General features: G+C 42.6%; 1 long non-coding RNA gene across 1 annotated transcript; it reads left to right on the plus strand.

The window, feature by feature from the left end:
• Positions 1 to 10,944: 10,944 nt before the first annotated feature.
• LOC130360569 (uncharacterized) lies at positions 10,945 to 117,537 on the plus strand. The gene is made up of 5 exons (XR_008890713.1): positions 10,945 to 11,360; positions 24,340 to 24,449; positions 105,727 to 105,940; positions 106,152 to 106,251; positions 117,151 to 117,537. It is a non-coding gene; the product is annotated as an uncharacterized LOC130360569 (long non-coding RNA).
• The last annotated feature ends 26,642 nt before the right edge of the window (positions 117,538 to 144,179 follow it).

Raw genomic sequence — 144,179 nt, forward strand, 5'->3', positions numbered from 1 at the left:
ATTTGTTTTCAGTGCATTTACCCCCCTCCCATTGAAATTAATGGAGCAGGGTTTTAGGCAGTGACAAGGAAATGTTTTGGATGCAAAAACCTAATGAAGTAGAGTTAAAGGAGAACTCCAGAATATAAAAATTGTCCGCCATATTGCCGGCAGTAAAAAAATAAAAATGTACATACTGGCTCCGGTCTCCACCACGATCCTCTTCCTGGTTGCTGGTGGTCGGCGAGTCATACTGCACTCAGCCAATAACCGGCCGCAGTGATGTCCCGACTCGGCCGGCGATAGGCTGAGCGGCAGTGTGACGTTTTCGGCCCCGGCAGCAGGTGCCGGTGTAGTGAAGAATTTTGTGCCCTGAAGCGCTCTCACACTGCCTCTCAGCCTATCACCGGCCGAGTCGGGACTTCACTGCGGCCGGTGATTGGCTGAGCGCAGTATGACTCGCCGACCAACAGCAACCAGGAAGAGGATCGCAGTGGAGGCCGGAGCCGGTTACCGGAGGCCCCGGGGGAGCGAAGGAAGGTATGTACATCTTTTTTTTTTTTACTGCCGGCAGTATGGGGGCCAATTTTTATATTCTGGAGTTCTCCTTTAAATAGTAGCCAATCAGAAAAACATGAATACTATGGGCAGCTACTTATATAATTACATCTATGACCACCCCTGTACTTTTTTTTTTGCTGTCAAATTGTTGTCAGATATTCGGGAGTTGCTAAGAAATTTGTCTTTGCTTTCTGCATTTTACATGAGGTACAAATGCTCTATTTTTCATAGTGGGAGAAATGTAATGTTTTCCCCTAGCAAAGAGCAGATGGCAAACAGATTTAGTGCATCATTTGTAAATTATTTCAAAACCTATTTGTCTATTCCAAGGAGATTACTGGAATCTCCATCTGCATTTTAATGTAATTGTTTCCATGTAAGCAGAATGAGGCATCAAGGTTTATGTTCACCTTTAAAGCACATTCATTCGAAAAGAGGAATGAGCAGTTTATCAAATATAAGAGGGAAATTATCGATCCACACTCTTTGTGACTGCAAATTTTTTAAATTGAGATAAACAGATAGATAGATAGATAGATAGATAGATAGATAGAGAATATATTTAATTTAAAGGAACTGTCTCACATATTTCATGTCAGCTAAATTATAAAAACATTTATTTCAATAATAATTTTTTTTTTCAGGGGGTAGATTAAATAGGCACTATCATTTGCAAAAACGGATTCCATAATGTAGATAATACTAGTGTATGTATATTTGTAATATACATTGGTTAAAAAAAATGTGTATGGAATCTTGTCCCTGCAGCTATTGCATGGGTGTCTCTGTGCAAAAACAATACACAGGAAGTGTGGGGGGACAAACAGGGCTCTGTGTACTGAGGACATGCTAGGCTCCGTACACTGAGGACAAGCAAGGCTCCGTACACTAAGGACAAGCAGGCCCCTGTACACTGAGGACCAGCAGGGCTCTGTACACTGAGGACAAGCAGGGCTCTGTGCAGTGAGGACAAGAAGGGCTCTGTACACTGAGAACAAGTGGGGCTCTGTAGATTGAGGACAAAGGGCTCTGTACACTGAGGACAAGCAGGACTCTGTACATTGAGGACAAGCAGGGCTCTGTACACTGAGGACAAGCAGGGCTTTGTTCAGTGAGGACAAGCAGGGCTCTGTACACTGAGGACAAGCAGGGCTCTGTACACTGAGGACAAGCAGGGTTCTGTACACTGAGGACAAGCAGGGCTCTGTACACTGAGGACAAGCAGGGCTCTGTTCAATGAGGACAAGCAGGGCTCTGTACACTGAGGACAAGCAGGCCTCTGTACACTGAGGACCAGCAGGGCTCTGTACACTGAGGACAAGCAGGGCTCTGTGCAGTGAGGACAAGAAGGGCTCTGTACACTGAGGACAAGTGGGGCTCTGTAGATTGAGGACAAACAGGGCTCTGTACACTGAGGACAAGCAGGACTCTGTACATTGAGGACAAGCAGGGCTCTGTACACTGAGGACAAGCAGGGTTCTGTACACTGAGGACAAGCAGGGCTCTGTACACTGCGGACAAGCAGGGCTCTGTTCAGTGAGGACAGGCAGGGCTCTGTACACAGAGGACAAGCAGGGCTCTGTACACTGAGGACAAGCAGGGCTCTGTACATTGAGGACAAGCAGGGTTCTGTACACTGAGGACAAGCAGCACTCTGTACACTGAGGACAAGCAGGACTCTTCAGTGAGGACAAGAAGGGCTCTGTACACTGAGGACAAGCAGGGCTCTGTACACAGAGGGCAAGCAGGGCTCTGTACATTGAGGACAAGCAGGGCTCTGTACACTGAGGACAAGCAGGGCTCTGTACACTGAGGACAAGCAGGACTCTGTACACTGAGGACAAGCAGGGCTCTGTACACTGAGGACAAGCAGGGCTCTGTGCACTGAGGACAAGCAGGGCTCTGTGCATGGAGGACAAGTAGGGCTCTGTGCACTGAGGACAAGCAGGGCTCTGTGCACTGAGGACAAACAGGGCTCTGTACACTGAGGTCAAGCAGGACTCTGTACACTGAGAACAAGCAGGGCTCTGTGCACTGAGGACAAACAGGGCTCTACACTGAGGACAAGCAGAGCTCTGTGCACTGAGGACAAGCAGGGCTCTGTACATTGAGGACAAGCAGGGCTCTGTATACTGTGGACAAGCAGGGCTCTGTGTAGTGAGGACAAGCAGGGCTCTTCAGTGAGGACAAGAGGGGGCTCTGTACACTGAGGACAAGCAGGGCTCTGTACACAGAGGACAAGCAGGGCTCTGTACATTGAGGACAAGCAGGGCTCTGTACACTGAGGACAAGCAGGGCTCTGTACACTGAGGACAAGCAGGACTCTGTACACTGAGGACAAGCAGGGCACTGTACATTCATGACAAGCAGGGCTCTGTACACTGAGGACAAGCAGGGCTCTGTGCACTGAGGACAAACAGGGCTCTGTACACTGAGAACAAGCAGGGCTCTGAACATTGAGGACAAGCAGGGCTCTGTGCACTGAGGACAAACAGGGCTCTGTACAAATGAATGAAAAATGAATATTACAAATGTGCATATATTGTTAATATCTACATTATATATATATATATATATATATATATATATATACGGTGTATATATATATATATATATATATATATATATATAAATAAAATTACATGACAAATACATTTTAAAGTGCACTTTTAAACTACAGGGGTCGTACCCTTTATGTAACATACTTGCCTTTCCCAGGATACAGCCAATTAAAATTTTTGTATTTTAATTTCTTTCTCCTCCCTTTTCTAGAGCCAAGACTTCTTACATTTTTTTTAACTACTGTATGTAGCCATATGAGGTCTTGTTTTTATTTGTTATTTTTTTTGAACCAATTGTAATTTTGCCATAAAATGTTCAGAAAAAAAAAAAAAAAACAACACAATTTAGCAACGTTTGTAGATTTTGTTCTAAAACAAACAATGCACCTTACAGCTAAATTGTCATTTAAAAAAAAAAAAAATAGAAGTAAATGGTAGGGCACTACACCTGTGGCTACAACAAGAGAAAAAGGGTTACAGCCGAGTATCACCAGTAGGTACTTAATTTAAAAGAAAAACACTCCCCTGGAGCACTACCTATTGTAATGTTTCTTCTGTTTAGGTTATGTATAAAATGCTAAAATCAAATAGATTTTTTTCTTCCTGAGAATAAATGCCATAAGCACATGCTTCCACCACCACTGGTACACTTAGGGGGATATTTATCAATGTTTGCTTATGTATTCTTTTTTTAGTTCTTTTTTTCTTACAATTTTTTTTGCTAATGTGTGACTTATTCATCAACTCGATACTCTTAACACCTTGGCGCTGTGGAAAAAATTAGTAAAGATGTGCCCCACAGCAGCTTATATTGCCGATCTAATTGATCCCAGTATAACCATTAGAATAATAGATACAAAACAGAATTATTTGACCGGCAGTAGCGCTAGTAGAGACAAATTGTTACAAATTGTTCTGTCCGATATACGTATGTGCATGAGAGCGCACAATGGTCTGTGCGCACCCGGGCCTCTATGCTACAGACCGAGATGTTCATGTCACACCTTAACCATGTTTTTGAATATATATAGGGAAATGTTTTACCTTTATCGATGTGTATTTCTGGTCCGATCCTATTCCTCCAGTATACGCAAGGTTTATGCCGATGTTACTGGACTGTATAGTACAGTGACCCCCTGACCTACGATGGCCCCGACATACGATCATTTCAACATACGATGGCCTCTCAGAGGCCATCGCACGTTGAAGGCAGCATCAACCTACGATGCTTTTGTATGTCGGGGCCATCGCATAAACGGCTATCCGGAAGCGCAGACTGCCTCAGCTGCCACCGGATAGCCATTTACGGTGCCCCGTGTGCTCCGCTGACGATCACTTACCTGTCCTCTGGGCTCCGGCGCGTCCTCTTCAGGATCCCCTGCATCATCGGCGCTCTCCATCGTCGTCATCACGTCGCTGCGCACGCCGTCTCGTCATCCAATAGGAGCGGCGTGTGTACCGACCTGATGGCGGCAGCGTGAGAGCGAGGATGCCGGGGAAGCAGAGGCCTTGCCGGAGCGGCGGGGACACGTGAGTATAACCTCCAATACCAGTGGTCTTCAACCTGCGGACCTCCAGATGTTGGAAAACTACAACTCCCAGCATGCCCGGACAGCCGTTGGCTGTCCGGGCATGCTGGGGTTTGTAGTTTTGCAACATTTGGAGGTCCGCAGGTTGTAGACCACTGTCCTATACTTTACATTGCACGGATCCCTCAACATACGATGGTTTCAACAAACGATGGTTCATTTGGAACGGATTACCATCGTATGTTGAGGGACCACTGTAATTAGTGCAGTTTGCAGGGAGATCTCCCCGGCCGGTGGCGTCTCTACCTGCGTTCTGCAGAGTGAAGATGATAGTAGGTCCCGTAGCTGTGAGTGACGTCACTACAAAGAGCTAGTTGGGCCAAAAAAATCCAACGGCGTTTCAGAGAATATCGTTCTCCTTCCTCAGGGATGGCTTGGCCTCTCGGGACTGGACTATATATATCATTCACTCTGATTACCTGATTATCTGCAAATATTAGGGAGATGTTGTAGCTTGTACACAGTTCATATTCAGCTGTCTGACTCTGTATTCTGGACATAATTAGCAAAATCCATATATGTTGCACACAAAAGCATGTGACAAAAAACACACCTTGTGAATATAGTCATAAGGATTTTTTATTTTTATTTATCAACTGGTTGATAAATTTCTTTCGCGTAAGCAATTTTTATTAATTTTTTGCTTTGGTAGTGGCTTTTTCTGCTCCATGTCTGAGCTGGAGTAAATTTTGTAGTTTTTTTTCATGTGATGCGACTTTTTTCCGACTTTCGCACTTGATAAATCTCAGACCACTGCAAGTTAAAAATCACTTTTTGCCTTGGTAAGTAAGTTTCTTTTCTTTTTTTTTTTGCTTAGGGCACTGCACCATCAAAAAGTCGCACAAAAAATAGAGTAGTCACACATGCAACTTTTTTGCGACAATTTTAAGAAAAAAAAAAATGACTAAATGCTTTGATAAATGCCCCCCTTAGTGTTTATCTCCCTGCGATTAACACGGTATATTCTAGTAGCGTCAGAGAGAAGATTCCCACTTCTTAGCTTTTTCTCCTCAGCACCGCGCTCTCCTTCACCTCCCCGTCCTTAGTTGGTCATTTGGCCCCATTCAAATAGGAGGCTCTTCGGTAACAGCCTGCAGACGGAGAGAACAAGCAAAGATCTTTGTGGAAAACATAATAAAGTTCAAAACATGTATCTTATTGCTACTTACAAAATAAACAACCTTGAGCATAATCTATATCAACTAAACCATCATACAATCTGCTGATTCTGACGGGTTTCATTCCTTTGGGCTTCCTCAGAGAATCACATGACTACATGACCACCTCCTTTGTACATGCACTTTAAAGGGGTACTCCTGTGGAAAACATATATATATATATATATATATATATATATATATATACATTTTTTTTAATCAACTGGGGCCAGAAAGTTAAACAGATTTGTAAATTATATCTATATAAAATATCAATCCTTCCAGTGCTTATCAGCTGCTGTATGCTCCACAGGAAGTTATTTTCTTTTTGAATTTCTTTCCAGTCTGACCACAGTGCTCTCTGATGACACCTCAGTCCAGGTCAGGATCTGTGCAGAGCAGGATTGGTTTGCTTTGGGGATTTGCTTGTACTCTGGACAGTTCCTGACATGGACAGAGGTGTTAGAAGAGAGCATTGTGTTCAGACAAAAAATAAATTTAGAAAGAAAATAACTTCCTCAGTATACAGCAGCTCATACGTACCGGAAGGATTAAGATTTTTATATAGAAGAATTTTACAAATCTATTTAACTTTCTGACACCAGTTGATTTTTCCACCAGAGCACCCCTTTAACCAGCAATCTATACTGGTTTGTTTTTGATTTTTTGTTTTTTGGAACAAAAAACACAATAAAAACCATTCTTCTATAAACTATCCAAATGGATGTGCTGTCAGATAGGTCCAGTAACCGTAATTATTCATATTTACAAATATCAATGATCCTATAAAATAATAGAGGTCCAGTTCCACATCCAAACCTTCTGAAAAATGAGCATCAAGCCTACTACCACCCCCATTTTTCTAATTTAATAGCTCTTGCCCATCAAATCGTTTGGATTTTTATCATGATGGTCTGAAAAATGTACCAAGAGATTATGCATAAGAAGTTTTCTTACAGTGGGGATCAAAAGTTTGGGCACCCCAGGTAAAAATTTGTATCATGTGCATAAAGAAGCCAAGGAAAGATGGAAAAATCTCCAAAAGGCATCAAATTACAGATTAGACATTCTTATAATATGTCAACAAAAGTTAGATTTTATTTCCATCATTTACACTTTCAAAATAACAGAAAACAAAAAAATGGTGTTTGCAAAAGTGTGGGCACGTTGCAGAATTGATAGCATGCACTGCCCCCTTTGCAAAGCTGAGACCTGCCAGTGTCATGGATTGTTCTCAATCATCATCTGGGAAGACCAGGTGATGTCAATCTCAAAGGTTTTAAATGCCCAGACTCATCTGACCTTTCCCCAACAATCAGCACCATGGGTTCTTCTAAGCAGTTGTCTAGAAATCTGAAACTAAAAATAGTTGACACTCACAAAGCTGAAGAAGGCTATAAGAAGATAGCAAAATGTTGTCAGATGTCAATATCCTCTGTTAGGAATGTAATTAAGAAATGGCAGTCATCTGGAACAGTGGAAGTTAAAGCAAGATCTGGAAGACCAAGAAAAATATCAGACAGAACAGCTTGCAGGATTGTGATAAAAACAATTCAAAACCCATGTTTGACTGCACAATCCCTCCAGAAAGATCTGGCAGACACTGGAGTTGTGGTACACTGTTCCACTATAAAGAGATACTTGTACAAATATGGTCTTCATGGAAGAGTCATCAGAAGAAAACCTCTTCTACGTCCTCACCACAAAAATCAGCGTTTGAACTTTGCAAATGAACATATAGACAAGCCTGATGCATTTTGGAAACAAGTTCTGTGGACCAATGAGGTTAAAATTGAACTTTTTGGCCGGAATAAGCAAAGGTACGTTTGGAGAAGAAGGGGAACAGAATTTAATTAAAAGAACCTCTGTCCAACTGTTAAGCATGGGGGTGGATCAATCATGCTTTGGGATTGTATTGCAGCCAGTGGCACAGGGAACATCTCACGAGTAGAAGGAAAAATGGATTCAATAAAATTTCAGCAAATTTTGGATGCTAACTTGATGCCATCTGTGAAAAAGCTGAAGTTAAAGAGAGGATGGCTTCTACAAATGGATAATGATCCTAAACAAGCCTCGAAATCCACGGGGGATTACATCAAGAGGCGTAAACTAAAGGTTTTGCCATGGCCTTCACAATCTCCTGACCTCAACAAAATTGAAAATCTATGGATAGACCTTAAAGAGCAGTGCGTGACAGAGAGCCCAGAAATCTCAAATAACTGGAAGACTTTTGTAAGGAAGAATGGGCAAAGATACCTCAAACAAGAATTGAAAGACTCTTGGCTGGCTACAAAAAGCGTTTACAAGCTGTGATACGTGCCAAAGGGGGCAGTGCATGCTATAAATTCTGCAGGATGCCCAAACTTTTGCAGACGCCATTTTTTTGTTTTCTGTTATTTTGAAAGTGTAAATGATGGAAATAAAATCTAACTTTTGTTGACCTATTATAAGAATGTCTAATCTGTAATCTGATGCCTTTTGGAGATTTTTTCCTTGGCTTCTTTACGCACATTAATATAAATTTTTACCTGGGGTGCCCAAACTTTTGATCCCCACTGTACATTATTGATATCGTCTTCCAGTCTTATTTTGTCTTATTTTCCAGTAGACCACCTGAGTGGTCTGGCAGTCAATAAACTCATACATTTCTATTTGCCCTATCCTTCTGCTAAAATTATTATTATTATGTTTTATTTTTTGGACTTGAGCGTTTTACATATTTTACATTTTTTGCAAGGAAAAAGAAAGAATCCTTAAACGGTACCCTTCTAATAACTTGGTAACAGAAAGTTATACAGATTTTTAAATTACTTCTGTTTAAGAATCGTAATCCTTCCAGTACTTATCAGCTGCTGTATGCTCCAGAGGAAGTTGTGTAGTTCTTTCGGGTTTGACCACAGTGCTCTCTGCTGACACCTCTGTCCATGTCAGGAACTGTCCAAAGCAGTAGAGGTTTGCTATGGGGATTTGTTCCTGCTCTGGACAGTTCCTGACACAGACAGAGATGGCAGCAGAGAGCCCTGTGATCAGAAAGAAAAGAACAACTCAACTTCCTGTGGAGCATACAGCAGCTGATAAGTACTGGAAGGATTAAGATTTTTTAATAGAAATAATTTACAAATATGTTTAATTATTTGGCACCAGTTGATTTAAAAAAATTGTTTTCCACTGGAGTACCCCTTTAATAATACATTGTATTCTATTTTCTACCTTCTCATTATATAGCTTTGAACCATTCTTTAACCACTTCAGGACGCAGGGCGTATCCATACGTCCTGCATCTCGAGTCCTTAAGGACGCAGGGCGTATGGATACGCCCTTGGGAATTGCGGTCCCCGCCGCTAGCCGGTTGGGGACCGGATCGGGATGCCTGCTGATATCATTCAGCAGGCACCCCGGCACATCGCTCAGGGGGGTCCTGAGACCCCCCCATGTCGGCGATCGGCGAAAATCGCATGTCAATTCTCTCCAATTTTCTCCAATTTCGGGCTGATCTGGTCTCTGGTGAACCGATCACCCAGAAAATAGGGCTGATCGGAGTTGTGAGCGACAGCCCCGATCAGCCTAAGGGATAGGAGTGAGGTTGCAGAGCTGCGATCTCCTCCTATCCCCTGCCATTAGTCAGAACGGAGTTCTGACCAATGGCAGCGCAGGACAGGGGGTTGCCATGGCAACCCCCCGTTCTGCCTGCCCCTGGATATCGAGGGGATCGTGGGAAGAAGATGGAGGACTTTCCCCACAGGAGAAGATGCCTGGGGACTCGGGATCTTCGCTGGAGACTGCTGGATACTGGATCAGGTAGGGAGTCGACGGTGGGGGGGGGGGGGAATTGAAAGTGAAAGTAAAATGATCTTTACTGTGGCAACCACTAGGAAGGCCAAACTGCAACTTCCAGAATGCCCATACAGCCAAAGGCTGTCTGGGCATGATGGGAGTTGTAGTTTTGCAACATCTGGAGGGTCACAGTTTGGAGACCACTGTTACAGTGGTGCCCAAACGGTAGCCCTCCAGATGTTGCCAAACTACAACACTTAGCATGCCTGGACTGCCCAGGCATGCTGGGAGTTGTAGTTCTGTAACATCTGTCCCTTCAGATTTAGCAATTTTCATGACAATTTTGAAAATTGCTGCTCTACTTTGAAGCTCTCTAATTTTTTCAAAAAGCAAAAATATGTCCATTTTATGATGCCAACATAAAGTGGACATATTGTATTTGTGAAGAAAAAATAAATGTATTGTGAATATCCACTTTCCTTACAAGTAGAGAGCTTCAAAGTTAGAAAAATGCAACATTTTCAAAATTTTCATGACATTTTGGGATTTTTCACCAAAAAAGGATGCAAGTAACGCCGAAAATTTACCACCAAAATAAAGTAGAATATGTCACGAAAAAACACTCTCAGAATTAGAATATTCGGTAAAAGCGTTTTCGCGTTATTAATTCGTAAAGTGACGGTGGTCAGAATTGCGAAAAAGGGCTCAGTCCTTAAGGTGAAAAAGGGCTGCGTCCTTAAGGGGTTAATGATTTCAGATATCTTATACAGTATCATTGCCTTACCAATCACACTATGGGCCTAAGCATTGGCCAGTGTTTATATAACCCCTTAACCTCTTAAGGACCAAGGACGTATGAGTATGTCCTTGGTCCCGCACCCGTGATATAACGTGAGGTCCCACGGTGACCCCACATCATATCACGGCGGGCACTTGCTCTTTATTTTAGATAGTTATCCATCCAATTATGCACAGACCCATTTTCACTTTGTTATGCTCCTTCACTTGCTGTATTTTCATGTATAGCTCACATTCTCACGCAATTGCGTTAGGTTGCACATAGACACAACCACTTATGTCCCACATTTAATCTCACTTTTATTTGTCACTACATGTATAGATTAATCAGATGCATCATTGTTTTTCAGTGTCTATTTATTCATTCAAATCTTTTGAATTCCTCCCGGTGGTGGTAAGTGTTCACAGTTATGATTTGTGTTTTCTTCACCTTTTTCTTTTTTCACTCCACTTTCTCTTCACTCTGTGGTGCTTACCTGTCCATTCTTGTTTATGTCTATGCAGTCTATGTCTGTTTGTTATTAAGCACATGCGCAGGCATTTAGTCTCCATGACTACCACGCCGACATCGGCAGCCTCGGGCAGTTTACACTGACTTGCGGCGGCTAGGCACCGCATGTCAGTAATATACCATGGCTGCATCCGGATATGGTCGTCCCGTGACCTCCACTTCAGGTTTGGAGTCCGGATACGGAGCGGTGATATACACAGCTTGCCCGCGCGCCGGAAATTGATTACCGGTACGGGCAGCGGTACCATAGGATCCAATCACCCACGCTGACACATGTCCACACCCAGCTGCAGGTGATCTATTAACTATAGCAACCGTCATATTACCGCCCATGATAGGCTTACTTGTTCCATATATACTGCTCCCAAACCATTCAGAGACACGTCCCCTGACGAAGCCATTGTAGCGAAAACGCGTTCGGGGAAAGGAGGTGAGAGACGCTCCTCATGTGCATGGGTCATGTATATTTTCTGATTCAGTTATCATGCTTAGTGATGTTCCTGCACTCTTATGCTGGTGATACATATTGTTATGGGTCATATACATTTTCTTATGTAGTTGTAATATTCCGTGATGTTCCTACATTTTTATGCTAGTGATATATACTTTTTTTCCAGCTTTTTTTTTACACAGTACACATCATCGTTGTGATGTGTACTATGAAGAAAAAAAAAAGAATATTCATCATTACGAATATATGACGCTATATTCTAAATATTCGCGAAATCGCGAAGGGACGACATTCGCCAAAAAAATTAGCATTTTAAATATTCGTGCTCAACACTACTTATGAGTTAAATCTATAGACAATGTACAGATTGCTACCTGCATACTTCTGGTGTATTTCCCGTTCAGTAATCTTATAATAATGTAAATCCTCTTCAGGAAGACTTGAGAACCACAAAGCTCAGGCAGAGTCGGAACATTCCTCTTCTTTTTCTACAATCAATGGGTTTTTGCTTACATTTCCTCTTCCATTAAATGCTAAAACATTTTAAGATAAGTAAAAACCAGCACATTTGTAAGGAGAAAGCACATATAATCCCTTAATGTACATTTCCCTAAGTGCATTGTGTAGCAGTTTGTAGACTATTTACTCAATATATGGTCTCCAGAAACTTCTTTGACAAAATAGTTGAAAAAAATTGTGAAAAGTTACCGAGACTGAAAATACAAAGACATGGAAAGTTTTTGCTCATTCCTTCACATTCCAACTTGATGGGAACCTTTTAAAGCATATCCTTCATATTGACTGTAATCATCTAGATCTAACTAATATTTAAACACACATAAGTCTTAAATGAGGGGCATGTACCCGTGGGCACATTCATCTGATGTCAACTACTTTCCCTGGTTTTTATTGTTAAAACAACAGTTTCCAAGATAACTTGGCCTTAAAGGGGTACTCCCTTGGAAAACATTTTTTTTAAATCAACTTGTGCCAGAAAGTTAAATAGATTTGTAAATTACCGTACTTCTATTTAAAAATCATAAACCTTCCAGTACTGATCAGCTGCTAAATGCTCCCCAGGAAGTTCTTTTCTTTTTGAATTTCCTTTTTGTCTGACCACAGTGCTCTCGGCTGACACCTCTGTCCATTTTAGAAACTGTCCGGAGCAGGATAGATTTGCTATGGGGATTTTCTCCTGCTCTAGACAGTTCCTAAAATGGACGTATGTGTCAGCAGAGAGCACTGTGGTCATACAGAAAGGAAATTCAAAAAGAAAAGAACTTCCTCTGGAACATTAAGGGGCTAAAATTGTCCTCTACTGACTCTATAACTCTTTTATTTTCTGTATCTGAAGCTGTATGAGGCACATTTTTTGCACTGTGATCTGTAGTTTTTATTGGCACCATTTTTGTTTTGGTAGGGCTTTTTGATCACTTTTTTGTATTATTTTTTTCTTGTATATAAAGTGACTAAAAAATCAGCAATTTTGGACATTGGTATTTTTCTGTTTACGCTATTGACCTTGCAGTTTACTAGCTACAAACTTTGTATTGCATTCATTAACCTGTTCAGGACATGGGGCGTATGCATATGCCCTGCATCCCGAGTCCTTAAGGACGTAGGGCGTATGCATACGCCCCTGGGAATTCCGGTCCCCGCCGCTAGCCGGTTGGGGACCAGACCAGGATGCCTGCTGGAATCATTCAGCAGGCATCCAGGCACATCGCCGAGGGGGGTCCTGAGACCGCCCCATGTCGGCGATTGCAGAAAATCACATGTCAATTCAGACATGCGATTTTCTGCTATTCCGGGCTGATCGGGTCTCTGGTGACCCGATCACCCGGAAAATAGGGATGATCAGAGTTGTCAGTGACACCCCCGATCATTCTGCAGGATAGGAGCGAGGTTGCAGTGCTGTAATCTCCTCCTATCCCCTTCCATTAGTCAGAACTGAGTTCTGACCAATGGCAGCGCAGGACAGGGGGTTGCCATGGAAACCCCCCATTCTGCTCACCCCTGGATGTCGGGCAGAACGGGGGGGGGGAGAAGTTGGAGACTGGTACCTTACCTGAAGATGGCGTGGGGACCAAAGATCATCATGGAGACTGCAGAGATCCCGGCTCAGGTAGTGAAACGATGGTGGGGGTGGGGGGGGGGGGATGAAAGTGAAAGCAAAGCGATCTTCACTGTGGCAACCACTAGGAAGGGCGAACTGCAAGGCCGAACTGCAAGTTGTAGTTTTGCAACATCTGGAGGGTCACAGTTTGGAGACCACTGTTACAGTGGTGCCCAAACGGTAGCCCTCCAGATGTTGCCAAACTACAACTCTCAGCATGCCTAGACTGCCCAGGCATGCTGGTAGTTGTACTTCTGTAACATCTGTCCCTTCAGATTTTGCAATTTTCATGACATTTTTTAAAGTTGCTGCTCTACTTTGAAGCCCTCTAATTTTTTCAAAAAGTAAAAATATGTCCATTTTATGATGCCAATATAAAGTGGACATATTGTATTTATGAATAAAAATAAAATGTATTTTGAATATCCATTTTCGTTACAAGTAGAGAGCTTCAAAGTTAGAAAAATGCTAAATTTTCGGGATTTTTCACCAAAAAAGGATGCAAGTAACGCTGAAAATTTTCCTCCAAAATAAAGTAGAATATTTCACGAAAAAACTATCTCAGAATCAGAATAATCGGTAAAAGCGTTTTAGAGATATTAATGCATAAAGTGACGGTGGTCAGAATTGTGAATAGGGGCTCAGTCCTTAAGGTGAAAAAGGGCTGCGTCCTTAAGGGGTTAAACAATGCTGTCCCATGGAAAAGAATTGATCAATGTTATCAGTTGGTAATGTTGCCTGCACAATTGGAGCGCCGATCGGATAAGCCAGAGACATCCGCTCATCCTTTCAGCTGATCGGGACCAGGGCCGGACTGGCCTACCAGGATACCTGAAAAATTCCCAGTAGGCCGGCTGCCCTGTGGGCCGGCAGTGTCTGGAGCGCAGGCTGCCTGAGTCCCAACAAGTCACTGTGTCAGCCTGTCAGCAGTGTCAGGACCTGTGTGCACTGCAGCTGCAGTATGACACACAGGTCCTGACACTCCTGACAGGCTGATACAGTGAGCGGAGGTCTGGGGCTACAGAGTCTGTACAGAGAGCTGTAGAGACAGGACCCTCACCTCTACTGTCTGCCTCCTCACTGCTCCTCCTGACCCCTCCTATTATGTGGGGGTTGCAGAAAGGGGAGACCTGTTATGTGGGGGTTGCAGAGGGGGAGACCTGTGGTGTGGGGGCTGCAGAGGGGGGGACCTGTGATGTAAGGGGCTGCAGAGGGGAGACCTGTGATGTAAGGGGCTGCAGAGGGAAGACCTGTGATGTAAGGGGCTGCAGAGGGGAGACCTGTGATGTAAGGGCCCGCAGAGGGGGAACCTGTGATGTTATGGGCTGCAGAGGGGGACTTGTGATGTTATGAGCTTCAGAGGGGGGATCTGTGATGTGGGGGGCTGCAAAGGGGGGACCTGTTATGTGGGGGCTGCAGAGGGGGGACCTGTGATGTAAGGGGCGGAAAAGTGGAGACCTGTGATGTTAGGGGCTGCAGAGGGAGACCTGTGATGTGGGGGGCTGCAGATGGGGGACCTGTGATGTTGGGGGCTGCAGATGGGAGACCTGTGACTTTGGGGGGCTGCAGATGGGGGACCTGTGATGTTGGGGGTGCTGGTGGAGAAAGGAGACTAGTTATGTAGAGGCTGGAGGAGGGGGACCTGTGATATTGGGGTCTGGAAAGGGGATACCTGTGATATGTGGAGATGGAAAGGGGACACCTATGATGTGGGGGGCTGAAGAAGAGATACCTTTGGTGTAGGAGGCTGGAGACGGGGGACCTGTGATGTGGGGGGCTGGAGAGGAGATACCTTTGGTGTAGGAGGCTGGAGACGGGGGACCTGTGATGTGGGGGGCTGGAGACAGGGGACCTGTGATGAGGCAGGACCTGTGATGTGGGGTGGGGGGTAGGTTCTGGGGAGATGAGACCTGTTGTTACTACTTGTAAGGGTATGTTCACACTATGGATAATGAACAGAATCTCCACTAGCAGAATTCCGCGAGCGGAGATTCCATTCTGGCGGCCGCTGCCGCAATACTTCGGTGGTAAGACAGCGCGGCACAGCGCCATCACTATTGACGGCTATGCAGTGTTCGCGGACTTCCGTGCAAAGAATGAACATGTTCTTTCTTTGCGCGGAAGAATTTCAGCGGCGGAATTGTCCGCCGCTGAAATTCAGCAGTGTGAAAGGGTTTAGCAGAAGACCCATTCACACTGATGTTTATGTTCACAGCACGTAGTTCCGTTTGCGGCATTCTGCTCACAGAATTGTGCGGGAATTACGCAGTGTGAACATACCCTACGGGAGGGGCACTTTGGTTCTCTTTTATTTTATTTTATTTTTTTTTTTGCAATTTAAGTTGTTTATTCATTATTATTAAATAGCTATATTTTGTATATTTAACTACAGTTAAGGGGAACCTGTTATCAGTTTTATGCTGCCCCAACAGCGGGCAGCATAAAACTGATGCTGGCATCACAATACCATGACACTGTGAATCACACTGAGACACAACAAAGTAATTTTAGTTTGAAAATGCCACCGGAACCCTTGTAATTAGTCTTCGGGGTGGGTCTGAGCGGGGCAGGTGACACATATCTCCCTGTATCCGTAGTCTCCAAACTGTGGATCTCCAGCTGTTGCTAAACTAAAACTCCCAGCAAAACTACAACTCCCAGCAGGCACAGACCATTGTTCGAACACCTAGCAGTCCACTGTTTGGAGATCTAGGGGAGATTTCTCAAAACCTGTGCAAAGGAAAGTTGCCCAGTTGATTGGTGAGTGCTTCCAATAATTTTCTACTGTGAGACTGTTATGCTTACTGCTATAAACTATTGGGATTCAGCACCCTGTCTATATGCAGGAACCTGCAAAGGCGGGAAAAGGTGTTTCCTGTACGTGCATTGGTTAAAGGGGTACTCCGGCCCTAATACATCTTATCGCCCACTGGGGCGAGCCCTCTTTTGTGAGCTCTCCGAAGCACTGGAGGCTCCGAGTGTGAAGCGTGACGACCACGGGGCCAGAGTATTGTGATATCACGACTCCACCCCGTGTGACGTCACGCCCCGCCCCCTCAGTGCAAGTCTATGGGAGGGGGCGTGATGGCCGTCATGATACTCCGACCCTGTGGTCATCACACTTCCCACTCGGAGCCTCCGCAAAGGTGGGTGCGGAATGACAGATTGCGGGGGTCCCCAGCGGTGGGACCCCCGCGATCATATATCTTATCCCTTTCTTTGGATAGGGGATAAGATGTATTAGGGCTGGAGTACCCCTTTTAACAAGTCCCTAGCAGGTAGTGTTGGGCTTTGTAGTCATGACCACTGTGTTTTCCAGTGTCTCCCTATACACAGTTAGAGACAAGAGAGACATGTCAATCAAGCTGGCTTGGCATGGAGCAGCCGCCAGGACCCGCCAGAACCTGCCCCTGTGACTATTTACCTGTATTCTGGTAGCATTTTTAAACTATGTCTCAGTGTACTGTAATTCATAGTGTCCCGGAATCGTAATGCCTGCACCAGTGTTAGCCTGCCCATGGTATTTTAACCCTATATAGTATCTACTACAGGGCACAGTCACAATATAGTTCTCTTGTAGAGGCATGTCAAATTATATGCCAGGCTTCCCTGTACTTCCCTGTAGCCAGTGGCTGCCACAATGACGCAATGCTGTGGGGCTGGTATGATAATTTTTCCAGGGCTGGTTTTTAGTCCCAGTCCTGCCCTGATCGGGACCCTGCGATTTCGTTGCAGCTGTCCTGTTTAGTATTCTGCAACATTATTTCCATGTTTTAGATGCCGCAATCAACTTTGATCACGGAGTCTAAAGGGTTAATGCTGGATATCAACCCGAACACTATTATCCGACATTAACTGGAGGTCCTGGCTGCTGACAGCAGCTGAGACCCACCAGGAATAAAGTACCCTTAAAGAGTACCTCTCACCAAACTAAACTTTTAATATATTGTTCCTTATGTTATTATAAGACACTTTGCTTAAAAAAATAAATAAAAATAAAAAAACGCCACTAGGTAGCTCTGTTCTGGTCCCAAACTGTTAATTTGGTCTCCACCTAGACTTGCAGAAGTCCAAACTCAGGAAGTGCGTGGGGACATGGGGAGTCACAGCTCTTGTAGGCTTCAGTGACGTCACCCCTGCTGGGGAACCTCCACTTTCTCCTCACACAATGTGAGCAAGGGGAAAGGTATGATACACAGCTTTGTAAAGCTTGAAAACATTTTTTAGGGCAGGAGGGGTGTTAGGAGTAGTTAGTGAATATAATCTAATTTAGTTTAGAAAATATGGTTCGATGACTGGTACTCTTTAACTACTGAGCGCATTCCAGTATGCCCAATGTCCTGAAGGGGTTAAAGATTCATGTTTTTTGGATATGGATTAAAACAATAACAGCATAAATACCCTGGCAATAAAAAAAAAAAAAACAGACTAGTGGTGGGGAGAGGAAGGGGCAGAGGTCTTCTCCTAGATATTACAAATTAAAAGCAAGGGTGCAATGTATTTGTTGGAAACAAAGGAAAAATACACTTTGGATCATCTTATTTACACAACTACCATAGTTTTCAAATACCCTGTTAGGATTTTCTGACCCTCCACAGCCTGTGATTGGCTGCAGTGGTCACATGCTGCATGTCAAGAGGGAGCACCAAGTAAAACAAATATAAATATATAAATGGCCCATACAAAAAATATGGAGAAAAACTGTTCCAGGTTAAACCCCCCCAAAGGACGAGGGGGCACTCCCTCCGTCTGGAGAAGAAAAGGTTTAGTCTAAAGGGGCAACACGCCTTCTTTACCGTGAGGACTGTGAATTTATGGAACGGTCTACCTCAGGAACTGGTCACAGCAGGAACAATTAACAGCTTTAAAGCAGGATTAGATACATTCCTGGAACAAAATAACATTAATGCTTATGCAGAATTATAAAACTACATCCCTTTCCCTTATCCCCTTACATCCTTCCCTTCAATCCCCTGGTTGGACTTGATGGACGTATGTCTTTTTTCAACCATACTAACTATGTAACTATGTAAATGGTGAAGGACCCAAGAGCCAGTGTGACATTGTTGGTGGGGGTCACTAAAGTGAGTATGACTTCTTTAATTCTTGATGAGGCTTCCTTTTTTTTTTTATTACATAAATTTAGATGGCCGGACATCCACTGGCGGGCCTGACACGTCTGTTTAATAAACAAATAATGACTAATTTACCCTGTGGAGACATTACTGCAAGCCCCATGGACACAATGGACATCTCCTCACCCTATTCCTCACCCTATTATTTGTATGGTGTGGGTTAGTAAGCATGCTCTGTGACCTGTGCAGGTCATTCTATAGGGGAGGGAGACTGAGCTCCTATTGTGTTATCTATATATTGGTGTCAACTTTCACTGTAATGTTGTACTAATCACTTTCCAGTAGCCTGCTTCTTATCAGCAGAGGCAGCACAGGAAGTGTCAACTTAAAGGGGTTATCCAAGAAAAAACTTTTTTTTACATATCAACTGGCTCCAGAAAGTTAAACAGATTTGTAATTTACTTCTATTAAAAAATTGTAATCCTTTCAGTACTTATGAGCTTCTGAAGTTAAGGTTGTTCTTTTCTGTCTAAGTGCTCTCTGATGACACGTCTCTGGAACCGCCCAGTTTAGAAGATGTTTGCTATGGGGATTTGCTTCTAAACTGGGTAGTTCCCGAGACACGTGTCATCAGAGAGCACTTAGACAGAAAAGAACAACCTTAACTTCAGAAGCTCATAAGTACTGAAAGGATAAAAAAATTTTAACTTTTTTTAACTGTTTAACTTTCTGGAGCCAGTTGATATATATATAAAAAAAGTTTTTTTTCCTGGATAACCCCGTTAAAATTAGGTTAGTGGCCTGGCCAGAAAGAAAACTGCAAGATTTCAGGATAATTTGATAATAAATATTAAAATGGGGAAAAAAAAACACCAAAAATACTTAAAAGCATACCTGTCATATCACAGAAAAAAATAATGCTTATATATATCATTCACTAGGTCATTTGAATTGCTTTATATGCCTAATTTATGTATCTAGATTCTGTATTTGCCTCACAAATCCCTCTGTTCTGCTGCTCACTCATTCTGACACCCACTGCTCAGGAGGGGGGGTGTCCGAAGCAAGCACTGAGCCCGCACTCACTCACCATGCATTCACTTCCTCCCTGAGTTTGCTGTGCTGAGTCTCTTCATCCAATCACTGCAGGCTGTAGACTAATTAACATGACAGGAGTAGGCACAGAGGAGTGCTAGTCCTGCCCTCACTTCCTGGGCTTTGTCCCACCCTGTGTTTTAGCTGGGACAACGATGATGCTGCTGTCGGACAGGATTGTGTTTTGGATGGTATGGGGACCGCTATTGGTCTATTTTATAAGCCATAAGTTCTAGAAAAGAAGATACATTTTCTTATGAAGTATATTAAAAAGGTTAACGCTTTGTCAAGATTTACAACATATAAAAAGTTTTTGATTCTGACAGTGCCCATTTAAGGTGCCAACAGCATATGGCAATCACTGGGTTAAACTTTCTACATGTGTTGCAACAAATAACACCAGTGTACTTGGCAGGCAAATGATTATAGAGTCAGAAAATACTGTATTTTATTTCAAGTTAAACAAAATTGTTGTACCCTTTTGACCAGTGCTAATGAAGGCTCCGTGTTATTTCAGCTTCTTGCATCCATCATTAGGATTAAAAACATGTGCTTCAAACTGGGCCATTAAACATGAAGCGCACTGTACTAAACACGCTCACTGAATGGCCCTTGATGCTGCGTGCATGGAACTGTAATGGTTAATTACAGCATTAGGTTAAAACAGAGTAATAAGAAGATATTGGGGGAATTGATCACTGTATTTACACAGCTTTTTATTTTGTACGTTTATAGCAAATTTTTGCGCAAATGGCAATTTGTGCAAAAATGTTGCAATTTTTTCACTACCACACCTCTTAAGTTATTTTATAAAGATTATAAAATAATTTGACTTTTGCACGGGTAGCTGATTTATCAAATCCAACAATATTAATTTGTCAAAAAAATTTGCACAGACTCGCTCCAGCCTGGACCACATGTGAAAAAAATATAACTTGATTTACAATCATAAATTCCCCCTCCATTTAATTTTAGGGTACACAATTATAACATGGACATACATTTCATAAAAAAATGTATTTGCCATATTTAGATTATGAGTATCAGATTAAAAGATCGTCTTTTTCCAGAAACATCGCCATTCTCCTCCATAATCTATTGTGGTAATAGGCTTTGTTCACACAATGTATTTTTTATTTTATTTTTTAAATGTGTCTGAAAAATTGCCAAAAATGTTCACACACACCCTGTTTCCCTGAAAATAAGATTGAAGAAAAGTGGATTCTTTAGTCCCCCTCCCTCATCTCACCTGATATTCCCCACCCCCAATGAATACAATTTTTTTTCTTACAGCCTGCTGCTGCTACTTACTCTTACTTACTGTCACAGAGCGAGCAGCAGACAGTAGCTTTTACGTGTGTGGCGGCAGCAGCTGTGATGACGAGCGACATACCCCTGCGCAACATAAGGGGCGTCACTCATCATCCAGAGAGAGCCGGTCACAGCTGACTGTTGACTCTCGCTGCGGCGGCAGCTCACTGTTGAAGCTTGCTGCAGCCGCAGATCAGTGCCGCGACACTACAGAAAAATCTGACGCATACTGGTACTGAATTTTCGGGAAGGGGGGGGAAGCATTATTTTCAGGCGGGGGAGGCATTATTTTGGAGGGGAGGTCTTATTTTCGGGGGTGGTGGGGGGGTGGGGTTCGTCTTATTTTTGGTGGAGGCCTTATATTTAGCCTTGATTCAAAAGGCACAATAAGCCTTATTTTTGGGGGATGTCTAATTTACGGGGAAACACGGTATTTGCTAAATTAATGTATGGGAAGTGGTTGTCTGTGCTCACAGTGTGTAAAAAACGGATGCATTTACATTAAATATTTCTGCCCATGATATGATCACCCTAACTTTTAAAGTCCTCAAAACTATAGCATGTTGGTTCTTAAAGGGTTATTGTCATAAAAATAAAAAAATAAAACTTTTGACATGTTGCTCAAACATATCAAGTTTTTGATCGCACACAGTCTCACTTATGATGCTCTCTACAATTATGAGATATAAGCCGAGAAATTAGGCAGAATTGCACTCAGGGAGCAGAGCCCAATGCCGTCCGCATTCCCAGCTTATATCTCATAAGCGGGTATCGACAGTAACACCTGGTGCAATCAAAAACTTTTGACATGTTTGAGCAACAAGTCAAAAGTTGTTTTAAATGAAAGTAACTCTTGGTGTTCTTCCTTGCTGGTAGAATCCTTAGGCAATAAACTGGTCAGTAGTTATTTCCTTAAAATGACCACCGAGAGAAACGGTAGTTTGTAGGTCACACATATTAGGCTACAGATATGTTGATTCTAAGTTTCCCTAGAAATATAATGTACAACACATATCGGCAACACAACTGAAGGCTGAAGACCGTGCAAAGAGGGCCCCGAACAGTGATCGGACCGTAGGCAAGCAGACCCTTATCTACTATACTGCGCTGGAGTACCCCTTTAAAATAACAAAATATATAGATATTATAAGATCTAACCTATAGGGGGTCTTTTTTCATGCTTGAAGCTCACACACTATAGTTTGCCATTGCTTACAGCTGCTTTGTTCTGATTGACTGCCAACTGTTGATAACGTCACTGGGTATCATTATAAAAAGTGTGATCATACATGATTATAAGTGTGAAGTTTATATGTTGTATGGCCTTCTAGTGTCAGTAAAAACAAGGCCATTAGAACTGAACAGAGCTCAGTAGCATATATGACAGATTAGGTGCACAATTTAGGAAGGAATTAAAAGAACAATGGCGAAGAATGGGAATAACAAGTATAAAACAGCGATATCTACAGGAGTTGGATGATAAAATAATTTTTTTACATAGTCAAGTTAAACACTTACTGACACCCCTCCTCATCATTAATGCCTCCTTTTTTCGTAGTCATGTAGCTTATATCGCTGTTGATAAACTGTATTACTTTTACTGTTCTAAAAATCTGTTCTTTTGTTTTAGTGGTATGATATGTTAGACCTGATAGAGTTCCGGAGGGGAATGGTTCTCAGTGCTTGCCTGTTAGGAGCCTCTATGACCTGAGTTGCTTAGTTAATTACCTGTATTGAAAACAAAACGATGCCTCGTGTTATGAGTGCACCCCAAAATGTGTCATTGGTGTATAGATTTATTATTATTTTTTATCAACAAAGTCACATAAAAAATATTCGATTGAAATTTCCTTCCATGTGTCCGCAGTGCCTATCACAATTTGGTTGATGAGTTGATGGCTGTTTTAAGGTAAATTGATCGCAATAAGAACAAAAATTGCTTTTCAAAGATATCCATAGCCAAATAGGGCAACCTACCACTTGCCCCAAACCCCTATCCCTACCTACTTGGATGACCTGCCCTAAATGGTGGCCGCCAACCGGGCCATGGTCCCTAGTACACTGAACTATGTTTAGGGGTGTAAGAGTAGTCAGAACGGTTAAGCTCCAAACCAGGTCAGTAACACGCATGTAAGGTACAAAAGCATCAGGCAAGAGCAATGTCAGGAAACAGGCAAAGGTCAAGTCACAGGGGGTCAGCAAGGATAAACAGGCACATGAAATGAGTAAAATGAGTGATGGAAAGAACCTCTCTCACAAGCACAGGTATGTTTGTAACAAAACCTTTAATATAACAGCAGACCCTTTCACTAAGCAAGCATGGAGAGAGGGAACAAAAATACAAAAAAAAAAATATGTAATTTACACACATTTCTGTGAACCACTTCATTGAACACCCACCTTCTTCTACATTTGTTTTTCTTGTTTTTCTTTTTTTTTTTACAATAGGTATGCTTTAACAGTGAATGTTTTCTTTAAATCTTTTTATTGGAAAATCTCCCTAACATATAACAACACACATTCATAAAATACACACCTTCACCTTCAAATCATTGAACTTGAATCTATAAGGTCGTATCTGTAATAAATACATTTTCACAGTTCAATGAATATCGTCAACTACACAACTGGGATCTTTCATAGTGGAGACTAGTAGGTCTTTCATCGGCGGATCTTACCAGCCATAGTTTTTACAGCCAGGTGCTCCTCAAGGAGTTTGACATATGCACTAGGCCTGATACAAATACTGGAAAACCATAAAATAATATAGTTTATAGAACTAGAATGAGTGTGAATCATTATTTTTTTACGGGTACCACTTAATGTGCGGAGGGGATACTCTTTGCAAAATGTGGAAAAAAAAACTTTCCCTTTTATACTTATTCGGTCCAAATCTTAAGGTTTAAATTATTCTACTCTACAAACCGTCCTTCATATCTTGGCAGTAGTGATTTCCATTTTTTATTCCTTGGGTATCCATAATCTTATTAAAATCAAAAACACATGCCTTAAAGTTTATTCGACAGTTCAATTCTGAGAAGAGGCTGATACTTTATTACCAGATACAATAACAGTAACAATACAGAAGAATGTTGTTAAAACATTGAAGGTCGCACTTAAAAGAATTTGGAAAACGAGATTCTTTTTTAATTTGCAAATCATTATTTTTGAAGCTCAAATCTCTTGGTAGTTATTATGGGAAAAAAATAAAAAATGTTTTTCTTCTTTTTTTTCTCAGCCATCTTTTTTTTTTTCTTCTAACCTTCTTAGGTTGTGGAGTGGAGATAAAACCAAAAAACCTGGAGATTTAAAATAACTTTGGTTTGAGGGTTTTCACACTTATTTTTATCCCCTGTCTTAGGGTAAAAGGAATTTGTCTGTGGAAATATAAGAGCGATAGAATTACCCGAGATTTGTAAATGCTTCAAAATTCATGTAGAGGAACACGAAGTCTATAAACATCTGGTCAAGGTAATTCGCATTCCAAATACTATTTAGTAGCTTGCACGTTTGCTTATACAGCTATTAAAATATCTAAAGGAAATTAAACAAATATGTTAGAATTAGGGAAAAAATATTGTTTTACAGTTCTACGGTAAGTCAATAAGACAACATCTGGCCAATGACACTTGACTTTGATCCGTGAGTCCTATCTTTTATTTCGGTGCCACTAAATTAGGTCTTATATGAGTCACTGTTTTCCAAGATTTCTGGCCATAGAAATCTTAAGCCGAAAATGCTCCTGGCACGCCTGTCAAAGCAGAACTGCGGGGAGTAGTTTATTTTATTTTCTTTCACTGTTTTTTGGCCTATACATTGGTTTTTGGCTTCTGTATAGGTTTCTGTTTCGAGAAATTATCTCTTTCTGTAAATCTGAATTAATTGGTGAAATGAAGACTAAAAACTGCACGAATAAGTGTTTACTACGGCTTTAATCTGTTGAGATAAGAAAAGTATTGTGGAAATGTTTGGATTTTTACACACAAAAAAGAAATATGTGTTTAAAAAATTGAATCAATGAAAGTGAAAGTGAAGTTGAACATCACGAAGGTACAATGGGAGATAAAAATTGAAAATTAATTTCTTGCATATCTATATTTCATAATTTATAAGGATTTTTTTGTATAATAAATACAAATCATATTTGTTTAGAAATAAACAAAATGTTGTCTTCTAGAAAAAAAAGTGGTCAACAACTATGATCACATTCATATGGGACTTGCAAGGGTTAAAAAAGTGTAAAAAAATGTATACCCCTGTTCGCAGGATAGGAAATAAGTGTCAGATTGTTGGGTGTCCAACCGCCAGGGATACAGCATACATGTATCTCCAGCTTCCATATAGACATGTATGGAGGGGGCATGGTGACCACCACTTTGTGCTGTGGTCAAAACAGCATAATTCATGCGGAGAGGCAGGGCCCCAGGCAGGAGATTGCAGAGGGTCCCAGAAGACCCCCATGATCTGACACTTATCCTGCGAATAGGGGATACTTTTTTTTTGTACTGGACTACTCCTTTAACCTGTCCAGGGCAAAGAGCGTACAGGTACACCCTTGCGTCCTGGTACTTAAGGACCAAGGGCGTACCTGTACACCCTGGCCCCATTATAGGGGTTTAAACCATTCTCATGAGCGGAGAACGCTTCAAACCAGATGGGTCCCTGTTGCTATGGGCAGCCAGTACAGAAGGTTAATGCCAGGCACCGCTGATCAGGCTAATGACTGGCATTAACCCTTTACACACCGCAATCAGAGTTGATAGCGGTGTCTAAAGTGCAGAGTTAACGGTGTTGGTAGCTCAGTGGAGCTGATCGGGACATCTGCGGTGTAATCGCGGGTCCTGATCAGCTCAGTTGACGGCGGGAGGGCCCTCACCTGCCTCCTTGCTGTCCGATCGGTCCTCTGCTTCTCCCAGCCAGCCATGCAGGCTGGAGCAGCAGAGCACTGACAACACTGATCTAAGCTATGCTATGGCATAGCATTGATCAGTATATGCAATCAAAATATTGCATGGCATAGCCCCCTATGGGGACTAAAAAATGTTTTTTAATAAGTTAATACATTTTTTTTTAGAAGTTAATAAAAGGGAATTAACCTCTTCCCTTATAAAAGTTTGAATCACCCCCTTTTCCCATTTTTTAAATAAAATAATGTAATAACAAATAAACATAATCATATGTGTCCGAACTATTCAAATTTAAGGGTAGTTAAACCGCACGGTCAATGGCGTACATGTAAAAAAAACACCAAAGTCTAAAACTGCATTTTTGATCACTTTATCTACCATACAAAAAACTAATAAAAAGGGATCAAAAAGTCCAATCAAAATAAAAATGGTAACAATAAAAACTACAGATCACGGAGCAAAAAATGAGCCCTCATGTAGCCCCGTAAAAATAAAAAAAAGTTATAGGAGTCAGAAGATGACAATTTAAAAAATACTAATTTTGGTGCATGTAGTTATAATTTTTTAAAGTAGTAAATTAAAGTAAAACCTACATAAATTGGATATGCTTTTGACCATATAGACCTACAGAATACATTTTTACCAAAAATGACACTGTGTTGAAACAAAAGCCCCTAAAAAGTTACACATTTTTTTTTTTCTATTTCACCCCACAAATATATATTTTTATTTTAAAAAAGTAAAAAATTGGTGACGCAAAAAACAAGCCCTCTAAAGAGTTATGATTTTTAGAAGGGGAGGAGGAAAAAATGAAAGTTCATTAATGAAAATTGGCCTGGTCCTTAAGATCAAAATGGGCTTTGCCCTTAAGTGGTTAAAGGGGGACTCTGGTGGAAAACTATATATATATATATATATATATATATATATATATATATATATATATTTTTTTTTTTTTTATTAACTGGTTCCAGAAAAATAAATAGATCTGTAAATTACTTTTATTAAAAAAAATCTTAATGCTTCCAGTACTTATCAGCTGCTGTAGGCTCCACAGGAAGTTGTGTAGTTCTTTCCAGTCTGACCACAGTGCTCTCTGCTGACACCTCTGTCCGTGTCAAGAACAGTCCGGAGCAGGAGAGGTTTGCTATGGGGATTTGCTCCTACTCTGGACAATTCCTGACATGGACAGAGGTGTCAGCAGAAAATCATTTCTCAACTTCCACTTCCTCTGGAGCATGCAGCAGCTGATAAGTACGGGAAGAATTAAGATTTTTTAATAGAAATAATTTGCAGATCTGTTTAACTTTCTGACACCAGTTGATGAAAAATAAATAAATAAATGTTTTCCACTGAAGTACTCCTTTAAGGCAGTGTTTTCAAATGAGTTTGCCTCTAGCTGTTGCAAAATTACCAACTCCAAGCTGTATCAAGACTTGTATGAGGAAAAATTACAAGTTGTATTTTAGTACACCATTTAAGGGGTACTGATAATTTATTATATCACAATATTTATTTTTTGGAAGGTAAAAGAAAAAAACAGTAATTACGCAATTTAAAAAAAAAAATTTTACAGCACGAAATGACAGTCTGTTTTGTGCAGAGACTATTGGGAGAGATTGTTGTCTCTTGTGCTGTCTTCAGCCCGTGAACCACAATAAACTCAAGATTTTGTTTTCCTGATGTTGAATGCCGATGTTATTCCCTATGATGGATATCAACTATTTATAAGAAAAAACTTGCTTTTGTGTCACAGTATCCATAACATGTTTATACTTTATCGACTATATGAGGGCTTGTTTTCTGTCTGTCTAGTTGTAGTTTTATAGGTACCATTTTGGATAAAAAAAATTTTTTGATAGCTTGATTAATAAACAAAGAACAGAAATTTAAAGGGGTATTCCAGGAAAAAAACTTTTTTATATATATCAACTGGCTCTTATCAAAATTAAAATGGTACCAATAAAAACTGCAGATCACAATATAAGCACATTGCACAGAACATAAAATCCCCAAAAGTTGCCAAACTCCATTTTTTTATTCTATTGTGCCCATTGTATGGCATGAATAGCTCTGAGGGTCACGGCAGGTGGTGGATCCTTTGGGCCTGTGTGGATGATGACGTGATCCGTGCCAGGGAGCGGAGTCTAAGGTGCCGCTGGTCTTCACCAAAACCTGCCGCAAAGCAGGATTGTTTTTCTGCGGCATGCGGCACACAGGTTGCTGTCCCTGGCGCGACTCGTCCACACAGGTTGCCGGGATGTGGCCGGCAGCGGGGACATGACAAGAGAATGCTCAGGGCCAGCGTGTCTGGCTGGAGCGCAGTTGTTACCATAGCCTTCATTTTCCTGTGATGGGTCACAAGATTTTAGAGAGTGTTGGATGAGATTGAGGTCTATGCAGGCCACTCAAATGTCTCCACACCAAACTAGTCATATAATGCCTTTATGGATCTTTGTACACAGGAGTCATGGTAGAACACAAAAGGGCTTTCCTTATACTCTTACTATAAAATAGAAAGCATACAATTGCAGTGTCAATACTACTTTTCATTGGAAATAGGAGACATGAAACCAACCCTACGCCATATACCAGCCCTTTACTGGATTTTACAGAAAACACTATACATTCCAGTAGGTAGCTTACTCTGGGTATCTCCCAAATTGAGATGAGGCCACTAGAAAATGAAACACAATTCATTGCTCTAGGGAACACATTTTCATGGCTCTAAATCCAAAATCGTTCTTTACACCTCTTGCTTGGCATTGTGCGGGGTGATCTTAGGCAACTTACTGACCATGGAATAATTAGCATATCTCTAATAGGTAGCACTGAAAAAAACAGTTCTCATCCTTCTGAAGAGAGCTGGATTGTATACAAGGAAAGGCAGTAATAGTAATTTCCATAGTGTATTTGGATAAGGGTCTTTCTTGTATATTGTTCCTCTTATTTGCCAAAGGATTCAGCAACCCATTGATAGAGGTGCACAGGGGAATTCATCAAAAGTGGTGTAGGTGAATGTCTTTTTACCTCTGATTTAGTACATGGTGCAGGGCAAGTGATAAATATGGTGCTGATGATCACATTTCTTACTTCAGTACTCCCCTTTGTATGGTGATTCCTCTGAGACTTTTTGTGCGAGTCCCGCTGCAGCTGCCGGGGCTGCAATCACGCCGGAAGCATTAACCCCATAGATGCCATGATCAATCCTGATCACGGCATCTATGGTGTTGACAGGGGGAGCGTGCTTCCCCTGTTCATCAGCGGCGGCGCTGTGATGCGATCACAAGGTCGCCGTTGGTTGCTATGGCAGCAGGAGGTCAGATCATGACCTCCTGTCTGCCTGCTACGGAAGCCTGTGAGATCCACAGGCTGGATCGCACAGGCTGCAGTGTGTGCAGCTCATCAGGTCATACTGTGCTGCTGTACAAATGTATTGCAGCAGAGTATAACCTGTAAAAAAAAATTCTTCAATAAAAGTATGAAGTGTAAAAAAAGAAAAAAAGAAATGCCCCTTTCCCGATAAAAGTCATAAAAAAGATGAAAAACACAAATCATATACATAATAGGTATTGCCACATCCATAATGACGTGTACTGTAAAACTATAATGTAAATTATCCTGCACGGTGAACGCCGTAAAGACAAAAAAGCTCAGAAAAAGCGTTCTAAAGTTATTACCATTTAACCCCTTAAGGACCTGGCTATTTTTTGCACATTTGACCACTGTCACTTTAACCCCCTAAGGACTCAGCCCATTTGGGCCTTAAAGGGGTACTCCGGCGCTTAGACATCTTATCCCCTATCCAAAGGATAGGGGATAAGATGCCTGATCGCAGGGGTTCCGCCGCTGGGGACCCCCGTGATCTTGCATGCGGCACCCCGTTAAAATCTGACTACTGTCGATCACAGGGCCGGAGCATTGTGACGTAACGGCTCCGCCCCTGTGTGACATCATGCTCCGCCCCCTCAATGCAAGCCTATGGCCTATGCATGTCTAAGCGCTGGAGTACCCCTTTAAGGACTCTTTATTTATACATTTTTGTTTTTCCTCCTTGCTTTCTAAAAAGCATAACTCTTTTATATTTTCATCCACAGACTGGTATGAGGGCTTGTTTTTTGCGCAACCAGTTGTCCATTGTAATGACATCACTGATTTTAGCATGAAACATATGGCGCAACAAACAAAAACACCATCTGTTTTTGGAAATTGATAAGAAAACCGCAATTTTGCAAATTTTGGAAGGTTTGGTTTTCATGCTGTACACTTTACGGTAAAAAATGACATGTTTTATTTATTCTGTGGGTCAATATGATTAAAATGATACCCATGATTACATCATTTTCTATTATTATATCACTTTTTAACCAAATTAGTGCGTTTAAAACCCCTCTATTTTGCTGACGTATAACTTATTAATTTTTCTGTATAAGCGGCAGTATGAGGGCTCATTTTTTGCGCCGTGATCTGTAAATTTTTTTGATACCACATTTGCATGTATAATAAAACTTTAATACATTTTTTTATAAAAAAATGTTTTTATAAAATGTTTTAAAACCAACAATTTTAGATTTTTTTTTTTATGTTCATGCAGTTCACCGTATGGGATAATTAACATTATAATTTAATAGTTCAGATATTTAGGCACGCGTCAAGACCAAATATGAAAAAAAAAAATTTTTAAATGTTTTATTCAAATTTTCAAAAAACAAAGGAGTTACAAACTTTACAAAAATACAAAAAACCTAGATCCCTCGCAGGGGATAGAATCACATATGATAGAGTATTCAGGAAAGAGGAAAGTTAATCAAGACATGCCAATTGGAGTACCTCATCTGCGGCAACATATTAAACTGTGATGGAGTGCAGGTAAAGTTGGTTGAAAGTATGTCAATAGTACAAATAGCTGGAGGAAAGTCGTCATGGCTCCAGGAAGGCAGTATGAAAACAAAACGCGTGTGAAACTGCGCGGTTCAATTCAATACCAATGGTACTGTGATATTGGGTTGGCAGCAATAGTGAATAACAGAAATAAAATACAATAAAATAGAAATTCAAAAATCAAAAGTAGAAAATGGAGTAAGCCTAAGAAGTAGTACAGTAGACCAACATGAGATCAACCAATATCCATCTGCTAAATAAAATATCGTTGTGGCTGCGATAGCAGTACATAGCTAAAACTGGTACCACTAGGAACATAAGTAGGTGGGTGGCACACCCTTTCAATAGAAAAGGAAAAACATAAAGATAAGAACCAGTAGTGTCAGGAAGAATAGAGGATAGATTCAGCATGTTCCCAAAGGAACATAATGGGCACTGTGCAACCACACTTCCCACCTCTTTTGGAATTTAAAGTCATTGTGATTTGCTAAAGCAAAAGACCACTCATAGTCATATGAAAGGTTCATATAAGCCAAAATTTCTGAAAGAGTAGGTACAGTCGGAGATTTCCAATGTCTAGTTATAAACAGATTGGTGGACATTAGAAGGTGTGCTACCACCGTTCGGACTGGAAAGGGTTTCTCCTGTAAATCTATCAGTAGAAGACAATTTACATTTTTATTGGGGGAGGGGATTTTTAAATTTTTTTAACTTTAATTTTTAACTTTTTTTTTTTTAACTTTTATTATTATTACACTTCAAAAGTCCCCATAGGGGACTATTTATAGCAATCATTTGATTGCTAATACTGTTCAGTGCTATGCAGAGGACATAGCACTGATCAGTGTTATCGGCTATCTTCTGTTCTGGTCTGCTCGATTACAGACCAGAGCAGAAGATGCCGGGAGACAGACGGAGGCAGGTGAGGGGACCTTTGTCCGTCATTACAGAGGCCATGATCTGTATTGATCACGGCATTTGGGGGGTTAATGGCGGACATCCGCACGATCGCGGATGTCCGCCATTACCGGCGGGGCCCTGGCTGCTATCAGCAGCTGGGACCTACCGCCCATGACCCGAGCATCGCTCCGATGCTCGCGGTTATATTATAGGACGTAAATGGACGTCCTGGTGCGTTAAGTACCACCTCACCAGGACGTATATTTATGACCTGCGTCCTTAAGGGGTTAAGCATTAATGCTTTTAATTTTCATTCTGATTCCGAGATTGTTTTTTTATGACATATTCTACTCTATGTTAGGAGTAAAATTTAGTTGATACTTGCATCATTTCTTGATGAAAAAAATTTAAAATTTTGCATTTTTTTTTACCTTGAAGCTCTCTGCTTATAAGGAACATGGATATTACAAATAAATGATATATTGATTCACAAATACAATATGTCTACTTTATGTTGGCATCATAAAGTTGATATGTTTTTACTTTTGGAAGACATCAGAGGGCTTCAAACTTCAGCAGCAATTTTCCAATTTTCCACAAAATTTTCTAAATCGAAACTTTTCACGGATCAGTTTTGAAGTGGATTTGAAGAGCCTTCACATTAGAAATACCCCATAAATTACCCATTTATAAAAACTGCACCAATCAAAGTATCCAAAATGACATTTAAAAAGCTTGTTTACCATTTAGGTGTTTCACAGGAATAGCAGCAAATTGAAGGAGAAAATTCAAAATCTTCATTTTTTACACTCGTATGTTCTTGCAGACCCAGTTTTTGAATTTTTACAAGGGGTAAAAGGAGAGAAATCTTCCTAAAATTTGTAACCCAATTTCTCTTGAGTAAGGAAATATCTCATATGTGTATGTGAAGTGCTTTGTGGGTGCACTACAAGGCTCAGAAGGGGAGGAGCAACAGTGAGATTTTGTAGAGTGAGTTTTTGGGGGGCATATCCCATTTAGGAAGCCTCTATGGTGCCAGAAAAGCAAAAAACAAACAAACACATGGCATACTATTTTGGAAACTACACTCCTCAAGGAACATAACAAGGGGTACAGTGAGCCTTACCACACCACAGGTGTTTGATGACTTTTCGTTAAAGTCGGATGTGTAAATTATTTTTTTTCCACTAAAATGCTGGCTTTCCCCCAAATTTTACATTTTTACAAGGGGTAATAGGAGAAAATGCCCCCCAAAATTTGTAACCCCATCTCTTCTGAGTATAGAAATACCCTATATGGGGACGTCATGTGCACTGCGGGTGCACTACAATGCTCAGAAGAGGAGTCACATTTGGCTTTTGGAAAGCAAATTTTGCTGAAAGGGTTTTTGGGGGGCATGTCACATTTAAGAAGCCCCTATGGTGCCAGAACAGCAAAAAAAAAAAAAAAAAACAACATGGCATACTATTTTGGAAACTGCACCCCTCAAGGAATGTAACAAGGGGTACAGTAAGCCTTAACACCCCACAGGTGTTTGACAACTTTTGTTAAAGTCGGATGTGTAGGTATTTTAGTTTTTTTCACTGAAAAATGCTGGTTTTTCCACAAATGTTATATTTTTATAAGGGGTAATATGAGAAAATGCCCCCCCAAAATTTGTAACCCCATCTCTGCTGAGTATGGAAATACCCCATGTGTGGACGTCAAGTGCACTGCGGGTGAACAACAAGGATCAGAAGAGAAGGAGTCACATTTGCAAATTTTGCTGAAATGTTGGGGGGGGGGGATGTCGCATTTAGGAAGCCCCTGTGGTGCCAGAACAGCAAAAAAATACCCACATTGCATACTATTTTGGAAACTACACCCCTCAAGGAACAGAACAAGGGGTACAGTGAGCCTTAACACCCCACAGGTGTTTGATAAATGTTCATTAAAGTGGGATGTGAATTTTTACATTAAAATGCTGGGGTTAACCCAAATTTTTAATTTTCACAAGTGGTAACAGGAGAGACCGTAAATTTGGACATTTCTTTGGATTAAGGACATACCTCATATCTGGACATAAACAGCTCTGCGGGTGCACACCGGTCGCGGAGGAGCAGGAGCACAGTCAGGGGTCTTGAGCTTCTATATAGCTGCATATAGAGCCAGAACAGCCAGATCCCCCCTCAAGGAGGGTTAATTGGGGTACATTACTAAAAAAAAAAGGGGTACAGTGGGACATAAAATCGTAAAACAGGTTATGTTCCCAGAATGATGACACAGAGCATAGCCAAAACTAAAAAATGTGCTCACCCCAAACCCTATGCTCTGAATCATCATTCTGGGAATGTGATGTGTGTGGCCGTCCCTAACCTGTTGCCTCAAATGTGCACCCGCTCAGGTGGAGAGAGAGCGCTGCGCATTTTAGGCAACATAAAAAGTCCCCGATGATAGTGACTCAGTGACCCATGACCCATTTTTGGAAAAAAAAAAACCAGAGGTCTTTTTGGGCAATTTACCCCCAGAGTTTTTTGGGCAATTTAGTGGTTTTATGGGGTTAAAACTTGGAATGTACTCTGGACTTGGTACATTGGGGTCAAATTATTGAAAATTCAAATGAAAAGGGAAAATGTAGTACTGTATGCAAGTGTGATACTCCCTGAAGCAGTTTTTAATGCACAGACCCGGATGATCATAGCAAGTGTAACATTGAGTGGTGGTGTCCTTCCGTATTTTCCTCTTGTGACATACTCTGCATTTTTTCTTGGATCATTCCTTCTTTCCAGTGTTCGGGACCTCACCTGGAAAGTGTTGGTCTGGGACGATCCTGGCACCTATATTTCCAGTTTCTTGGGAAGTCCGGCCTGCTCTTTCCTGGTCGCCAAAGATCAGGGCCCTCAGGACTTCTTTTTGGAACTGGAGGAATGTCCCTGTGTTGCCAGCGTTCTGGGACAGTACAAAAGAGTTGTACATTGCAACCTGTACCAAGTAGACCGCAACTTTTTTGTACCATACCCGTGTTTTACACATGGTCATGTATCGCTTGAGGACTTGATCAGAGAGATCAACTCCCTCCATATACTGATTGTAGTCCAGAATACAATCAGGCTTGAGGACCATTGTTGCGGTACCTCGCACAGGGACAGGTGAGCTGCCGTTACCATGAATTGTTGTCAGCATAAGGACATCCCTCTTATCCTTATACCTGACCAGCAACAGGTTTTCATGGGTAAGGGCACGGGACTCACCCTTGGGCATAGGTGTCTGCAGAAAATTTTGAGGGAGGCCTCTCTGGTTCTTCCGCACGGTCCCACAAGTTGACGTGGATCTGGCGGCAAGGGATGTGAACAGAGGGATTCTGGTATAAAAGTTGTCCACATAAAGGTGGTAACCCTTATCCAACAATGGGTGCACAACTAACACCCAGAGTTGGGGGACAGTCTGTGGGTTCAATAGAAATCTCGCCCCCCATATGCTCTAAACTTGTAAGTGTACCTGGAGGTACTCTCACAAAGTTTGAAGAGTTGGGCGGGGAAGTATTTAGTGTGTGTGTGTGTATGTCATATATATTTTCATACACGGTTATATGGGAAAAAAAATGCTGGGGCCAAAAAAAACGTGGTGACTGAACGAGGTTGGCGAGCAGAGCTGCGAGAAGGTGACATTAACCCCTCCTCTGCCAGCTGCTATTGGTCGGACAATCAATAGCAGCGCTCCTGGGGGGGGGGGGGGTGATGAAATCGCCCCCCCATAGATACAGGAGGTGATTGAGGGTGTATTTTACACCCCCGATCTCCATGTATCTCCGGGTCATCAGGTCCCGTATAACCGGACTCGCTGCAGATGGCCGGTGTGAATTCACCGGCGATCTGTGGCGATTGCTGACATGGGGGGATCTCAGGACCCCCCTGGACATTTGCACAAGATGCCTGCTGAATGATTTCAGTAGGCATCCCGGTCCTCTCCCCGCCTGGCACACGGCGGGGACCGGAATTCCCAGGGGCGTATAGGTACGCCCTGGGTCCTTAAGTACCAGGGAGCCAGGGCATACCCATACGCCCTGGGTCCTTAAGGAGTTAAAGAGACCTTATCAAATTTGTAAAAAAAAGAAAAAGAAAAAAAGAGCGTGATCAAAAATGTATCCATCCTTTAGGGGTTAATAATGCTGTCAACTGTCAACTGTCAGGGCTGGTGTGGATTTGCACCTAATTAAGCGCAGCTGCGACCAAAGATGCGACAAACTGAAAAGTCGCATGTGATGAATTCCTTACCACTGCATGATATCAACTGAAATCATGACTTGATATGTTCTTTTAGAAAAACCTTCTAAAGCAAAAGTCGCAATGAAAAGTCTCGAAACAGCAACTGAGACAAACTTTGAGGACAAATGTACTCCACAAAACCAGTGTAAAACCAATGATAAATTTCCCCTGTCATTTTTAGGGGTGGGGGGATGGTCAACTGATGCCCCTTGGGAATGGAGAGGTAGTGCACTTGACTAGATCAGATTATCTCTAAAATGGTAGGTCTTTTGGTTTGTTCCCAGTATGCAGTGGCTGGTATCTACCAAAAGTGGTTTATTAAAAGGCAGTTGTTCCACCAGCGGCAGGGGTCACAGGTTCCCAAGTTACAAACATGCCCATTGAAAGTGAAGGCTAGTCTATCTGGCCATATTTAACAGAGATACTGTGAAAGAGAATGCTCAAAAAGTTAATGCCGGCTATGATTGGTGTCAGGTACACACAGTTCATTGCAGCTTGTAGACCAGTCAGGGTGCCCACATCAGAGAGAAATAGAGAGGGTTCCCTGCTCAGCTTCTATTTACTCGAATGGAGATGTAATATCACTTGTTTACCACAGAGGTCACAGATCACTGGATGTTTCAGATGCCAGACCCAAGTCATCAGGGAGCAGGACATTTTATCAGTGATTGGAGAAGATATATATATATATATATATATATATATATATATATATATATAATATGATCATCTAGTTGATTACACAGATCTCTATCCATGGTGCTGAAGGAGTAAAGGTCATCCCCCTCATAAATCTCACACAATATCTGCAGGCATGTATCTGCACAACTTCTTAATACAATGTCAGCAATATATTTTGATACCTATATTAAATATTTTATCTGAAATTATGTTGGAAATAAATGAATCGACCATGTTCCCCTATTCCGAATTTTCGATGTAGCTTTTAGAGCCAAAACCAGAAATGGATAAGAAATGGAGAATTTACAGTATGTTAGAGAAAGACTAAGACTTCTTCACTGTTTAAATCTATTTGTAACTTTAAGGGAGAGGAGGAGCTACACTTTGTTAATGGCTTCATTCTCTTTACTAGTGTGTGTGTGTGGGGTGTGTTTTTGTGTGTGTGAGTGTGTGTGTGTGTGTGTGTGTGTGGGGGGGGGGGGGGGGTGGTCCAAAAAGATAGTATGTAAAAGGATTGTCCCATTTGAATTTGGTCAACCTGTTTAAACTTGATATGGTTGTACATTGTATGCTCGAGTCATGGTCATGAGTTTAAAACTCATCTGAGTTATTTTTCTATTGTTATACATTTAGCATACTGATGTGCCTCTTTTTATGCATGGGATAATAAAGTTTGTCTTTTTTTAACTCCCTTTATTCCAATCCTAAAACCCCACTTAAAAGGGTACTCCACCCCTAGACTCTTTTTCTTTTATCCAAAAGATAGGAGATAAGGTGTCCGATCGCGTCAGGTCTGGTTGCTGGGAGCCCCCCGGGATCTCTAGGCCGGTACACATAATGTTCAGAATGCCGGCTTTGGGCAGCCGTAGTCGTGACATCACAGCCCCTCCATTCATGTCTATGGGAGGGGGCGCGACAGCCATCACCCCCTCCCATAGACATGAATGGGGGGGCGTGGTGTGACATCGCGATCACGGCCACCCGAAGCCGACGTTCTGAACATAATGTTCAGAACAGCGGGGTGCTGGCCCAGAGATCACAGGGGGTCTCAGTGGCCAGACTCACTGCGATCAGATATCTTATCCCCTTTCTTTTTGATAGGGGTTTAGATGTCTAGGGGCGGCGTAACCCTTTAAATGTAGGCAAAAGTACTTTGGAGCAAGTTATATATATATATATATATATATATATATATATATATATGACGTAGGTGGTCTTATTCCTCACATAAGGCTGGACCTCTCCTTAGTAGAATTGTATGACTGAGTTAAAAAGTACAAAAAGTACAAGAAAAATTATAGAGATATGTTTTTTTGGCTTTACAGTTTAATTTAGCTCAGCAGAATGATTTTCTCCTAACACGTTGTGTCCAAGATGCTTATCCTAGGAGAAACACAGAAGGGAATCCACCAGATGTGACAAAACTAAGTCCATTATTACTGCTTTTTGCATGATAGCCAATTTTTGTGTTAGCCTGAGGTCCATTGATAGGAAAAATAGGCATGCAAATGGACAGCCTGGGAAAACCTCAGATTTCCCATGCATTATACACAGATCACATGCGTTTAAGTAGAAGCACAGACATTTACTGAGCTTTGCAGCTGAAATCATAAACTTGAGGAAGAAGTTCATAACATCTCTATATCTTAAAAAAGTGCAATATGATTTTTAAGCTTTCTATACCTTTTGGGGATTGAAACCGAAGTTTAAAAAACTGCATTTGGACTTGCTTAAACATTTCTCAAGAATATTTCTCTGTAAAGGAAGGGGAAAAGTTCACCGTGCCTATAAAAAAAGAAAGTTTCCAATAAACCACAAAGCATTTCTGCTACCAGTGAAAATGACTATTGGAATCAGTTAAAGGAGAAGATTACGAGTGGTTAGAAATGTAGATCGTTCTGCCAGATTTTAGCCATTACATTGAAATTGTTGTAAAGAAAAAAAAAAATAATTGTAACTCTACCCGGGTCTGTATGGGAAATTGGGAGAGCTGAGATTTGTAAAGTGGAAGACAAAAAATATGTTGAAAGCAATTTGTCAGTTTCTAGGACTTTATTAAGGGACATTGTGGGTGACTTGAAGATGTCGACCTCAGAAGTGAAGAAAAACACACACACACACACATATATATATATATATATGTGAGCACTGACGTAGATATGGATTGGTTAGGTCTCCCAATAAATACAAAAAATGATAGACCAGTAGGGAACCTCTGAAACATAGCTTTTAATGTATAACAATAAAAAAAATGTTTTTTGTTATACATTAAAAGCTGTTTTAGAGGTTCTATCATTTTTCATATATATATATATATATATATATATATATATATATATATATATATATTTATTTATTTTTTATTTATTCTTTTGATGATGATTTCCTTAATTTTCCACATTACTCTGCAAGTAAAAATCTTGAGTCAAGATCTCAAGATCCCCACACAAAGGCCTAATAATATCCAAATCTGATGACTGGTCTGGCTCCTAGACATCTTATCCCCTATCCGAAGGATAGGGGATAAGATGTCTGATCAGGGGTACCCCTATCCACTTGGATCATCAAGGAATCGGTTATGGCTTTTCTCTGTTCATATAGTCAGTCCAACATATGGAAGGTGGAATGCTAACGTGTGGTCGCTAATCAGACTATGTTGGGGGATACCGTTCTCACGCTGCAGCTCAAGGAGGGTGTGCTTTGCGGTGTACGAGTGGTTGAAATGCACGCAAAGTTTCCTTCCCATTGTTAGGATGTCTTGCAAATGGGGGGAACACTTCAGGAACCGCTTGACAACCAAACTGAACACATGTGCACATGGCTCAGCCTTCCTTGTTGCAGCACAGATAAGATGTTTTTCCCATTGTCAGTCACCATGGTTCCCATTGACAGTGTTCATGGAGCTAGCCATGCTCCAATTTCTTTATAAATTACTTTTAGAAGTTCTTCCCCGGTGTAACTCCGTTCGTCAAGACAAACCATTTGAAGAACAGCGTGACACTGCCGAGCCCGACACACGTGGTATGCTGAAGGGCCACTGAGACTTGTCCAAGCAGTGGAGGCTGAGGACACGGTGGAGGATGAGGAGGAGGAGTTGCACACTGTCACAGGACTAACGGCCTGAGAGCATGGAAGAGGAAGCAGCGTGACCTGTCCAAGTTAGTGTTGTGGCTGTGCAGGAACCACATTCACCTAGTGGGCCGTAAAGGACATGTATTGTCCCTGACCATAGTTACAGCTCCTGACGTCTGTGCTGCCTAGCACTTTGGTACACACCGACAGACTCAAGGACTGACCCACCTTCTCTTCCACAAAATTGTGCAGGGATGGTACTGCCTTCTTTGCAAACAAATTACAGCTTGGGACTCTACACCTCGGCTCGGCACAGGCAATCAGTTCTCTGAAAGGTGCAGAGTTCACCACTTGAAAAGGGAGGGACTGTAGCACTAGCAACTTGCACATTAGTACATTCAGCTTCTGCGCCGGTGGACGCATACTGTTGTCTCTTGGACATGGCTTTGCCGATGGATTGCTGGCGGAATGACTGACTAAAAGTAGGAGGAGCAGGAGCATCTGGAGCGGCAAAAGGAGGGTATGACACACAGCTTCCTTCGGCTGAGGTGGTGGAGCCTTGGATGGCTGAAAGAGGGAGCGGCGTGCCACTGGGTGATGCAGCAGGCTGGACCACCACATCGGAGCCACAGTTCTCCCAGGCCACTTTATGGTGGTGCAACATATGTTGACGCAGGGCCGTGGTGCCAACATTGGGACTATGGCCATGCTTCACCTTCTGCCGACAAATCTTGCATGTGGCTATGTTAACCTCCTCCGGATGCTTGATGAAAAACTGCCACACCGCCGACTAGCTGATTTTCCCACCAACAATCCGCACTAATTGACTGCTATTTCAAGGAACACCTGTTCCTCCCACTATCTCTTGGGAGGGTAGGCTGACGTGAAGCAGGTGGTCTCCCCTGGGCACGTTTGGCTCCAGAATTTCCACTTCTGCCACCATGCTGACTGCCAACCATGCTTCCACCTTGCTGGCTCAGCTGCTGCCTCACAGGCAACCTGCAACCCTCTTCTCCTGATGATGATGAAGCCCCTTCTGCACCCAGCTCCCAAGTGCGATCGGCTTCATCATCATTATCAACAAGTGTCTGCACGTCACTGGTGTCCTCCTCAGCTTCCTCAACAGTGTCTTCTTCAGGACCCTGAACTCTCACAACACCACCTCCCACGTCACTCTCCTCATCACTGCTTGCCCGCCTAGCGGGAAAGAGGCAGATGTCTCCTCCACTTCTTGGCTGGGCAGTAGCTGCTGACTGTCCTCTATTAGATCATGCTCACTGAATAGTGGAGCTGAACCCACAGCATAAGATAATTCTGTAGGGGCGGGAACAGCATAGGACAGAGGCAATGGGAGGACAGGGACTGCTCCCAGGCCATGCCAACTAAGGGTTGTGTCTGAGGAATCCACCGACTGTTGACTGGGAGTGTCGGATGTCACTTGTGATGAAGTGGATGACAGTGTTAACCAATCAATGACAGCAGATGGGTTGCTGGTCGAGATACGACCCCTAGCTGATAACAGGAGATCAGGCCTCTCGCTGCCACTCACCCCTGGTCTGCTGCAACCTCTGCCTGCACCTGATGAATTTAGGCCTCTGCCACTCCTCTCTGCAGGTCCTGGCACTACTCTGTCTGACATACTTAGTGCGTATATGAGGGGAGTACACTACGCTTCTCTACGCTTTAAACAGTATTTGTCTAGGACAGCAGCAGGTGTGTACTTTTGGCTGGCCTTGTACAGTATCTAGGCCCTTAAGACTTTATCAGGAAAAAAATGGTACAACATTTAGATGTACATATGTGGTATGCACTTATGAGAGCAGAAAAATGTGCTACAGTACATTAAAAAATGTATGTGTACAACACCAGCTGGTGAGTACTTTTGGCTGTCCTTTCACAGTATCTAGGCCCTTGAGACTTTATCAGGAACAAAATGGTACAACAATGAGATGTACGTATCTGGAATGCACTTATGAGGGCAGAAAGATGCGCTACAGTATGCTTATAAAAGTATGTGTATAACACCATGCGGTGAATACTTTTGGCTGTCCTTCCACAGTATCTAGGCCATTAAGACTTCATCAGGGGGAAAAAATGGTACAATTAGAAGTATGTTTGTGGTATGCACTTATGAGGGCAGTAAAATGCACTACTTAAAAAAGTGTTTGTGCACAACACCAGCAGTAGACTCCAGTGCTGCAGCATTCAGTTTCTGTGTACTACACCCAAAATTACACTTTCTCAATCTCACTCCCTTCAGTATCAGTGCTTCTAGGCAGGATTTGTGCTTGAGCTTAATCTCTGCTGTTATTCTGTGCAACACACTGCTCTCTGATCCTCTCTATAATAGAACGCTGTAGACAGTGACTGGGAGGTGGATCAATGCAGTACGAATGCTTTTCTGTGACAAACATATTGCTGTCTGTCCAACAGAACGCTTACTTGACTAGGAGGTAAATCACTACTGTAAAAAGCTTTTCTGTGTAACACAAAGGACTGTCTGTCCCTATCTATTTCTCTGCAGTGTAAGGATGAAGTGACTGGCTGCAATATGATTGCCGATTATATTGGGCTGTAACATCATAGGGGTGACTGGCTACTGATAGGCTGCATCCTACATGAGTTTCAGGGTCATCCAGCTTGACTTTGTTCCCGCCGATCCAGGATTCCTTGCCCCATATCCTCACATGTCGATCTGCCATTTTAGATGCCCTGGAGCATGGACCGTACTAAATGGAGTTTAACTAAGCGATTTGTGCAATAGAATTGTGGCGATATTCACATTCGCTGCAAATTGAGTTTTTACTGAAATTCATAACAAATTCGGATTTTCTCAACTCTAGTGGTGACTACAGGCGGTCAAAACCTTATCATTTCTCTCAATGGTTGTACAGAATGAAGAAAAGCAAAGTTTTTGAAGATATGAAACCAAACAACTGAGCTCCAATCCATATTACTTACTTAACAGTCATATTCATGTACAAATTAATGTTGGAAATGTAACTTTTTTTGTTAGATTTTAAATATATTTTTCAAGTAAATCTAGTTGGTGCAAGGAAGAAATCAAGCACAGCACAGCAGATTCAGGGAGGAAATGAATGCATGGTGAGTGAGGGCGGGCTCAGGGCTTGCCTGGGACACTCCCCTTCCTGAGCAGTGGATGTCAGAATGAGTGAGCAGCAGAACAGAGGGCTTTGTGAGCCAAATACAAAAGCTAGACACATAAAGAAAGAACTTTAAACCATCTGCATAAACTAGTGAATAACATATATGAGCATTATATTTTTTTGTGATATGACAGGTACGCTTTTAGGGGTTAAACTCCTAGCAAGGATTTTCCATCCCGACTGTCTTTGTGATCAGCCCAATGACTTCCTAAGATAACTTTATCGGCCACAACCATTAGCCTGAGCAAAGTTCAAGCTGACTTGTAATGAGATTAAGACATATAAAAAAAAATTATTCAGCACTGAAATTTGGATCTTGACAAAATTGCAGGTACATTTGTATCCATCAGTCAAAATGTAAGTGTGAACACATGAGGAATATTACATTGAAATGGTTACAACAAGAACTCTTATAAAATACAACTGAAATCTCCTGTCGTAGCCCCACAGGAGTTCCAGATGTTTGGAATTCCCCATTAGATAAATTATTCAGATTTTTTTCTAGTGTTACCTTTTAGACAAAACACACAAATTATAATGGATTTGATAGTGTTGGTAAAAGATTAGGGTGGAATTTCCCTGCACTGCACACATTCTGCTTCTCTATCTGATCTCATTTCCATTAAATTTCTCCAAACTTTAGAGAAAGTAAATTTTTTTGGGTAATTAGCTTAATTATTTGTTTGTTTAATTTTTTTTAGTACATTTAAATGTTTTATTATTCAGTAAGTTTACTTATATTTTTGTTTAGATCACAAACTGTATAATAGATAGTAAAGATTCAAATCTCATCTCTTCTACCATATATGTAAACTATCAAAGAAGATAAATATTGTGCTGTGTGTATTAACCCATTAAAAAATCACACCATTAACTCCTTAAAGGGGTACTCTGGTGGAAAACAAATGGTTTCAAATCAACGGGTGCCAGAAAGTTAAACAGATTTGTAAATTACTTCTCTTTAAAAATATTAATCCTTCCAGCACTTATCAGCTGCTGTATGCGCCACAGGGAGTTCCTTTCTTTTTTAATTTATTTTCTGTCTGACCATAGTGCTCTCTGCTGAAACCCCTGTTCGTGTCAAGAACTGTCCAGAGCAGAGAGAAGTTTGCAATGCGGATTTTCTTCTACTCTGGAGAGTTCCTGGCACAGACAGAGGTGTCAGCAGAGAGAACTGTAGTCAGACTGGAAAGAGCTACACAACTTCCTCTGGAGCATACAGCAGCCGATAAGTACAGGAAGGATTGAGATTTTTTAAATAGAAGTAATTTACAAATTTCTTTAACCAGTTGATTTGAAAACATTTGTTTTCCACTGGAGTGTGTATTATACTATGGAAGGAAACTCAATAAAATATGGGCAGAACAGGACAAACTACACCAAACAGAAAATCCCTGGGTTATTCACTTCTGCAACAGGTACTGCACCAAACAAAACATAGTGTATCCCTTGCGCCTGCAATATTCCTTGAGGCTCTGGCACAATATGGGCCTTCTAAAGGCCCAGCAGAAGACAACCCCATCTCAAGGTGACTTTGGAGCTAGTCATCTGGTGTCTGTTTCTTATGGAATGAACAAAAATAAATATTAAATGTTATTGTATAATGATAGCATAAAATATAGCAATATAAAGTAGATGTGTACGTCTTCTGTATGGGTGGAGGATGGACCTTAGGAGCCTCTCCTCTGGTTGATCCAAGGAACCCCTCATTGCTTGTATAAAATAAACTTTTGTGATACAGGCTGTAAACTAAATGCACGATACAACAGAATAAACCTTACGATATACACACAAATTGAATATTGAAAAAACAGTATCCTGGCCGCAAATCATCTTGTCGATGTTCATCTCTAGAATCCTCGCCTTTTACTGTATACACAGATTGAATCTGACCATGATAGTCCTAAATTACCGGGTTATATCTGTTTTATCTCTTGGTACAGAATATAAAATGTATTTGGCATAAGATTCAGTAAAGCAGTAAACGGATTCTATTGGCTGTTCAGAGTGATGAAACGCCTGAGGTTTGGAATTTTCCAATTTATTTTGGCTTTATGTTGTTTCTTTGTACTTAGTGTATGTGTTCTGACTCCACAGAACTGCAGTCTGTAAACTTTTATTGGAAGGTTACTGTTAATACTGTACAGAGTCGTTTTTTAACATTTTCCCATGGTTTAGTTCTTTGGATATTTGTAATTCTTATGCAAAACGTCATTGGTTAACATCCAATTTTTCATCCATGAATCCTGAACGAATAAATGAATGAAAGAAGGGACTCATGAAAAGGACCCCACAGGAAGCAATAGAGGTAACAATAAATGATTTGCATGTTATCTCCCATATTTTATATATCACTCTTTTATCAATGCTACTACATGCTGTGAGCCAAGATTACCATATTTTTCACACTTTTTCTTCCCCAAAACTGGGGGGGAAAAGTTGGTGCGTCTTATACGGCGAATACACACCTATCGGGTCGGTCCCTGCGGCCATCAACGGCCGGGACCCACGGCTAATACAGGACATCACCGATCGTGGTGATGCCCTGTATTAACCCTTCAGACGCGGCGATCAAAGCTGACCGCCGCATCTGAAGCGAAAGTGACACTAACCCGGCTGCTCAGTCGGGCTGTTCGGGACCGCTGCAGTGAAATCATGGCGTCCCGAACAGCTTACAGGACACCGGGATGGACCTTACCTGCCTCCTCGGTATCTGCTCCGTGCCGGGATCCCCTGCATGGCCAGCCCTTTCCTTCGATGTCGTAACGTCGTTGCGCATGCCGTCCCGTCATCCAATAGGAGCGGCGTGCGTATCGACGTGAAGACGGTGACGTGATGACGGTGATGGAGAGCGTGGATCCCAGAGAAGAAGACGTCCGTAGCATCGGGGACGCAGCAACAGCGATGGAGCGACATCCAGGGCAGCGGTGACGAGCGGTGACGGGTCCGGAGCGGCGGGGACACGTGAGTACTACCTCCTATACCAGTGGTCTTCAACCTGCGGACCTCCAGATGTTGCAAAACTACAACTCACAGCATGCCCGGACAGCCAACGGCTGTCCAGGCATGCTGGGAGTTGTAGTTTTGCAACATCTGGAGGTCCGCAGGTTGAAGATTACTGTTGGGTACAGAATCTTTTTTTCTAGATTTTGCACCTTTAAAATAGGGTCTAATATGCCGGTGCGTCCTATAGGGCGAAAAATATGGTAGATGTAAGGTGGTCTCCAGGACATAGCCTATCTACATTCTCCATATAATAGATCATTGGGGGCTCTAAATAAATAAATAAATAACTAAAGACATTATTATGGAGGTGTCCTGGAATCCTTACTGTTTTTTCTTTCTTTTTTTTTTTTTTTGCTTTATTAAAAGGAAGTAACAATCGGCAGTACAAGTATTTGCATAAAGAAGGTATCTTCACAAAATACAAGAATAGTAAAACATATACAAATATGTTAGTGCAGAATAGCATTATTTAACATGTATATACTAAAGAATAAAAGACAAAGAAAACCAGCACTAACTCACACTCCTATAATTTTGAGAGAAAAAATTAGTAGACTCTAATACTACCAGACTGGAGTGCTACTTAGGTACAATATCTAGACAGCGAAATTTAGGGTCAAGAAGAGTGTAAGCAAATTGAACAGAGAGAACATTGGTTCAGGGGTGAGGAACACCAGGGTCCCCATACGCGGTCGAATATAGCCAGACACTTCCTATTTTTGTATACTACTTGTGGGAATGGAATTTACTATTATTTTCCATTTTGCAAAGCTCCGGGGTTTCGAGTCCATCCGTCTGAGAGCAATCACCTTCTTCACAAGAAACAGCACCTCCCGCAGAAAGGAACGCACGTGGTAAAGCCAAACTTCTTCTGACATCACTTCAAATAAACAAATCAATTGGTCTAATGTTGGTGAAGGATCCACTAAAGTGGACACCAGCTAAAGGACTTCTCTCCATAAGGACTCAATAAAGGGGTATGCCCATATAAGGTGGCAGAAGTCCACTCTGGGTGTATAGCAGCAATGGCAGGCATTCAAGGCTGATGGCCCCGTTTTATGTAGTCTCATGGGTGTAATATAACTATAATATATGGTTATATACAATTGGATTAATTTATTATTCGGAGCTGAGAAAACTGCTGAAGTGTGTGGGGACATAACATTCTCCCAATTGTCTCCTGTCAGGGATGGGAGATTGCCAGTACTACTCAGCCGGTACGGATGACCAAGAAATCTTTGTTTTGATAAGGTGATATATGTGCTAAAGATGGACACAAAATCCCAAGAGCTATGTGATTTCAAAACCCCTATTAGTGGATAGGCAGATACTGAATGGGAGACCAAACAGTTGGAAATGGTCCTTTAAGTGCATTTCTCAATTGTAGGCCTCTCTAGGGATATCATAGTCGGTCTGAATTTGAATAAATGATCCTACAATATTATCAGTATAAATATTTAAGGACCCCCGACTTCTATTCAAAACTGCAAGTCAAGTGGTCCCATTAAATGTGAAAAATGTGGGTTGTGCCAGGAAGGTGGTCAAAGGGTATATCAGTCGCTCTTCAGACCTGTACTGCCAATTTGTGGAGAGGGAGAAGTTCCCCATGGCAAGTGGGCAAGACCTTCAGTAGAGGTCCCAGAGAGGGCATATTAACAAAACAGGCTAAAGTTTGTTCTGCATCTGGTATAGGGTACGGCAAAACCCGGCAAAAAAGACTTAGGAACAGGAACTGATGCATGTTCAAGAACACACAAGCACCTGGGTAAAATTATGAGTTTAATAAGATTGATGCAGGCTGCAAGCGCAAAGGGGTAAGGACTCACATATTCTAAATTTATCACTGATATATGGGATAAGTAAAAGATAAGTAAATATAAGTGTCCCAAATCCAATGTAGCTGTCCAAATTAGAAGAATGCTCAAGTACTTGAATCTACCTGAAGGGAGACCACTAGTGATGAGCGGCATTGCCCATATTCGAATTTGTGATATTTTGCGAATATATAGACGAATATTCGTTCCATATACGTGAATTTCACGTATTTTTTATATTCGCATATGCGAATATTCGCATTTTCGCATATTCACGTATTCGAGGTTGCTAGGGATGTTGTTGATAACCTCTGACAAGTGTATTTGCATCATTCTAATTGGCCCACAAGTGAAAAGAAGGAATATGCGAATATTCACATATGCAAATATGCGAAAAAAGGGAATATTCGTAATTTCGAATATATACCGAATATATTTGCAACATTCGCGAATTTGCGATATTCACAATAAAAATTTGAAATGCGAATATTCGCACCCAACACTAGAGACCACACATAATTGGATGCCATCCTTTTCTAAAAGGGGCTTAATCGATGATTTGGTCCACGAAAAGAATCCAAACCTATGCATCAGCTGTATAACATATGGTAGAGTGATATCTGCCTGAGAGATGAAGAGTACCATGTTGTCAGTGTAGAGTGCAATCCTCTCCTCTCTACCCTCTGTGCACATGCCAAGATATTTTGGGTCCTGGTGTATGAGAATGGATAGGGTCTCCACTGCCACTGCAAACTGGAGCGGGAACAGATGACACCCCACCTTACTGTTTTAAGGTTGTTTAAAGGACAAACAATTGATTTAAAGGGAAGCTACCTCCAGGTGACAGTGGAAAACAAGTTCTTCTTCTGGAGAAGAGCTACTTTGCAAACTTGATAAATTTTAGATATGTTCTACAACTCATGAACTATACACTTGTGACACAAATCTATATATATAAAACTCAATGTGTGTGTGTGTGTGTGTGTGTATGTGTGTGTATATATATGTTCCAGCATCACATCCAAACAACTAAAGATATTAACATGAAACTTGGCACACATGTTGCTTATATGTCAACAACAAACATAGGATAGGTGATTTAACGCTTACTCACCCCCATTTGCCAGGGTTGGGTTTTTTGTCCCATACAAGTCTATGGGAAATATATGTTACTGCATAACATCCAAACGGCTGGAGATATTTCGATAATACTTGGTCACATGTTACTTATATGTCCACTTAAAATATAGGATAGTTCATTTAACCCTTAACTACCCCCCATTTGTGAGGGTCAGGGTTTTTGTTTAAAGACCCATGCAAATCAATTGGAAATGTATGTTCCCACATAACTTCCGTACGGCTGGAGATATTTCAATAATACCTGTTACACATATTACTTATATGTCAAATACTACACTACACTATACTATACTACAATCTTACACCATTATATAAAAGATGGGTTTTTGTTTCAAGTCCCATGCAAGTATTTGGGACTTCCAGTACTTTACTCCAAACCTCCGCTCTGCATCTCCTGGTGAATGTGTCAATCCGGCTTGCAAGCCACACCCCATCTCACAAAGACATGCCAACATTTTAAGCCCCACCCCTTTTATTATCTACCCTTTTTGTGCATCGGTCTGGCTTGCAGATCACTCCCAGTCCAACAAAGCCACATCCCCTTCTATTTTCAGCTTACAACATCTTCATCACAAATCAGTCCCACCTGAGGACAGGATATGAGGATGGGACATAAGGATGGCATATGAGGTCGGGATATGAAGACGGGATGTGAGGACGGGATATGAGGATGGAATATGAGGACAGAATAGGAGGACGGGATAGGAGGATGGGATAGGAGGTTGAGATATGAGGACGGGATTGGAGGTCGGGATAGGAGGTCGGGATATGAGGACAGGATAGGTGGATGGCATATGAGGTTGAGATATGAGGACAGGATAGGAGGTCCGGATATGAGGTCAAGATTTGATGACGGGATATGAGAACGGGATATGAAGACGGGATATGGGGTTGGGATATGACAACAATATGTGAGGATGGGATAGGAAGTCAAAAGCTTCCTCCTTTGTTGATTTTCTTCCCCAACAAGGATTAGGAAGGAAAAATTAGGCAACTCCGGGTACTCAGCTAGTGTTCTATAAATCCCATTTCCCGGGTGATATTAGGACAAAATGTAAATTATAAGAAGTAGAGGGCAATGTTTATACTTGGTGCCATTGATTTGTGACCTGCAAGTACACGTCTTAAGCTTTGAAGATGGGATATCTATTTTCCAGATTTCAATAATCACAGTTGGGTTACATGTTGCAGAGAACATTTTGGAGATTAAGGGTGAACTTTCAAGAGATTAAGTGGATTTGTGGTCTTAAACCCAAGCTGCAGTACTTTACGTTTAAGTGTGTCATTAAATCTTGTTATTATTTCGTGGGCTGTTAAATATCAGAAGTTCTATCACTATTCATAAGGCCATTAAACTCCCCCTCATCTCTTCATATTGAAAATCTAACATAGATAAGGATAATGTTTCATCGTACAAACTGCCATTACAATATAGGCAATATAAAATGGCTTAAGGTTAAAGTCCCATGCAAATGATTCTACAAGGATAGAAGGAAGCATTGGTCTATTTCAATAAATGTTCTCATCCTTCTAGAAACATTTAAATTTTGTGAAAATTACTTATTTCTCTGGGTAATAGGTGAATTTTATCTAGTATTGTTTTAGTATAGGAAGATATCACAGTGTACAAAGTAAAAAAAAAATGGACAAGATAGATATAAAATGATAAGCCTCCTCCTTATGTGGTGCTATGAACACAACAATGCACCATGCCACAAGAGTTGTATAGTCACGGACTGGTTCCAAGGACATAATAGTGAAATGTTCTTGCTTCCCTGGTCTTCATGGTCCCCAGATATTAACCCTTCCACAAATTATATTATTTTTAGTTTTGCGGTACATTTTATGGTAAAATGAAAAGTGACATTACAAAGTACAATTGATCCTGCAAAAAACAAGCCCTTCTATTGGTCTGTGTATGGAAAAAAAAGTTATGCCTCTTTAATAACGAGGAGAAATACAACTAAAATTCAGAAAAGGAAACTTGCTGTCTGTTTCCTAAGGGCGATTGGACTGTATTCTAAAGGGGTTAAAGTGGTTACCCACCATAAGATCACTTTAGTACTTACCTGTCAGACAGTAATGGACATGCTTAGGAAGGATCCGTGCTTGTCTTGGCGCCAAATGGCTGTGTTGTGAGATTACCATAACATTGAGGCTATCTTTTTGTGAACTGTCTATTTCCTGTTGGAGTTCCATCCCTCAAGCTACAAGTCCCATTAATCACCCCACCCATTGAAACACACCTGTGATCCTTTCCATGCAATAGACCAGTGTTTTCTAACCAGGGTGCCTCTAGTTATTGCAAAACTACAATTCCTGCTGAATGATCTACCTCCCACCCATCATTCACTCTACACATTAAAGCACAGACAGGCTCCATCTGAACACGTGACTGGTGATGTAATGTCTCCGGCCACAGAACCTGTGCATGCTGTCAAAAATGAACATTGGGGAAATAAACATTAGGGGTGAGGAATCTTTATTCTACTGAGGGATTTGGAGATATATGCGATTATTTGTGGGCCATAAAAATGATCAACTTAATAATAAACCATTTTATTTGGTCAAACACTAAATTAACTCACCTTGAATGTGATGACTGATACTGCTAGTAAGGTGTATGATATTAGCTGGGATTGATGATGTTCCCACAAACAACTGGTTTTCAAGGTTTGCCTCAGTTAGTCTGGGGGTATCTTGCTCCTGTCAGTAGTTCTCCTCCTCTTAGTAGTTTGTCTCCTGTATGTAGTTTTCCCCATGTGTAGGACCTCCCTGTTGGTATATTTTCTTGGGATGTACGGGACCCGCTACTTACAGGTGACCGTGTCGTGGCTAGCGGGCTTGCCCTTCATGATCATAAAGTCCACTAACGACCTGTGAGTGTAATGAATGTTGCTGAGAATCCTTAGAATAAGGTGCAAGTTGTGGATGTGCGACCATGTTTTTTTTTTTTCTCCATATGAAATCACATTGTGTTTTCTATCCCCCTCTTTTTTTGTTTTCACTTGGTCTGCACTCTGCCCCTCCCCCTCAGCCCAGGCCTATATAAATTGTCAGGAAACTGCATAGGGCCCTATTCTTTCTGACAGCCTCCCAGTCTCTGACTGGGAGCACATGGTAAGTGAGCTTTTATACCTGTTCACACTGGTGCGGTGCGATGTCTGTTTTTTTCTTTATTTGAATCTTCCCTGTTGGTAGTTTGCCCCGTTAATGTAGGACATCCTGTAGCTAGTTTGTGCTCTGTATGTAGTGTCCCCAGTAGATAGTTTGCATCCTGTTGGTAGGAACTCTTGTAGGTAATTTGCCTCCTGTAAGGAGGATCCTCCTGCAGGTAGTTTGTCCCCTGAAAATAGGACCCACCAGTAGGTAGCCTGCCTCTGTATGTCACCAAAGGTACATATAACCCTACATATATAGTAGGTAAAGGTATGTGATTGTAATTATAACACCGAAAAGAGAACCATACCACAGAATAAACAGCAAGATAATAGAATATACAAAATCAATCTTTATTAATACAATTTAGTGATAAAAAATATGTTAAAATTTGAAAAAAAGGGAATAAATAGGCACTGGTGGACATACAAAGGTATAGGACAATGGTAGGACACAAATACATCAAAATATAGAAGTATAAGGAATAAATGCCACAATAGCTGGTAGGATACAAGGGTGATGCCTGCCAAAAATATGCAATAAAGGGTGCCAAACCATACCTACACCTGAACCCACCCCTGTAGGTAGTTTGCCCCTGTAGGTCTATCCCCTGTAGGTAATTTGATCTCTGTAGATAGCTTGCTCCCCTGTAGGTAGGACCACTGAAGATGTTAAAAAAACACATACCTCCGCTCCCTCAGAGTCACTGCCGTTTTCTCTTGCTTCTAGGGCAGTAACATATCTACCTTCAGGACATGCATGATGCGTGCCACAGAGGAAGATATGCATCAGTCTTCTAGAGGCCGTAGACAGCATCACTAGAGGCCGGTGTTCATCCTTGGACACCTTTGGCATTGTTATAATGTCCTAACATGTCCGGGTATTATCTTCCCCACCAGACTGCTCCAGCACCCCTAGTCGGTTCTTGTGACACTCTGGTTGGGAACCACTGGCGGGCCAGATATAATGATGAAGTAGGCCTTCTACGCTTTACCCCCCCCCCCCTGCTATAGAGCATCCCTGGGAAGAGGTAGAATGGGCTGTGCAGAGCATGTCAGGACCTTCATCTAGTTTGTGGCAACTGTAAGAAGCAGAACAAACAGCAGGGAAATTTTCAGCAATTTATGCAGAATTTGAAAACTATTTAATTAAATGAAAAATAAAATCGATGGTACACGTTAAGTTTGTATACCCGATTAAATGTGAAATAAAATATATAATTGACTTTTCTATGAGGGCGTATCTTTTCCATTATGCACATAATCTGTGATGTGTAAGTTGCATCTGTGCATTTTGAACATTGCACCCTGCACCTCGGTTTTGTTTATTCCCGCCTGTGATTTACGACACTTTGAACATTTTCGTTGTTTGCTCTGACTGTGAAATCATTGGCTGGGCTGATATTATGGAGGCATTACATAAGGGAAAGTTTGTTGCTAACTTAGAAATGTATGTTATGCCTAGCACTATAAAGTTGATTTTCAGTACCCTATTGGGAAATTAATATAGGTTTATGAGTTCACTGCAATTCTTGGATAAACATCATAACTTTTAATGATGGGAAACATCGGCGTAAGTGATACAAGAAAGAAAATCTAATTTTTAGTCCGGTGTGGAGAGATTGTGTTGAAAATGGATGTTGTTTTGGCAATTTCATAAAGATTTTTTTTTTGTTAACAAGCACAATTTTTACCGTATAATTGTTCAGGTCCTAATTTCTAAAGCACTTTGTATTTTATGGTTACCTATGCTATTAATTGCTCTATATTAAAGCTTTTTTTTAGTTATAATAGCCTCATACTATTTATATCGCCATCTATTGTTGGGAGTTTGTATTGCATCTTTTTACATAAATAAATAATTACAATCACAAATTTTGTCAATGACCAAATTGTCTATAAACTTTAACACCACAAGTGCTTTGGATTTCTTCAGCTATTGTGTTACAACCTATTTTTTGCATTGGTCTAGTTTATTTTTATTTTTTAAATGATGTGTTGGAAAAAACTAAAATACAATTTTACCAAATGTTTTCCAGAAATTTAGCACTGCGACTGTTTGTTTAATTGTGCTCACCTTTTGACATTGTTGTCAATTTTACATCACACAATAATTGTCTTACTTTATTCAGTTACAGCGGGTAAAATAAGTATTGAACACATCACAGTTTCCTCACTAAATATATTTTCAAAGGTGCTATAGCTATGAAATTTTCACCAGATGTTGGTAGCAACCAAAGTAATCAATAAATACAAAGAAACCAAAGCAAATAAGCTAAGAAATTAAGTTTTGTGTAATAATGTGAAATGACACAGGGAAAAAGTACTGAACACATGAATAAAGGGAGGTGTGAAAAGGCATGGAAAGCCAAGACAACAGCTGAAGTCTATCAGTAATTTAAAAGCAATCCAGCCACTTGTCAGTGCAAATTAATATCAGCTGCTTCAGTCCCAACTGATGGCTACAAAAAGGTCTCATTGCACAAGTGTCACACAAGACCTTCTCATCCTAAATGTTGCAGAAGATAACAAAGGCATTGGTGAAAGGTGCATTACTAAGCTTCTGAATGTTCAAGTGAGCACTATTGGGGCCATAATACGGAAGTGGAGAGACAATCATTTTACCATAATATTGCCTTGACCGGGTGCTCTTCACAAGATTTCTAACAGAGGGGAAGAATAATCAGAAGAGTTGTCCAAGAGCCAAGGACACTTGTGGAAAGCTTCAAAAAGACCTGGAATTAACAGGTAATGTGTCTCAAAGAAACAGTATTTAGTATGAAAAATGGTTAAATGCTTATTTCAGCCGCTGTATGCGGTTTGGAAGTGTCTAAAAATGATCTAAATGATCTAAATGATCTAAAGTGATCTAAATGATCTATTTATGATATGGATCAGGGGTTGGCAACAGTAAGGTGAAGATTTACTAAAGCAGTGGAACCATGCAGAATAGTGACTCTAACCGTAATTTCACTCCACAGTGCCATGAAAAATTATTTTTGTGTTTGTTAGATATTGCCCTCTAGAATGGTGCTCAACAGTAAGTTTCGACATAATGTCCCCTAAAATATTGTGCCCACCGGAGTGCCTCCACCAATAATAGTATCAATGATATCCCCCCCAAATAACTTTACCAAGCATAGAGTTCCCATAGGAACCCAACATTAAAGGGATATTCCGGTGTCATAATAATATATGTTAATAAATGCATAACAATAAGATATATCATTGTGCAAACTATGCAGATGATCAGTAACAATGATTTCTTGGTGCTTTCACAGCACTTTCTCTTGATTTAAAGGGTTAAAATACTGCTGTGTTTAGGGTGCTCATTGGACCACTTTTGATGAGTAGAGATAGTCTCCTAAGTGCTGCTGATTAGGGATGAGCAAATCGAATCTGCCGAATCCAAATTTGTTACGAATTTCATGAAAAATTCACTTTGCAACGTATCTGAATATCGGCGCGATTGCACAAATCGCTTAATTAAACTCCATTTAGTGTGGTCCAGGCACCAGGGCATCTAAAATGGCGTATCCACATGTGAGGACATGGGGCAAGGAACTCTGGGAAGGCGAGTAGGCAAGGCGGGAAGGCAGGATGACCGTGAATTACATGCAGCATGCAGACTATCAGCAGCCAGCCACCCCTGTGATGTTAGAACCCTATATATAATTGGCAGCCATCTTGCGGCCAGGCATTCCAGCGTTTTATTTCAGAGAGAGCGTTTCATTGCAGGGAGAGATAGAGCAGAGTGTGCATTGCACAGAAAAACAGCTCGACAGCAGCAATTCAGCACAAGTCAAAATCACTGCAGAAAAGCAATGACAGGGAAGGGAGAGAAAAAGTACACTTTTGGATGTAATACACAGCGACTCTAAAGCTTATAGGGGCCAGTTAGGCTGAGTTCTAAAAGACATTTTCACCTGCTGACAATAATACTGTACTGGGCTCTCCTACACAGCGATTCTGTACTGCTGCAGTTGGTTGTACAACAACTGTAAAGCTAACAGGGGCCGGTTAGGGTGAGCACGAAAAGCTTTAGTCACTTGATTACAACGGAGCTGCCTAACGGAGCTTATTGTCCTCTCATAAGTGTAACCTGTGTGTACATAGGTGGTGTACGTTTTTTTTTTCCCTGTAAAACTAATTTGGGCCTAGTTTCTGTGAAAGGCAAGCCAAAGCTACACCCTTGTTTTTGTAGCCTGATACAGTTTTAAGCAGAGCGTATTGTCCACCTCTCATAAGTGTAACCTGTGCGTACATAGGTGGGGTATATTTTTTTCCTGAAAAACTAATTTGAGCCTAGTTACTGTGAAAGGCCAGCCAAAGCTACACACTTGTTTTTGTAGCCTTATACAGTTTGTAGTGGAGCGTATTATCCACCTCTCATAAGTGTAACATATACGCACTCAGCTGGTGTATAGGTATGTCAGGCAGAGAAGTGCCAGGACGTGCACAGAGGAGTGGCAGAGGCCTAAATTCATCAGGCACAGTCAGAGGTGTGTGTAGGGGCGTTGTGCAGCAGGAGTCGCAGTGACAGGCCTGAGCTCCCGCTGTCAGCTAGCAGTCGTGTCCAACAACCCAGAAGCCATGATTGATTGGTTCACTCGGTCATCCACTTCATCCCAAGTGACATCCGACACCCCCAGTCAACAGTCGGTGGGTTCCTCAGACTTAACCCTCAGTTGGCATGGCCCTCATCCTGCTGCTGCCACATCCAGGCTCTGTCATTGTGCCGCCATATGGTCTCCTCATGCTGATGTTGCCATCTCCAGGCTCTGTCATTGTGCCTCCATATGGTCTCCTCATGCTGATGCTGCCACCTCCAGGCTCTCTCATTGTGCTGCCATATGGTCTCCTAATGCTGCTGGTGCATTAAATGAAACTTTATCTTAATCTATTTTCAATCTTCAATTAAAATTTTACAAAATATCTTTAATCTTTTCAATTGTGAGTCCCCATGGTCTTGTCAGGCTGTTGCCTTCTCCAGGCTGGGTCATTCTGCCACATTATGGTCTCATCACGCTGCTGGCACATTAACCTGTTGGGGTCGAAGGGCTTATGGATACGCCCTCGCATCCTGGTACTTAAGGATGAAGGGCGTATCCATATGCCCGTGGGAATTTCGGTCCCCGCCGCGCGCCGGGCGGGGACTGGACCGGGGTGTCTGCTGATATCTATCAGCAGACACCCCGTGCAAATGCCCAGGCGGGTCATTAGACCCCCCCATGTAGGTGATCGGCGCAAATCGCAAGTGAATTCACACTTGCAATTTGTGCCGATTCCGGGTCATTACGGGTCTATGGTGAACCGGAATAGAAGGGGGATCGTGGTTGTCTAAGACAACTACGATCCCCCTGAAGGGATAGGAGTGAGGTGGCATGGGTGCCACCCCTCCTATCCCTGCTATTGGTGGTCTAGACGCGACCACCAATAGCACATTGGGGGCGGAGGGGTTTACTTTCGTTTTCCCCGTCCTGCCCACCCACAATAGGCGGGGCAGAACGGGGAACCGAAGGGGACCGAACGCCGAAGGTCCATTTACCCCTCCGGAGGCTGCGGGCGACGGTGATCAGCGGGCAGCGACGGAGATCGGCGCAGGCGGCGGGCGCCAGAAAAAGACGGCTCCCTGGATCCTATGGAAGCTGGTAAGTTGCCTAGCAACATCTGGAGGGCTACAGTATGAGACTGTAGCCCTCCAGATGTTGCAAAACTACAACTCCCAGCATGCCCAGACAGCTGTTTGCTGTTTGGGCATGCTGGAATATGTAGTTTTGCAACAGCTGGAGGGCTGCAGTTTGAGACCACTATATAGTGGTCTCTAAACTGTATCCCTCCAGATCTTGCAAAACTACAACTCCTAGCATGCTCAAACAGCTTTTTGCTGTCTGGGCATGCTGGGATTTGTAGTTTTGCAACATCTGGAGGGTCACAGTTTGGAGATCACTGGGCAGTGGTCTATAAACTATAGCCCTCCAGATGTTGCAAAATTGCAAATCCCAGCATGCCCAAACATGCTGGGAGTTGTAGTTGCGTAACCTCCAGCTGTTGCATAACTACATCTCCCAGCATGTCCTTCGGCGATTAGTACATGCTGGGAGTTGTAGTTTTGCAACAGCTGGAGGCACACTGATTGGAAATTTCTGAGTTAGGTAACAGAACCTAACCGAAGGTTTTCCAACGAGTGTGCCTCTAGCTGTTGCAAAAGTACAACTCCCAGCATGCACGGTATGTCAGTACATGCTGGGAGTTGTAGTTTTGCAACAGCTGGAGGCACACTGGTTGGAAAATACTGTTATGTAACAGAACCTAACTGAAGGTTTTCCAACCAGTGTGCCTCCAGCTGTTGCAAAAGTACAACTCCCAGCATGCACGGTATGTCAGTACATGCTGGGAGTTGTAGTTTTGCAACAGCTGGAGGCACACTGGTTGGAAAATACTGTTATGTAACAGAACCTAACTGAAGGTTTTCCAACCAGTGTGCCTCCAGCTGTTGCAAAAGTACAACTCCCAGCATGCACGGTATGTCAGTACATGCTGGGAGTTGTAGTTTTGCAAGAGCTGGAGGCACACTGGTCGGAAAATACTGAGTTAGGTAACAGAACCTAACTGAAAGTTTTTCAACCAGTGTGCATCCAGCTGTTGCAAAAGTACAACTCCCAGCATGCACTGTCTGTCAGTGCATGCTGGGAGTTGTGGTTTTGAAACAGCTGGATGTTTGCCCCCCCCCCCCCCCATGTGAACGTACAGGTTACATTCACACAGGCAGGTTTACAGTAAATTTCCTGCTTCAAGTTTTGTCTGCGGCAAATTTTTCGCCACAGCTCAAACTCCTAGCGGGAAACTCACCGTAACACACCAGTGCGAATGTACCCTAAAAACACTACACTAACACATAATAAAGGGTAAAACACTACCTATACACCCCTTTACACTGCCCCCACCAATAAAAATGAAAAATGTATTGTACGGCAGTGTTTCCAAAACGGAGCCTCCAGCTGTTGCAAAACAACAACTTCCAGCATTTCTGGACAGCCACTGACTGTCCAGTCATGCTAGGAGTTAAGCAACAGCTGGAGGCACCCTGTTTGGGAATCACTGGTGTAGAATACCCCTATGTCCTCCCCTATGCAATTCCTAATTTAGTCCTCAAATGCGCATGGCGCTCTCTCATTTTGGAGCCCTGTCGTATTTCAAGGAAACAGTTTAGGGCCACATATGGGGTATTTCCGTAATCTGAAGAAATTGCACTACAAATTTTGGGGGTCTTTTTCTCCTTTTACCCCTTATGAAAAGGAAAAGTTGGGGGCTACACCAGTTTGTTAGTGTAAAAAAAAATGTTTACACTAACATGCAGGTGTTGCCCATTACTTTTTATTTTCACAAGCAGTAAAAGGAAAAAAAAGCCCCCCAAAATTTGTAACACAATTTCTTGTAACGGAAATACCCCATATGTGGGCGTAAAATGCTCTGCAGATGCGCAACAAGGCTCAGAAGTGAGAGCGCACCATGTACATTTGAGGCCTAAATTGGTGATTTGCACAGGGGTGGCTGATTTTACAGTGGTTCTAACATAAACGCATAAACATAAATATCCACATGTGACCCCATTTTGGAAACTACAACCCCCACGGAACGTAACAAGGGGTATAGTGAGCCTGAACACCCCACAGGGGTTTGACGAATTTTCATTAAATATGGACGGTAAAATGAAAAAAAAATGTTTTCACTAAAATGCTGGTGTTACCCTAAATTTTTCATTTTCACAAGGAAAAATAGGAAAGAAGCCCCCCAAAATTTGTAACCTTATTTACTCTGAGTAAGAACATACCCCATATGTGTATGTAAAGTGCTCGGCCGGTGCACTACAATGCTCAGAAGAGAAGGAGCACCATTGGGATTTTGAAGAGAAAATGTGTCCGGAATTGAAGGCCACATGAGTTTACAAAGACCCCATAGCGCCAGAACAATGGACCCCCCCCCCACATGTGACCTCATTTTGGAAACTACACCCCTCATGTAGTGTATTAAGGGGTACAGTGAGCATTTACGCCCCACATGTGTCTGACAGATTTTTGGAACAGTGGTCCGTGAAAATGAAAAAAAAGTTTTTTTATTTGCACAGTCCACTGTTCCAAAGATCTGTCAAACGTCAGTGGGGTGTAAATACTCACTGCACCCCTTATTAAATTCTGTGAGGGGTGTAGTTTCCAAAATGGGGTCACATGTGGGGTGGACCACTGTTCTGGCACCACGGGGGGCTTTTGTAAACGCACATGGCCCCTGACTACCATTTCAAACGAATTCTCTTTCCAAAAGCTCAATGGCGCTCCTCCTCTTCTGAGCATTGTAGTTCGCACGCAGAGCATTTTACGTCCTAACATGGGGTATTTTCATAATCAGACGAGATGGGGTTACAAATTTTGAGGGGCATTCTCTCCCATAACCCTTTGTAAAAATGGTAAATTTGGGGAAGAAACTGCACTTTAGTGAAAACATAATTTTTTTTTCATTTACACATCCGATTTTAACGAAAAGTCGTCAAACACCTGCGCGGTGTTCAAGCTCACTGGACCCCTTGTTACGTGCCTTGAGGGGTTTAGTTTCCAAAATGGTATGCCATGTGGGGTTTTCTGCTGTTCTGGCACCATAGGGGCTTCCTAAATGTGACATGCCCCCCAAAAACCATTTCAGCAAAATTCACTCTCCAAAATCTCATTGTTGCTCCTTCCCTTCTGAGCCCTCTACTGCGCCCGCCGAACATTTGATATACACATATGAGGTATTTCCTTACTAGAGAGAAATTGGGTAACACATTTTTAGGGGCTTTTTCTCCTATTACCACTTGTCAAATTTCAAAAACTGGGTCTACAAGAACATGCGAGTGTAAAAAATGAAGATTTTGAATTTTCTCCTTCACTTTGCTGATATTCCTGTGAAACACCTAAAGGGTTAACAAACTTACTGAATGTCAATTTGGATACTTTGAGGGGTGCAGTTTTTATAATTGGGTCATTTGTGGGGTATTTCTAATAAGAAGGCCCTTCAAATCCACTTGAAACCTGAACTGGTCCCTGAAAAATTCAGATTTAGAACATTTTGTGAAAAATTTGAAAATTGCTGCTGAACTTTGAAGCCCTCTGATGTCTTCCAAAAGTAAACACATGTAAACTTTATGATGCAAATTTGAAGTAGACATATTGTATTTGTGAATCAATATATAATTTATTTGGAATGTCTATTTTCCTTACAAGCAGAGAGCTTCAAATTTGGAAAAATGCTAAATTTTCGAATTTTTCATCATATCGACAAAAATTTACCACTAACATAAAGTAGAATATGTCACGAAAAAAACAATCTTGGAATCAAATTTAAAAATAAAAGCATCCCAGAGTTATTAATGCTTAAAGTGACAGTGGTCAGATTTGCCAAAAAAGCTCACGTTCTTAGGGTCATAATGGGCTCCGTCCCCAAGGGGTTAAATAAAACTTTATCTTAATCTATTTTAAATCTTCAATTTAAATTATTTAATCTTTTCAATTGTGAGGCCCTATGGTCTCGTCAGTCTGTTGCCACCTCCAGGCTGGGTCATTCTGCCACTATATGGTGTCCTCTTGCTGCCGCCAATTACAGGCTGTGTCATTCTGCCACATTATAGTCTCCTCATGCTGCTGCCACCTCCAGGCTGCATCATTGTGCCACAATATGGTCTCCTCATGCTGTTGACACATTAAATTAAACTTTTAAAATTGTAATCTATATAAAATCTTCAATTCAAATGTTACTAAATATCATAAATCTTTTCAATTGTGAGGCCCTATGGTCTCATCAGGCTGAGACCACCTCTAGGTTCTGTCATTGTGCCGCCATGTGACTCCTTGTTACATTGGATTTTGTGGTCATACAGTATTAGTTCAAAGTAAACGCTTTGGTGCACCCGGGACATTAAACTTTTGACTCTAATCACAATCTTCAATTTAAATTTAAAAAAATCTCTTCAATCTTTTCAATTGTGAGGCCCTATGGTTGTCGTCATATATTACCTGTAGAATTACCACAAGAATCCAATTAAACAGGTTGGAATGATAACAATGAACCATAACCGATTAAATGAAACATTCACAGTTCCACACAGAGTTAGACAGTCATGGGAGGGCAGGGGCGCTGAGAGGCAGGGGCTGGAACAGGTGGTAGCTCATCTCACGGTAGACCACCAGCTCGATGCTCACCAGAATGGGTCCTCAAAAAAGGATTTTAAAAAAGGATTTAAAAATGTTTAATTCATTCAAATGAAATTAAATAAAAACTCCATTAAAGGGGTATTCCAGGAAAAAACTTTTTTTTATATATCAACTGGCTCCAGAAAGTTAAACAGATTTGTAAATTACTTCTATAAATAAATCTTAATCCTTTCATTACTTATGAGCTTCTGAAGTTAAGGTAGTTCTTTTCTGTCTAGTGCTCTTGTTATGATTCGGCAAGCTGGAGGTGGATCCTCTGTGTCAGCGAGGGATTGGCGTGGACCGTGTCGGTGGACCAGTTCTAGGTTGCTACTGGTTTTCACCAGAGCCCGCCGCAAAGCGGGATGGTCTTGCTGCGGCAGTATCCACCGTATCCACCGGCAACGGCTCAACCTAGATGACTGCTGAGAAGGCGTGGGACAGAAGGACTAGGCAGAGGCAAGATCAGACGTAGCAGAAGGTCGGGGCAGGCGGCAACGTTCGTAGTCAATAGCAATAGCAGAAGGTGTGGAAACACAGGCTTTGGGCAACACTAAACGCTTTCTCTGGCACAAGGCAACAAGACCTGGCAAGGAAGTGCAGGGGAAGTGAGGTTAAATAGACAGGGAGAAGGTGGAGGCTAATTAGACTGATTGGGCCAGGCACCAATCATTGGTGCACTGTCCCTTTAAATCTTAGAGAGCTGGCGCGCGCCCTAGAGAGTGGAGCCGCGCGCGCCAGAACATGACAGCCGGGGACCGGGACGGGTAAGTGGCTTGGGATGCGATTCGCGAGCGGGCGCGTCCCGCTATGCGAATCGCATCCCCATCGTGAATGTCAATGCAGCGCTCCTGGTCAGCGGGTCTGACCGGGGCGCTGCAGAGAGGAGAACGCCGCGAGCGCTCCGGGGAGGAGCAGGGACCCGGAGCGCTCGGGGTAACAGCTCTCTGATGATACGTGTCTCGGGAAACGCCCAGTTTAGAAGAGGTTTGCTATGGGGATTTGCTTCTAAACTGGGCGTTTCCCAAAACACGTGTCATCAGAGAGCACTTAGTCAGAAAAGAACAACCTTAACTTTAGAAGCTCATAAGTACTGAAAGGATTAAGATTTTTTTATAGAAATAATTGAAAAATCTGTTTAACTTTCTGGAGCCAGTTGAAATATAAAAAAAAGATTTTTTTCCTGAATAACCCCTTTAAGAATTGTCTTCAATCTCTTCAATTGTGCTGCCACATCCAGACGCTCTGCGGCAGTGATTCTAATAGTGATTCCTGTAATCTGCATGTCATACTGAATAACAGCATAATTTTACTAACCCAGTACAAACCCTTTGCGTGTTATGACAAGGCAAAGTGTTCTACACCCCTATTGAGGCTCTATAGCCCAGAAATAGCCATTTTTAATAGCAATTCACCGCAAATAAATTCGGACTGAAACAAATTTTTTTTTTAAATTTGGCGAATGGGCCGAATCGAATTTTTCGAAAATTCGCTCATCTCTACTGTGTATCATCAGTAATAATTAAAATAAAAATGTTTACAATGTAGAAAAGTGTATTGCAATTTGCGCAATGCACGTTTATGGGACTTCCAGCTATTCTGTGTACTGCTCCCTTTGGCAGTGGTGACCAGAATTTTGTGATGCGGCCTCGAGGGTGAAATTATAGGTACCGCTTAGAAATATCTTCCTGATACACCCAAACACTGTAACATTGCTAAATATTCGCTGCTCATCCAGCTGTTGAGGACAAATTATAGGTAGCCTTTCAAGTGTCCTTATTTTAAAAGATTTTTACGTGTCACAGAGAAATGTAAAAAGGTTTTATCAGCTGTGGGGTCTCAGTGTTGATATCCCTGGCAATCAGGAGAACGAGCGGCGGTGTGCATTACTCGCAGAGATCTTTGTTGTGCTGCCTCATAAACTTAATGGTCACTCTCATTAAAACTATTTATTCCTATTGCACTCCTTATGGTAAATAAAAAATATTTCTAATATACTTTGTTTAAAAAAAATTAAGTTTTCTATGTTTTATTTATTTAAAAAAGCTCAAGAGCACATTTTCCCCCATCTCATACACATACTTTGGACCGAAGTCCAAACACAGGAAGTGCAGCCTGGAGTGCTGAGGGGGGGGGGGCGTGTCCGACCAACAGTATTTGGCAGTTAAGTGTGAGAGGAGCTGTGATTGGACTGCACTTTCTGTGTTTGGACTTCGGTCCAAAGTCTGTGTATGAGATGGGGGAAAATGTGCTCTTGAGCTTTTTTAAGCACAAATAAAACATAGAAAACTTAATTTTTTTAAAACAAAGTATATTAGAAATATTTTTTATTTACCATAAGGAGTGCAGTAGCAAACATTTGTTTTAATGAGAGTTACCCTTTAAGACAAAGATTGCTGAGAGATGAGGAGCAAAGTGCACTGCCACATGCTTATCCTCCTCATCGGTGGGTGTTTCTACACTGAGACCCAGACTGATTAACACTTTTGTAATGTCTCTGTGTGACATCCATTTTTTAAAGGGAAGTTGTAATCAGATTCTAACATAACACCATATATATATATATATATATATATATATATATATATATATATAAAAAATCTTCTTTCTTACAATGCCCAGGTGACGTTCCTGCTATGGTGAAGATATGAACTTTGAAAGGTGTCATCCGCCGGCCTGTAAGTAGTCCACTGGGCAGGAGTCATCATTTTCTAGCCCCGTCTGCTTCAGCTGTAATCACACCCCCTCCATCTGATTGACAGCCCGGGCACGGCTCATGTTATCGCTCTTCTCCCTCTGCTTAGGGTGCTGAGCAGTGATGCGAGCTGTCACTCATGGTGACAGGGCGCGATTATAGCCTGAGTAGATTGGACTAGAATAGGACAGCTTCTGCCCAGGGATCTACTTATGGGTCAGTAGGGGACACCTTTAAAACATCATATTCTCACCATGACTGCCGGCAGGAATGTCTCCCGGGCATGTTATATATGGTAAAATCTGATCATAGGTTCCATTTAAATGACAGGGACACTTTAAAGGGATTTTTCAGGTTTACAAATGTATATTACTTGTTAATGGAATCTGAGTTAATATTAGAACTTGCATTAAGAATCCATATACAATCCGTGTCCCTCTCATTAGAGGAAGCAAGTGTTGATAAAAGATTCCTCTGCAGATTACAGCTGATACTCTGTTATATTATTTTCAGGGAACCTAAAAGAAGACATTCCCTTTAAATAATGCAATATATACTTCTAATATGATATTCAACATCTATAAGAAGAAATAAAATAATACAATAGTCATGGTCTCCATCAGGCCTGCCACAGTATACCTGCATAAGTTCTACTATTTCTCTTTATTTTTTATGTCCATTTAAAAAGTCTAGTGTTAAAATGTAGTCTTTATGACTTATTTAGGAAGGCGGCAGCCTTTCTACAGAGAATGAAGAGTACGAAAAGGCAGTAAAGTTTTATGATGTGTGTAATGTTAAAATTTATGTCAAGCCTTTCAAATAATGCAACAGTGACATTGGGCAGTGCCCAAATTTCTTCAGGAACATAAGCAGCAGTCTTGTAGATTAGGTTACATTACAATGAAGTATGTGACCAAGATGGTTTTTATTGCTCAGGATCCATAACTGTAAACACAAATAATTATTACAGCAAGGTTCAGAACTTCCTTATGCCATATAAATAATTATACAAGAGCAAGCCGCACCGTGCACGCTGATATGCAATGACAGGTATGGATAGATACACATGTTATTCCAAGTACAGGAGGGAACCAGTCAAATCCATTTATTCCTAATCTGTTCTGTAGTTTATTGCAAAACAAGTGAATATTTTTATCAGGCTTCAAATCTTTTGTGAAACTAAAAATAAAACTTGAGGCAGTGGCGGACATACTGTCAAAGAATAGGGGCCATCAGCAAATATCAAAATGGGCCTCCTATTATTGCCACAAGACAGAAAGATCTGGGGGACACTTATCAAGGTATAATGAGCCTTTTTTTTTTTGCTTACTCTAGGTGCACAAAAAGTTGCACATGCGCCAAAGCGCTTTTTTTGTGCCACTTTTGTGAGTAAGCAAAAAGTAACAAACAGCCTTACCTAAGCAAATTTCATGTTTCTTTTGCAGTGGTCAAGTATTAATGATGTGCGAAAGTCACACGTAGGCAAAAAAAAAAGTCACAAACTCATTAAAACAAATTGCAAGTCTGGAGTACAGAATTCCCTTAGGTGAGCAAGTTTAAAGGGGTACTCTGTCGCTTAGACATCTTATCCCCTATCCAAAGGTCATCAGACCCCCCCATGCCGCAAATCGCCGGTGAATTCACACCAGCGATTTGCGGCGATCCCGGGTCATACGGATCTATGGTGACCCAGTTACCCGGAATATAAGGGGGGTCGCGGTTGTCCAAGACACCCATGATCCCCCTGAAGGGATAGGAGTGAGGTGGCAGGGGTGCCACCCCTCCTATCCCTGCTATTGGACGTCAAGAAGCAAAGACCAATAGTAGATTGGGGGCAAGGGGGGGGGGGGGGGGTTAACTTTCGGTTTCTCCATTCTGCCCACCCACAATAGGCCAGGCAGAACGGGGAAACCGACAGGGACCGTCGCCGAAGTCCACTTACCCATCAGCGGCGGCAGCAGGCAGCTATCGGCGGAGGAGATCTATGGAAGAAGCGGTGCGGCTCCCTGGATCCTTCAGAAGCTGGTGAGTTGCCTAGAAACATCTGGAGGGTTACAGTCTGAGACCACTATACAGTGGTCTCTAAACTGTAGCCCTCCAGATGTTGCAAAATTGCAACTCCCAGCATGCCCAGACAACTGTTTACTGTTTGGGCATGCTGGGATTTGTAGTTTTGCAACAGCTGGAGGGCTGCAGTTTGGAGATCACTTTGCAGTGATCTCTAAACTGTGGCCCTCTAGATCTTGCAAATCTACAACTCCCAGCATGCCCACACAGCAGTTTGCTGTCTGGGCATGCTGGGATTTGTAGTTTTGTAACATCTGGAGGGCCAAAGTTTGGAGATCACTGTGCAGTGGTCTTGAAACTGTAGCCCTCCAGATGTTGCGAAACTGCAAATTCCAGCATGCCCAAATAGCAAACAGCTGTCTCGGCATGCTGGGAGTTGTAGTTGCGTACCTCCAGCTGTTACATAACTGCATCTCCCAGCATGCCCTTTGGCGATCAGTACATGCTGGAAGTTGAAGTTTTGCAACAGCTGGAGGCAGACTGGTTGGAAAATACTGAGTTAGGTAACAGAACCTAACTGAAGGTTTTCCAACCAGTGTGCCTCCAGCTGTTGCAAAAGTACAACTCCCAGTGCACGGTCTGTCAGTGCATGCTGGGAGTTGTAGTTTTGAAACAGCTGGAGGTTTGCCCCCCAAGTGAATGTACAGGGTACATTCACACGGGTGAGTTTACAGTGAGTTTTCTGCTTCAAGTTTGGGCTGCGGCAAATTTTTTGCCGCAGCACAAACTCCAAGCAGGAAACTCACCGTAACCCGCCAGTGCGAATGTACCCTAAAAACACTACACTACACTAACACATAATAAAGGGTAAAACACTACATATACACCCCCTTACACTGTCCCCCCCTAATAAAAATGAAAAATGTATCGTACGGCAGGGTTTCCAAAATGGAGCCTCCAGCTGTTGCAAAACAACAACTCCCAGCATTTCCGGACAGCCACTGACTGTCCAGGCATGCTGGGAGTTTATTAACAGCTGGAGGCACCCTGTTTTGGAATCACTGGCGTAGAATACCCCTATGTCCACCCCTATACAATCCCTAATTTAGTCTTCAAGTGCGCATGGCACTCTTTCACTTCAGAGCCCTGTCGCATTTCAAGGAAACAGTTTAGGGCCACATGTGGGGTATTTCTGTACTCGGGAGAAATTGCATTACAAATTTTGGGGGTCCTTTTTCTCCTTTTACTGCTAATGAAAAGGAAAAGTTGGGGCTACACCACCTGTTAGTGTAAAAAATGTAAAAATTTACACTAACATGCTGGTGTTGCCCATTACTTTTTATTTTCACGAGGGATAAAAGCAAAAAAAGACCCCCAAAATTTGTAACGCAATTTCTCCTGAGTACCGAAATACCCCATATGTGGGCGTAAAATACTCTGCGGGCGCATAACAAGGCTCAGGAGTGAGAGCGCACCATGTACATTTGAGGCCTAAATTGGTGATTTGCATAGGGTTGGCTGATTTTACAGCAGTTCTGACATAAACGCAAACAAATAAATACCCACATGTGACCCCATTTTAGAAACTACACCCCTCACGGAACGTAACAAGGGGTATAGTGAGCCTTCACACCCCACAGGTGTTTGGAGAATTTTCATTAAATTTGGATGGGAAAATGAAAAAAAAAATTCACTTTCATTTTCACAAGGGAAATATGTGGATGTAAAGTGCTCTGCTAGCGCACTACAATGCTCAGAAAAGAAGGAGCGCCATTGAGATTTTGAAGAGAAAATTGTCCGGAATTGAAGGCCACGTGTGTTTACAAAGCCCCCATAGTGCCAGAACAATGGACCCCCCCCCACATGTGACCCCATTTACAAAACTACACCCCTCACGTAATGTAATAAGGGGTACAGTGAGCATTTACGCCCCACAGGTGTCTGACAGATTTTTGGAACAGTGGTCCGTGAAAATGAAAAATGTAATTTTTCATTTGCACAGCCCACTGTTCCAAAGATCTGTCAAACGCCAGTGGGGTGTAAATAATCACTGCACCCCTTATTAAATTCTGTGAGGGGTGTAGTTTCCAAAATGGAGTCACATGTGGGGGGTCCACTGTTCTGGCACCACGGGGGGCTTTGTAAACGCACATGGCTTCCATTCCAAACAAATTCTCTTTCCAAAAGCCCAATGGTTCTCCTCCTCTTCTGAGCATTGTAGTGCGCCAGCAGAGCACTTGACGTCCACACATGGGGTATTTCCATACTCAAAGAAATGGGGTTGCAAATTTTGGGGGTCATTTTCTCCTTTTACCGCTTGTAAAGATGAAAATTTGGGGATAAAACAGCATTTTAGTTAAAAAAAATTTTTTTTTTCATTTACACACCCAACTTTAACAAAAAGTCCTCAAACACCTGTGGGATGTTAAGGCTCACTGGACCCTTTGTTACATTCCTTGAGCTGTTTAGTTTCCAAAATAGTATGCCATGTGGGTTACTATTATTATTATTATTTTTTTTTTTTGCTGTGGCACCACAGGGGCTTCCTAAATGCGACATGCCCCCCAAAAACCATTTCAGCAAAATTTGCATTCCAAAAGCCAAATTTGACTCCTTCTCTTCTGAGCATTGTAGTTCGCCCGCAGAGCATTTTACATCCTAACATGGGGTATTTCAATACTCAGAAGAGATGGGGTTACAAATTTTTTTTTTTGGGGGGGGGGCATTTTCTCCCCTTGCCCTTTGTAAAAATGGTAAATTTGGGGGAAAAAACAACACTTTAGTGAAACATTTTTTTTTTCATTTACACATCAGAATTTAATGAAAAGTCATAAAACACCTGTGGGGTGTTAAGGCTCACTGGACACCTTGTTACGTGCCTTGAGGGGTGTAGTTTCCAAAATGGTATGCCATGTGGGGTTTTTCTGCTGTTCTGGCACCATAGGGGCTTCCTAAATGAGACATGCCCCTCAAAAACCATTTCAGCAAAATTCACTCTCCAAAATCCCATTGTCGCTTATTCCCTTCTGAGCCCTCTACTGCGCCCGCCGAACACTTGACATACACATATGAGGTATTTCCTTACTCAAGAGAAATTGGGTTACAAATATTGGGGGGCTTTTTCTCCTATTACCCCTTGTAAAAATTCTAAAACTGGGTCTAAAAGAACATGCGAGTGTAAAAAATGAAGATTTAGAATTTTCTCCTTCACATTGCTGCTATTCCTGTGAAACACCTAAAGTGCTAACACACTTACTGAATGTCATTTTGGATACTTTGAGGGGTGCAGTTTCTATAATGGGGTCATTTGTGGGGTATTTCTAATATGAAGGCCCTTCAAATCCAGTTCAAAACTGAACTGGTCCCTGAAAAATATCGAGTTTGAAAATTTTGTGAAAAATTGGGAAATTGCTGCTGAACTTTGAAGCCCTCTGGTGTCTTCCAAAAGTAAAACTTGTCAATTTTATGATGCAAACATAAAGTAGACATATTGCATATGTGCATTAAAAAAAATGTATTCGTAATATACATTTTCCTTACAAGCAGAGAGCGTCAAAGTTAGAAAAATGCAAAATTTTACCACTATGTTAAAATATAATGTCATGAAAAAACAATCTCTGAATCAGAATGATAACTAAAAGCATTCCAGAGTTATTAATGTTTAAAGTGACAGTGGTCAGATGTGCAAAAAAGCTCTGGTCCTTAAGGCCAAAATGGGCTTGGTCCTGAAGGGGTTAAAAGATTAATTTTAGGGTTGTGTCTGAGGAACCCACTGACTGTTGACTGGGGGTATCAGATGTCACTTGTGATGAAGTGGATGACCGTGTTAACCAATCGATGATGGCAGATGGGTTTTTGGTCGAGACGCGACCGCTAGCTGATACCGAGAGCTCAGGCCTCATACTTCGACTCCTGCTGCCACTCACCCCTAGTCTGCAGCAACCTCTGCCTCATGAATTTAGGCCTCTGCCACTCCTCCAACATATTGAAGAAAAACACCAGCCGGTGATTACTTTTGGCTGTCCTTTCACAGTATGTAGGCCCTTGACAGATTAACGGGTACAAAATTGTACACTATTTAGATGTAGGTATGTGGTATGCACGTATGAGGGTAGAAAAATGTGTTACAGTACTCTTTAAAAAAAATGTAGCTTTGCACAACACCAGCAGTACACAGTCACTGTGTACTAAACCCAAATTGCACTCTCTCAAAGACTATTAGGAATGGACTGCTGGGTATTATGCCATCTACTGACTAGTATAACCAGCAAACCATTTGTTTTGGAAAAAAAGACACAGAATTGCACTGAAAAATGATTCCTCCATCCTCTTAAGGTTCATCAAGGTGAGCCAGCTTGTTGAAATGTATGAGGCAACACACAGCTATTTGTCCCTCTTTGTAATACAAAGTTGTAGAAAGTGACTGGGAGGTTAATGACTGCAGTAAAAAAATATTTTCTGTGCAAAAACTCACTGCTCTCTGTCCACCAGAACGCTGATGTGACTAGGAGGTGAAACGCTGCTGGAAAAAGCTTTTCTGTGTGACACTCACAGACTGTCCCATCTCTCTGTAGTGAAAGGATGAAGTGACGATCCGGAATATGGCTGCCGATTATATAGGGCTGTGACATCACAGGGGATACTGGCTGCTGATAGGCTGCATCCTGCATGTTATTGAGGGTAATCCCGCCTACCCGCTTTCCCGCCTTGTCTTCCCGCCTACCCAGAGTTCCTTGCTCCATGTCCTCACATGTGGATCCGCCATCCTTGCCCCATATCCTGACATGTGGATCCTGGAGCCTGGACCGCCCTAATGGAATTTATTGAAGCAATTCGCATGATAGAATCGTGGCGATATTCGTATTTGTTGCAAACTGAATTTTTCATGAAATTCGTAACGAATTTGCATTCATCAGCTTCGATTTGCTCATCTCTTATCCTGAAGGCCAGGGCAAAATTGGTGCTCAAGGTGGCCTGATAACTCTAATAGGTTTCTCGTGGCTAGACTACTCTCTTTCAACCAGGCACGGACTGGGACCAAAAAAAAAGGCCAAGGTATTTTAGACTAAGCACCCAATTTTTTTGGTGGGGGTCCGACTGCTTGGATCCCCTCTGATTGCAAGTGGCTCTCCACCTGTTGCAACAGATAAAACTCCCTTAATGCCTGGAGAGCCTCAGGCATTATAGGAGTTGTAATTTTGCAACACCTGGAGAACCACAGATTGGGGTACAGTGTCACCCATTATCACTGCAGAACTTAGAACAGAACTGATGGGATAGTTTGGCAGAATTCATAAAGGTATCACATGTGACTTCTCTGTTGTCTTTCTTTTCCTTCTTTTCTTCTTTATCTGGTCCAGATGCCAGCACATCTTCCAGCTACATCATCTTTCTGTAGAGTTTGACATCCAGACATAATTGTTTCCTTATTTTGCCAGCACATCCTCATCCTCTATATAAAAATATGAACATATTAAAGAGTACCTGTCATCAAACCATATTTCCTACACTAACTCAGATTATATTCCCTAATTACTCCTAACACCCCTCCTGCCATAAAAAAAAAAATTCCGAGCAGTAAAAAGCTGTGTATCATACCTCATACCTTGTGTGAGCTCCTGGCAGGAGAAAGTGGGCGTTCTCCAGCAGGGGCGACATCACTGAAGCCAGCGAGAGCTGTGACTCGCCATGCCCGGAACGCACTTCCTGAGTTTGGACTTTTGCATGTCCGGGTGGAGACCAAATTAAATGTTTGAGAACAGAACAGAGCCACCTAGTGGCCGTTTTTTCAATTGTTAAAAACATATAAAGGTTGAGAATTTTAACAGCAAGTAAATAGCAAAGTGTCTTATAATAACATAAGGAACAATACAGTTTATTAAGAGTTTAGTATGGTGACAGGTACTCTTTAATCATTATAACCTTGCCAGACACTGAGCCCAGGGAATGTGACCTTGCCACAAATTGTACCCTCTCAATGTAATGCTGTCACACACTGTACCCTCTCAATGTAATACTGTTACACACTGTACCCTCTCAGTATAATACTGTCACACATTGTATCCCCTGAATTTAACCATGCTGCACACAGTGCTCTCAAAATATAACCCTACCAAACGCAATCCCCCTGAATATAATACTGTCACACACTGTTTTGCCTAAATACAACCCCTGAATCCAGACCGCTTTGTCCCCTCCTCCTCCAGACCCTTTTGTCTCCTCCTCCTCTAGACCTCTCTGTTCCCCCTGACCCCTTAGTCCCCCAAGACTTATATTTTATCTCCTTCTCCAGACTCCTCTCTCCTCCTCTTTTAGACATCTCTTTCCCATTAAAAATCCCACTCTTCTGGCACCTTGTAGAGGCATGGTTCTGCAACATGGGCACGGTGGGCAGATTGGCGCGGTGGTGACCAAGGGACAGGGACAATAAAGCAGGCATGCCTACATATGGTGCCCCTGCTCCCAGCAGTCACTTCTGCTTTTAAAGCGGCAGTTGCACTGCCATGGCTGAATTTACTTGGGGCCAGGGGAATGGGCAAGATGGAGGCTTCCTAAAGTGTGACCATGCAGGAGGTAAGCAGATAGAGCAGCAAATGTTGAAAAAAATAATAATCCGGCAACTGGGCTAGCAAACGTACCCAATGACCAGTTGGGGTCTGCTTAAAACTCCATCTGCTTTCCTTCTCTTTCTTTTCTCAATTAACTAACAAGCTCACAATGTTTTCATAGATTTTTGCTAGAGAACCACATCCCTTATCCCGGTTGTGTTGAACACTAGTTGGTTATATGGTTTGGGTTAGTTTTAGGAAGTAACCATACTATGTGTGTGTATAAAAAGTTTGAGTCATCTCTGAATCATCTGAATCATCCCTATAAATTGACATTATGAAGAAATATAATATCAAAGGGTTAACGGCTTGTCAAATTTAACAACTATTCACTTCAAATTTTACAGCCTTTTCTTTTCCGAGCAAACCATAAAAATTAGTGTATTGGGACACTGAACTTTCTTAGATTTATCATAGTTTAGATGCTTTGCCTAAATTCACTTTCAAGAACCATGAGGTGAGCATGTCTGGTGCAAAACTAGTTCCCAGTACATGAAGAGGTAACCCTTCTGCCTGTTGCACAAAGTCACACAATATATACATGTGTGGTGTGCCACTATAGTGGGTAGTGGCAGGGCCACAGGTGTTGCAGTGAGTGGTGGGATCAGATGTTATTAACCCCGGGGGTCGGATGGTATTAACCCCTATGTGTTCGTGACGCCAGTCCGGAACCCGAAAACCACACGCCCCGGATTCTCCACTGTCCCACGAGCTAGTGAATAAAAAATCCACAACCAGTTGCAGGTAAACGGAGGCTTTACTGAATAGAAGACAGGTGTAATTATCTTTGAAGCTATGGCCAGATTGTCCCAGAGATGTGACCAGTACCCAGAGGACCTTGCAGCTTCCTGGACCAATACTTGTAATAAACTTGCCTTGGACTTGTAATTTAGACTTGACTGTTGTTAGACTGGGCTTGACTATGTGCAGGACTTGACTAACTTCAGTGACTGCAGACATAGACTTGTAGCTTTGTGGTACTCCAGATGCTAAACATTTGTCCTGAGATTCTCTGGTAACTGCTTCAGCAAAGACTTTGACGTTGTAGCTAAGAGCACATAACTCAAAGAGAGTGAATTAAAGATGGCTGCCCCTTTATATAATGAGGGGGCTGGACTAAAGCACATTGGTCAAGCTGTGGGTCATAGGTTAAAGTTGGTGCTCTCTGGGAGTACATGTTACAACAAATCATATAACAGTATAACATAACATGTGATCAGGCTTACTCACAGGTCCTTGGAGTCCTCCAAAGGTCCTATATACTATCTATACATTAGAATCCCATCTATGGTCTTAAAGCAATATACACCACATTTAATAAATTAGCAAGATGACACAGGAAGTCCCTGCAGGGGAGCCCCCAGGTCACTGAGGGACTCAACCGGACAGGGCCTACAGGTAGTACAGGACTATATACCTGTAGTGGGACACCACAAGCCCTTCCACTTAACAAAAGTCGTCCTCAACGTAAAGTTCTGTTAGGCTTGAGGAATGAAGTGGCCGTGGGGCCATATGCAGTCCTGAGGCATTTTATACACAAACGTCCATTTCAGGCTTTTGATAAAACAACCAACAAGATTAGAACAGGATTGGAGGTTAGAACAGGATTGCAAACAGGATTTTATGAATGGAATTACAAACAGAATTTGTGAACAGGATATTTTGGATAAGATTGTTTTTTTCTTCATAACCTTTACATGCATTTTGAATTGTAAGGACCTTTTCTATGCACTTTATAACTGGACTATGCATATAATACACTATACACAACTGATACTCTTGACTATGTATTTTAAAGCTGACTATACACAATGAATACTCTTGACTATGCATTTTACTGACTTGCATAACTGTTTACTAGATATGACATGACATTTTTGACTATGCATATAACATACTATGCATGTGGTATACTGTACACGACTAGACATAATTTACTAGATATTAGATACACGACTTTGTATACATGACTAGACTTATGACTGTAGACTTATAGTTGTGGATTGGGTTGCCTGAGGCTTTCTGCCCGATGCTTTGGCTACTGGGGTCCCTAGGTATAAAACACTTCTCCCCAGAACACTTTTTTTTTTACTTTATGCTAGACATTTCTATGCTAGACATTTGATACAGATAACACTTTGACATTCATGTTACCTTAACTATTTACGTGTTTTAGGTTAATTTCAGGAATACTTACTGGCCAGGAAAGTTTCCTGTGCACAAACATGATGATATATGACATTAGTTACATTTGACATGTTGCCTGTTAGGAGACTGTGTAATGTGAGTGATACAGCTACTTTATGTGACTAAAGTATACTTGACTTGTGTATTCTAGACTATGTATATTGTGGTTTATTTACACATACTATTTACATTTGTTTTGTACTAGTCCTTATATCTAGCAGGCATCTGTCCCAATGTGGACCGTTGGGACCTACACAGCACCATTTCCGGAGACTCTGGAGCAGCAACCTCTTCGGGAGCTCTTAACTCTGCTGGGCTGAGAACAGTTTCTTCTCTCCCAACAGCTGAAACAGGTGATGACTCTTGACTCGCAGGATGGTCACTTGGAGTGGAAAATTCTGATATCGGTGAAGCAATTGGACTGAGGACTGGGGTGAACTCCTGTGCCGGCGGAGTGGCTACTGCTGGTTGCACAGGCCCACAGACTGGTATGAACTCGGAGATGGTAGTTTGGTCCAGAGGGAACATAGGGTCATCCATGGACATGGAAACCTCTCCTCTGGGCACATCCTCCCTCGCCAGCTGAACTGTAAGCGAAGGAGGTTGCAGTGACCCCGGCAAATCTTCTTTGTGTCACAACTTGATCCAGTTACGGTGAACAACTTGGGGCTCGTACCCTGACTTTTGAATTGCATAGACATCTGTATCAGGATAGGGTATGGCGGTCACCGTCTTGGGCTCCGTTTCCCATATGGAGTCCAATTTATGGGTTCTCGGGAACTTCTTCAACAAGACTTTATCACCTGTTTGAAGTGGCTTGGCGGAGGCATGACGATTATAGTCTTGCTGTTGCCTATGCTGTGCCTCACCCATTTTCCTATTAACGATTTCCTTTGCCTCCTGGATCCTCTTCTGGTATTCAGAGACCCATTCCATTGAGGCTTGTGGAGAATTATTGAAAGGAGCTTGGAGTCCAAAGGTTCTATCCTTGGGTAGCTGGCCATGTTGGCCCATCAGCAGATTGAATGGAGTGTATCCAGTGGAGCAATGGACAGTATTGTTGTAGATCTCCAACAGTTCTGGCAACAGCCGAGGCCATTCTTCATGTCTGGACACAGATACTGCTCGCAGCATGTGAATGAAGACATGGTTGATCCTTTCACAGAGTCCATTCCCTTGAGGGTGATAAGAAGTTGTCCTGAGCTTCTTACAGGCATGGAATTGGCATAATTCCCAGAAGAGTTGGGCCTCAAAGGCCGTTCCTCGGTCGGTCAGGACAGACTCTGGACATCCAAGGATTTGTACCCAATGGGAGTAGAACATCTGTGCTGTGGTCTTGGCTGTAAGATCTTTAACTGATACGACTACAACCCACTTGGAATATTGATCCACCATGGTGAGAGCATACGAATATCCGGACCGGTTAGGAGACAACTTGACATGGTCTAGGGTGACAAACTCGTTAGGCCTCTCACTCTGGATGGAATGGAGGGGTGCTCTGGCATCCTTGCGGCCATCCTTGGTGATATTGCAGACTGCACATTCACTGCACCACTTTTCAATGTCACTTCTCATTCCAACCCAGTAGAACCATCGTCTAATATTGGCTTCGGTCGTGTGAACCCCAAAGTGTCCCGACTGGTCGTGATAGGCATTAAAGACCATCGCGGCATCCCTCCTGGGAACCAGGATCTGATGAAGTCTTTCACCTGACACCGGATCCAAAGAGTTACTGTACAACAGTCCTTTGTGCACAAACTGTCTCTTCCTTTGTTGCCAGACGCTTCAGTTCATAGTCACTTTGGGCCCGGCGTAGACGGGTGGGTACCCTTCTTGTTAGCAGGTAGTCCAACAGATCCCCCATGACTCAACTCTCTTCTTGCAGAGTCCTCCAGGTGTATAAGTCTTCCTGGGATCTCTTGGATCTAGACTCACCCTCTTTGAGGATGGTTGCAGCATTTTGACCCACGAATCTTTGGTAAAATGGGGGCATCTCCACATCTTCCCACACGTCTTCGACAGGTGGTTCTTCGCCAGGGGCCATCCGAGACAACACGTCTGCATTGACATTGGACTTGCCACTTCTGTACTTGATAGAGAAGATGTAATTGGTTAGTCTCGAGGCCCACTGCTGTTCAATAGCACCCAGTTTGGCAGTGTTCAGGTGGGCCAGCGGATTGTTATCCGTGTAGACAGTGAACGGGGTGGCAGCCAAGTAGTCCTTGAACTTCTCTGTCACCGCCCATACGAGGGCCAGGAGCTCCAACTTGAATGAACTGTAGTTGGCATCATTCTTCTCGGCTCCTCCTAGATTATGGCTGGCATATGCTATTACCCATTCCTGTCCTCTTTGAACTTGGGATAAGACGGCCCCCATCCTTCAAAGCTGGCATCCGTATACAACCGGAATGGCTGAGTGTAGTCTGGATACATCAGGATGGGGGAGTTCTGTCAACAGGTGCTTCAGGGCTTGGAACGCCACTTCTTGTTCCTTGGCTCACTCCACAGGCAGCTTTCCGCTGTAGTTTTCCTTTGCTGTGCCTAGAAGGAGAGAGGTTAGGGGCTCGGCAATCTGAGCGAAGTGAGGAATGAAGTGGCGATAATAACCAGCAAATCCCATGAAGCACCTTACATTCTCCAACGTGCGCGGGGTAGGCCAATTCTTGATGATTTCCACCTTGTCAGGATTAGGCTGGACTCCCTCACGCTGACAACATGACCAAGGTAGTGTACTTGCGGCTTGAGCAGATGGCACTTAGACGGCTTGACCTTCAGTCCGTGTTGGATCAACACTTGGAAAACATCAGACAGGTGACCCAGATGTTCTTGGTAAGACTTGGAGTATACAATTACATCGTAAAGGTACAGCAGAACACTTTGGAATTTGAGATGTCCCAAACATCACTCCATCAGCCGCTGGAAGGTAGCAGGGGCATTGCATAGCCCAAATGGCATACTCTTGAACTCGAACAAGCAGATCCCAAGGCAGTGAGTGACTCCTCGATCTGAGGGAGAGGATAAGCATCTTTGTGGGTAATGTCATTCAACTTCCGATAATCAACACCGAAGCAGATGGTTCCGTCCTTCTTCTTGACTAAAACCATGGGTGCTGCCCAGGGACTCTGACTTTCTTGGATCACGTCTGCATCGTACATCTCGACTAACATTTTGTTCACTGCCTGGTGCATACCCAGTGCGATTGGGCGTTGTCTCTCCTTAATGGGCGGATTGTCACCGGTCAAGATTTGATGTTGAATCATCGACGTTCGTCCAAAGTCCGTTAGGTGTTTGCTAAAGGCATCTTGATATTTCTTTGCCACATCGATGACTCCTTTGACTTGTTCCTGTGGGGTAGAAGGATCTCCCACCTGCAGCTGTGCCCACCAAGGTTCCTGAGGACTTCTTGTGGAATCCAGGGTGACATGGGCCGTTCGTTGCTGGGCCATCTTACGTGTGGACAGGACATCATTAGGTTCCAGGAAGTAGAGTGTAGCCACTGTGCTGCCGAAGTAACTGGTGTGTACTTCGGCAGCACAGTGGCTACACTGGATTAGTTGACCAGGCGAACTGGGACTCTCCCATTAACTACCGTAACTAAGCTTCTCGCAGCTCGAATCAATGGGTGCTCATCTGACTGTAGGGGTTCCAGCAGGGCTTGGTAGTCTTGATTCCTTACCCCTGGGCATGCTCGGCACCATAGAATCGTCTCGGTATTTGGCTGCAAGGTCACTGACCTAATATCTTGGATCCGCACTTTACAGATTTCTCCTCTTCGGTTAACAAATTTCTGCTCCGCCTGCAGAACTTTGAGATGGTGCTGCGCAGCCCGCTGGCCTGAGGGGGACATATAGGGGAGAGAGGCATGCAAAGAGTCTACAATATCTGTGAAGCAGTGTCTCATAATGTTCATCTCCAATATAAATTCAGTTGCCTCCTTTTTAAGATACATTAGTAACAATTATTCCTTGCCCCCTAAGTATATGGTTCCCCCGCTGAATAGTGGGCTCCCAGTACCCATGCCTGGGGACTGGTTTCCCATTGCCTGCCATGACCCTGAAATCCATGTCATCAGGTTCACACAATGAATCAACATTTCAGTAATTATAGAAAAGACTCTTAAAGATGGTAGACACCTGCGAACCTGTGTCAATTAATGCCTGCAGCATGATACCATCTACAGTGACAGTTACATAGGGGCATGGGGCGATGTATAGCTAGAGTACTGATTTAGGTTGTTCTGTTGGTGGACCTGAGATCTGCTCTCCTGAGGGCCAGTCCTCGACCTCAGGGGGAAGCCCGTTTAAATCCCAACATTGCCTCTTCCAATGTCTGGTTTTGTTACAATAAGTGCAGAAGGGCCTTGAGGACCCTGGGGCCTGTTGGGTGAACCCTGACGAGGACCATTTTGACGGGGAGGAGGAGCAGGTACAGGTCTCTTCAATAAGGGTGGCTCTCTATTGGCCTAAGCGGCCTGATTAGCAAGTTCCTTCACAGTCAATCGGATTTCTGAGGCTGTGGAGGAGGACAGAGTGTCGACCACTGTGATTCTGACAAAGGGGCAAGATTTCTTTTAGGATCTGTCCCGGGCTCTATAACTTGGATAGCCAAATGTTTAAATGCAGAAAAGGACAAATTGGGGTTGTGCACCGCTAGCATCCTTAACTGGACCTTGTCCCATTTGTTGTGAACCCCATCTATGAACCTGTCCATTAAGAGTTTATTACCCTGATCGGGGGTTCTACCATCTAACAGAGCATCTTGTAGGCCCACTGCATTTGCTCTTAATGTCTCACCTGGCCTTTGTCGGCTCTCGTACAGTCTGAGGCGTACCTCTGAGGGGGAATGCAATTCAAATACCTGATATAATCCCTCAAAGATCTGGTCCACTGTTACCTTCTCGGAGGCGGGCCAAGTGCGGACTTCCTCAAGTGCCGGTCCCTGTAGCTGACCCGTGAGCAACGACACCTGTTGATTAGGGTGAAGAGAATAGAAAACAAACAAGCTCTGGATGCTCTCCTGGAAATCCTTCAGGGCAAAGGGATCTCCACTGTAGGAAGACACAGTAGGAAGGACAGGTTTCCCCAAGAACAATGGGGGAGCCACAGGAAGACCTAAGCTGAGGCATTGAATTGGAGGGGAAGGGGGTAGAAACCTCCGGGTTTCTACAGCAGGAGGTGATCCAGCAGGTGGAATTGAAGAAGCACCTATGTCCGGTTATCCTGGAGAACTAAGTGCTGATATCTTGCCGGCTTGATTGGGTGCGCTGACCCTTTAAGAAGATTTGAGAGCCTTGTCTCTTTAAGAAGATTTGAGAGTGTTGTCTCTGCAGGAATTGAGTGCGCTGTTCCTTTAAGCTGCCCGGCAATGAACTGGAGTGGGTACCTGCGGCCTTGACTGGACACCCAGGGGCTAATGCTGGCAACCGCTGGCTATAGAAAATTTCTGCAGCAGCTTCAGTAGTATTGAAAAAAGTCTGCGCTGCCGCGGGTACTTTCCGGTATTCTGCAGAGTCGGGCGCAGCCACCAGAATCGTTGCTATGGCTGCGACCAGGGAACTCCGGGTTTGATCCAGTCAGTAAATGCTTCCCCTGTGCAACACAGGGCGGATCTTTAGTTATGGCTCACTCACTGAAGAGGCGTCACCGCTGGGGACTGACAGGGCGGAGCTGCAACCGCTCCCGTGCGCGGGAATCACCGGACTTAGTTTAACCCCTTCAGATATGGACTTTATACAGTTAGCGCCACAATAAGACTGTATAAAGACAAACTCTTGTAACACAGTCCCGTACACTTTCCCGCGACTGTATGCGGTTTAGTATCAGACACAGTTCAGACTTTGGGGAAGGACTTGACTTGGTGACTGAATGGTTAAGGCACACACCCGTATCCTGTTCGTGATGCCAAAATATGTGGTGTGCCACTATAGTGGGTGGTGGGATCAGATGTTATTAACCCGGGGGTCGGATGTATTCGTGACGCCAGTTCGGGTTCCGGAACACCACACGCCCGCATTCTCCGCTATCCTACGGGCTAGTAGTGAATAAAGAGTCCACAACCAGTTGCAGGGAAACGGAGGCTTTATTAAATAGAAGACAGGTGTAATTATCTTCACAGATATTGCCAGATTGTCCCATAGATGTGACCAGTACCCAGAGGACCTCGCAGCTTGCTGGACCAATACTTGTAATAAACTTGACTTGGACTTGGTAATTTAGACTTTACTGTTGTTAGACTGGGCTTGACTATGTGCAGGTTTTCACCCTCCTGGGACAACATTCCCCAACTTGGAAACCCTATCCAAATAAAATCATTGCTTTATTAGTTCATGTTTAAAAGTACGTTAAATAGTGAGCAAAAACAAATATAATGTGTGTTTAAAACCACAGTCTATTGGTTCAGAGTATAATGGAGACATATTCCTATTATTGCTTTCCCTAAATAGTTGTTTTAATTGCACCCGATGAAGGTGCATCTCACATCTATGCGTATTCCTATATGTACCAACTATGAATAATGAGGGCTCTGAACCATAGGCTGCTTGTTAAAACGCCATGTGCCAACACCCATTATATTTGTTTTTGCTCACTATTTGACATACTTTTAAACGTGAACTAATAAAGCAATGATTTTATTTGGATAGGGTTCCCTAGTTTGGGAATTTTGTCCCAGGAGGGTGAAAACCTGAATGGGAATAGATTTTTGATTTATAACCCTGGGAATCCTTATTGGGAGTGTTGGATTTATGACTATGTGCAGGGCTTGACTAACTTCAGTGACAGAAGACATGACTTGACTTACTGGAGAGTTGTAGCTTTGTGGTACATGTTGCAACAAATCCTATAACAGTATAACATAACATGTGATCAGGCTTATGAAGAAATAGATGGTCCAGCGCAGGATAACGTGCAATAAAAGCCAAAATTTATTGTAGATTCAAGCCATAGGATAGCAGGACACAGGGCACCCTGTGTCCTGCTATCCAATGGCTTGAATCTACAATAAATGTTGGCTTTTATTGCACGTTATCCTGCGCTGGACCATCTATTTCTTCATTGCTACCTTGGTGTTGGTTCACACGGTGCCGTGCGGCAGGCGTCTGGCTGGAAGGGTGAGCTGAGTTACCTTATACTCTCTTGCAAATGTGATCAGGCTTACTCACAGGTCCTTGGAGTCCTCCAAAGGTCCTATATACTATCTATACATTAAAATCCTATCTATGGTCTTGAAGAAATATACACCACATTTAATAAATTAGCAAGATAACACAGGGAATCCCTGCAGGTGAGCCCCCAGGTCACTGAGGGTCTCAACCTGGCAGGGCCTACAGGTAGTACAGGACTATGTACCTGTAGTGGGATACCACATGTGTAAAAAGGCAGGCAGTAGATAGGGACCTACTGGGTCATGACATTGAACTCATTTAAAGGAAAAATTTCAGCATGTTCGTTCACACTGAACCCAATAGACTGGGTTATAGTGTGGGTGAACAGGAGTCCAACGAGGGGTCACTTACTAAAAGTCTAGTAGGTCCTGAGATATGTCCCCCAGAAAATCCTCCACTAAATTCGGTGATTTGTACGCTAGAGGCGAGCCCCTGCCGGCTGAATTAACTCTTTTCATATTCATGGTCTGGGATTCCATGTCCTAGTGACGTGAAGTCGCTGGTAACATAAGCGCTATGCTCTTTGCATAGAGCGCATGCACGGACTGAATTGAGCAGAACACTCATGTGACCAGCAAAACCACATCAAGTGTTCTTTAGCCATAACCTACTCAAATGGGTATGGACTGACAAGAATTCTCTAGTTCTCTACCACCAGAGAAGTCTCTGTTATCAACAACTGGCATGTTAATAGACAGAAGTCTCAAAGTCAACTTGAAGAAGCCCCCCAGCTGTAGCAGAGATCAACCCATGAAGCAGATCATGATATAGAGTGGGAGAACAATGGCAGGAATCAGATGATCTGTTGAATTGATGCAACACATTTGATCAAATTGAATAAACATAACTCAATTTTTTCTTTTTGCCTTGTATAGTATAAAAAAAAAACGGATTCAAGTGGCGCTGGACTGGCTCAAGATGTAGAGATCAAGGCTCCATAATGTAGGATAAAACAATGTTAATTGTATTGCACAAACAACGCATTTCTGACCCGTAACAGGCCCTTCCTCAGGACAGTGCATACAGGAATAAAGCAAGTGTGGATTTAAATAGACATGCATATGTTAGGAAAAGGTCACGTCAGTTTTGCTATTCACAAAAATAGTTACATAAAATCCCTTGAACATTCAGGTATTAATCTCCTTTTAAAACAATTTATAAAAGAGTATATCTTATCTATATGTAAGGAAAATACTGCATAAAGTGAAATAAATCATTATCATAGTGCAAAGGTAACGTTAGAAGTAGTTCAACGTGGAAGTTACCAGTGCTGCCACGAGGTAGTGAAAGTACGTAGGATGCTACAACCCAGCCGGGTCTGAAGTACTATATTGCAGTAAAGAGCGCTATACTCAAAGCAGTGTTGAGAGTGAGCATAGATAAAAGTCCCTCTCCCATGCCGGCCAATGGTGTTTGAGAAATATGTAGCCAGGTCTGAAGCGCTATAATGCAGCGAGGAGCGCTATACTAGTAGCGGTGTTGAGAGTGGGCGTGGTTAACAGTCCCTCTTCTGTGTAGGCCAATGATGTTAGAAGACAGACACCGTTTCAATAATGGGTAAGTTAAGAACATTGTCACAATAACGGACACATAAAATGGTGTTTCTCTAGTATGCGTCCAGTGTCTCGGACTGGAGGGGAGAGGAACGCTAAGGCTCTAGTTATATAGCTATGAATGAAGATATCAGTTACTGTATAGCTACCAGTATATAGCGCCTCACTGCATTATAGCGTCTCAGACCTGGCTATTTCTCGAACACCATTGGCCGGCATGGGAGAGGGACTTTTAAGTATGCCCACTCTCAACACTGCTTCGAGTATAGCGCTCTTCAGTGCAATATAGTACTTCAGACCCGGCTGGGTTCAAGCATCCTACGTACTTTCACTACCTCGTTGGAGCACTGGTAACATCCACGCTGAACTACTTCTAATGTTACCTTTGCACTATGATAATGGTTTATTATGATTCATTTCATCTTTATGCAGTATTTTCCTGACATATAGATAAGATATACTCTTTTATGAATTGTTTTAAAAGGAGATCAATACCTGTATGTTTAAGTGATTTTACGTAACTATTTTTGTGAATAACAAAATTGACGTTACCTTTTTCCTAACATGTGCATGTCTTTTTAAATCCACACTTGTTTTATTCCTATATGCACTGTCCTGAGGAAGGACAGTTGTTTGTGCACTAAAATTAACCTTGTTTTATCCTACATCATGGAGCCTTGATCTCTACATCTTGAGCCAGTCCAGCGCCAGGTGAATCCGTTTTTTTCATACTATACATGTTTCTACTGATCAACTGTGGAGGTGTCCGGAAGTGATTGTGTGCAGCAGGACTCTCACTATCCACCCCAAATGCTACATTAGATGTGCTCTGAGCACAACATATATTGGTGAGTGGATTTAATTACTTTTTCACTTATTGGAATTTTTACAGGCTTCACTAGGGGCGCATTCACCTTTTTTTCTTTTCTTTCTTTTTTTTTTTTTGCCTTGGGAATGGTATAGCTCCACAAAGGTCATATTTTGCAACTATTATTCTATTCATGTTTCTTGAAAAAAAGGCAAATACAACATAAATTTACATTGCGGTAAAACATATGTGAACATCAACCTTTGGCTCTCACTATAGTCTGACAATAGACTGTTCTGAAATCATCTACCTAATCTATTCATGCTCCTGAACCTCTTTTGTTCTGTCAACATAGCCACTACTATTTCTTGATATTGGACACTATGATAGCTACTTAGTTCACCCAATATGAATGCATTTGCTTCAGTGTGTAAGGTTGCAGAAGAAAGAACTATCCTATCCTTGGTCTTGTATTACCATATTTTTCGCCCTATAGGACGCACCGGCATATAAGACGCACCCAATTTTAAAGGTGCAAAATCTAGAAAAAAAAAGATTCGGAACCCAACAGTGATCTTCAACCTGCGGACCTCCAGATGTTGCAAAACTACAACTCCCAGCATGCCCCGACAGCCGTTGGCTGTCCGGGCATGCTGGGAGTTGTAGTTTTGCAACATCTGGAAGTCCGCAGGTTGAAGACCACTGGTAAGAGTTAATACTCACGTGTCCCTGTCGCTCCGGACCCATCACCGCTGCCCTGGATGTCGCTCCATCGCTGTTGCCACGTCCCCGTGGTGTCCCCGACGCTCCGTACGTCTTCTTCCCCGGGATCCACGCTCTCAGTCGCCGTCATCACGTCGCTACGCACGCCGCTCCTATTGGATGACGGGACGGCATGCGCGACGATGTGATGACGTCGAAGGAGAGCGCCGGCCATGCAGGGGATCTCGGCCCGGAGCAGACACCGAGGAGACAGGTAAGGTCCCTCCCGGTGTCCTGTAAGCTGTTCGGGACGCCGCGATTTCGCCGCGGCGGTCCCAAACAGCCCGACTGAGCAGCTGGGTTAGTGTCACTTTCGCTTCAGACGCGGCGGTCACCTTTGATCGCCGCGTCTGAAGGGTTAATACAGGGCATCACCGCGATCGGTGATGTCCTGTATTAGCCGCGGGTCCCGGCTGTTGATGGCCGCAGGGACCGACCCGATAGGTGTGTATTCGCCGTATAAGATGCACCAACTTCCACCCCCCCAGGTTAGGGGAAGAAAAAGTGCGTCTTAGACAGCAAAAAATACGGTACTCTTTCTCAGGCTGCTCTCACTTTCTGTTGGTAGACATGTCCCATCTGTCTTAGAGGCTTACTGCACAGGTCAAATATTTCTAAACAGGCCAAAACCACCCTGCGTACTAGGCCTAGAAATCAGCAAATGCTCATTTGTTGGCTGATAGTATTATTTTGAAAGGTTAAAATTCTCGTTTGTCAGCCCCACATTGCTCCGTATAATAGAGAGAGTGCAGCCAATAAACAATGCACGTAAATTGCCATATGATGAGTGAGATGTGTAATAGTCTTGTTAAACGAGCGCCAATCTACTTGATTGCACTCGCATAGTGCATCAGTCTGACCATCTAATACCACCCTTACCCTTTCAGACCTTGCCACTTGAATCTTACACAGAGGTCTCCTGTCGAGGTGTTCTGTCTAGGTGATGAATCATGTTGCTTCTCCATCATCATCATCATCTGAAACAGCAATTCTTACAGAAATGGGTCATGCAGCGAACAGCTCTCTTACCTTCCCTTTAGGCCAGGTACCACCAATGTTTTCCATCACACTGCTGCTCCAGCAATGACTTCTTTAATGACACAATGGGGGATATTTATCAAAACCTGTGCAGAGGAAGAGTGGTGCAGTTGCCCATAGCAACCAGTCAGATCACTTCTTTCATTTTTCACAGGCCTCTTTAAAAATGAAGAAGCAAGCTGATTGGTTGCTATGGGCAACTGCATCACTCTTCCTCTGCACAGGTTTTGATAAATATCCCCCAATATGCATGCTAATATTCAACCTGCCACAACTCAATACACACATTTTGGCGGGAACCCTGCCTTTTTTATACAACCATGGGGACACGAAAATCAAAATAATGAAAAACCATCTCAAATTATCCCCTCCTATAAGGTTCCTTGTCAAGGACCTAGATCTTTGGGGATAAGGAAACTTCATGAACTGTCTGGTGAAGTGGCCACCAGATGTCGAATCCAGGTCAAGATAACCATTTCCATAACTTCCGCAGAAATAAAAACTGAAATAAAAAGGATGGAAAAGCGCTCCACTGTGAAGGACAATATATAAAGAAGGTGAGCCCCTAGCAATAGAGTAACTCACCAGATAGTGTTGTGCTATGGAAGAGGCACAACACTCTTGTAGGCATGTAATCCTTTCGGAGGGTTGTAATGGAGATCCCACCTGGACATCCACCTAGAACTGCAGCTTTTCCCGCCCTCGACAAGGCAAAGGGAACGTAAATGAAAATGAAAATTGTGCACTTTTCCGGTGCACAGGTATTAGGGATATTACAGCGCTGTCCACAAACAAGGTGAGTAGTTTAGAAGTTTTTTTATTTTACATGTAACGCATTTCAAGGACGCTCCGTCCTCTTCCTCAGACATTGAGGAAGAGGATGGAGCGTCCTTGAAACGCGTTACATGTAAAATAAAAAACTTCTAAACTACTCACCTTGGTTGTGGACAGCGCTGTAATATCCCTAATACCTGTGCACCGGAAAAGTGCAGAAATAAAAAGGGAGACCCACACATATTTTCAGTCACACCTCCATTTATTCTCTGCCAGATTAGGTCAAGGTACATCTGGTCTCCACCTTTGGATATGCCATAAATGTCCAAGGTGTAACTTCCCCTTTATCATTTTGTTTTCTGGATTTCATAACTAATGCTTCAAAACTGAGAACTTTTAATACAGAAAATTCTTCTAGCTTCTTGAGGCCCAAGTCAGTTGTCTAATATAGAATACGTTCCAAGAAACCTATTTGGTAACTTTCATATAAAAGATTTAATTTCAAATACTCACATGTGATACATTCATAGTACATGCGTGTTTAAGCCCTGGTTTTTTTTTATAAAGCACTTTCGTTTGGCATAAAAAAATCTAAAAATAGTTGGCACCTACTATTTTTGAATTTAATACTCAATTTTGAATTGACACAAAGCACCAAACTGGTATAAAGCCTCAGGCATCGTCTGTATGCAATGATAGCTGGATTCATAAATGAAAACAGCTTAAATGTGCTCCTATGTGACAGACACCTTATAATATTCACATATAGAATTTCCTTTTGGAATTGCCTGGGCTTTGAGAAAAGTGTGGTTTCATATGTTCTTCTCACAATCCATTCCTAGTAAAGGCAGCTCCCATTACCAGCCATGGCCTCTTTTCCAACAGCTTATGGAACAGTCACTCATAGAATTGAGAGAGCCAAAACTCTGGTGCACGGGTGCTTAGAGCCTACTCATCCATCCCTATACACCTACGTTAAATATACCATTCACAAGTGCATCAGTAGAATAGCTAATGTAAAAGGTGCTGTAACTATTGGATCATAATAGTGGCGTAACTTGTTCAGAGGCGTAACTTGCAGCTGCTGGCCCCTGATGCTAAATTTGCAACAAGTCTCCATGTGCCATTTATAATACTGGTCTCCTATCGTTGCAGCTGCTACCTCTGCACCCCTTATAGTTAAGCCCCTGGGGGTGTTCTTTGGGGTTATGCTAGATTGTCTCATTCAGGCTTTATTGATAAGAACAAAGCTTTCTATAATACAAGTATATTGTGTGAGATTGTAGGTATAGCAGCTCTACAAAAACTATCTAAAACTTTTTCAATTAAAAAGTCATGACATGTACCATTGATGCACAGTCTTAATATGTGCATTGTTACGTAAGTTGGTATATTAACTAGTCTATAGAATAAAAAAAAAAAAAAGAACTGGCTTACCTATTAATTTCCTAAATTTACCCAAAGCAAATTACAAACTATATTGCCCCTTTTTCCCATTTTACCTCCAAATAGCCTTAAAAAATTAATAAACATATTTGGTATTGCCGCATGCATAAATGTCCCAACTATCAAAATATAAAGTAAATTATCCCGTATGGTAAACTTTGTAATCGTAAAAAAAAAAAAAAAAAAAAAAGAAAGAAAGTCCAAAATGGCTGTGCTTTGGTCACATCACATTTAAAAAAAATTCTAATAATAAAATGCCATCAAATAGTCACATATACGGAAAGTGGTACAAAAATAAACCTACAGATCATGGGGCATAAAATGGGCCCTCATACATCTCAGTATACAGAAAAATTAGAAAGTTATAAGGGGTCAAAATAGGGCAATTTTAAACATATTTATTTTGTGATAAAAGTTTTATTTTTTTATTTTAAAGCAGTACAATAATAGAAAAGTATTTATCATATCATTTTAATCGTGTTGACCCACAGAATAAATAAAACATGTCATATTTACCATAAAGTGTACAGCGTGAAAACGAAATCCTCCAAACATTCAGTTTTCTTTTCAATTGCCTCACACAAATAATAACTTTTGGGTTTGCCATACATTTCACGCTAAACTTAGTTATGTCATCGCAAAGTACAATTGGTCACTTAAACAAAACAAGCCCTCACACAGGTCTGTGGATGAATATATAAAAGAGTTATGATTTTTAGAAGGTGAAAATAAAATTGGCTGTGTCCATAAAGGGGTTATCCATAAATCGAAAAACAGAGATAATTTCTTTCAAAGACCCTGTCTGTCTCAAGGTTGGGTGTGGTTCTGCAGCTCAGTTCTATTCATCCTGGACAACCCCTTTATGGCCAAAATGGGCTGTGTCCTTAAGGGATTAAGCAGGATTTTACTCCTATATTTTGTGTTGAACTACATGGCGACCAGTGTCATCCAAATACAAGCAGCTACAAGGGGTTAACCCAACAATCTAGTACCCCTTCTGTGCTCTGGGCCACATTCCCAAAGATACAGCACTAGAATAATAGACCACCACACTGTACCTTAACAGAACAGATTTAAGAAAGTTGACTCTCCATGTGGTCTATTGTCTCACATAGATGACACATAAGTGGCCTTCTGGAACCAATATAGAGGGAATATATAGATGAATACGGCACTAACAGCAAACCCATGGTTGAAGATTTCTAGTAACAAGCAAGCTGAACAACATGAAGGAAATGTGAAAAATAACATGATTTGTGGTAGGGGGGGAGGGTTAGACATGAACCTATGTGAAGCGTTCCTTCAAAATAAACACAATCAGTCATAACATCAGCCATAATACCAGCTATAACATTAAAACCACTGGTGAAGTGAATAAGATAGATTATCTCATGACAATGGAACCTGACAATGAAGAGGGTATATTAGACAATAACCAAACCCACGGGCTTAAGCCCGGGGTAAAAAAAAAAAAAAAAAAAAACGTATTAAGGGCCACGCCTAAAACAACACTTTTGTTATAGTATTATAAAAGGGTGTTTCCTAAAACTCAGGTGTTGGTGTTGGTAGTAAATGTATTTTTAGCCAACTGGCTTGTGCAAGTCATGGTGAATCTGCAGTATCAATTGGCAGGCTTCAATTGGATATATTAGACAAGCAACCAAATAATGTACAAAGTTGATTTGTTGAAAGCAGGAAAATGGTCAAGTGTAAGGATCTAAATGAATATCACATGAGCAAATTCATAATGGCTGGCTCCATAACAGCACAGCATGAAGGGGTTAATATCTACCAAAATATCCCAAGAATGTTGTGATGGGCACTCAAGGCTCATTGATGACTGTGGGGAGCAATCTGTTCAGAACCCAAATAGAAGGAGTTTGGTAAGCATATCTATGATACTTTGTCAATATGCCTGATCTGAAAAGGTTAGATACAGCCAAACTACTGGAGCGATCACATGGTTTGATATTGCTAATAACAACCAGACTATCACTAGGATGAAATGTGTTTGCTAGACAATAATACCTTCTGGCAAACTTTTTGGCCTTAAACAAGGCTTGAGTGCTAAAACTGGGGAGCAATCCAGGAACTATGCAATGTAAGTAAAGTTCATTTTTACAAATAAATTAAAGGAAGTTCTTATCGAAAGCATTTTTCACAAAATAGGTGAGGGCCCAACTGATGGGACTCCCACCAATTGTCAGAATAGGAGGTCCTAGACTCTTGCTCACCACAGTGGTAAGAATGTGGATAAGAAGAGTTTAACTGGAGCTCTGGAGCATGAAAACTGCCATTCCTTTCATAGGGTCAAACCCTCGATCTAACTATCCATTGGATAGTTCAATAAAAAGAAGGCTGTAATACGCTTCAAGCCTTAAATATTGTATGCACTTTTAAGCATAGCTTCTTTGTATGATGGTTAGGCTAGGTTCACAATGTCATTGTGCTCTATCCTATTCTGGATCCATTTGCCTCTTTTTTTTTTGCCCTAAAACAGGTTGGAGCACAACTGAATGGAGTCTGTTGGGGATCCAGTAGTTTACCGGTGAAAAACTATAGTGCATGCATTATTTTTTTCTCTGCTAAACTCCCATCGTCTGAAGGAAATGTGAACCTAGCCTTAGAAATAGGGTTAAATGAAGGCTTAGAAAGCATCTATCTCTAGGATAGCTGACTGAAGTATCAACCCATCTAAGCTGTAAGAACCAATATCAACATGAGAGGGACTTGTGTGTTACTTAAAATAATATACTGTTACATAATCTCTACTATGGCATTGTAAGTGTAAAAATGTACTATAAAAGAAAGAAACTATAATGAAGATACTGACTTTGAGTTAACACACCTCTGTATTGAATACCACAATAGTCCATTTTGAATGCGCTTGTCCTAAATCCTATATTTCACCGCGGACGCACTTGCCACCAATAACAACACATTATGGGTGCAGATATGCTAATTGCTCCGGTAGCTATAAATGCAGGCTTTAAGTAAGTTTTCTTTAAGTGGTTATTTTAACTACTGACATTTCACATTATGCAGTGTTATATTTCCTAAGACGTAGACAAGTTAGTCTTTGTTGGGGAGGGGAATAGGAAACACTTCTACACCATGAATGCATAATTAATAAAAAAAAAGTTGCAGACCGGTATATAATAACACACATTATCTACAATCCAAATCTAGTTTCTGAAAGAGAAGTGGCCACACTCAGACATTCATCCCGAGCCTGTAAAGTTGTCAAAGTGAAATCACCAAGCATCTTGACTCTTAACCTCAGTAACACTGAGCTCTTTCCAAGCACTTCAGACCTCTCCTCCCATCCCCAATTAGAAGGTAGGGGCGGCAGATCTTGTTTTCTTTACATTTGTATAAATTTGTCATGCCTTTGCTTTTGACACCAACTTAATTAGCTTTTTATTCCACATGAACTTTAACACCAGCTGTGATTTATGTGGAAAATGGAACCCAATAAAGAGTCACTGGGGTTTTTTTCCTCAATGATGTTCCTTTTTGGATTTTTTTTTTCTTTCTTTTACTTTTAATTTGTTTATTTATTATTTTTTTCAATCTCCAAAAACATCAGCACAGTGATCCCATCGGCTTTGAATATGAAGTTATGTACGTTTGATTTCTTAGAGGAAGTAACAGTTTATACTTTCCGAAGCAGTGCAGCCATGCAACACGCACGGTAGGAGGTGTGAGAAATGGAGATGAGAGAAAGGTTTCGGGAGGCAGAGATCACCAGGATAAATGAAAATGCTTCCATGTTGAAAAGGTTTTGCAAAACAGAATAGGAGAAGGCAATATGGCCTTATGGGCAATAAGGTTTCCCTACATGTAGGTTCAAGGCATTAAAATTCATATTTCATTTCTCCACTCCACAGAGTCTGTGTCACTAAACTGTAGTTTAAACAAGTTGTTTCGGATTTTTACTTTGTACATGACAGAATTTTTCCAACAAATGTTTACAAACAGATCATTTCATATATTATTCACCATATCAAAACTTTAGTGGGTCAAAAGTTTACATACATCAACTTGACCGTGTCTTTAAATAGCTTGGAAAGTTCCCCAAAGAAAGATGTCATGGCTTTAGGAGATTCTGATACGGAACACAGGTACAAGTTAATAAGCCTGAGTTTAGCCTGTAGTTCTTTTGCGGTGTGTATGCCGGCATGGGGATAGAAAAGGGGGGGGGGGGGTTTCACAGGGGTGCCAGGTCCGCTGTCAGCAGCTGCAATAAGTCATATGGTAAAATCTGTATGGTTTATGCCTTGCAGCGTATGTAGGGGAGGATGACTCACCAACTCATATATACCCTTTAAATGTCCCTAATAGACTTATATATCATGTATGTTTTCCTATTAGATATATATGTTGCATATACATAACTATTACATATATACCGTGTATACAACACCAATACCCCCCCCACACACACACACACACATATATATATATATATATATATAAAAAAAATATATATATATATATATATATATATATATATATATATATATACTGTGTATACATTACCATTACAAATAAATATATATATATATATCATATATCATTTGTATATCATGTGAGTTGCGCACAGAGGTACTAAATGTAGATGTACCAGTCTAGGGTAGAGGGAATATGTTTAGTTATTCACAGAGAAATCACGAAAAAAACATATCCATTGAGATATTTATTTTTTATTTCAGATAGAACACATGGTTAACAATTCAGGACATTAGGTAAAGAACATTAAATACAAGTATATCAATGCAGCCCAAAAGGGTAATGGGTAGGTGACCGGACCTGTTCTTGCCTTAGTCTGAATGCCTGCCTATGGATAGTAGGTCCCTGGTCCTTGTGACCTGGGCCAACCCCAAAACCTCCTTGGAGTCCCTAGGCTCAGACAGGAATACAGAGGGTAGGGGCTTATGCGCAGGTACAGTATAGCTGCATAAAGTGTCTTCCCATATGGTATCCAGATACATACAGACCGAATGGGAGGTTACTAATCAACATGTGTCATATGTCAAAGTAGACAGAATCCGTAGGTGTGCCCCAGGGACAATAATCAGTATTCACAAGTATACACATTTAGGTCATAGTAGACATGCATTCAGGCAATATATATGTATTATGAATGTATAGATAAAAACATAAATCCATCCAACGCATTTCGCTACCTTGTGGCAACACAAGTAGCTCCTCAGTGATACGTAGGAATACTTAAAGCAGGGGTCATATACTGACCCAGGCACAACAGTGTGTGTGCCTACATATGTAGAGCTAGGTATTTCTGATCATAGAAATATAGAATACGGTGGTCCTCGATATGGTAAGGAGAGAGGATCGGTAGTAGGTATGTAGACAGTTGACGAAAGTGGTAGTGAAGGATCTTATGGATAGCGTGGGCAGCCAATCAGTAGTCAGGGGTGTAAAGTCCTTTGTGGTAGTGAAAGTGCCGTAATTCTTATAGGATATCCTTGGGTATGTCCAACTCGTGAGTGGATGATATAGAGAGGATGGTAGTGAATCTTGGCATCTCCGGAGTAGTGGTGCTACATCAAGCCAGGTGATGTCAGGAGATGCTCTCCAGATATGGTCCCACCCTCGTGATGCACAGGTCTGGTGTGCAGCCTTGCAAAAGTTCATTTATTTCAGTAATGCAATTTAAAAGGTGAAACTTATATATGAATGAGACTCATTACATGCAAAGCAAGAAGCCGTGATTTGTCATAATTGTGATGATTATAGATTACAGCTCATGAAAACCCCAAAGCCCCCCAATCACTATGATTTGGAGAGCCCTGTCATCTGCTGGTGTTTGTCACTGTGCTTCATTAAGTCCAAGGACAACACATCTATCTACCAGGAAATTTTGGAGCACTTCATGCTTCCTTCCGCAGACGAGTTGCATTACTGAAATAAGTGAACTTTTGCATAATATAAATTTTTTTCGAGTATGCCGTGCATACATTAATATTACATATATACCATTTATTCCTGTGTATACGTAAGATATATATATATATATATATGTCACCATTATATGCATTTACTGCCGGTAGTAAGCGGGGGACCAGGGCTAGGTAAGTATACTGCAGCAATAACTATTATCTAACATAAGCAATTTGTAACCGTGGGTAGCTGTGGACTTTTGGTCATAACACGTTCAGTCTGCTGTTTTGCAGGCTTGTAATTCCTTTTGCTCATTTTTCTGTGAGTTTAGACAAATGTTGGGAAAGTTTTGGGAACGCCAGTGGTTTTATTATTCAATGTCTGAAATACTTTAAAGCAATTATTTTGACTGCCAAATTTCCTTGTAGTTTTCTTCCCTATTACTGCACCGTAATTACAAGATCTCCACTCGCGAAGAGTAAACAAACTCTGTGGCTGCACATTAGGCAAACACTGTTAAAGGCTTTAAATGGCCAAATAACCAATTTTATTGTTTTTCGTTGCAAAATAATTGATCTTCAGGTGAAGTGACAGTGAGTTTACAGCAGGAGACCAAAATATCAGCATTTTTGTTTTTTAAACATAGGGCTGATTTATAACCAGACTGAGATCCAACTCTATTCAGGCACAATGCTGTATATAATAGAGAAACCTTTTACATAAGTTTATGAACTTACCGAATCCTATTATAACTTACGCTGCTAAAAGGAATAAACAATTTGGTTCATTTTCTCCAGTAAGTGTTGGAAATCTTTATACAAACAAAAAATTGTCCCCAGTGCTGACATTTAACTAGTATCCACAGGAGAATGGATTGACCAACTTATGTTTTCTTAGATGTCCATTAGTGACTAATAGTGTCCATGCACACAGCTATATACACATTCTTAAAGTGTACCTGTTATCAACAAAAACTTTTTATATAATGTAGATAATACCATTATATGTATATTTGTAATACACATTGATTAAAAAATTTGTATATTTTTGTCCCTGCAGCTATTGCCTGTGTGTCTCTATGAGGAGTCCAAATACAGGAAGTATGGGTGGACAAGCCGGGCTCTGTGAACTAAGAAAAAGCAGGACAGTGTGGACTAAGGCTCTATGACACGCTCCCAGCTCACACATCAGGGTGATTGACAAGCCAGGAGCCTGCACAGAGCCCTGCTTGTCCCACCCTCCCATCCTGTATTTGGACTCCTCATTGAGACACACAGGCAATAGCTGCAGGGACAGCATTTTTTCACTCAAAAATATACAACATTTTTTGCCAATGTATATTACAAATATACATAGAATGGTATTATCTACATTATATAAAAAGTTTTTGTTGACGACAGGTACACTTTAAAAGTAAAGAAATCTCGACACTCACCATTTCCATTGCATAATCCTCGGTGCTTTATTCCCACATCAGAAAATGATAGTCAGGATGAGACACGTGTGTCGCATCCTGACTATCATTTTCTGATGTGGGAATAAAGCACCGAGGATTATTCAAAGGAAATGATGAGAGCCAAAATGTATTTTTTTCTATCGATTTGTTTTTGTCTTTGAGCACTATGCATATATACAAGTGCCGACCCAAGTTCTAGAAATTACATACATTCTTAGACTGTGACTAGCTTTACATTGGCTTGTTGTTTTCTTCTTCCCTTCCCACTTACTAGAATACATAAATGGGATATGGGATGGGATGAACAGGGGTCTTCTCTATTGCAGGTGATTCGCGAGGTCTTCATAGGTGAGGGTTAATGTTTATTACAGTTGTATGTTTTACACCATGTGCCTGTAACTTTTACATAGCATAGAGCTTCGATCAGACTCCCGTTGTCTTTGGTGTACTCGGCTGGATTCTGGCCTGTTACATATGTTATGATTCTTCTTGGAGCCAGGTCATCTCCATTAATAACAGAGCATTTTCTCTCCACCTTTCTAATGACCATAAGACACACATGTGAAGTACAAGGCCTATAGGCTAAAATCATCCCGCCACATCCTTTTTTGTGGCCCGTGAGATCCAGACGGCAGCTCCCTGTACTTGTGCTTCCTCTTCTGCCAAGCACTTTCTGTATGTTGTACATCTGTTGCGTTTCATACAAAGCAAGCACAGTGGATGCATTAAGCACTTGGTAGAGGCAATACAGAATGAGTAATGCAGATAGGGTGGCACCAGCATAAAGAACGTCATTGTAGAGGGGTGACATCAGCACTGGGAGTGGTAATGCAGAAAGTGCGGCACCAGCGTAAGGAGAAGGTAAAACAGAAGGTTCAATGCCAGCATTGGTGACAGCACAGTTCTAACTCCTATCGAAGCACTTTAGGAAGTTTAGTGCTACAGTAAATATTGTACTCTATATCAGTCAGCTTGATAACCAATAATAACTTGGTACTACTTATTGTTGTTGGCTATGATCTGTTTTTGTCTGCACTGTACCCACTTCTTTTGTTTTCTTGCTCAGGTGGGTGGCTTAAGGGGTTTGTATTGTTTATTGTTTATTTTGGTCTGTAGTACAAAGATATTGTGCTTACGTATATATAATTAACCCCTTAAGGACCACGGGTTTTCCGGTTTTGCACTTTCGTTTTTTCCTCCTCCCCTTTTAAAAATCATAACCCTTTCAATTTTGCACCTAAAAATCCATATGATGGCTTATTTTTTGCGCCACCAATTCTACTTTGCAATGACATCAGTCATTTTACCCAAAAATCTACGGCGAAACGCAAAAAAAAATAATTGTGCGACGAAATTGAAGAAAAAACGCCATTTTGTAACTTTTGGGGGCTTCCGTTTCTACGCAGTACATTTTTCGGTAAAAATGACACCTTATCTTTATTCTGTAGGTCCATACGGTTAAAATTATACTCTACATTTATAGGTTTGATTTTGTCGTACTTCTGTAAAAAATCATAACTACATGCAGAAAAATTTATACGTTTAAAATTGTCATCTTCTGACCCCTAAAACTTTTTTATTTTTCCACATATGGGGTGGTATGAGGGCTCATTTTTTGCGCCGTGATATGAGGTTTTTAGCGGTACAATTTTTGTATTGATCAGACTTTTTGATCGCTATTTATTCATTTTTTCATGATATAAAAAGCGACCAAAAATGCGTTATTTTGGACTTTGCAATTTTTTTGCGCGTACGCCATTGACCGTGCGGTTTAATTAATGATATATTTTAATAGTTCGGACATTTACGCAACGCGCGATACCACATATGTTTATATTTATTTTTATTTACATGGTGTTTGTATTTTTATGGGAATAGGGGGGGGATTTGTACTTTCATTAAGGAAAGGGTTAAATCACATTGATCGGGACTGCATTTTCACTGCGGTGGTCCCGATCAGCCCCGCTGAGCAGCCGGGCAGGTTTCACTTTCGGTTTAGACACAGCGTTCAACTTTGAACGCCGCGTCTAAAGTGTTAATAGCATGCGGCACCGCGATCGCTGCCGCACGCTATTAGCCCCGGGTCCCGGCATCAGATACATGCCGGGACCGACCCGATAGGATGCAGGGTCACCGCGTGACCCCGCGTTATATCGCGGGAGCCGGCCAAGGATGCAAATATATACGTCCTTGGTCGTTAAGGGGTTAAGAAAATAAGTTAGGTAGCAGTGATAACTGAAATCATATATATTGCAAACTTTCAAGACCTCTTAGGTCCCCTCATCAAACATGTTACCAGATGAAGGGACCTAAGAGGTCTTGAAAGCTTGCAATCTATATCTTCTCAGTTAGCCAATAAAGGTATCATCACTACTCCACTCATGTCCTAAATTTCTATGGCTAACACAGTACAAAATTTAATCTACTGTATTTTTCGCCGTATAAGATGCACTTTTTCTTCCCCAAAACTGGGGGGAAAAAGTCGGTGCGTCTTATACTTCGAATACACCCCTATCGCGGCGGTCCCTGCGGCCATCAACGGCCGGGACCCGCGGCTAATACAGGACATCACCGATCGCGGTGATGCCCTGTATTAACCCTTCAGACGCGGCGATCAAAGCTGACTGCCGCGTCTGAAGGGAAAGTGACACTAACCCGGCTGTTCAGTCGGGCTGTTCGGGACCGCCGCGATCTCACCGCGGCGGTCCCGAACAGCCCGACTGAATAGCCGGGTTAGTGCTTACAGGACACTGGGAGGGACCTTACCTACCTCCTCGGTGTCTTCTCCATTCAGGGATCCCCTGTATGGCCGGCGCTCTCCTTCCTCGTCATTACGTCATCGCGTACGTGCGTCGGCGTGCGTAACAACGTGATGGAGGCGACGACAGAGCAAGGATACCCGGCCGGCAGCAGAGACGTTCCAGAGCGACGGGGACACGGCGACAGCGATGGAGCGACATCCAGGGCAGCAGTGACGGGTCCGGAGCGGCGGGGACACGTGAGTATTTCCTCCTATGCAGTGGTCTTCAATTTGCAGACCTCCAGATGTTGCAAAACTACAACTCCCAGCATGCCCGGACAGCCAATGGTTTTACATATAATTGAAGGTACAATAGGCTTTAGTTTACAAATGGATGAAATATGTGTTCATAGTATAAATTTGTATAACAATTATACAGTATCAAATGCACAGTCGACAATACTTTTCCATCCAGAGGGGTCTTGCAGAAAGGAATGTACTAAAGCGTATGTGTTTAATAATAATCATTTTTTATTTATATAGAATGCACAGATTTGCCACACTGTAAACCCAAATTGGTTTCCTGTCCCTATTGGGCTCTCAGACTAAATTCACATATTCCCACATAAACACACAGGTTTGTCTTATTTGAACCCAGGATCCAAGCGCTGCTAACCACTGTGACACTGTGCTGGTGGTCTATTGGATACACCATTATTAAAGGGGTACTCCGCCCCTAGACATCTTCTCCCCTATCCTTTGGATAGGGGATAAGATGTTAGATCTCCGGGGTCCCACTGCTGGGGACCCCGGGGATCGCTGCTGCGGCACCCCGCTATCATTTCTGCACAGAGCGAGATCGCTCTGCACATAATGACGGGCAATACAGGGGCTGGAGCATCGTTACGTCATGGCTCTGCCCCTCATGACGTCACGGTCCGCCCCTGTCAATACAAGTCTATGGGAGGGGGCGTGGCAGTCGTCATGCCCTCTGCCATAGACTTGCATTAAGGGGATGGGCCGTGATGTCATGAGGGGCGTAGCCATGACATCACGCTGCTCCGGCCCCTGTATCGCCCGTCATTACGCACAGAGCGAACTCGCTCTGTGCAGTAATGATGGCAGGGTGCCGCAGCGGCGATCCCCGGGGTCCCCAGCAGCGGGACCCCGGCGATCTAACATCTTATCCCCTATCCTTTGGATAGGGGATAAGATGCCAGGGGCGGAGTACCCCTTTAAGTTGTATGGTATGAAGGATTTTCCTTCATTTCCATTGTCTTCCGTTGACTTTCATTTCCACATTAATATATAACTTAACGGGTGATTGGCTGCACGCCTCCGAAGGTAGGGTCCGGAAACTTGTGAGTTGTAGGAGATCATGGAGGTCCCAGAAATTGAACCCCCGCATGGTCAGACATTTCTCCCCTATCATGTGGATAGAAGATCATTTTCTTTCCTGAATAACCCCTTAAAAACTTTTATATATATATATATATATATATATATATATATATATATATGTATATATATATATATATATATATATATATATATATATATATATATATATATATTAACTGGCTCCAGAAAGTTAAACAGATTTGTAAATTACTTCTATTAAAAAATCTTAATCCTTTCAGTACTTATGAGCTTCTGAAGTTAAGGTTGTTCTTTTCTGTCTTAATCCTCTCTGATCACACGTGTCTCGGGAAACTCCCAGTTTAGAAGAGGTTTGCTATGGGGATTTGCTTCTAAACTGGGCGTTTCCAGAGACAGGTGTCATCAGACAGCATTTAGACAGAAAAGAACAACCTTAACTTCAGAAGCTCATAAGTACTGAAAGGATTAAGATTTTTTAATAGAAGTAATTTACAAATCTGTTTAACTTTCTGGAGCCAGTTGATATATAAAAAAAAGTTTTTTCCTGGAATACCCCTTTAACCCCTTAAGGACCCTTGACGTACGCGTACGTCATGACACCCTGGTACTTAAGGACCCATGACGTACTCGTACTTCATGGAGAATTCCGGCCCCTGCTGGGAGTTGTAGTTTTGCAACAGCTGGAGGGGTACAGTTTGAGACCACTATATAGTGGTCCCTAAACTGTAGCCCTCCAGATCTTGCAAAACTAAAACTCCTAGCATGCCCAAACAACTGTTTGCTGTCTGGGCATGCTGGAATTTGTAGTTTTGCAACAGCTGGAGGACCACAGTTTGGAGATCACTTTGCAGTGGTCTCTAAAACTGAAGCCCTCCAGATGTTGCAAAACTGCAAATCCCAGCATGCACAGACAGCAAACAGCTGTCTCAGCATGCTGGGAGTTGTAGTTGCGCACCTCCAGCTACTGCATAACTACATCTCCCAGCATGCCCTTCGGTGATCAGTGCATGCTGGGAGTTGTAGTTTTGCAACAGCTGGAGGCAGACTGGTTGGAAAATACTGAGTTAGGTAACAGAACCTAACTGAAGGTTTTCCAACCAGTGTGTCTCCAGCTGTTGCAAAAGTACAACTCCCAGCATGCACGGTCTGTCAGTACATGCTGGGAGTTGTAGTTTTGAAACAGCTGGAGGTTTGCTCCCCCATGTGAACGTACAGGGTACATTCACACGGGCAGGTTTACAGTAAGTTTCCTGCTTCAAGTTTGGGCTGCGGCAAATTTTTCCAGCTGTTGCAAAACAACAACTCCCAGTATTTCCGGACAGCCACTGACTGTCCAGGCATGCTGGGAATTTAGGCAACCTGTTCGGGAATCACTGGCGTAAAATACCCCTATGTCCACCCCATGCGATCCCTAATTTAGTCCTCAAATACGCATGGCGCTCTCACTTCGGAGCCCTGTCGTATTTCAAGGTAACAGTTTAGGGCCACATATGGGGTATCTCCGTACTCGGGAGAAATTGCACTACAAATTTTGGGGGGCTTTTTCTCCTTTTACCCCTTATGAAAAGGAAAAGTTGGGGGCTACAACAGCTTGTTAGTGTAAAAAAATAAAAAATTTTACACTAACATGCTGGTGTTGCCCCATACTTTTTATTTTCACAAGCGTTAAAAGGAAAAAAAGACCCCCAAAATTTGTAACGCAATTTCTCCTGAGTACGGAAATACCCCAGATGTGGGCGTAAAATACTCTGCGGGCGCACAACATGGCTCAGGAGTGAGAGCGCACCATGTACATTTGAGGCCTAAATTGGTGATTTGCACAGGGGTGGCCGATTTTACAGCGGTTCTGACATGAACGCAAAAAAATAAATGTGTAATATGTGACCCCATTTTGGAAACTGCACCCCTCACGTAATGTTATAAGGGGTTCAGTGAGCATTTACGCCCCACAGGTGTCTGGCAGATTTTTGGAACAGTGGTCCGTGAAAATGAAAAACTAGCATTTTAGTGGTAAAAAATAATAATAATAATTTACACATCCAACTTTCACGAAAAGTCGTCAAACACCTGTGGGGTGTTAAGGCCCCTTGTTACTTGCCTTGAGGGGAGTAGTTTCCAAAAAAGTATGCCATGTGGGGATTTTTTGCTGTCCTGGAACCATAGTGGCTTCCTAAATGGGACATGCCCCCCAAAAACCATTTCAGTAAATTTTGCTTTTCAAAAGCTAAATGTCACTCCTTCTCTTCTGAGCATTGTATTGTGCCCGCAAAGCATTTTACGTCCTAACATGGGGTATTTCCATACTCAGAAGAGATGGGGTTACAAATTTTGGGGGTCATTTTGTCCTATTATCCCTTCAAAAAATTGTAAATTTGAGGGAAAACTAGCATTTTAGCGGAAAAAAAAAAATTTCACGTCCAACTTTAACGAAAAGTTGTCAAACACCTGCGCGGTGTTAAGGCTCACTGGACCCCTTGTTACGTGCCTTGAGGGGTGTAGTTTCCAAAATAGTATGCCATGTGGGTTTTTTTTTTTTTTTTTTTGCTGTTTTGGCACCATAGGGGCTTCCGAAATGTGACATGCCCCCCAAAAACCATTTTAGAAAAACTCACTCTCCAAAATCCCACTGTCGGTCCTTCCCTTCTGAGCCCTCTACTGCACCCGCCGAACACTTGACATACACATATGAGGTATTTTCTTACTCGAGAGAAATTGGGTTACACATTTTAGGAAGATTTCTCTCCTTTTACCCCTTGTAAAAATTCAATAACTGGGTCTAAAAGAACATGCCAGTGTAAAAAATGAAGATTTTGAATTTTCTCCTTCAATTTTCTGCTATTCCTGTGAAACACCTAAACGGTAAACAAACCTTTTGAATGTCATTTTGAATACTTTGAGGGGTGCAATTTTTATAATGGGGTAATTTGTGGGATATTTCTAATAAGAAGGCCCTTCAAATCCAAAACAGAACTGGTCCCTGAAAAATTTGGATTTAGGAAAATTGCTGCCATACTTTGAAGCCCTCTGATGTTTTCCAAAAGTAAAAACATGTCAACTTTATGATGGAAACATAAAGTAGACATATTTTATATGTGAATCAATATATAATTTATTTGGGATATTCATTTTCCTTATAAGCAGAGAGCTTCAAAGTAAAAAAAAAATGCAAAATTTTTAATTTTTTCATCAAATTTCTGAATTTTTCACCAAGAAATGATGCAAGTATCGACAAAATTTTACCACTAACATAAAGTAGAATATGTCACAAAAAAACTTTCTCGGAATCAGAATGAAAGGTTAAAGCATTAATACGTTTAAAATTGTCATCTTCTGACCCCTATAACTTTTTTATTTTTCCGTGTATGGGGCGGTATGAGGGCTCATTTTTTGCGCCGTGATCTTAAGTTTTTAACGGTACCATTATTACATTGATAGGACTTACTGATCGCTTTTTATTCATTTTTAAATTATATAAAAAGTGACCAAAAATGCACTATTTTGGACTATTTTTATAATTCGGACATTTCCGCACGCGGTGATACCATATATGTTTATTTTTATTTTTATTTACACTGTGTTTTTATTTTTGTTGGAAAAGGGGGGTGATTCAAACTTTTAATAGGGGAGGAGTTAAATGATCTTTATTCACTTTTTTTTTCACTTTTTTTTTGCAGTGTTATAGCTCCGATAGGGACCTATAACACTGCACACTCTGATCTTCATCATTGATCACTGGTTTCTCATAGGAAACCAGTGATCGACGATTCTGCCGCATGACTGCTCATGCCTGGATCTCAGGCACTGAGCAGTCATTCGGCGATCGGACAGCAAGGAGGCAGGTAGGGGCACTCCCGCTGTCCTGTAAGCTGTTCGGGATGCCGCTATTAACCGCGGCTATCCCGAACAGCCCGACTGATCTAGCTGGCAACTTTCACTTTTAGCCTCGCGGCTCAGCTCTGAGCGCGCGGCTAAAGGGTTAATAGCGCGCGGCGCCGCGGTCGGCGCTGCGCGCTATTAGAGGCGGGTCCCGGCTTTACTATGACGCCGGGCCCGCCGTGATATGACGCGGGGTTACTGTGTAACCCCGCGTTATATCAGGAGAGCAGGACCAAGGACGTTCCGGTACGTCCTTGGTCCTTAAGGGGTTAAGGGGTTAAATAAAAGTATGACCACTGAGTTACTAGACAGTGTAGAAGCAGTGTAGTCTATTTGGAAATGCAACTCTATTGGAAATTACACAATTTTACTTAGTTCCAAATTAAAGACTTTTTAGGAGCAGAGGGGAATAGAGGAATTTAGGACCTGAGACTTTTCCTCCAAAGTGGGAGTCTTGGGCAGTATGCCTCCATTTTATTGCCATTTCTGTTGTTTCCAGCTTTACCAGACACTAAATTGTATCTGCAAAGTTTTTAAGGACAACTTACTAAGAATCGTAAATATGTCTTTTCTATAATGGCTCACATTCATATAATGAAGGCCCCGCACAAAGTCTTGATGGATCGAGTGCATAATGAGATGACTACAAACAGGTCCAAATTCTGCCTTCATTACATACTAATAGAGCCTTTATCTATATTCTAGGACCATAAAACTGTCTCGGAAACAGATATAGAATAGTTCAGGCACAGCCTTATCTAGATATTTTCAGAAATGTTTCCCACTGCATCACGTTCAGGCTCACATTCCATCCATTTGTCCTGACTTAGCTTCTAAGGCCTTGGAATTCTTTTTGTCTTTGACTTGACTTCCCATAATTTATGTAGCAAACCATCTATGCAGAACCCTGGCTCCTTTCCCGATTTCTGTATCTTTTTTTGTGTAATTTATATTCTTTATTCCCCTTTTCTCACCTTTCTTGCTACTTTCAGGACATTCTTTATTGGCTGCAGTTATAGTATATCACATTTATGGTCTGCATACATATAGTTATATATAGATGGTCGGGTATCTCTAGGCAACCATAAATATTTTTTCTTGGTCGTAGATGCCAAACATGTGCCATGTGTCCATTCGGTAACAGAATTATTTTACTCAGGAAAGTCATTTTTGGATTTAGAAAACAGAAAAATTGGAACATGGGAGTCGGAAACCCAAGTTCGAAGGGAGGATCTTTTCATTCAGAAATTGTAAATATGAGTCAGCCATCCAGAACACAACTACTGTCCACATACTTTACAGTGCTGGAGACTTTTCAAAATAAATAACAGTAAAAGTTGCCAGAACCTCCAAGTTTTCTCCAGAAATGTCCGGTAAATCTTCTTATAATCAGTACATCCTGTTCTGTGTTCTATATCTTTCATTTTAGAAATGAGTTAGAATTTTTTTTTTTTTTTTTATTTGAAGTCAAATCATCTCACTTTTAAAATAAATTACATATTTTGCTGAGGTGAGACGGTTCTCGAGATCGTAAGAATGCTTTTTCCCTTCCAATTTAAACATTAATATAAATTTATGTTCAAGACAAGAAAAGTCGTGATGTATACGGCATACGGATCAAGTACAATTGCTTCCGAGACGCTAGAGACAAAGTGCGAGGGGGTGCCAAGATGCAGATAAGAAGGTAAGACATAGGCAGGAATGTGTAAGCGTAACTAGATATGTTTCCCAACAGTATTTGATATTAAGTAAAAGAGTCATTTAGCTGAATTCATCATAGGAAGGTTACCATTAGTTGGACTTGGTATGATCTTACTTTCAAGGTAGTGGTGAACTATGTCATCTGTTTACCCTCAGGTCATACAAGTACAAATTTAATAACGATGCACTCCCTCATTCAGATAAAATTTACAACCAGGCATGTCTTACATACAGCAGGTCATACCATTGATTAACCCTTCATGCCCTGTTGTATAGATACACCTAACAGGGGCTCTTCGTCCACCTTCTACACGGCATCTTCTACAGTTTTTTCAGTATTTACTTATGATCAGTATTTACCACACTGGGCACCTTATGGGCTTGTCCCTAGGGCGCCAATGTTGAGAGGGGCAGTAGTTTAGTCGGTAAAAAAAAAATGATAAATACTTTCTCTGTAGCTGCTGCAGCTATGCTGTGGCCTGGAGAATAAAAATTTACTTCCTCCTTTGATTGAATCCACATGGGTCAGAAGTGCTGTGGTTTTATCTGTACATTTGCAGCCGCTCATTGGGGGAGATTTATCAAAACCAGTCCAGAGAAAAAGTTGCTGAATTGCCCTACCTATCAGATCGCTTCTTTCATTTTTCACAGGCCTTTTCAAAAATAAAAGTAGAAATCTGATTGGTTGCTATGGACAACTCAGCAACTTTTCCTCTGGACAGGTTTTGATAAATCTCCCCCAATGTACATGTGGATTTGAGATTTATTTTACCACATTCTGTGTATAGGGGAGGAGAACCACAGGAAGTCTGGAACAAAATGCTCATGTAAAGCATGCAGTTTTTGCTGCATATTTGTGAAATATTGGCATGAAAAATGCTAGGTTTCTACTTGGTATTTTCCAGTAAAAACATAAAAAAAAATAAAAAATAAAAGCATATTTGCCCCATGGCATTTTTTTGTGGCAAAAAAGCAGTGGCTGGATGTCACAAAAAAGTCAATGTAATAGGAAATTACAATTTGTCAAACCCACTTGGCATTATTAGCTTTGGAATTTTTCACACTTTTTGGTGTTTTTTTTTTTTTTTTCCTCGATGGCAGTATTTTTTAAAAATCTTTTAAATCTTTGCATTTTTCTCCTATGAAAGACACCATGTGGGTTTAACATTGGCATTTTTACTGGCATTATTTTTTCCCCTGAATGCTTCACAGTAAATCCTTGAGTCACATGATGAAAAAAATCACATCACTTGTCATGACAAAAATGCAGGGGGAAAATAGTAAATGTTGATGGAGACAGAGAGGATGCTAAAAAAAAAGTATTGTCCAATTTGGAGAAAATTATACCCCTCTCTTTAAAAAGGGTTTACTGGCCCCACAAAATCCATATGGGCTTAAGCATGAAAATAAAAACTCCTTTGCACCAATTCCCCACTACGTCCATCCCAACAGTGGCTAGCCCGTCGAGCAGTACTTAGGGTGCCCATACATCTTAGCCTAAATTTGGCTGAACCTGCCCCTACTTTTTTTTATGAAGGCTTACATCCATACACAAAAATTTTGTGGGGCTGGAAAACTGCTTAGATCGATTACAGCCACTTTAAGCTGATTGGGGGTGGATTACTACTAAAAATCACAGAAAACAGATGTAAACTGTGGGAGAACTCAAAAGCAATTCTCTTTAAGTCCCATGCCAAGAGAATCGATTAATTACATAGAACCCATTGAAATGCTCAGGCTTCTTTCACACTATAAATAAAGCTCTGTTAAGGCTCTCTTTTTTTTTGGCCATTAAAGTCCGTTATTGTAACGGAGCCTAACGGGAGGCATAACGGGCACAAAGGATCCCATTCACTTGAATGGGATTCTCTAACGTCCATTATTGAGCCCAATTTTCCCCCAGAGAATAGCGGGAGAAAAAGACGTCCCAAGCACATTTTTTTTCCTTCTATCTTCCAACGGATCCACTACTGACAGGTAGTAGCGGGAACTTTCTATAGTGTGAAAGTAGCCTTAGATGTGTTGAGTGTTCAAGCTTCTTTGTAGTCGCATTATAGCCACTTTTCACTCTTGTTAATAGAACCAAAAAAATGGGGGCAACAATCTAATTCCTTAGAATATTAAAAAATCCAAACAAATCTGTATAAATCTGTAATTAATTTTTCCTCCAGGAAATACTTTTGTACAAGTAGCTTTTGCTTGTGTTAACATACTGTTATTTCAAAACTTCTGTCTGTATTTTAAAGGTGTTATCCAGGAATAGAAAAACAGAGCTAATTTATTTCAAAAAACGCTCCTCTTCTGTCTCTAGGTTGGGTGTGGTTCTGCAGCTCAGTTCCATTGAAGTGCATGGAGCCACGATGTAATACCACACACAACCTGAGAACAGACTGAGTTGTTTTTTAAAGAAATTAGCTCTGTTTTTCTATTCCAGGATAACCCCTTTAAGTAATAGTAAGAAGACTCTGTTTTGCACAGGGGATAGATTAAATTGTGACACCTGTGAGAGGGTGAGATGTGAACGATCAGTTCTTCAGGCTGATGTGTTAGAGGCAGATAAAATAGGCATAAGGATCTAAGAAATTTTTAACATCACCCAAATTGTGATGGCTAGATTACTAGGTCAGAGAATCTCCAAAATGGCAGGGCTTGTGGGGTGTGCCTGGTCTTCAATGGTTAATACCAACCAAAAGTGGTCCAAGAAGGATAACCAGTGAACTAACAGGAGGTTTATGGATGGCTAAGGCTCATCGATGTGCATCCGGTCAGTGGAAGTGGAAGCTCCACCATGCAATTTATAAGGCTACTGTAAGTTATGGGGGGAGTTTATCATTTGCTACTTTTTCACACCTTTTTATGCTTGTACCTTCTCCTTTATGTTAGTTTCTATTGTGAATCAATTGTCTTACCATCTATGCAATTTTTTCAATGTACATTTTTGAGGTGTCATTTATATATGAAAAGAGTGGAGTTGTACAAAAATGGTGCTACTGTTAAAACTGTTTCCTAAATAGGGTGCCTGTAGAGTTGTAGTTTTGCAACAGTTGCATATAAAACACTACAACCCTTTTATACTGAAGCCATCACCCTTTGGCAGAGGAGGTGTACATTTGTGCATTTACTCGATAAAGGGTCCTTTCAGGATCCAAAACATTTTGATTTCTGTTTGTTCTTAAAGTAAAGAAGAAAGGAACTAATACTGGTCCATGGTTTTGCCTTCCATAGACATAGGAGGTGAATTTTTGACAGTTTAACCCCTTAACGACCATGGACGTAAATGTACATCCTGGTTTGGCGCACCAGGTCGTACATTTGCGCCCTGTGTATGATCGCGAGCATCGGAACGGTGCTTGCGTCATACACTAGCAGCCGGGGACCCGCCTGTAATGGCCAACATCCGCGATCCCGCGGATGTCCGCCATTAACCCCTCCGATGCTGTGATCAATACAGATCACGGCATCTGCGGCACTGCGGCACTTTGATTGGATTATCGGATCGCCCGCAGCGCTGCTGCGGGGATCTGATCATCCAGCATGACAGCCGGAGGTCCCCTTACCTAACTCCGGTCCTCTCCCGGGGTTTTCTGCTCTGGTCTGAGATCGAGCAGACCAGAGCAGAAGATCACCGATAATACTGAGCAGTGCTATGTCCTATGCATAGCACTGCACAGTATTAGCAATCAAAGGATTGCTATATATAGTCCCCTATGGGGACATAAATAGTGTTAAAAAAAAGTTGAAAAATGTAAAAAAAAAATAAAAAAAAAGGGAAAATCCCCTCCCCCAATAAAAATGAAAATTGTCCGTTTTTCCCATTTTACCCCCAAAAAGCATAAACATTCTTTTTTAATAAACATATTTGGCATTGCCCTGTGCGTAAATGTCCGAACTATCAAAATATAATGTTAATGATCCTGTACAGTGAATGGCGTAAACGTAGAAAAATTTAAAAGTCCAAAAATGCTGCTTTTTTTGTCACATTTTATTAAAAAAAAATTAATAAAAAATGATCTAAACGTTTTATATATTCAAATGTGGAATCTAAAAAAAATTAAAGATGATGGCGCAAAAAATGAGCCCTCAGACCGCCCTATATACGGAAAAATGAAAAAGTTATAGGTGGTCAAAATAGGGTGATTTTAGATTACTGATGAAGTGGTACAAAATATAAAAGTATCTAGCCATGGGTATCATTTTAATCGTATTGACCCACAGGATAAAGAACACATGTCATTTTTACTGTAAAGTGTACAGTGTGAAAACAAAACCCTCCAAAATGTGCATAATTTTGGTTTTCGTTTAAATTTCCTCCCTAAAATTTTTTTGGGGTTTGCCGTACATTTTATGGTAAAATGAGAGGTTTCATTACAAAGTATAATTGGTCACGCAAAAAACAAGCCCTTATATGGGTCTGTTGATGGAAAAATAAAAGAGTTATGGATTTTAGAAGGCAAGGAGGAAAAAACGAAAACGCAAAAATAAAATTGGCCTGGTCCTTAAGGTGAAAATGGGCTGAGTCACTAAGGGGTTAATACATACATTTTGTGTACACAAAAATTGATATAATTCTAACAAACTTAAAGGAGTACAGCAGCCATAGAACACTTATCCTTTATCCGCAGGATAGGGGTAAGCATCTTATCGCGAGGGATCCGAGTGCTGGGACCCCCCACGATCTCTCATATGGGAACCCGGCATTGCCACGGCTCTGCGCGGCTAAGGCTCATGTTGTCGACCTCAATAAGAGGTCAACAGATATGCCCCCACCATTCAGCTCTATGGGAGAGGTGGAGATGCACGAACCCTGCATCTCCGCCTCTCCCATAGAAATACATGGAGGGGGCGTGTCGGCTGGGCCCCGTACAGGAGATCGCAGGGGGTCCCAGCGGGGGGTCCCAGCGGTCGGAACTCAGGCATTTATCCTCTATCCTGTGGATAGGGGATACGTGTTCTATAGCTGCAGTACTCCATTAAGACCATATCTTCACGTGCCACATCAGCACTAATAGATATTTACAAGACTCCTGAGAAAGTTGCTAGAGAATGCAGCGAAACACGTGGGGTTCAGTTCTCCAGTGCCAGACGTCTGTATCTTCCCCTCATCCCAGCACTTAGCCTTTATTTATCTCTATTACCTTGACCTTGAGCAAGGATTTTGAGTAACCTCATCTGGCTTTACAGAGTTTAGTATCATCTGCAAAGATTGCTACTTCACTATTCAACCCCTCTACAAGGTCATTAATGAAAATATTAAATAGAACAGGACCCAAGACTGACCCCTGTGGTACCCCATTAGTAACAGTCACCCAATCAGAATAAGTACCATTAATAACCACCCTTTGTTTCCCATCACTGAGCCAGATACTTACTCACTTACACACATTGTCCCCCAGCCCGATCCTTCTCATTTTATGCACCATTCTTTTATGTGGCACTGTATCTTTGCTTTGGAAAAATCCAGATATACGACATCCAGTGATTGCCCCGGGTTCAGTCTGGAGCTCACCTCCTCATAAAAGCTGATAAGGTTAGTTTGACAGGACCGAACCCTCATAAAGCCATGCTGATGTGGTATCATACATTTATTTTTATCAAGATACTCAGAAATAGCATCTCTTAGAAAACCCTTAAACAATTTACATACAACAGAGATTAAACTAATAGGTCTATAATTCCCGGGATCACCTTTTCACCCCTTTTTCGAATATAGGCACCACATTTGGCATGCGCCAGTCCTGGAGAACCTTCCCTGTCACTAGAAAGTCCTTGATTATTAAAAATAGGGGTCTGTCTATTACATTACTTAAAGTGGTACTCCAGTGCTAAGACATCTTATCCCCTATCCAAAGGATAGGGGATAAGATTCCTGATCGCGGGGGTCACGCTCGCCTCCCATAGGCTTGCATTGAGGGGGAGGAGCATGAAATCATACGGGGCGGATCCGTCATGTTACAATACTTCGGCAGTCATCAGAACCGGAGCGAACATGCTCCGGGGGCTAATGGTAACGGGGTGCTGCGTGAAAGATCACGGGGTCCCCAGCGGCGGGACCCTCACGATCAGGCAAGATGTCTTAGCGCCGGACTACCCCTTTAGCTACTTTAGAACACGGGGGTGAATGACATCTGGACCTGGCAATTTGTCTATTTTGAGTTTTTTGTAGGCGGCACTGTACTTCTTCCTGGGTTAGACAAATGATTTGTACTGGGGAGTTTACCTTATCTCGCTGTATTTCACCTAGCATTTCATTTTCCTTGGTGAATACAGTGGAGAAGAATTTGTTTAATATATTTGCTTTTTCCTGATCCCTCATCATTTTTTAAAAGGCCTACACTTTCATTTTTGAACTTTTTGCTATTTATATAGTTAAATAACATTTTGGGGTTAGTTTTACTCTCTTTGGCAATGAGTCTTTCTGTCTCTTTTTTTGCGACTTTTATCTGTTTTTTTTTTACATATCTTACATTTTTTTCTATAGCTTTTCAATGCTTCTTCATTATCGTCCTGTTTTTGTAGTTTAAATGCTTTATTTTTGTCATTTATTGCCCCCTTAACATTTTTATTCATCCATATTTGTTTTCTTTTATTTCTGACCCTTTTATTCCCATAAGGTATATACCGCTTACAGTTAGAATTTAAAATATTCTTAAAAGTCTCCCAATATTCTTGTTTTTGAAGACATTATTCCAATTTATATTGTTAAGGGCTTCCCTTAGTTGATCAAACTTTGCCTTCCTAAAGTTCATTGTTTTTGTGGCCCCTCGAGTGGTTCCCTTTTTGCAGAACAAGTTATAATGTATTATATTATGATCACTATTCCCTAGGTGTCCTTCTACCTGCACATTAGTTACTCTGTCAGGTCTGTAGGTTAATATTAATTCTAGAAGGACGCCCCCTCTGGTCGGGCCCTTCACTATTTGGGACAGATAATTGTCTTTAGCTATAGTCAGAAACCTGTTTCCTTTATTAGATTCACATCTCTAAGTCTCCCAGTTTATATCAGGATAGCTAAAGTCCCCCATTATTATCATGTCATTTTGATTTGCTGCCTTGTTTATTTGCCTCATTAATTAATTCTACCCATAATGACTCTACATTATAACTTCCCTCCCGTATTTCCTCCCGCAGTGCGGTCTTCATTCTGGACTTTACATAAAGACACACTCCTCCCCCTTTCCATTTTGTCCGATCCTTCCTGAGTAGACTATAACCCTGTATTTTGACCGCCCAGTCACAGCTATCGTCCAACCAAGTTTCTGTTATACCCACTATGTCATAATTCTCCTCAGACATTATCAACTCCAGTTTGTCAGTTTTATTGGTCAGACTTAGGCATTAGTCAACATGCAATTCAATGGTGTATGTTTTTTTTCCCCTTTGAAGCCTATCCTTATTAACTATTCTAATCCCTCCGTCTGCTCAACCCCCAGGTACATTAATAAGTCCCACCTCTCTATCTACCCTATCTTCCCCCTCTACGTTGTAGGTTCCCTCCCCCCAGTCCCTTGTTTAAACACTCCTCCACCCTTCTAGCCATCTTCTTCCAAAGCACAGCTGCACCCTCCCCACTGAGGTGCAGCCCTTCCCTACGGTAGAGCCGGTAATCGACAGTAAAGTCGGCCCAGTTCTCCATGAACCCAAACCCCTCCTACCTACACCAGATTCTGAGCCACTTGTTTACCTCCCTAATCTCCCGCTGCCTCTCTGGTGTGGCTCCTGGTACAGGTAATATTTCAGAAAATACTACCTTGGAGGTCCTTGCCTTAGTCCCTGAAATCATTTTTAAGGACACTCCACCTACCACTTAAGTTATCATTGATACCGATATGTACCATGACCGCTGGATCTTCTCCAGCCCCACCAAGCAACCTGTCAATCCGAGCGCCAGGTAGACAACACACTGTTTGGTCTTTGTGACAAATCGCCCTGTCTGTACCCCTAATAATAGAGTCCCCCCACCACCAGTACCTGTCTGGCCTTCCCTGCACTCCTCCCTCCCTCTTTACTGGAGCAGACACCCCCCTGGCGGTCAGAGGCAGAGTCCTGCTTCAGTACTGCTAGCTCTGAAATGGCATCCCCCTCATCTGCAAACCGGGCAAACTTGTTGGGGTGTGCCAGTTCAGGACTAGCCTCCCTGACACTTTTCCCTCTAACCCATTTTCTAACTGTAACCCAGCTAGCTGCCTGACTGTCCTGCAGCTCCGTCCCACTATCCTCCCCCACCTCTACCCCGGAGAGTACTTGCTCAGTGAGCAGCAGACTCCTCTCCAGGTTGTCAATGCTTCTCAGTGTTGCCAGTTGCTCCTCTAGATCCAGGATCTGGGATTCCAAATGAACAACTCGCACATATCTGGCGCAGCAGTATGCACCCACAAACTGCTGTTCAAGGATTGTATACATTGCGCAAGATGTACACTGGACTGATTTTCCAACATGGAAGCCATCTAGTTATGGGGATTTCACAGAATAACTGCCCAAAACAGACAGTAAATATTACAATTAAATTCTCAGTAGACCATGTGAGTTTAAAGTCCCTAAAGTGTAAGGAAATTAACACTCACAGCGATCTCAAACTCCTGCTTTCAAACTCCTGTTTTTCCGCTGCCTCTCTTCCAAAGCAACACTCAGACAGAGCACGCTCAGAACTGAGTCCTAAACTAAGATTTAAGAACCTGTGACCAATCTACCCCTCCCCCTAGAGGCAGAGTAGAGAAGAAAAAGTGAAAAGGCTGTTTAAATTTCTATCAGTGATCCCTCTATGTGCAAATATAAGTACTCCCACAAGTCACTCCAACTCCACAGATTCACTCTGCACAGCAGATATCTCCTGTTTTACAACTCTATTTCAGCTGCCTCTCTTCCAAAACAACAATCAGACACAGCACTAAAAATTAAGGGAGAGTAATGCTGGGATTATTTTTCTTGTTATTCTTCACTATATTGTTTGAGCATTGTTTAGTTTTAATTTCACATAATTTGTTGCTTGGAATATTTGTATGGGTATTCTTACTTTCCCTATAGTATATTGTGATATTTTCTTTTTGAGGAAGGATATATATTATCTATAATATATGCACATCATTATTATTTTACTTTCCAATGGGGGAGGTGTTGAGGTGTATATACCGCCACTAAGTGTTTTAAATGTATGTTTTTGAATGGTTTTAATCATTTCTGTTCTTTAATAAAAATTGTACATTTCGGGAGATGTATAAATATACAAACACGCAGGATTTATATGGTATATTAAAACATGATGCCAAACTCACATAATGAAGTTGCTAATTAATCCTCCCTTAAAGGGGTACTCCAGTGGATTTTTTTTTTTTTAAATCAACTGGTGCCAAAAAGTTAAACAGACACTGACCACAGTGTCTGCAGAGAGCACTGTGGTCAGACAGAAAAGAACTACACAATCTCCTCAGTAGTATACAACAGTTGATAAGTACTGGAAGGATTATGATTTTTAAATAGAAATAATTTACAAATCTGTTTAACTTTCTGGCACAAGTTGATTAGAAAAAAAATGTTTTCCACCAGAGTACCCGTTTAACCCCCTTTTAGGCTGTGTTCACACAGAGGGTTTAATTAGCAGTACCGCCACAAATTACCTTAAAATGTTACTGGTATTTTCTGAAATGCAGTAAAAATTGCATAATTTTTACAGAGATTTTTTTTAAACAACAGTAAAATTGCAGGGTAATTAGTTTGAACATGGCCTCAAAGGGTTTATCCAGCACTTGAGAGCTTACCTATTCTGTTAGTAAAGTCTCAGACCATTCTCGGACCAATCAATGAATGGTAATGTTGTAAATGAAACCAAAAGGCGCAGACATATGCAACAGTCAATGATACAAATAATCTTTGTTAACAGGTTTGTTTACTTTAAAGTAAACATTGTGCAGTTAGGTAAAGGGGGTCAGGCATGGCGTGGGACTCGTGCAGTTTTGTGCAACTATGCAGATAATAAATCTGGTGCCGAATGATATGCCAGTAAAACAATGCCCACTTTGTCCACAAAGTTACATTGTTCATAAGGTTGAAAAAGGACCAGAGTTTATCAAGTTTAACCTATATCTTTATTGTCTCTCTCTATTGTGTTGATCCAGAAGAAAGCAAAAAACCCTTATGAAGCTGATGCCAATTGCTCCAAACTAGGGGAAAAATTCCTTGCTGACTCCAATATGGCATCAGAATAAATCCCTGGATCAACATTCTGCCCCAATAAACCTAGAATCCATAACCTGTAATTTTATTAATCTCTAGAAATGTATCCAGGCTCTCTAATAATTGAGTCCCCCACTACTATAATTCAGTCCCCCATTACCGACCTCTGGCACACACTGCGCAAATAACATGTGTGCTGGAGGAACATTGCATGATAAACCCAGGTTCTCAGTCTACATTGCCTCTTTGAGCGCTATGTTTACACATGTGGGCACATGCCTTAGTAAATGTCCACCTTTTTCTTTACAAAATTTAATTTGTAGTGGCAAAAGTAATTTTCTCATCCACAAAGGCATTGAAAATACCTAAAATGACAACTAAAATCTGTATATAATTTTTTATCTCATATGCTTAGGAATAACAACTCTACATCCATTCTTGTTTAGTGATGTGTCTTTGTTTTATAGTGCAACTAGACAAAAATGGATTCAATACAAGCTTTGCACTTTGACCTTTAATAGGTAAAGAAGTATCTATGGTAAACGGCACAACAAAAAAACCTATTGGATTCAAGGCCACAAAATTATTATTTTTTCTTGTTCTCTGTTAACACAACGCATGACTCCAATATAGCACAAGAGTCAAGTAATCCCATTAAAACGTCCTGGTGAAATTGACCATAAACTTTTGCATCTCTCTGTATTTTCTCTCTTAGTTTCCAAGAAGTAGCAAATGAAACACATGTAACTGAGACATGAGAAAGTGCAGGAGTCTCACAAATTACTTCTATGGATCACCGTTTCAATCTTGCCCCCAAAAAACCAAGGAGAACTGGATGAAAGAGAACTGACACGAACCAGGACCTTTCTCTAAGGAATTTTCATTACACTGTTCATAAGGTTTTCAAGAAGCAAATAAAATAGCTTGGATACTTCTTTTCTTTTAATATATATTAATTTAAAACCATAAAATGCACAGGCTGTAAGCTATGAGAGCTACATGAATTCACACGTTTTTTTTGTTTGATGGTATCGGAAAACACACTTGAGTGTTAGACTGATGTATCCAATAAGCAAGCCAAAACTTTGTATTATGTACATTTATTCCCAAATAAAGAACAGTAGTATCATTTAGTGATCTATTTTATGTTTTATGTGGATATGACAAAAAAAATGTTGTGATGTGTTGTCCCAAAGATGTTGTCACCTTTGGAAAATCCATTTTTATATACTTTTTAAGCCATATCTGCATTAGAGGAGGAAGTCCTCCCATTAAAGGAAACCTTTCACGTTAATGCTGCCCAAAGTCATCAGGGCAGTCCCTGGGGATGGGAAGGAGCCACCGTGGACCGTCCAGAGGACTTGTGGTTCAGGCAGCCTGAAAGTGGTAACAGGTTCCCTTTAAGGATTTCCTCTGTTAGTCAGAGTAGGATACCACTAAGTTGTATATGTCTAGTAATGGGGAAACCATTTAATAATATTGGTGCTAATTCTGTCACACAGAAAAGTGTGTTCACCATCCATAATAACTGATTAATGTATCCCAGCAGCAGGAAAAATTATTGACACAAATATCGCTGATCATACAGGATGGCTTTATTAATATTAATTAAACTGTACCTGTCAGATCCCACCAAAAAAATATATGTTACTCAGTGCTTAATCCTGACCATGTACATCTACTTTTTTTTGCCTCTATCACCTATATTTATTGTAAAAATCCCTCTTTTCAATAGCTCACAGAGTTAGAAATCCTCTCAGGGAAGGGGGGGCGTGTCCCTTGTGGTGGTGGGATGTGATTGGTGTGTCTGCCCATACAGCCTTGTCCATGAGTCATCTTTTGTCAATGACTCATGGACAAGCCTGATGTTGCTGCAGGACTGGTTAGTGTCCCAGTAGGTATGAGGAGCCCTGTTGGTGGGATTTTCACGACCTGTTTTCTTTATTAAATATTCAAACTTTATTAAACAACCCTATTACAAAAGGTCCTTAATTTTCATCAGTAATAACACATAAAAAGTTTTTGGATCTGACAGTGCCCATTTAAGGAAGCATTCTGGCATTTATTTTATTCTATTTATTTTTTTGCTTATATAGTGTCGCATAGGCTGTAATTTGAGTATGGCAGACATGAGTTTTAAAGGGGTACTCCGGTGAAAACCTTTTTTCTTTTAAATCAACTGGTTCCAGAAAGTTAAACAGATTTGTAAATTACTTCTATTAAAAAATCTTAATCCTTCCTGTACTTATTAGCTGCTGAATACTACAGAGGAAATTCTTTTCTTTTTGGAATTCTCTCTGATGACATCACGAGCACAGTGCTCTTTGCTGACGTCATTATAATAAAAATAATAACTCTTTACTTATTATTGTCCTTAGGTGGATTTGAACCCAAGGCCCCAGCACTGCAAGGCAGCAGAGCTAACCACTGAGCCACCATGCTGCCCTTAGCATACATCTGCTATGCATGGTTGCTAAAATGGACAGAGATGTCAGCAGAGAGCACTGTGCTCGTGATGTCATCAGTGTTCCAAAAAGAAAGGAATTTCCTCTGTAGCATTCAGCAGCTAATAAGTACTGGAAGGATTAAGATTTTTTAATAGAAATAATTTACAAATATGTTTAACTTTCTGACACCAGTTGATTTAAAAGAATAAAGGTTTTCACCGGAGTACCCCTTTAAGCCATATATGTTTCTAATTCTGAACTGAACTGAATTATGAACTGAAGTTTTCATGCTTTTTACATTTCCCATGAAACCTCTGGCTTTGCCAAAAAAGGAAGATAACTCAATTCACCTAATGAGACCAACCTATTCACCTTCTAAACTGCAACAACCAGATGCCTAAACTGCTGAGACTTATAAGCGGGTTGGTGTCAGTTCACACTGCACATAGTTTTGATGCATTTTCTTATTCAGAGAAATTAGTTGAAAGTGTTTTGACTTATAATCTCAAATTAGGTTTTTTGAAAATTTGGATTCTTTAGGCTGTGTTTACACATTGAATTTTCAGTGCATTTTTCAATTTTTTTTCTGCGCTTTTACTGTTTCTGCTGTGATTTTCCATAATCATGGTATATGTGACCGGTTTTTATCTTGATTTACACAATTGTGGTTAAATATCACAATTGTTGCCAAGATGTTGGAAAAATCATGGGAATTTTAATTTTTTTTATAAATGCAACAAAAAAATGCAATGTGGGAAAATAGCCTCAGGGGAGGTGCATAACTGATATATATCCTGGTCCCATAGAAATAGTGGCAGATCTGGGTGGGAAGAGGTCTGGGAGCAAGTAGAAGCGGGGTCTGGTAGATGATGATGCCATCTTGTAATTCACAGGGAGTCAGTTGACCCAAATCTGACCACTTCTGACACACATTAAGCACAGTAATAGAGTCAGACTGGTCATCACATGACTAAGTTACCGTAATAAAACACTTGAATGCAGCTGTGCTGGAAAAAAAAAAAACAAATGACTCTGTAGAACTAGTGATGAGTGGTGAGTGTGCATGATATGGGGAAAAACAAAACAAAAAAAACTGGAGTGCCTCTTTAAATCAGGGTATGATCTTGGCAAATACCTTCTGGTCCCTTTCTCTGTTAAAACTGTGAATACTTTCTATACTGTGTAGTTAAGCAACTAACAAGCATAAAACATACCCTGATCAATAAAAGCAATGTATGAAGAGACTACTTTGTAAAAACCAAATAACTTATAAAATGTCAAAAACCAAGAATAACATAATACTGAGGAACATTTTGGTGGAAAATTTAAATTTTCACGGCAAATCGGTAACAGATCCTTTGAAACATCATCAAAGCTCTATTGATGAAAGTTTTTACTCCTTGGTCCAAATTTTAAAGGGTAATTTTCAATGAAATGTCAATGTCATGCATGCCATTCAAAAGTGATTCATCATGTAATGTACTATATCCTGCACTGGGCATATTCCACTAAAAATTTATATAGAAGATACTTCAATATGTTGCCTAGTGTTTCGAATATAGGGTTGGTTCACAGACTTTTAATTTATTTCTTGTAGGTGTTCTCTTTAGGGATGAGCGAATCAAATTTACGAATCCGAATTCGTTACGAATTTCAGGAAAAATGTGATTCACAACGAATGTGAATTGCTTCATTAAACTCCATTTAGCGCAGTCCAGGCTCCAGGGCATCTAAAATGGTGGATGCACATGTGAGGACCTGGGGCAAGGAATCCTGGGAAGGCGGGAACAAGGGTAGGCTGGATGACCCTGAATCACATGCAGCATGCAGCCTATCAGCAGCCAGTCACCCCTGTGATGTCACAGCCCTATATAATCAGCAGCCGCATTGCGGCCAGTCACTTCAGCCTTTCATTGCAGAGAGATTGATAGGGACAGATAGTGCTGTGTGTGTTGGCCAGAAAAGCTTTTTTCGTGCAGAGATTCACCTCCTAGTAACATCAGCGTTCTGTTGCACAGAGGAACAGAGAGCAGTGTGTGTTGCACAGAAAAGCATTCTTTCAGCAGCGTTCTATTAGAGAGAGGGACAGAGAGGAGTATGTTGCACCGAACAACAGCGATTCAGCTCAAGCACAAATCCTGCCTAGAAGCACTGATAGGGAAGGGAGTGAGATTGAGAGAGTGCAATTTTGGGTGTAGTACACAGCGACTGTGTGCTGCAGCACTGGTGTGTACTGCTGGTGTTGTACACAAATACTTTTTTTAAGCGTATTGAGCACATTGTCCTTCCCTCATAAGTGCATACCACATACATACATCTTAGTGGTGTATTTTTTTGTCCCTGTTAAAGTCTCAAGGGCCTAGATACTGTGAAAGGCCAGGCAAAAGTACACACCGGCTGGTGTTGTACACAAAATACGTTTTTAAGCATACTGTAGCGCATTATCCTTCCCTCATAAGTGCATACCACATACGTACATCAAAGTGGTGTACTATTTTGCTCTTGTTAAAGTCTCTATGGCCTAGATACTGTGAAAGGCCAGGCAAAAGTACTCACCGGCTGGTGTTGTACGCAAGTACTTTTTTTTTTTTTTCATATATAACTGTTTTATATTTTTGTTTTCATCAGGTTATTTAAGATATAAACAATATAAAAATAGAAATTTTTAAGCGCAGTGGAGCGTATTGTACTCCCCTCATATACGCAGTATGTCAGGCAGAGAAGTGCCAGGACGTGCACAGAGGAGTGGCAGAGGCCGTAATTCATCAGGCAGAGATTGCAGCAGACTAGGGGCGAGTGGCCTGAGCTCCCGGTATCAGCTGGCGGTAGTATCTCATCCAGCAAGCCATCTGCCGTCATCGATTGGTGCATCACCACTTCATCACAAATGACATCTGACACCCCCAGTCAACAGTCTGTGGCGTCCTCAGACACAACCCTCAGTTGGCATGGCCCTGTCCTCCCATTGCCTCTGTCCTATGCTGTTCCCTCCCCCACAGAAGTATCTTATGCTGTGGGTTCAGCTCCACTATTTACTGAGGACGATCTAGAGCACAGTCAGCAGCTACTCCCCAGCCAAGAAGTGGAAGAGACATCAGCTGCTTCCTTCGATAGGCGGGCAAGTAGTGATGAGGAGAGTGGTGTGGGAGGGGGTGTTGCGAGCGTTCAGGCTCCTGAAGCAGACACTGTTGAGAAACCTGAGGAGGACATCAGTGACGTGCAGACACAACTCGATGATGATGAAGCTGAAAGCTCTTGGGAGCTGGGTTCAGGAGGGGCTTCATCATCATCAGGAGAAGAGGGTTGCAGGTTGCCTGTGAGGCAGGAGCTGAGTCAGCAAGGTGGTAGCATGGTTTGCAGTCAGCATGGTGGCAGAAGTAGAAAGTTTGGAGCCAAATTTGCCCGGGGTAGACCACCTGCATCGCGGCAGCCTACCTTCCCGGGAGGTAGTGAAACAGGGGTTCCTGGAGTCGGCAGCAGTAGCAGTCAATCAGTGTAGACTGTTGGTGGTAAAATCAGCGACTCGGCGGTGTGGCAGTTTTTCATCAAGCATCTGGAGGAAGAAAACATGGACACATGCAAGATGTGTCAGCAGAAGGTGAAGCGTGGCCAGGGTCCCAATGTTGGCACCACGGCCCTGTGTCAAAATATGCTGCCTCACCATAAAGTGACCTGGGAGGACCGTGGCTCTGATGTAGTGGTCCAGCCTGCTGCATCACCCAGTGGCATGCTGCTCCCTCTTTCATCCAGCCAAGGCTCCACCACCTCAGCCGAAGGGAGCTGTGTGTCATATCCATCTTCTGTTGCTCCAGATGCTCCTTCTCCTACTACTTCGAGTCAGTCATTCTGCCAGCAATCCATCGGCAAAGCCATGTACAAGAGACAACAGTATGCACCCACTCATCCAACGGCGCAGAAGCTGAATGTGCTCCTGTCTAAGTAGCTGGTGCTGCAGTCCCAGCCTTTTCTAGTGGTGGACTCTGCACCTTTCAGAGAACTGATGGCTTGTGCCTAGCCGAGGAGGAGAGTACAATTTTGTGGAACATAAGGTGGGCCAGTCCTTGAGCCTGTCATTGTGTACCAAAGTGCACGGCAGTGCTGACGTGTGGAGCTGTAACTACGAACAGGGCCAATACATGTCCTTTACAGTCTACTGGGTGAATGTGGCTCCTGCACAGCTACAACAGCAACTTGGACAGGTCATGCCGCCTCCGCCTCCACGCTCTCAGGCCGTTGGTGATGTGACAGTGTGCGACTCTGCCTCCTCATCCTCCACCATGTCCTCAGACTCTACTGCAAGGACAAGTCTCAGTGCCCCTCCAGCATACCATGTGTGCAGGGCACGGCGGTGTCACGCTGTTCTTCACATGGTTTGCCCTGCCGAACGGAGTCACAAAGAGGAGGAACTGCTAAAAGTAATTCATAAAGAAATCATTTGAATTCCACCCCCCATATGTTGGACCGACTATATGAACAGAGAAAAGCCATCACCAATTTTTTTGATGATCCAAGCGGATAGGGGGACTTCTCTGTGTAACTTCAATGTCAACCAGCTCATACGTGACACCTGCCGTTTACTCAGGCCCTTTCAGGAAGCCACATTATTAGTCAGTCGCCAGGATTACAAAATGAACAACGTAATTTCACTGCATCTACTACAAAACGTGTTGGAAATGATGGCTGGTCAGGGCACTGGAGACATGGCGCCTGTTACGCCTAGCGCTCCGGGTCCCCGCTCCTCCCCGGAGCGCTCACGGCGTCCTTCTCCCTGCAGCTCCCCGGTCAGCGCTGACCGGGAGCGCTGCTCTGCCATGGCCGTTGGGGATGCGATTCGCACAGCGGGACGCGCCCGCTCGCGAATCGCATCCCAGGTCACTTACCCGTTCCCGTCTCCTGCGGTCATGTGCTGGCGCGCGCGGCTCCGCTCTCTAGGGCGCGCGCGCGCCAGCTCCCTGAGACTTAAAGGGCCAGTGCACCAATGATTGGTGCCTGGCCCAATTAGCTTAATTGGTTCCCACCTGTTCCCTGGCTATATCTAGTCTCCTCCCTTGCACTCCCTTGCCGGATCTTGTTGCCTTAGTGCCAGTGAAAGCGTTCCTTGTGTGTTCAATAGCCTGTGTACCAGTACCTTTGCTATCTCCCCTGACTACGAACCTTGCCGCCTGCCCCCGACCATCTGCTACGTCCGACCTTGCTACTGCCTACTCCCTTGTACCTCGCCTATCTTCAGTATCTTCAGCAGCCAGAGAGGTGAGCCGTTGCTAGTGGATACGACCTGGTCACTACCGCCGCAGCAAGACCATCCCGCTTTGCGGCGGGCTCTGGTGAAAACCAGTAGTGGCTTAGAACCGGTCCACTAGCACGGTCCACGCCAATCCCTCTCTGGCACAGAGGATCCACTACCTGCCAGCCGGCATCGTGACAGTAGATCCGGCCATGGATCCCGCTGAAGTTCCTCTGCCAGCTGCCGCCGACCTCCCTACATTGGTCGCCCGACAAGAGCACCAGCTGTCGTACTTGACCTCCATGACACAGCAACTCCAGTCGCAGCTACAGCAGCTCCAGTCACAGCAACAGCAGCAACAGTCGCAGCTACAGCAAGTTCAGTCTCAGCTACAGCAGCAACAACCATCTCCTCCGCCAGCTCCTGCACCCCTTCCGCAGCGAGTGGCCACTCCTAGCCTCCGCCTGTCTTTGCCGGACAAATTTAATGGGGACTCTAAGTTTTGCCGTGGCTTTCTTTCCCAATGTTCCCTGCATCTGGAGATGATGTCGGACCTGTTTCCCACTGAAAGGTCTAAGGTGGCTTTCGTAGTCAGCCTTCTGTCCGGAAAAGCCCTGTCATGGGCCACACCGCTCTGGGACCGCAATGACCCCGTCACTGCCTCTGTACACTCCTTCTTCTCGGAAATCCGAAGTGTCTTTGAGGAACCTGCCCGAGCCTCTTCTGCTGAGACTGCCCTGTTGAACCTGGTCCAGGGTAATTCTTCCGTTGGCGAGTATGCCGTACAATTCCGTACTCTTGCTTCAGAATTGTCCTGGAATAATGAGGCCCTCTGCGCGACCTTCAAAAAAGGCCTATCCAGCAACATTAAAGATGTTCTGGCCGCACGAGAGACTCCTGCTAACCTGCATGAACTCATTCATCTAGCCACTCGCATTGACATGCGTTTTTCTGAGAGGCATCAAGAGCTCCGCCAGGAAAAAGACTTAGATCTCTGGCCACCTCTCCCACAGTCTCCACTGCAATCTGCGCCTAGGCCTCCCGCCGAGGAGGCCATGCAAGTGGATCGGTCTCGCCTGACCCTGGAAGAGAGGAATCGCCGTAAGGAAGAGAATCTCTGTCTGTACTGTGCCAGTACTGAACATTTTTTGGTGGATTGCCCAATCCGTCCTCCACGTCTGGGAAACGCACGCTCGCACTCAGCTCTCGTGGGTGTGGCGTCTCTTGATGCCAAGTCGGCTTCTCCACGTCTCACGGTACCTGTTCGGATTTCCACTTCAGCCAGCTCTCCCCTCTCAGCCGTGGCCTGCCTGGACTCTGGAGCTTCTGGGAATTTTATTCGGGAGTCCTTTGTGAATAAATTCCGTATTCCGGTGACCCGTCTTGTCAAGCCACTCCACATTTCCGCGGTCAACGGAGCCAGGTTGGACTGTACCATACGTTTCCGCACGGAGCCCCTTCTTATGAGCATCGGATCTCATCACGAGAGGATTGAACTTCTGGTCCTCCCCAATTGCACCTCGGAAATTCTCCTTGGACTTCCCTGGCTTCAACTTCATTCCCCAATCCTGGATTGGTCCACTGGGGAGATCAAGAGTTGGGGGTCCTCTTGTGCCAAGAACTGTCTAAAACCGGTTCCCAGTAACCCTTGCCGTAACTCTGTGGTTCCTCCTGTATTCGGTCCCCCTAAGGTCTTTAAGGACTCTGCCTGCCACAGGAAATGCCCCTCCCCCCCTCCCAGTTCCATCAGGCAAGCTTCTGTGTCCCCTCATGGCCCTCGTCCTGGTGTCACACTGCCCCGTGCCAGGTCTCGCCCTCTGCCCTCTCTCCCCATTCCTACTCCTGCGGTTCTGCCTGCCGTTGAGGAATCCCTCCATCCTTTCCCGGTGTCCTCATCCCAGGGGAGGCAGTTACCCGATAAAGAGAAGGGGAGACCTAAGGGGGGGGGTACTGTTACGCCTAGCGCTCCGGGTCCCCGCTCCTCCCCGGAGCGCTCACGGCGTCCTTCTCCCTGCAGCTCCCCGGTCAGCGCTGACCGGGAGCGCTGCTCTGCCATGGCCGTTGGGGATGCGATTCGCACAGCGGGACGCGCCCGCTCGCGAATCGCATCCCAGGTCACTTACCCGTTCCCGTCTCCTGCGGTCATGTGCTGGCGCGCGCGGCTCCGCTCTCTAGGGCGCGCGCGCGCCAGCTCCCTGAGACTTAAAGGGCCAGTGCACCAATGATTGGTGCCTGGCCCAATTAGCTTAATTGGTTCCCACCTGTTCCCTGGCTATATCTAGTCTCCTCCCTTGCACTCCCTTGCCGGATCTTGTTGCCTTAGTGCCAGTGAAAGCGTTCCTTGTGTGTTCAATAGCCTGTGTACCAGTACCTTTGCTATCTCCCCTGACTACGAACCTTGCCGCCTGCCCCCGACCATCTGCTACGTCCGACCTTGCTACTGCCTACTCCCTTGTACCTCGCCTATCTTCAGTATCTTCAGCAGCCAGAGAGGTGAGCCGTTGCTAGTGGATACGACCTGGTCACTACCGCCGCAGCAAGACCATCCCGCTTTGCGGCGGGCTCTGGTGAAAACCAGTAGTGGCTTAGAACCGGTCCACTAGCACGGTCCACGCCAATCCCTCTCTGGCACAGAGGATCCACTACCTGCCAGCCGGCATCGTGACAGCGCCTACATCTCACGGTCACATGAGCCCTGTGGGGGCTGAACTGGAGGAGGAGGAGGAGGGGAGGGGCACAGTGTAGCACAGTTTAGGTTCACGAGATGGGTGATTTTTTTAGTCATCTGACCAGAGAGGAGGAGCAGGAGCAGCTAGAGGAGCTAGAGGGTTATGAGGAAGGCGAGACAGAGGACTCAGACAAACCATGGCAGTATGCAGTGGAAATGGAGGCAGGGAGTCCCTCCGATTAACTTGCTCAAATGGCACAATGTATGCTTACTTGCTTGCGTAGTGAGTGCCGACGTAGTCAGTTGGCCAATGCCTATCTGCGCCATCGTACATCCTCTCGCAGGTCTTACTCGGGGGGCCCTCTGCGCTCACCTTCCACTGCCATTGCTGCTGGGGAGGGTTGGAGTGGCAGGAGCAGTACCAGCTCCATCAGCAGCAGCCTGAGTCTACAGTTGTTGATGAGTAGCTTTCTTCACCCGCATAGTGAAGCAACTAATCAGCAGTAGGTTGGCCTGGAGCTGGACCTGAACAAGCAGGTGATGGCATACATTGACATGACCATGCCAACACATCTTGAAGATCCGCTGGACTTCTGGGCAGCCAAACCTGATTTGTGGCCGCAACTTGCAGCGTTTGCCCTGGAAAAACTGTCCTTCCCGGTCAGTAGTGTGCCATCAGAGCGGGTGTTTAGTGCGGCGGGGGCCATAGTAACCCCAAGGAGAACTCATCTGTCCACGAAAAATGTGGAGAGACTGACCTTTGTGAAGATGAATCAGGCATGGATCAGCCAGGATTTCCACCCACCAATGCCTGATGCATCAGAGTAGATTGACCATAGTGCCACACCAACACTTCACAAATATGGAGAGCACACGCTCCGGGGACTGATTCTATCAGGGTGCTGCGTGCAAGTTCATGGGGGACCCCAGAGGCGGGACCCCCGCGATCAGGCATCTTATCCCCTATCCTTTGGATAGGGGATAAGATGTCTTAGCACCAGAGTACCCCTTTAAGTTTTTTAAGAAAAAAATATATGTACCCAAATTTTTTTTTCAATCACACAAAAGGAAAGGTGTGCAAAGAACACCATGTGCCACCTACACCAAGTATTGATGGGAACAAAGTATGGTCCATTGTAACAGGTGGGGGTAAATACTTCGCCTGTAAGGCCCTACTCTCACATTATTAATTCCCTTCTTAATTATTAATTCCCTGCCTACCTGCCTCTGCTACTATTCTGATCCTGCCACCCGCCTGATGCCACACATCTGATGCCAAGTTCTCCTTTTTTCACCCATCTTCGTCACTGCGTACTGGTATTGCAACACAACACACCACTCTGTCACTGGGTCACTTTCAGGACTCCTGATGCTGCTGCCACCTCCAGGCTGTCTCATTCTGCCACAATATGTTCTCCTCATATTGCCACCACCTCCAAGCTCTGTCATTCAGCCACTATATGGTCTCCTCATGCTGCCGCAAACTCCAGGCTATGTCATTCAGCCACTATATGCTTCCGCCAACTCCAGGTTGTGCCATTCAGCCACTATATGTTCTCCTCACGCTGCCGCCACTTCCAGACTTTGTCATTCAGCCACTATATGGTCTCCTCATGCTGCTGCCACCTCCAGGCTGTGCCTTTCAGCCACTATATGGTCTTTTCATGCTTCTGCCACCTCCAGGCTGTGTCATTCAGCCACTATGTGTTCTCCACATGCTGCCGCCACCTCCATGCTGTGTAATTCAGCCACTATATGGTCTCCTCATGCTACCGCCACCTCCACACTGTGTCATTCAGCCACTATATGTTCTCCTCATGCTGCTGCCACCTCCACGCTGTGTCATTCAGCCACTATATGGTCTCCTCATGCTTCCCCCCTCCTCCAGGCTGTGTCATTCAGCCACTCTATGTTCTCCTTCTGCTGCTGCCACCTCCACACTGTGTCATTCAGCCACTATATGGTCTCCTCATGCTGCCGCCACCTCTACACCGTGTCATTCAGCCACTATATGGTCTACTCATGTTGCCACCACTTCCACGCTGTGTCATTCAGCCACTCTATGGTCTCCTCATGCTGCCAACACCTCCACGCTGTGTCATTCAGCCACTATATAGTCTCCTCATACTGATGCCACCTCCAGACTCTGTCATTGTGCCTCTCTGCGACAGTGATTCTAATAGTGATGCCTCTGATCTGCATGTCATACTGAATAACAGTATTTTTTCACTAACTCCTTATGCATGTTATAGCTGCTAGGGACCAGGTGGGTGAGTATCATTTTTTACATTTTTTTATTATTATATTGTTACATTGTATCCAGCACAATATTAAAAATATTATGATACCAAAATACCCCTTTAATGCAGCAACATTTCAGTTTTTAAAACATTAGAATGTGGGACTTGGAGCCACTAAGATATTCCGATATGCTTCTACCTGCCAGGCTTGTCATGTAGATCTCTCCCTATTTGCAAATTAAGAAAGACCAGAATGTCGACTGGAGCTTCTGCATTAAATCGCTTCAGGATTGGAGAGTTGAGTAAAAAATGTTATGTTATTTAATTACATTTCAGCCAGTTATTAAAATGTTTTCAAAGGTTAGATGACTATAGTTCCTGGCATTCTTTTTTTTTCACTCCTTTTTGAATATTAGGACCGTCTGGTCTGCACCAGTTCTAATTGGGGCTCTGTGATTTGTATATTTTAGTGTTTTCAAGGGCATGTGCCACTTTGTAGGGTTAAGCAGGTGACATTTATTGGACAATTTATGCTATTTCTATGTCATTTTATTTTTTCTGTGGACGAACAGAAGAGAAGGAAGCATTTAACTCCTTGACGAAACAAGATGTATATTTACGTTATGTGCTCTCTCCCTGATGAAGCGTTGTGTACTGGCTGCTATCAGCGATCGCAAAGATCATTTATCCTTTTATACAGTATGACGTGATCAATGCCCCCATCACTGCATCTAGAGGCTAAAATGACAGAGGCCAATGATTTGGGGGCACTCCACCCTCAACTTGATCATGGGAGTCTAATGAGATAATATTGTGGCTGAAGACTCCTGCATTCTTTCATGCTGGCCATAGAAGCAGAGCGCCAATTTAACTGTTAAATGCAATGCAGTTCCATGAAAACAAGGATTATACTAATAAAAACTACAGATCATGTTACAAAAAATACGTTTGAATAATTTCCTTTTTTTCAAGTCCCCCCCCACAAAGAAATTTGTGCTGTATATTTAGTGGTGCAACTGCAGACTAGGTTTCACTAGTTTTTCTTGCCCAAAAATGCTGCAAACCCCCACATTTATTTTGTGGCAAAAAGCAGCTTCCAGATGTTGGCAGAAAGTCAATAAAAAGATAAAAAGCTTATCCCTTTCCTTTGTGTAGATTTCCTATAGTCATCTTTCTCCTGGTTTATTTAATTTTCATTAAGGAGGTGGCAAAAAGGAACCCTAGTTAGCCAATAGGATACTAAAAATATATGTTTTCCTACAGAAAACAATGGAGGAGAGCTCCTTCTTTTGCCAGTTGCCTTACAGCCAGAGACTCATCTTACCTGCAGCTTGTAAGGGCTTATCTCTTGGGACACATACAGATTAATTATTTTTTTCTAAGTTTTGAATATGAATGATATAAATGTATGAAGCGTGTACATGTGAAGTGGCATCAAGTAAATCAAATTTCCCTTTTCTCCATAGTTACAGCAAATATTTGAAAGGGGTTTTCCAGGGTAAAAAAAACTAAATAAAATAAAATACTAAAATAATAAAATCCCCAATATACTTCTCTGTATAAAATTGTTTGTCCCCGTTGTTTCTCTCTCTCTCTCTCTCTTTCTCTCTCTCTCTCTCTCTCTCTCTCTCTCTCTCTCTCTCTCTCTCGATTTTCACTATTCATTTTGGGGGTTTATTTAGAAATATTTATATTAGCATAATAGCAAAAACTTTTCCTGCTTACAGTCACAAAAGCAGATGTGAAGAAGGTTGATTGGCCAATAAAATATCAATGAATCACCTAGTTGACATGGTCATGCTCTTATTACAGTAAGGCAGCTAGATCCTGACCTCTGATGAAGTCAGCGGAGGGTTCACACAGTGAAAACATTCTGTCTTAGTCATCCCATTGAAATATATTCAATCTCTTTAACAGTTATTCTTTCCCAGATCAAGTATTGGGGGGAACCTGCATGGAGATGACCACAATATAGCAAAACAATGGTACACACCCAGCATCTCTCAAACCTCAGAGGCAATAAGAAGTAAAATTATAAGTCATTTGATACTAGGGACTATTCGAACACTTCTTAGTCACCGCACCTGATGGGAAAAACTACATTTCCTGATATTCTCTTATACATAGAGTTATTACAAAGTGAGCTAGCTTAATTCTCTGATGATACAGCTGGAAAAAAGTGTGAATGGTTTAAGAGGATAACTATTGCTACAATATGTTCTAGACTTAAAGGCCATATACTTTCACAATCCATGCATTAGAAATTAAAAAAGCATAATTTATAGAGGTCTTCATGTTTCCATGGTAACAGATAGCAAATAGTTCCTGTGTAGTCTGATCCATCTATCGCCTACTACTTACTTACCTATCAAACATTTGTCAGCAACAATTAGGGGCCTGATGAAAGGAAGGTGAATGGAGGATCAGTCTAAATGGCATGCTTTTTGTCTGTAAACAAAAAACGGAATATGTCCAGTTAATTTAAAAAAAGTATCCCCTATCCCAGTGATCGGACCGTCTGCGAACTACATAACAAGGCAGTCTTTTACCGCTGAGTGATCAGGCCCCCACCTTTTAGATAAAATGATCTTGGCCCGGCCAATTACTGGCCATGATGTTCCACCTCAACCGATGATTGGTGGAGTGGCCTGTCACTGCTGAGATCAGTTCATCTCGGAAGGTGGGGGGCCTGAGTGTTCAGAGATGGGCCCCATTCTGGAGATCATGGGGATCTCAGTGGTCGGACCCCCTGAGATAAGACACTTATCCCCTATCCTGTTGATAGGGGATACATTTTAAAAGCTGAACAACTCTTTTTTGATGATTTTTAAAGTTGCAAACAAAAATGAGAGAACCTCCTGAGATGCAGAGATCCAGGAAAAAGGTAGATAGTTTTGGGAAAAATGCTAAATATCTCTTATCTAGAAAGTGTCTAGAAAGTGGTGATTTAGGGACAGTTTACTTCCCTTTAGAGGATACTTATTTTGCAAATATTTCCATAGGACTCTTTAAATTGACCCGGAATCGCCGCAATTCGGACCTTGGGACAGTCTCAGGACTTCCCCAGGGGTTTGCACGGGGTGCCTGCTGACTGATTTCAGTAAGCATCGTGTTCCGTTCACTGCCTGGTTACTGGCAGTGAACGGAAACGTCCAGGACGTCCAGGTACGCCCTGGGTCCTTAAGTCCCAGGATGCCAGGGCGTACCTGTAGGCCCTGTTTCCAGGACGGGTTAAAGGGGTATTCCAGGTTTATACATCTTATCCCCTATCCAAAGGATAGGGGATAAGATGTATGATCGCAGGGGTCCTTCCACTGGGAACCCCCAGCAATCTAGGTGCAGCTCCCGGCATTTTGTGCCAGGCACTGCCTCCGAGACAGGGACTTGATGTCATGCCCCCTACCATAGACGTGAATGGAGGGGGCGTGGAATTACATCCCTAGGGGGTGTGGCCGTGACATTACGTCCCCATCTCAGAGGAAGCGCCTGGCACAGAATGCCGGGGGCTGCACCGAAATCGGCGGGACCCCTGCGATCATAAATCTTATCCCCTATCCTTTGGATATACCCCTTTAACCCCTTCATGACCCAGCCCATTTTCACCTTCATGACCTGGGCATTTTTTGAAAATCTGACCACTGTCACTTTAAACATTAATAACTCTGGAATGCTTTTACTTATAATTCTGATTCCGAGATTGTTTTTTCGTGACATATTCTACTTTATGTTATTCATCCTTTCTTGGTAAAAAATCTAAAAATTTCATGAAAATTTTGAAAATTTAGCATTTTTCTAACTTTGAAAGTCTCTGCTTGAAAGGAAAATGGATATTCCAAATAAATTACATATTGATTCACATATACAATATGTCTACTTTGTGTTTGCATAAAAAAATTGACAAGTTTTTACTTTTAAAAGACACCAGAGGGCTTCAAAGTTCCGCATCAATTTTCCAATTTTTCTCAAGATTTTCAAAATCATAATTTTTCAGGGCCCAGTTCAGGTTGGAAGTAGATTTTAAGGGTCTTCATATTAGAAATACCCCATAAATGACCCCATTATAAAAACTGCACCCCCCAAAGTATTCAAAATGACATTCAGTAAGTGTTTTAACCCTTTAGGTGTTTCACAGGAATAGCAGCAAAGTGAAGGAGAAAATTCTAAATCTTAATTTTTTACACTCGCATTTTCTTGTAGACCCAATTTTTGAATTTTTACAAGGGGTAAAAGGAGAGAAATCACCCTAAAATTTGTAACCCAATTTCTCTTGAGTAAGGAAATACCTTATATGCGTATGTAAAGTGTTCGGCGGGCGCAGTAGAGGGCTCAGAAGGGAAGGAGCGACAATGGGATTTTGGAGAGTGAGTTTTTCTGAAAGGGTTTTTGGGGGGCATGTCCCATTTAGGGAGCCCCTATGGTGCCAGAACAGTGGACCCCCCCACATGTGACCCCATTTTGGAAACTATACCCCTCATGGAATTTAATAAGGGGTGCAGTGAGCATTTACACCCCACTGGCGTTTGACAGATATTTGAAACAGTGGACTGTGCAAATCAAAAATTGTATTTTTCATTTTCACAGACCACTGTTCCAAAAATCTTTCATACACCAGTGGGGTGTAAATGCTCACTGCACCCCTTATTACATTCCGTGAGGGGTGTAGTTTCCAAAATGGGGTCACAAATGGATATTTATTGTTTTGCGTTTGTCAGAACTGCTGTAACAATCAGCCACCCCTGTGCAAATCACCTCAAATGTCCATGGTGCACTCTCCCTTCTGGGCCTTGTTGTGCGCCCCCAGAGCACTTTGCGCCCACATATGGGGTATCTTCGTAGTCGAGAGAAATTGCATTACAAATTTAGAGGGTCTTTTTTCCCTTTTACCTCTTGTGAAAATGAAAAGTATAGGGCAACACCAGCATGTCAGTGTAAAAAATTTATTTTTTTACACTAACATGCTGGTGTAGACCCCAACTTCACCTTTTCATAAGGGGTTAAAGAAGAAAAAGCCCCCCAAAATTGTAAGGCAATTTCTCCCGAGTACGGCGATACCCCATAGGTGTCCCAAAACTGTTGCCCTGAAATACGACAGGGCTCCAAAGTGAGAGAGCGCCATGCGCATTTGAGGCCTGAATTAGGGATTTGCATAGGGGTGGACATAGGGGTATTCAATGCCAATGATTCCCAAACAGGGTGCCTCCAGCTGTTGCAAAACTCCCAGCATGCCTGGACAGTCAATGGCTGTCCAGCAATACTGGGAGTTATTATTTTGCAACAGCTGGAGGCTCCGTTTTGGAAACAGTAGCGTACCAGACGTTTTTCATTTTTGGGGGGAGGGGGGGCTGTGTAGGGATATGTGTATATGTAGTGTTTTTTACTTTTTATTTTAGGTTAGTGTTAGTGTAGTGTAGTGTTTTTAGGGTACAGTCACATGGGCAGAGGTTCACAGCAAGTTTGCCGCTGGAAGTTTGAGCTGCAGCGCAAAATTTGCGCCATCTCAAACTTGCAGCACTCACTGTAAACCTCCGCCCATGTGAGTGTACCCTGTACATTCACATTGGGGGGAGGGGGCAAACATCCAGCTGTTGCAAACTCCGAGCATGCCCTTTGGCTGTCCGTGCATGCTGGGAGTTGTAGTTTTGCAACAGCTGGAGGAACACTGGTTTGGAAACACTAAGTTAAGTAATAAACTTTCAAGTGTTTTGCAACCAAACTTAGTGTTTCCAAACCAGTGTGCCTCCAGCTGTTGCAAAACTACAACTCCCATCATGCATGGTCTGTCAGTGCATGCTGGGAGTTATAGTTTTGCAACAATTGCAACAGCTGGAGGCACTGAGGTAGGAAACGGACAATGTTTCCCAACTAGTGTGCCTCCAGTTGTTGCAAAACTACAACTCCCAGCATGCCCAGACTGCCCAGGCATGCTGGAAGTTGTAGTTCGGCAATATCTGAAGGATCATATGTTGCCGAACTACAACTTCCAGCATGCTTGGGCAGTATGGGCATGCTGGGAGTTGTAGTTTTGCAACATCTGGAGGTCCACAGTTTGGAGACCACTGTATAATGGTCTCCAATCTGTGCTCTTCCAGATGTTAGAGAACTACAACTCTCAGCATGCCTGGACAGACTGAGCATGCTGAGATTTGTAGTTTTGCAACATCTGAAAGAGCACAGATTGGAGACCATTATACAGTGGTCTCCAAACTGAGGACCTCCAGATGTTGCAAAACTACAACTCCCAGCATGCCCAGAAAGCCAAAGGCGATCTCACTGCTGCCAATGAAGATGCCGCACTGCTGCCGGAAACTCACCTCCGGGATGCAGCGCCGCCGGGACCGCATGGAGGACGTCGCTCGCGGGACACCGCTCGGACGGGTAAGTGACGCCGGGGGACGGGTCAAGGACACTTAGCAGAGTGGTGTGTGTCCCGCACCCCGTGATCGGGACTCACACACCGCGCTGCTAAGTATTTTCATAGCGAAACGCTGCTATCAGCTAGTCAGATTTGACCAGCTGATAGCAGCGATCGCTGGGGGGGGGGGGGGGTGGGGGATGAAACCCCCCGTGGTCGCATGGGAAGATGGCTGGCTATCAGTAGTAGCGGCAAAAATGTTCATGACGTACCTGTATGTCATGGGTCGGGAACACCTTGCCACCCATGACGTACAGGTATGTCATAGGTCGGGAAGGGGTTAAGGCTCCCAAGAAATCTCAGCAGTAACACTGTTTCAATTAGAAGGAGTCCTGCAGGCCCAGCCCTTGAATGGAAATCCTGGGTGAGTTCCCACACTTTTTTCTCAGAACTTGACCTTGTAAAGTGGAATATAATTTTAGTGTAAAGTTTTTATAGACTCAAGCACACTTTACTATAGAATACAATGCTTTTTACAGTATGTAACAGTGGGGTATTGTCTTGACCATACAGTGTTGTGTCATTGACAATATACTGCAGCATCAACATATTAACAAGTCTTCAATTACCTAGAGGGATGGGTGTAAAGTGCAGGCAAGACAGGGTGCAGACACGGACAGATCTTCAGGGTCCGCCACAGGTCAGCAACATGCCGGGTAACAGACCGATACCTACCTTCCAACACGTCACTCAGATATAGCTCCACCCGGTGACGTGTGCAAGCTCAGGTGTACAAAGACATATTAAAAACAACATCTAATTTATGCAAATTGACATAAAACAGGTCAAGCTTACAGGAAAACGCTGTAGTCCACTCTTTCATTCAAACCAAGGTTACCAGAGGCATTTAATTTTATAATCCATTTAGCCTCCGTCTGGAGGAGGAATTTTTTCTTATCTGTATTTTCTCTTACTTTCACCTGCTCCGAACCTTGAAAGAGAAGACTACCGCAGTCACCACCATGGACAGTGTTAATATGATCAATAAAACGTGGAGAGCCTTTTTTAGAACGAACTGAATAGACATGTTCTCTAAACCTTGTATTCATGGTTCTCTTGGTGCTGCCAATGTAAAACCGCCCATAACTACATGTAATGGCATAAACCACCCACTGTGTCCTACAGGTGATAAGGTTACGGACCACAATATTTTCACCTCCTATTGACACATTAATTCCTGGGTTTAAATGCCGACACCATGTGCATGAACCGCACCTGCGGTTGCCTACAATGCCAGCACCAGTCAGCCAATTTAGATTTTTAGACTTTGAAGAAAAGTTACTACTAGTAACAACATCCCTAAGATTTTTTACAATGACGGAACGCAACCATCGGTTTTTCATGTACCAGTTATTGGCCAATTTTTATTAATGGCAACTCTAATAATCTTCTCAAGGGGGCTGAACTTTAAAGAAAAGGAAAACCAAGTAGGACCCTCGCACATATTATAATCCTTCTTTCTCTTTTAAACAGAAGGTTCCTCCTGTCCTGTGTAAAAGCCCTATCCAGGGCTTTGTCCAAGATTTTTCTAGGATAACCACATGCCTCCAAGCGCTCCCTCAGCTCTCCAGCTTGCTGCAAAAAAGATTAGTCCTAGCTATTAATCTGCCGTAGGCGTAAAAATTGGCCATAAAGCAAAGAAGTCTTTACATGCTCTGGATGACAGCTGGAGAACTGGAGGAGAGCATTGGAGGCAGTAGGCTTTCTGTAACCAGGAGTGGTTACTTCACCATTTTCGACTTTAACAAGCACATAGAGAAATTCCATTTTCTATGGACCGGTGAGTGACACCCATCTCTCTTTATACTTGCATATTGGAAATGTTTCTCTGGGGCTTTGGGACTGCGATCTACGGGGCTTTTCCAGCAAGCAGGAGCTGCTAGCGCTGCCAGCAGTGAATTGTATTGTGGGGAGATTGCTTAAGCTGATAAATTGTGGGGGTAGTAGTGCCGACTACTATTTCCTTTCCTGTTGTATATTAACAAGTCTATTCATTTACTGGTTTTCAGTAACCTGTGGATAAACCAATATGGTGGATATAATTAAAGATGTACATACTATTGAGTCAGACCATAATGCTACGGTACTATAGGGCCTTTTGGAGGGAAAAGATTGGGACCATCCTCTTTGCCAGTAGGCTATTGGTTGGCATTATGCCATTTGCTACTGAGAAGTAAGAACCTGTGCAGGATAAACTTCTCCAGAAGATCTACATAGTTATTAAGAAGGTTGTGGGGATCTAGTCCAATGGTCATTGAAAGGATAAAGAGTGGGAAACGAACATCAGGAGCTTCTTTCCTTGGTGCCAAAACCTAGCATTGTACTATGTACAACCCTGCTACTATTATCTCTCAAAAAGATTTATAATGTAATATGTAGTATATTCTACCATAAAGTACAATGTAATTTATCTCTGTTGGTAAAAAAAAAAATATATAATAATTTAGCCTATTGGTTCTTTAGTAACCGGGTATTAACCAATATGGCCACTTGCTATATCTCAAACACCTGTTCCTAACTTCTGGATGTTCAATAACATATTCCCACCTCTTATTCCATTGCATCAATTGACAGATATATATTATCAGAATTTTTTGAAAATTGGAAAACACTGACAAGCGATGCGGGAAGTAAAAATAGCAGACTTTTCTCATTTTAGACAAAAAACTAAATTCACTTGAAATCACAGCAAACACTTAAAGTCAAAGACAAATAAGCAGACTAATTGCATATTGAACGAAAAGGTTCTGTATCCAAATGTCATGTTTGTACATGAACACTTACGTATGCAGCGGCTGCAGTGACCCACACATTACCTTGGACCCTTGTTGACGTGATCTCTCACTTGCAGCTGACTTCATCCATCATCCATTCCATTGGCAGAATAAGTTACTATTTTTATTTCCCATTTTCTTTGCAGAATTCTAAGGCCGGAGAACTGAATACCATTTGTTGCGTGCTTGGCTCTTACTTTGTGTCCATATTTTTTGTTATTGTTTTTATTCAGGGGCACAATTTATTGTTTTTAATCAAATCGAATGATCTCATGGTTGAGAAATATTTATGCAAAATATTGGCATGTGAAAGAGCAGCAAATTATTATAGGAAAGTTAAAGTAATAAAATTGACCATAAAAACTGCAATAACGAACATAGTAAGTGGAGAAGGATTTGTGCAGTCTGTACAATGGTACATAGAGTCCCTATTGTCTTATACTAAGAAGCCATAGGAACTTAATGTACCACCATATGGTGTCTCCATATAGCATCAAAGTATTTCCTTTAAGTAGTGATTCTAGGGGAAAAAACATCCATAATATGGTTATTGATAAGACATTGCTGAATCTTTTCTTCCAGAAATCTAACGTAAACAAACTAGATGTGCCTTTGTATGAAAATTGAGAACTCAGAAGTACTATGTGGCACTATAGGCATTTGTGGGAGCCATAATAATAGCTAGGGACATCTGTGACATACAAAAATGACCTTTGATATATGTTAGTTAATATTTTATATAGAAAACAAGATACAGATGCTGGCACTGGTGGACATGCTATCTGTGGTGGTTCTGGGTGCATTCGGCTAGTGCAGCGATGCGGCAGCAACTCCTGTAATTATGAACTTCACCAGGTGCACAACCCGTATAGAGATACGGCAATCTCAACAATACAAAAGAAATAAATCACGGGGGCACTCACGGTACTTCGTTCAATGCAGGTTTCTTTATTCAGGTAGCAGATGGACACATATTCCGGCGGGGCACCAGGAGCGAGCATGTGGGACGATAGCTATTTCGTGCCGATCCCGGTACTTCCTCAGGTCACGCCACGTGACCCGTGGAAGTGCCGGGATCGGCACAAAATAGCTATCGTCCCACACGCTCGCTCCTGGCGCCCCACCGGAATATGTGTCCATCTGCTACCTTAATAAAGAAACCTGCATTGAACCAAGTACCGTGAGTGCCTCCATGATTTCTTTCTTTTGTATTGTTTAGTTAATATTTTAGTTGTGGTAAATATGCTGTATTACATTTGAGATTGCAATCTTTATTCTTTCATTCATTTTCAGACAGCCTGATATACAGTTTGCAGCCAGCTACCGGGTTCAGATTCTTTCATCTAGTGTAATGCATGCTGGATGCTAGAGTCTACAGTTTGCTGTGTGATTCCCATGTGATTCTCCCCTGCAAACTGTCTTCTGTGTACTTTCCTCCCTATCTACAGCCTGTGTGAGCTGCCTTCCATGAATGCTCTCCCCACTCTCCACACTCTAAGCTGCTTTATATAACTCCATTGCTGCTGTTATCTCTAACACTAAACTGAAGAGAGGGGGAGAGCAAAAAGCTGACAGAAATCATTACAACTGAGGGATTTCTTTTTTCACACTAAGGGTACGTTTACACTGGGTAATTCCCACGGTGAACTTTAACATCAGGGTGAATGGGTCTTCCGTGGGACCCATTCACAATGAGAAATTTCAGCGGCAGGCAATTCCGCCGCTGAAATTTGTTCCGAGCAAAGAAGAAACATGTTCATTCTTTGCACAGAAGTCCGCAAGCTCTGCATTGCTCTCAATGGTGACGGTGCAGGGCTGCGCGGTCCTACCACCGAAGAATTTTGGCAGCGACTGCCAGAGTGAATCTCTGCTTGCTGAATTCCGTGAGCAGAGATTCAGCTTCAATTGCTCAGTGTGAACGCACCCAAAGGGTGCAGATACCTAGATACAGGACTTAGACTCAGCAGAATCAAAGTGGTAGGAATTTTTTTATATTTAAAGACTATATGCAAAGTTACTTAATTTTGCATTCACAATATAAAAAACACCAAAAAAATTACAGGAGCACTCCTAAAGAAGACTGTCAGGAAATTTAACATGGATTACTTAGTGTCGATAGCCTCTTATCAGATGATGTTATGCTCAGAGCACAACATCTATGAACGTATGAAAGTAAAGATGGTCAGAAGCCTTGTGGTCCCACCGGCTAACCAGAGTATGGGCAGTAACTATGCAGACAAGGAGTGAGCAGACAGCACAGAGTAGTAAAACCGGTGTCACGATGCCGGCTGGCAGGTAGTGGATCCTCTGTGCCAGAGAGGGATTGGCGTGGACCGTGCTAGTGGACCGGTTCTAAGTCACTACTGGTTTTCACCAGAGCCCGCCGCAAAGCGGGATGGTCTTGCTGCGGCGGTAGTGACCAGGTCGTATCCACTAGCAACGGCTCACCTCTCCGGCTGCTGAAGATAGGCGCGGTACAAGGGAGTAGACAGAAGCAAGGTCGGACGTAGCAGAAGGTCGGGGCAGGCAGCAAGGATCGTAGTCAGGGGCAACGGCAGGAGGTCTGGAACACAGGCTAGGAACACACAAGGAAACGCTTTCACTGGCACAATGGCAACAAGATCCGGCAAGGAAGTGCAGGGGAAGTGAGGTGATATAGGGAAGTGCACAGGTGAAGACACTAATTGGAATCACTGCGCCAATCAGCGGCGCAGTGGCCCTTTAAATCGCAAAGACCCGGCGCGCGCGCGCCCTAGGGAGCGGGGCCGCGCGCGCCGGGACAGGACCGAGGGAGAGCGAGTCAGGTACGGGAGCCGGGGTGCGCATCGCGAGCGGGCGCTACCCGCATCGCGAATCGCATCCCGGCTGGAAGCGGAATCGCAGCGCCCCGGGTCAGTGGATCTGACCGGAGCGCTGCAGCGGGGAGAGTGTAGCGAGCGCTCCGGGGAGGAGCGGGGACCCGGAGCGCTCGGCGTAACAGTACCCCCCCCCTTGGGTCTCCCCCTCTTCTTAGAGCCTGAGAACCTGAGGAGCAGACTTTTGTCTAGGATGTTGTCCTCAGGTTCCCAGGATCTCTCTTCAGGACCACAACCCTCCCAGTCCACTAAAAAAAAAGTTTTCCCTCTGACCTTTTTAGAGGCTAAGATCTCTTTGACAGAGAAGATGTCCGAGGAGCCGGAAACAGGAGTGGGAGGAACAGATTTGGGAGAAAAACGGTTGAGGATGAGTGGTTTAAGAAGAGAGACGTGAAAGGCATTAGGGATACGAAGAGAAGGAGGAAGAAGAAGTTTGTAAGAGACAGGATTAATTTGACACAAAACTTTGACAGGACCAAGATAGCGTGGTCCCAACTTGTAGCTAGGGACACGGAAGCGGACATATTTAGCGGAGAGCCATACCTTGTCTCCAGGGGAAAAAACGGGAGGAGCTCTTCTTTTCTTATCTGCGAACTTCTTCATGCGTGATGAAGCCTGTAAGAGAGAATTTTGGGTCTCTCTCCATATGATGGAAAGGTCACGAGAAATTTCATCCACAGCGGGTAGACCAGAGGGCAAGGGGGTAGGGAGGGGGGGAAGAGGGTGACGGCCGTACACCACGAAAAATGGGGATTTGGAGGAAGATTCAGAGACTCTGAAGTTATACGAGAATTCGGCCCATGGAAGGAGATCTGCCCAGTCATCCTGGCGGGAGGAAACAAAATGTCGCAAATAATCACCCAAGACCTGGTTAATTCTTTCTACTTGTCCATTGGACTGGGGATGATATGCAGAAGAAAAATTTAATTTAATCTTGAGTTGTTTACAGAGAGCCCTCCAGAATTTAGACACGAATTGGACACCTCTATCCGAGACGATCTGCGTAGGCAACCCGTGAAGACGAAAAATGTGTACAAAAAATTGTTTAGCCAACTGAGGCGCTGAAGGAAGACCAGGAAGAGGGATGAAATGTGCCATTTTGGAGAATCGATCAACGACCACCCAAATAACAGTGTTGCCACGGGAAGGGGGTAAATCAGTAATAAAATCCATACCAATCAGAGACCAAGGCTGTTCGGGGACAGGCAGGGGATGAAGAAAACCAGCGGGCTTCTGGCGAGGAGTCTTATCCCGGGCACAGATAGTGCAGGCTCGCACAAAGTCCACAACATCCGTCTCCAGAGTCGGCCACCAATAGAAGCGGGAGATGAGTTGCAGAGATTTCTTGATGCCCACATGACCTGCGAGATGGGAGGAGTGACCCCATTTGAGGATTCCGAGGCGTTGGCGTGGAGAAACAAAGGTCTTTCCTGGAGGAGTTTGCCTGATGAAGGCAGGAGAAGTGGAGATCAGGCAGTCAGGTGGAATGATGTGTTGCGGAGAGAGTTCAACTTCTGAGGCATCCGAGGAACGAGAGAGAGCATCGGCCCTAATGTTCTTATCGGCAGGACGAAAGTGAATCTCAAAATTAAACCGGGCAAAGAACAGAGACCACCGGGCCTGGCGAGGATTCAGCCGTTGGGCAGACTGGAGGTAGGAGAGGTTCTTGTGGTCGGTGTAAATAATAACTGGAAATCTTGATCCCTCCAGCAGATGCCTCCATTCCTCAAGTGCTAATTTAATGGCTAGAAGCTCTCGATCCCCGATGGAGTAGTTCCTCTCCGCCGGAGAGAAGGTCCTAGAAAAAAAACCACAAGTGACGGCATGCCCGGAAGAATTTTTCTGTAGAAGAACAGCTCCAGCTCCCACTGAGGAGGCATCAACCTCCAGTAGGAAGGGTTTGGAAGGGTCAGGTCTGGAGAGCACGGGAGCCGAAGAAAAGGCAGACTTGAGTCGTTTAAAGGTGTCTTCCGCTTGAGGAGGCCAGGACTTGGGATCGGCATTTTTTTTGGTTAAAGCCACGATAGGAGCCACAAGGGTAGAAAAATGTGGAATAAATTGCCTGTAATAATTGGCGAACCCCAAAAAGCGTTGGATAGCACGGAGTCCGGAGGGGCGTGGCCAATCTAAGACGGCAGAGAGTTTGTCTGGATCCATTTGTAGTCCCTGGCCAGAGACCAAATATCCTAGAAAAGGAAGAGATTGGCATTCAAACAGACATTTCTCAATTTTAGCATAGAGTTGATTGTCACGAAGTCTCTGAAGAACCATACGGACATGCTGGCGGTGTTCTTCTAGATTGGCCGAAAAAATTAGGATATCATCCAGATATACAACAACACAGGAGTATAACAGATCACGAAAAATTTCATTAACAAAGTCTTGGAAGACAGCAGGGGCGTTGCACAGGCCAAAGGGCATGACCAGATACTCAAAGTGTCCATCTCTGGTGTTAAATGCTGTTTTCCACTCATCCCCCTCTCTGATGCGGATGAGGTTATAGGCGCCTCTTAAGTCCAATTTAGTAAAGATGTGGGCACCTTGGAGGCGATCAAAGAGTTCAGAGATGAGGGGTAGGGGGTAGCGGTTCTTAACCGTGATTTTATTAAGACCGCGGTAGTCAATGCAAGGACGTAGGGAGCCATCTTTTTTGGACACAAAGAAAAATCCGGCTCCGGCAGGAGAGGAGGATTTACGGATAAAGCCCTTTTTTAAATTTTCCTGGACGTATTCAGACATGGCAAGAGTCTCTGGGGCAGAGAGAGGATAAATTCTGCCCCGGGGTGGAGTAGTGCCCGGGAGGAGGTCGATAGGACAATCATAAGGCCTGTGAGGAGGTAGAGTCTCCGCTTGTTTTTTGCAGAAAACATCCGCGAAGTCCATATAGGCCTTAGGGAGACCGGTTACTGGAGGAACCACAGAGTCACGGCAAGGGTTACTGGGAACCGGTTTTAGACAGTCCTTGGAACAAGAGGGCCCCCAACTCTTGATCTCCCCAGTGGACCAATCCAGGGTTGGGGAATGAAGTTGAAGCCAGGGAAGTCCAAGGAGAATTTCCGAGGTGCAATTGGGGAGGACCAAAAGTTCAATCCTCTCGTGATGAGATCCGATGCTCATTAGAAGG

Source organism: Hyla sarda, chromosome 3, assembly GCF_029499605.1.
Source record: "Hyla sarda isolate aHylSar1 chromosome 3, aHylSar1.hap1, whole genome shotgun sequence".
NCBI classification, from domain to species: domain Eukaryota; kingdom Metazoa; phylum Chordata; class Amphibia; order Anura; family Hylidae; genus Hyla; species Hyla sarda.